We start from the raw sequence: 144179 nt of genomic DNA, 5'->3' as shown, positions 1-144179 counted from the left end.
AGCACGTACGTACACAAAAGATCCACCTGAGGATAGGCCTATCAAAAGAGATTTACACGTAGCTAACTCTACATCCAAAACGGTTAGCTAAGGCTCTATCCCTATCCCTATGTACATTCAAAAACCACCACTAGCCCAAAAGGTGCCTAGATATCATAGCTTAGTCGGTTGCCGGGGTCTGAGACCCAGGCGATGGGGTAGACTCCTCCCCAGCCTCGGCCCCAGCATACGAGGCCTCGTCACTAGACTCCTCGAGTCCGTCGTCGCATAGGTTAAGGATCGCCTCAGCACGACCCCTGACCTTACGAGCTCGCTTAGTCTCGCGCTCGCGTGCATCTCTCAACTGATCACATAGATCATCAACTCTTTCCTCGACCTCTTGCACGTCATATTCTAGCCCTTTAATACGCAAGGCTTGCTTCTCATTGGTCGCCTTAGCCTGAGTCACCTCAGCTTCCAACGCAGCAACCACAGCTTCAAGCTTAGTATTTTCCTTAGCAAACTCCTCGCGTTCCTTTGCCACCGACAAAACTAGTGTATTTGGGTAGGCAAAGTTGCTACGACACCCACACTGTCGAACGCGGCTGGCCGGGCTCCAACGGACCACGGCCCCCTTCTGCCTAAGTTGATACTTAATCGGCGGCAACGTGCTACGAGGACGATCTCCTGCCGGACGGTCACTCGGGTCACCACTGGCATCCATCCTATAGCAAAGGAATAAACAACATAAATAACCTTAAAAACCATAATCAATAAAACCTTCAAGTCGAGCACTTCTATTACACCCAGGCTAATTCAAACCTAGGCTCTGATACCACCTGTGACAGCCCCACCTTCCCCTAAGGCGAACCAAAGGGGTTAGCGGACTGCCTGCCCAGCTCTCGCCAGGACTAACGGTACGGTTTACGTCAATCTAAAACGTTCCGGAACATACCATTTCGCGCAAACAAGTCAAAACACAAAATAAAAAAAAACGAAAAGAAACGAAGCCAAAATTTATCTAAACCATAGCCAAGCATATATATACAATGGAAATCAACATTTACAACCATAATGGCATGCCAAAACTATTCATTAAGGAGTACACATTCGATTTGCCTATCAAAGGAAATGAACCCGTTATACATTAGGGTTTCACTTCAAGAGCTATACAAAAGACATTTACAAGCTCAGTATGGCAATTGACTATCCAGTCCATTTTCAAAAGCAATTATATCCCTGTAAGGAAAACAAATAACACGGAATGAGCCAAAACCCAGTGGTATACCACCCAATAAGCAATCAAAGTCATATAAGAATGAACCTTCATTTAAAGTGCACAAATAAGCAATGAAGCAAAACAGTAAAAGGATACGGTCGGCTCTCAAGAGCCCATTTCCACGCTTGCAATCTTGAACCAACCTCATTGACTCTCCGTCAATGTTAAAATACCAAACCGTAGACAACTCTTTACTTCCATTCCTTCCACCCAACATACCCCAACCGGGCCCGCACTCCATTCAGTAATATTTTGGTAATACTCGAGTTTACCGGAACCAAGGGTCTCATTACCACAAGGTTCCCCAGTACAGTCCCCGTGGCATGATAATTTTCACGACCAAGCCCTCGCCGGCTCGATCCAATTAACTACCATACGGGGTTGAGCTCATAAATGCAGTAAAGCCATTGGATACTCGTCCAACGACACCAAATCAGTTTCCATGAATGGAATGCAGTATTTCATATATCCAGTGCAGTATTTCAGTAAAACAATCAATAGCCACGAATAAAGTCATGAGGGGTGAGGGCGATCAAGTACACCCTCACCTCAATCATTTCCAATAACCAAATAAGCCTTCAAGGCATCAAATACACATAGCACAAAGCCACATTATAACAAGTAAGTGAGTAGTATACTCACCAAGTAAGAAAATGGTGTTTCATACACCGCGGTCACCAAGACGTCGTGAGCTACCGTCACGCCCTAGAATCACGCAACAAATGCAATGAGACTCGATAACGAGTCATATAGCAATGCTAAACACAACCCCAATAGGGTTTCATATGCATAAATGAGCATAATAGCAAACCAGAAATTAAAAAAATGGCCTTAGTCTTGGCCCCGAATAGAAAACTGTTTTACACTCATTATGCGGTAATGGTACAACTCTCACTACAAATATCGGTTGGGGGTGTAAGACCCACCGTTTCGAAGCTATGGAACAGGGCTACAACAATGTAGAAGGTCACTCAATCCAGTTCTTAACACAACTAGGTCAAATATGCCAAATACTAACCCAGAATTCCTAAAACAGGTTTGCAAAACACAGAAAACTGTAATCGGTACATCTCAGTCCATACAAGTCCAAATGCCGAAATTCCAAAGGCATATGTTAGCTAAGACACTCAGCTACATTTCATCAGAAGACACCAACTCCAAAATCCAAACCAATTCCAGTCAAAATGGACAATTACTATCGCAGTTTTCGCATTCTGCTCAAAGCAGAACAGCTACAGTAATTTCGTCATAACTCATTCTACATTAATCCAAATGACCTGAAATTTTACAGGCACATCAACCTCATCAATAGCTACAACTTTCATGTTTTGAGCAAAGTCAAATTCGGCCTCTAACACAGTGATCTAAAACCGGACAGAATTGGGGTTCAAGAACCCTAACTTTTCCAAATTTCACACCAAATCCAAAATTGATTGCATTTAACCACAATTCACACTCACTAGAGTCATTTCCAACCATTACAATTCATCATACAAGCCCCCAACATCAAGATCATATTAAACCAGAAAAAATCCCAATAAAATAAAAACTTCACCAAAACTCTTCAAATCAAGAAATAAATCACATTTTCACACACTCATGCCACTTCTAAGCATCATATAACTATCATTAAAGGTAGTAGGGTGTTTCAAGCTTCACTTACCAAGAAACAAGAGAGAGGAAGATGTGGAGCACCTTAGGCCTTCAAACAAATCTCACCAAACTACTTACTAACACTAGAAGGAAAGTTTTTATGGAGTGAAATCAACTCTAGGCTTTGGTTTGTGGTAGATTGGACCAAGTGGAAGCTTGCAAAATGGAGAAGTTCCCTTCCTTCTTGAGCTAAGGAGAGCCGGCCAACAAGAGAAGAAAAATGATGATTTTTGGTGAATTTTGAGATATTTACTTAGTTGGGTCAAAAGTCAAAAAAATGTCAAAAGGTGAATAGTGATTCATAAAAGGTATCCAATAAGAAAGTGACATGTGTCACCCTATTAAATGCAATCTTATCATTCTTTTCTCTCTCACATCAATCACTTCACACACACTACTTATCACTTAACACCCGATAAATTTTACACAGTATCCGAAACTTAACCTTATTGGCCGAATTTTTCCGAACTTATCGCACTAGTGGGTCCCACGTCCACTATTTACTCTTAATTTTCAAAAAATCTCTCCAATGCTAGAAAAATCCTCTTAAAACTATAACTGCTCATAAAATCCACTCAAAAATATTTCTAAGCCAGAAAATGCAAAATTATGCAATAAAAGGGGAAATAACCCTAGGAAAAATATTAGGGTTTTACGGGCTCTCACACACTGGGTGTTTTTCTCTGCATAATAAATGTAGATCTTGGTCTTAGCTTCAAAAGGGTATAAAGTGCATCCAAATCCGAGATCCGTAGCTCCAGTTATGACCAAAACAAGATCGGTTGTCAGAACTGCCATTGAAGTTAGACAGTTCTGACAGGAACTTTGGACCCGTTTTTCGCTATGCTCCGTACTGATTCAGCTTTTGGTCAAAACACAAAAGTTATAGCCTTATAAATGATCTTTTTAGTGCCTCTGGAATTTCTTGATTCTGATCTTTGAGTCGTGAGTTATGGTCTTTCAAACAGGGCCTGTTTGGTAACCCGAAATGAAATGGCTGGAACTGTTTTATGCATTTTTATCCTAGTTCCATTGAGATCTGGCTTGAGGTGTCTCATGAAATTTTTATTCCTTCTTCTTAGCTTCACAACGGTACCTCATGCACTTTGATCCGACACTCGCAGCCTGAAATTTGATCAAAACGGTTCTAGGTACCAAATCTGTCGTTTCCGTTTGCCGGCCGTTTCCGTTTTCATTTGCCGTTACCGCACTTGCATGTGCCAATTTTGCTGTTTTGCTTCATTTATGCATTCTAGTAGCCGTTTGTGGAATAATGTAGTACAATCTCTTATTTCAGACGGTGACGGGCTAGACGGTGCTAGTGGGGCCTACTAGTTGGGATACGTGACTTGATCTCCACATTTTTGCTATACTTGATCTTTGTGTAAGTATTCAGGCCGTTTGTTTGTATAAATTGCTTATGTGTTTTGATATGAATGTAAGGGTACTTAGGCGAGGGTGTACTTTATCGCATTCGATCTAAACCCTAATATGTGCATATAATTGTACATGATATATGTATATGACTTGCTTTGGGACTGAACCCCTTGAGCTTGTAGCTCGGGGTGACTTTTGTGAAATTTGTGAAATATGATGAAGTTGTGGGCCCGATCTCAAGACCTAGACAGACTATTCGAGCCGGCCGGGGTTTGGTCGAAACTAGTCCAACCTAGTCTTGAGGTCACCAAGTTTGTAGGTTCAAGTTGTGAACCAAGTTTGTGAACCGAACTTGCGAAGCAAGTTCAATTTCATTTCATTCACTCGAGCAAGTTTGTGAGGTGACTGGCCAGTGAGGGTGATAATGTGTTAGGTGGGAGTACAAGTGGAGTTCTACGGACCTTATTTGTGGTCGACGGAGTGTCGATAGGAGGTCACACATGGAACATGACGTGGCTTTGGAGCCAACCCGTATCCTTATTTGTGTTGTTATTTATATATTTTTTATTTGACATTTTTGTGACGTAATTGTTTATTTTAATGCGAAATTTACATTTTACCCCTGTTTACTTTCTAAGCATATAGGTTACCCATTTCCCTTCGTTTTCCTTAGCAGGGGCCGGCGCGGGGAACTCCTTGGAACATTCACTAGTATAGTTAGGTTTGCTTGTAATAGTTGGATAGTTAAGATGGTTATCCTTATTTTAGTGATCTGTGTAAGGACCCTTCTTCGGGTCTATTTTCTGATTTTGGTCATTATCATAAGGTGATGTAGTAGTTGGATAACTCCTTTTGAGGATGTATATAGTACTCTTTTGGTTTATCTAGCTTTTATTATTTTGCATTTTCGAGTCCTGGCGCGAGTTAGGCAGGCGTCCCGCCGATACCCTCGGGTTCGCCCTTGGGAGAAGTGGGGGCGTCACATCTCTTCTTTTCACCCATGTACTATTGAGCCAAAACCCAGACATACAATCACTAATCCCAGCACATCATTCAAACAACTATATGTTTTGACATCTTTAGAGTCAACCATGTAGGATGTGTTTCTAGTTGATGCTACCGTAACACAACAAAAGAAATTTTCAGGCATTCAGGACATGCGATCCATTGCTTCTACCATATAATGGAAAGGAAGCAACATTTCTTGGAGAAAATCAACATCTTCAAAAGTGGGCCTTCATCATGTTAATGCTATAGTATGTTACAAGATGAAAAAAGAGAACATGGATATTTCCTCTTTAGGGGTGGCATAATTAATAGTTCTATTCCAAAGAAATTGAAACATTCTAAATCATCAACACCTTCTCTATCAGATTCTATAGAGGTGCAGACTGCCTCGTAGTCCCGCCGAGAACCGTGAATTGCTTGAGTTGTAACTATCGGGGGTTAGATAACCCTCGAATAGTTCGGGAACTCTAAAACATCATCCAGAGAGAAAAAGTTTCAATTACTTTTTGGTAGAAACAAAGTGTTTGAATAAAGTTGTCAACAAGCGGAAAAATGGTAATGGGTGGTTTGGTTTAGGAGTAGACTCACAAGGAAACTCAAGTGGGTTAGCTCTTCTCTAGAGAAAGGATTTGGATGTTGAACTCATGCGATTCTCTGAAAGTTTTATTAATGTTAACGTGCATATGGCTAATTCTCCTTGGCATTTAACTGGCTTCTACGGCTATCTAGAGGTGTCTAAAAGAAAATATACTTGAGATATTTTGCACAAACTCAGTACATTATCATGTCTACAATGGGTTTCCATAGGTGACTTCAATGAGGTACTTACTCAACAGGAATTTCAGGGTGCTGCTTTCAGACCAAACTAGCAAATTATGAACTTTAGAAAGGCACCATCAGACCATAATTTGTTTGATTTAGGCCATGAAGGTCATCTTTTTTACTTGGTGTCAGAATTGCTGTGCTCCTAATGCGACTAGATCTCGTCTAGACCATGCATGTGTATCACATGATTTTCTTGATTTATTTCCTAGAGCCAGGATCTATCACTCACATGCTCTTTTTTTAGATCATATTCCTATTGTTTTAAGATTATCTTGTTCACATGGGTTATAAAAGTCTTGCAAAAAAGCCAGGTGAGACAAACGTTTTATATTTGAAGCAATGTGGATTAAATCAGAAGACAGTAAATGCATAATTCGAGAATCTTGGGATTACAGCTCAACAAACAATGCTTGTGAAAACTTGGTTATGAAAACAAATAGCTGTAAGTTGGGTCTTCTCCAATGGAGCAAACAGTCCTTTGGTAATCACACTAAGGCTGCAGAAGAACTTCGGCAAAGGATTTCTTGATTCCAACAAGGTATTTTGACAAACTCTATAAAGGCTGAGATTGGTTCCTTAACTACTTAGCTAGAGGACCTTCTTGACGAGCAAGACATCATGTGGAAACAAAGAAGTAAAGCATAGTGGTATAGAAAGGGTGATCGAAACACAACTTACTTTCATGCTCTAGCTTTAAAAAGATGGAAACATAATCAGATTGTTGGCTTTTTTGATAAAAATGGTTCTTGGTGCCAGTCAAAAGAGGAACTGGAAGCTATTATCATGGAATATTTTGGCACAATTTTTTCTACTTCAAAGCCTACTTCTGAGGCAATTGATGCAGTCATCTAGCGAGTACGGATATATGTTTCCAATGAAATGAATGATTATCTTCTGCGTAATTACAATTCCATTGAGGTAAACAAAAGCTTTAAATCAAATGTATCCATTTAAATCTCCTGGATCCGATGGCATGTCACCAATTTTCTATAAAAAAAATATTAGCATATTGTTGGTTCGGATGTCACTCGTTGTGTTCTTAATTTCCTGAACAAGGGTGCTTTACCTACAAGTCTCAATCATACTTATGTTGTTCTTATTCCTAAGTGTTAAAGTCCATCTAATATCACTCAGCTTCATCCCATTAGTCTTTGCAACATAGTTTATAAGTTAGCCTCTAAGGTCGTAGCTAATAGAATTAGGAGTTGTCATTCTAAAGTCATCTCACCATGCCAATCTATTTTCATCCCTAGGCATCTTATCACTGATAATATCTTAATTGCTTATGAAATTAACCATTCCCTTAAGTTGAAGTCTTCTGGGCAGGAGGGATCTATGTCCATTAAGTTGGACATTAGCAAAGCATTTGATAAGGTTGAGTGGATTTTTCTTAGACACATTATGTTAGCTTTAGGTTTTCATTCCAATATTGTGGATATTGTTTTACGCTGCATTTCTTCTGACGCCCTCACTTCTCCCAAGGGCGAACCCGAGGGTATCGGGCAGTCGCCTGCCTAGCTCGCGCCAGGACTCGATTCCAAAAAATGATAAAATAAATTTCACGTTAAAAGAAAGTTCTATATACACCATTACTTCTTCAAAAGCTAGATAAACTTTTACATCAAGCCATACGCACCACTAGTACTAGAAAGTAAACCCTAGGAAAGCTGATAACTACAACCACCACAACATACACATACATCATACTAGTCAACTTATAATAGGTACAAAATCAACTATTCTATAATCAAAAGTATATACACCTTCTCGAACGATCCCCGCGTCGGCCCCCTGCTAAGGAAAACGAATGGAATGGGGTAAGCTATATGATTAGTGAATAATATGGGGTGGGGTACAAATGTAAACTCATATCCAAATAGACAAGTAAATTAGGATATTTCACATCAATAACAGAAAGGTAACATCACAATGGTAGGATACAGGTGGCTCCAAAGCCAGTTCAATTCCCAGAGCTTGAACGCCTGTTGACACTCTGTCAACCAAAGTACCCATAGACCGTAGACTCCACTTAACTTTTCCCATTCACCTTATCAACCCCCACTGGCCAGTCAACAGCACACAGCAGCTCGAGCGAAACAAAATCACTTAGCTTTAACAAAGAACAAAATCCCAAGGTTAGCATGGAACTAATTTCGACCAAGCCCCGGCTGGCTCGAATAGTTCGTCTACCCTTGGAACTGGGTTGGAACCAAGCCCTGAGATATCCGATCTCTCAATAGATGATATCTCTCAACAAAGTAAACAACAAAGTACTTACCCCAAACAGCACACAGCAAAAGGGGTTCAATTCAAGTCATGTAATCACCCCCATCAGCACTCAGCAAAAGGGTGATACGCAACATAAGGCATGTATTCTCACATATGAAATCAAAACAAAGGATGGGCTTAGGTCGAGTGAGATAAAGTGCACCCTCACCTAAGTACCCATTTAACATATACAAAGTACTTTAACAATTTCATATCAATAAACAACCCAATTACTCATTTGATAAAGCTTGGCACGAAAAACGATACAATTCACTGAGCTTGGCCGTCACCGTCAAAAGTCTCACAGTCTGTATTGACAGATTATATGCACACATAAGTGAAATGGCTATACAATAGCAGTTTATAACTTAAGCGATCGAAAACGGTCAAAAATAATAAAAAATGGTCAAAAACAACATTAAGGCCAAAAGAATGTCGAAATCGGCTGAAACGGCTGGAATGGTAACAAAATAACAAAAATAGTCTTAAACGGTCCAAAATGGCAAAAACGGTTGAGAAATGCACGTGCGCGTGCGCGAAAATGAAAACGGTCGCGCATCCACATCCAAAGGCGCAAACGGACATGTCACAGTTTTGATTCCTTTTACGGTTTTAATTATAAAAGAAGTTGTGGTCATCGGTTTAAGGTGTACGAGATACCATTTCGAAACTAAGACAAAGAACTACAAGGTTTATGAAGACTGTTTAACCCAGATCAGAAGGTATCTGGGACAAATGCAAATTACAGTAGCAAATCAGTCATGGTCAGTTCCATGTCAGATCTGATTTTAAATAGCAATAACTAGAGCTATGGTTATCAAACCAAGATGCACAAGGTGGTGTTTTGAAGCCAAAACAAAACTCTACAACTTTTATGAAGACCATTGAACTCAGTTTACACTTAGGCTCGGTAAAAAATGCAAATGACAGTCTCAGAATTTGCCTTGTCAGAACTAGGGACAAAATGTCCGACAGTCTGACTTTCATGGCCATAACTCGGTGCACACGAATCCGTTTGGGGTGCTTTTTGCTGTTTTAGAAAGCTCTCACATAGGGCTATAACTTTCATGTTTTGACCCAAAATAGATTAGATACAATTCATATCAGAAAATGAAGCTAAAAGCAGGGCTTCATACTGCCCGGATTTTCTGGTTTGGCACCAAAATGCCCTAACCAAACTTAAGTCACATTTGTTACTTCAAACACATTTATAAACAATCAAAACACATGCAATACCATCAATGTAGCTATCATACACTCTAGGTTACATCAACCCACACTTAGGTTTTGTAACAAACCTACACATGCACCACAATTCCAACCACCATTGCACCATGATGCACCAACCAACCTAACTTAGCATAAACAACCTATGAAACCAAGAAGTTGTTGGGTTTTAGGGACACTACGCAGCAAAAAAATAAAAAAAATTTCCCTAAAACCATCCAGGAATCACCCTAGATTTTACGTATGATGTACTAGAAGTAGGGTTTTAGGATTACCTTAATCCAAGCGGTGTCTCCCTGCAGCGTTGTTTGAGGATGGTCAGCCCTTGAGCAGTCCAATCGTCCTGCCTCTACTGATATCCACGCTAGAGCAACCCCAGATCGTCTCACAAACTATGTATTGAAGAGAAAAAGGTGCTAGCCTTTTTCCTCTTTTCAAACGTATATTTTTCACTCTGTTTCGTGACAATCACAAAACCCTTTTTCTTTAGTATCTGTCTCTCAGTCCCCAAAAATCAATTGGAAAAAAAACCCGAGAGCTCTATGATGAGCGAGATGTATGATGATATAGAATGATAAGTCTTCTTGTCTGATTCAAAATCAAAACCATAAGACTTCTCATCACACAAGACTCTATCTATCATTATCTGATAGATAAGAGATAACCATTTACTCTTATCTGCTAAAAAAGGCCTGGGATTAATTTTCTTTTAAAATTAAACCCCGATAATTCACATAGTTTCAATCCAGGATTAAATCTCTATTGCGTGTGACCCAATAGGTCCCGAATGCATTGGTAATAATTATGGTTTAATAATTAGATAGAATAAACGACTTTATTTTATCATAACTTATAATAAATAATTAATCCATAATTATAAATCACGAGCGGTGTCTAGCAACACATCGTGATTGCCCAATTATTCGGAATTAGTCAAGGGAACTTGACCTAACCTTTCCGTGAAAAATTACCGTGTAATTATTATCCTTTTACCAAAGATATCCAATTAGTCAGGAATAAGGAATAAGTGCCAATTCCCTGATGACTAATTAAATTTTGTAGTTCCCGAAATTTACCCTTAATTAGGTTAAATTGAAGACATTCTTCAATTTACCTAACAGTCGACTTTAGGGTTAATTTCTCACTAGTGGCCATCCGGATATCAACTCCTTCTATCAGAGTGGTAAATCCTATCTTGATCACCCATTTTCTTTACGTGCTTCACACTACATCCAACTTCTACACTTTAAGCCACTCTCAAAGAGTAACAAGTAATTAGAGTCAAAATGTAGTGATTCCCACTCAAGATTCTATGGTGATCTCAAGTCGTAGGATCACTTACACAATTTTTCACTAGAGATACACCATTGGCACTAGATAGATATCTTAACGGGATCTCTAAACGGATCACTCCAATGCATTTGTACTTTTCAAATCATCTACACATTAGCCTAAGTATCTTCATACCATAGTTGATGAGAACAACCACTAATTACATTAATTAGAGGCTAACTGTGTACTAGTTTTACCGTACTAAAGATGTCCTATTTCATTAGTACAAAAACTAGGGAATTTTAATAATATTACTATAAATGCGATTGATATCTCATAGTCACCAACTCTTGTGACTATCATCACATTAGTAATATTATAAGGACTTATCGGTTGTATCTAATATTTAACAGATAAATAAGAAGTTATTAAAATACAAAACATATAATAAGGAATGTATAAAATAAAAACAAATACATTGTTTTAGGGCATACATTCCAACAGAAGTGTGGCTGGCCGGAACCACCATGCAACCTCCACAAGCTGTCCGCATCTTCACAACCAGAATTTATGCAAATTTGAGCCATGCAACCACATCAAATGAACCATACACCATCCCCTTAATCCATAACACATCATCAACACTAAGTTGCATTGGCCAAACCCTAGCTTTTCAACCCCTTTGCTGGCCGGTTTTCTACTCACCACAAACCAACAATTTTGAGCTGCAAATTTCACATTTTGAGCTCATTCCAACCAATATAAACACATACAATCCATCATAACAGAAATTTAAAGCATCAAAACTGGAAATTTGTATCACTTGCTGGAATTTTCTCAAACCACCATAGAAATCACCAAATCTTCCATACAAACCCACAAAAGTGATATATAAACCACAAAATCAACATTTCTACTCAATTGCTACAAGCTTTTACAAGAGTTCAAGGCTGCTTTACCTTCCAAAGGTTGGTTCACAAGTTTGCACTTCAAGAACCAAGTTCCTTAGCTTTCATTTGCTCTAACTCCCAAGCTTGTTGGATGGGTTGCACACAACCAGAAATTTTCTTGTTCTTCCTCTTAGTTTCTCTCGGTTTTTTCTTCCTTCTTTTCTCCCAAAAGCTGGCCGAAACTTTTCCTTGTTTGTTTTGGCTTTTGTCTTGCTAAATCAGATTAATACTAAGTCACTTGGTCAAAGTCCAACTACCTTTTTGATTAGCCAATCAAAATTGAACTTAGGAATCTCATAGAACCTTTAGGAAGTCTAACAACTTGTAATTAACCAAAAGTCACACTATGGCCCAATTAAATTCACAATCCTACCAATTTACTCCACAATTTACATACTTGATATATTCCAAAAACCTAATTACACCTCAATTACTCCACTAATCACCCAATCACTATAATGACCTATAAAAACATACTTCATCACACATGAACAAAATTACACAATAAACTTTGAAATACACACCCAATTAGGGTTTTTGGGTAAAGTTTAGGGTTTCTACTCTTTCTTGTTATTAAATCAAATCCAAAGAAATAACCTTAGTACCTTCTTTAAAACAAACCCCTAACATTCGGGGTATCACATTTTTACTATGTCTTAGACTTACTTACTGAATGGATCTCAAATTGGGAACCTACAACCCCATTGAGGTATCAGGCAGGGGGATCCAATATCACCCTACTTGTTCTTGCTTTGTGCCAAAGGCTTTTCTTGTTTATTAGAGGAAGCTGAACATTGTGGAAACATCTCAGGTTTTTGTATAGGTTCACATGGACCGAAACTATCTCACTTATTATTTGCAGATGACACTTTATTATTTGGAAAAGCATCACTTCAGGAGGTGCGGCACAAAAAGACAATCCTTGATCTTTATAAAGCGGCTTCAGATCAGGAGGTTAATTTTGATAAATCAGTAGTGGTCTTTAGTAAAAACACGGATTCCACAGTTCGCTGAAGCATCGCACAGCTCTTAGCATTAAGGAAGTTCCCGCTCACGACAGATATCTTGGCCTTCCTACCATTGTTGACCGCTCTAAGTCCGAAGCCTTTTGTCAGTAAAAGAGAGAATTTGGCAAAAGATACAAGGATGGAATGAACAACAACTCTCAAAGGTAGGTAAGCAAATCATGATCAAGGCTATTGTCTAGGCCATTCCAACATACTTAATGTCTTGTTTCAAGTATTCGGATTCCTTGCTTTCAGATATCCAATCTATAATGAGTAACTTTTGGTGGAGTGATGGTACAAAGCAGAAACCAATTCATTGGATAAGCTGGGGTAGAATGTGTTCATCCAAAAACAAAAGTGGCATGGGCTTCAGACAACTTAAGGTTTTTAATTTAGTTTTACTAGCTAAATAGGCGTGGTGCATTGCAACTCAACCATCTACACTTCTACATCAAGTTTTTAAAGCTAAATATTTTCCTAATTCAGACTTTTTTCATGTCGAGCCTACTTCTAGGCCTTCTTTTACTTGGAGGGGATTGTGCGAAGTTCGAAAATATCTAGTCTCTGGTAGCAGATAGCGAGTTGGAAATAGGAATCATATCAAAAATTGGAAAGATAGGTGGATTCCACATCCTTCTACTTTCAAAATTATATCTCATTTTGATGCTCTACCGAATAACTCCACTGTAGATTGTTTAATTTATGAAAATAGTAGGAAATTGAAATATGAGCTACTTCAAGAGCTTTTCTGGCAGGATGAGGTCGAGCTGATTATGAATATTCCTTTGGGTGACAGTCGAACTCAAGATAAGCTCATATGGCACTATTCAAAAATGGCTCCTTCATAGTCAAAAGTGCCTGCCATCTTATCAAAACATGTGAGAACTCGAGAAATTTATGTGTACACTTCGAATTTATTTCATTACATTTAATCTGTTATTAGAAATATTATATATAACAAATAATTGGTCAAATTAAATGTCTAAATTGAAATTTTATAAAATTGAGGATTTAGAAATATCCTAGAATGGTGAAAAAATTCTTATAGGAATATATAAATTGGAACAAATAAAGTTCGGAGTCCATGCATGAAATTATAAAATTTCAGCCCTTAGTGAGCAAATAAGCTAAAACTAAAAGACCAAACCAACCTTGAATTTCAGACTAACTACCATGCAGCCAAGGAACAAGCTATCAGAATTTCACAAAACAAGAACCAAGAAAGGGAAATACTTGGAGAGATTGGAACCGAATGGGAGCCAGACAACCATCTGCTAGTCTAAGCGGTGGAAGGCTAGAAATTGGCTGTTAGAGTGAGGCAGTGAATAACACCTATTAAGACAGCTGTCAGGGAGAAATTTAGTACCAACATTTGTTAAGAATATGTGACAGCCCCACCTCACCTTAGGGCGAACCAAAGGGTTCGGCGGACTGCCTGCCCAACTCTCGCCGGGACTCAGCCATACCTCCATCCAAACCAGAATAAAACTACAAGAATTAAGATGAAATGGAAGGGCCGCCGCCATGTAGGATCCAACCATGTACAAGTACACTTTGTTTGCCATGAAAGAATATACATTCCCGAATAGATATATCACATAAACATGAGGAAACATTTTAAATATACCTATTAGTAAGCTTACAAATCCAAAAGGAAACATTGTATTAAGATACCTTTAGGGTTTCTAATTTGTCGAGGAGCTATACCAAAAGTACAAAAGAATTTCTAACTAGCTCAACTCATTTCTCAAAACATTGTAGTTCCAAAAGATGGTTCCCTGTAAGGAAAACAAAAATAATGGAACGGGGTGAGCTGAAAGCTCAATGAGGTACCAACAGTATAAACAGTAGAATCAGTAGAGTTCATGAGAAAGCACTTTGGAGGCACATATTCACATCAAATACGAGAAATGAATGAACATCATAATGTAAAGGATACAGGTGGCTCTCAGGAGCCAAATTCTCGTTGCTATACTTGATCCAGCCTCGTCGACCCTCCGTCAACGTTCAAATAAAGAAACCAGTCCAGTAGAACACCACTTTAACGCCAAAACCCCGTTCACCAAACATACCCCTTACCAGGCCTGAATGCCAAACAGGAATAGGAATGGTAATACTCGAGTATACCGGAATCAAGAGTCTTAATACCCAAAGATTCCCCTTGCTGGCTCGATTTAATTAACTCCCCATGAGGTTGAGCTCAAGTTTAACGGGGATCAAGTTTAACAGGACGATCGTTGGACACACTTCCAGACGATCGCATAACAAGTACAAGTACATAACAAGTACAAGTAATAGATTCCAGTTTGTTCAGTACAGGCAAGAGAATGAGTGTGATAAAGTACACCCTCGTCTCATACAAGATAAACAGTCAGGAAAGATATTCAAATAGCAAGTTGCAAGTACAGAAAACCAGTTTAGCGATAACTCAGGGGAGTGGTGCACTCACCAGTTCAAATAAGGATAACTTCAAAAGTTTCCTTCCCAAGTGTGGCTTTAACCGTCGGCACCTTGTAACGACCCCACTTCCCCCTAAGGCGTACCAGAGGGTTCGGCGGGCCGCCTGCCCAGTTCTCGCCGGGACTCAGTCGTTCTTTAATCAAATCCAGAACAAATCACAAGAATAAATAGGGCAGCAATCCAAACTTAAAGTGGAACTTATATACATTGCTATCTCAAAAGGAAGTACAACCATCAAATGTACAAAGGTTCTCACTTCACCATACAACTAGCCCGTGCCAAGCACTAGGGCGAGAACCATTACAAAAGAAACAAAAGACCTAGACTAGGCTAATCTATGCTCTCATCCTGCTCGCCGTCCCCTGTTAAGGAAAACAAAACTAAAGGGGTGAGCTAAAAGCTCAGTGAGGTTCCAAACAGATAATCAAACAATCAAACAATCAATTCAATACATTAAACATGGAGTATCAATAATTCAAGAAACATTTACAATGGAAAGCAATAGTAACATTCATTAAAAGGATACGGCTCACAAGGAGCAATTCGTTCATTCGTTCATTCGTTCTCCTGACATTTCTCCTTATTCCTCCAATCATTTGAAAATGCATTTTTCGTTTATCAATAAACCCTCGTTCGTTCGTTCGTTCGTTCATTCATTCATTCACCCCCGTCCTGGCCGTTGGTCAGTCTCCACCAACCTACAGGATAATACTCGAGTATACCAAACGTTCACCCAAGTCCCTAATCGCCCGACCGAGTTCGCTTCTGGCTCGAGACGACCGGTAACAAGGGCAATGGCCAGTTCAGCCCAAAAGGCTTACATTCATGCGCAAGTAACATTTCAATCATTAAATGCTTGAAAATTGCACAGTTATTTAGGTCAAGTGCGATAAAGTACACACTCGCCTAGAAAGCTCATTTTGGAAATCATTAAAAGCAATTAACACATTAGCAAATGATAACAACAAGCCATAAAGTCAAATAAGGAACACTCACCTAGATATGCAAAATAACGTGCAAAATATCCTTCCGGATATTACCCTTAGTCACCAATGAAACCTAAGGTTGAACAAGAGAACATATTACAGTTTATTGAGCAAAACATTTAAGGGAAACAAAGAAACCCGACTAATTAGGAATAAAACGTGTAAAGATGACTTTCAAGTAAGAAGAGGGTTGTTTGAACCCCAGGATGAAAATTCATGTTTTAAAATGGAAAACCGGTCATGGTATTGGCCAAACAAAAGTATACAAGTTCAAATAGGAACCTAGCCCTCGAGCGAAAATTTGGGCAGCACGCCCTTTGTGTTTACCTAATTTTCCAGCCATTTTGGCTTCATTATTTTTCCTCAACCACAACCCAACATCACACATAAGCAATTCAAGTCAAGTGCCATTCCATAGGCTCACAATATCATAAGAATAAGAATTACAACAAACACAAGTGCAGAAATTCAACTTAGCACAAGACAGATTTGACGTACGAATGCGGAAATAACATATCCGAAGCTACGCTTATCGGATTGAGACGAAACCTATGCCGTTTCGAAGCTAAGACACATAGATACAACATTCATGAAGGTCACTTAGTCCAGTTCCTAATATAACTTAGTCAAATTCTCAAATTACTAAACCAGAAACCAATTCGTCAGCTGTTTAAATGTAGAACACTGTAATGGACATATCTCAGAGTACACAAGTCCGAATCAGGTGTTCTTAGAGGCATTTGAAAGCTAATTCAGAATACTACAACTTTCATGTTTTGGTAAAAAGCTAAATCAGAATGGATCCTAGTCGAAAAATGTGATAAACTGGACTTAACTGATCACACGGACTGCTTGGGAAATACTTAAAATAGTAAGGGTATTTTGGACTTTTCACATCCTACGTTGCTCCGATTGAGCTGACATTTTCTAAGCACCTATAAAATACCATTCTCTACAACTTTCCTTCTTTGACCTAAGTCTAATTCAGCCTCTAACATACAGCTACAAAACCGGACAGAAAGGAAGAACAATTTTCCAGAAATCTGGAATTTTCGGTTCCTAATGGAATTTTCTCAAATTTCTGGTTCTAATCACCACCAAACAACCTTATATAACCTTAATTGCAACATATATTAACCATACACCAAGTTGGGCAGCAATTCAGCAAACCCTAGTTCATAATACCACAAGGAAAACAACACCCAAGACATGCTAACAACCGTTATTCACCACAAATTTGAGTTGCTAAGCTAATTTGAACAAGATTAGGAGTAAAAATTGGGGAAATCATCATCCGTACCTTGCTTAGTGTCTTCCAAGAGCAACCCTAACTTTCCCCTTCAAAAATTCACCAACACTTCACTAAACCAACACTCAAAGGCAACTTTAATCGGTTTACTTTCGTTGTTTTCTCACTTTGTAGCTCAAAATCAAGAAGAAGGATGGTGTTTTTTTCTTGCTCTCTCTTTCCCTCTCTCTCAAGCTCGACCAGACCAGAAAGAAATGAAGGAAAGATAGCTGGAATGAAGGATAAAAAGGCAAGAAAAAAAAATTAATCAAGGAGCCATGAGGTGGTGACACTTGGCACCACCAAAGCCATGTAAATTTTTCTCTCTCTCCCTTGCATTTTTGGCCACAAATTTCGGTCAAAACTAGCTGGAAATAAGGAGATATTTTGCTCAAATACCAATGAGCTCATGTGGTAAGAAAGTGGTGGTCCAGTGGTGCGTTCAATCGGTAGTGCGCAGTACACATCGGTTCGCACCGTTTTTCCTTAAATCGCACGTACTAGGGTTTTTTTCTTCCCAATCACTAACTTTTTATCATTGCTCCTAATCACATATTATTTCTCACCTAAAAGTCACTTTTAATCACCAAATTTGATCCTTGCTCCGTACCGAAAAATCATCCGACGAAAATCGCGAAAACCCTAATTTTGCTCCAATCTTGAATCCAAAAAGTGAAACCCTATTTTCTAAGTTTATCTGCACTTATTGTGAAACGATTGGGTAGCAGAGCTTTAATAAATACTAATTTCCAAATAAGAGGCATTTTTGAGAAAAATATAAGAAATTTGCGAGTCCTTTCAAATGCCGTTCCCTTCTGCTTTTGTTTAGCCTCCAACGCTCCAGAAACTCTCTCTTGATGCCCCTAGCTCTCTCTCTCGTCGCCTCTCCTACTCTATCTCTCAGCCCGTAAACCCTCCTATCTGTTTTCTCTCTAGCTCTCCCCCTTTCTGATGCAGCCGCCCCTTCTCTCCTTTGCGGCGGTTTCTTCTTTTTTTTTTAACCCCAGCCTTCACTCTGTTTCCTCTTTTTCCTTCTCAAACCACCCCAGCCGTAAAACCTCACTCTCCTCAGCCGTTCCCCCCCTCTCAAGTCACGGACTTTGCTCAGATTTTCCTTTTCTTCGTTTGCGGCTGTCACCCCCTTCTATTTCCTCTTGCTCTCGGCTTTTCCTCGCCTCTCTTCCTTTCTTTTGCCTTTGCTGGTTTTTTTTTCCGTCACTCCCCCAGCTCCCTCTCTCTTTTTTTGCGGCTGTCCCTTCTTTTTCTTTTATAGGAGGTCAGCCAACCCTAAAGCCTTGAACATCTCTTCCATATTTGCAGCTAAGGGCTGCCCGAGGTCCTCCCTGCAAAGCTGCGAGAAACGCAGCACAATGCCGCGTATCCTTTTTTTTTTTTTAAATTAATTAAAACAAAATTGAAAATAATAAATATAAATAACAAAAACGATTTAATTAACATTTGAAGAAAAATAAATTAAACAACAAAGTGCAATTTCCATTTTTTCATTTTCATCATTTTTCTCTTTTTCTTCTTTTTTTTTTCCAAGAAATTCTATGCTAAAATCTTAAAATAAAACTAGAAACTAAAAACTAAAAACGAATAAAACTAACACTACAACTAAAAATAAATGAATTTATACCAAAAATTTGATGTCTACAGTTTGCCCCTCTTTGTCTGAGTTTAGAAAAAACTTGAGACAAAGAAGTAGACACCAAATACTTACCTGTGTTATTTGGCTGTGAAAACGTCTTGAACAATGGACGCTTTAAAAAATGGGGAGTGACCCCTTTTTCAAACTGTGAAATGGGATTGACCCAGACAAGAAATTTAAAATGCGGGACTGGCCCGAACAGCAATTTAAACGGGACTGACCCGAACAGAATTTAAACGGGACTGACCCGAACAGAATTTAAATGGGATAGATCCACGGGATAGACCCGGACAGAAATGTAAAATGGGATAGACCCACGGGAAAGTAAATGAAGTGCTCACTGGTGGGACTGACCCATGTTCAGTGGCAAAAATAAAAAGGAAAATGCTCACTAGTGGGACTAACCCACGGCTAGTGGCGATGAAAATGAAATGCTTACCGGCGGGACAAACCCAGCTCCAGTAGTAATGAAAATGCTTACTGGCGGGACAAACCCAGCTCCAGTAGTAATGAAAATGAAATGCTTACTGGCGGGACAAACCCACGCTCCAGTAGCGATGTAAATGAAATGTTGGTACGTTTGAAAAAGCTGTATAAAACTTGCTTGGAAAATTATCCAAAGATTTGCTCCAGTGTAATGAATTGGTCAGTGCGATAGAACCCAGTTCTGCCGAGGTTGGCGGGATAAAACCCAGTTCTAACGTGATAAGCGGTCAGCGGGATAGAACCTAGTTCTGCCGAGATTGGCGGGATAAAACCCAGTTCCAACGTGATATAAGCGGTCAGCTTACTGGCGGGACAAACCCACGCTCCAATAGCAAAGAAAATGAAAACTTGATTTGATTTTTGACTTTGATTTTTTGATTTTTTTGATTTTTCCTGACTGAGAGCGACTAGTCGAAATAATTTGCCTCAGTGTGATGAATTGGTCAGTGGGATTAAACCCAAGCCTACCCAATGGGAAGTTGGCGGCACGAAGTCCAGGCCCAACGGGATCTTGTGAAGTTGGCGGCATGAAATCCAGGCCCAACGGGATATTGTGAACAAGAAATTGAATTTGATTTGTCAAGAAACAAGCAATTAAATTTGATTTTTCAAGAAACAAGAATTTGAACTTGATTTTTGACTTTTGAATTTTTTTGAATTTTTCTGATTTTTCGAGAGAATCTTTTTCAAAATAATTTGCCCCAGGGTCGAGTCCATTTTTCCCTCCTTCTTCTTGCTTCTCTTTGCAGTATCGGCCTTCCGCCTCACTGGATGCTTTTCGTCATTTTGAATCATGAATACCTGTACAAGGGGTTCATCAAAGTATGACATGCACTTAAATTCCAGGAAAAGAGCAGCGGGATTGATCCGAAAAATGTTATTATTTGATTTTTGGACAAAAACCTCAAATGTATTACAAAAAAAATTTGCCCCAGTATGGACTTATTTCATGAAATCTTACAAATAAAATTTTGCCCCAGTGTGGGCTCCCTTGATTGCAAAAATTCGTTCAGATGATTTCCCATTTATTTGAACAAAGAAAAACCGCACTTTCTAAAATTTAGAAAAGAATGCACATATACAACAATGTGAAGAAACTTTAAACGTCAAGTTTAAACTCATGCAGAAATTTCATGATGAATTCCTCGAAGTAACACCAAATTCAAGAAGATTTCTTCCTCACTTTTAGCATTGGTGTTTAGGGTAACGGGTCACCACTTCTGGTTGGCTCATCTTTCAGGACCAATCAAGTGACTTTATTTTTGAAATGGCTAAGGAAATGGGAGGTCAGAATCTGTCTCATTTTTTTTTGTGCCCCAATTGTATGTAATCCATTCAATGTCACATCTTAGTGAAAGCAAAGAGTTTGTCACCCTTATTTCTTAAGAAAACGTAGTCCACATATTGAGCATTATAGGCTTGCAACAATATGGATAACGATAGCTAAACCTGTGAAAACTGGTTATACCCCCATGATCACAAATGATTGATGGATTTCTTACGAGCATAATCCTCACTTTGGATTGTCATGAAGGAATAAGTCAACGATGGACTTTGTTAGCTTGTAATGTAGCTTGAAAACGATAGTTAAAGAATAAAACTTTCAAGGACATTGCACCGAAGATCGCATTTTTCAAAATTGCCCCTATTTTGAACTCAAAGATCTCAGAATTTGTTTGTATTCTTTTCATCATTCATTAGGGACTTCAGCGTCGAATTTTTTCTGCATTTTCTTGCATTTACTTTTCTTGCTTTGCTTTTTGTCTCTTTTTCCTTTCCCTCAACTTGGTGGATTTTCACATGGTGAGTAGCGTCAACCCCATACCCAGGCAATTCAGAAATACAGCTAAAATTTTCCGGCATCAGAAATTTTTTTGACAAGGCCATTGCAAAGAACAGAAGTCAGGACTTTCGGCTTTTGTAATGGGGTCAGGTATGGTGTTTTAGAAAAGTTAAGGCTTGAAGGCAGATTTTAAAAATGGTTTGAAGAATCTGAGATCGTATTGTTGCGTCAACCCTATTTTAGGGCTAAATCAGAACTTTGCCCCAGTTTATGCTCAATTGAGGCCTTTTCTCTTTCATTTTCTTTCTTCTTTTGATTTTTCGGCTTTCTGCCATTTTTGAACTTTCACAAAATCTGCCCCAATTTATTTTTGAACCGAGGTTCTCTTTTCTCTTTTCCTTTTGATTTTGTTGCATTGTCACTTTTCACTTCTTGAAACTTTTTTCCTTTCCATTTCAAACTTGCCCCCAGTGTGGGGTTTGCGATTCTCAGGGGTTGCCAAACGAAATAATTTATTCTGATGGCTCAAAAGGGATAACTAGGGATAGAATGTTTGATTGGAAAAGAAGAGGGCCTGACTTTTGCTCCGTCCCATACAATAACTCTGAAAGGAAACTTTCGTTAATGGGAAATTTTTTTGCATGTATCTGAATTAACTGTCTGAGGAAGACCATTGTTCATCCATATTTGTGAAACATAGGCGGTCCGTGTGGACAAATCATCTTCCTTTTCTTTCTTTTCGAAAATTGAAACCCAAATGGAATCAAATTTCCCCAATTTTGTGGTTCCCTCCTTATTCTAGCATTTTTGCTTTTCCCCTTCTCTCTTTTTCTTTTTCAAAAATCCCCAATCTCCTTCCCCAATGTGGGGTGCGATCATATGTGCACTCGAAAAGAACCACCAATTTTTAGCTCAAATGAGGATGCAAGGGATGATCAGTGTTTAGGTCGTAGAAACGATGGCCAAAGTATCATTCTTACGCCTCATGACAACCAAGTAAACGAATTGCTCATTGAGAATCCATTCCCTTTTGAAAATCTTCCCAATGTAGGGTAGTGATCATTAAGGCTCTTATTTGAAACGAAATTATTCTTTCAAAGGCTCAAATGGGAGAGCAAATGATAAAATGTGTATAGGTAGAGAAAAGAATGCTCGAAGTATCATTCCAAATTTTCAAAACAAACAAGAGTAATGCACATTTTTGCTTTCACTTAGATGTGAACTGAATCGGTTAAACACAATGGACATTTGCAAGCAAAGATGGCCCCAATTTATCAATCAATGTGACTGATTTTATTTTGGGGTCAAATGAAGGAGAAAAGGAATCTCATAGGGCCTTTTGAGTGACATCTTTTCAATTTTTGAGCACTTTTATTGTATAACTCGGATCACCAATCTAGTGTAAAGATTTTAGGAAGCATACACTTGTGAATTTTCAGGCTGGAGGTTGAAAAAATCTCAATTTGGTTTTATTTCTCAAAATTCATCATGAAATCTCCAATGAGTAAGAATAAAGGATGAAATGTACACAAAGCAATAATTGTCCAAAAATTTTATTGCTGAAACAGTTTGAAACAAAATTCCTCATTCAATTATGATACAAATGAGAAAAGAGAAACTTGTAAAGGGCTCCTCACATACACTTTTCATCTCCTTTTCTTTTGGAACAAAATGTATTAACAAATCAAATAAACAGAATTTCCCTTTGGAAGACAATTACAACATCTCTCAGAGGCTTTAGCGTAGAGTTTCCAGATAAATCATTTATGTTTTCGTGGCAATGTCTGCCCAAGAATCAAGTAATACTTGTAATCTTCAAGCTTTATTGGATCAAAATTATCAGATATAGAAGAATATTTTCGCCTTATTGAAACATTTTTATGAATGCAAGGGAGGGGGGAAACAAAAGAAAAATACCCTGAGTTAGTAAGAAAGAATATAAAATCGGTATGCATGTCCTATGGGGGGACCCTTTTTGTGCCAAGGGTAGGCCTAACATGAAAATGCAATCCTCTAGGATAGGCACTATACCATACCTGATGGATCTGATCAACTCATTGAGTGAAAAATAATTCTTTGAAAAATTTGGTCAATTGGAGTGACGAGAGACATTTGTAAAAATGAGATCAACGTCCGAATGGATTGATCACTTTTGATCGATACAAGAATTTGCAAAAACGCACGGGTTTGACCTTGACAAACTTCCTATCGAAGAGATCGGAATTCGTTGACAAATTTTCTCAGTGAAGCACGGGTCAAAACCCCAATTGAATCAAATGGCTGGATGCGATGGATGTTTTTATCAAAATCGACTAGGTTTTCCAATTTGAAATTCGACATTGAAACTCTAATTGGTCAAACGGGTTGAATGAAATTTATTTAAAATCGACCGCATTACCCTAAAAAGGGAAACGGGTCAAATGAATTGAGTAAAATTTAAAAACTTACTCAAAATTGACCGAATCATCCCTAAAAAGGAACTTGATCGAATGAAATTGAAAATTTTATTCAAAAATGGATCGGATCATCCTAAAAAGGAACTTGATCAAATGAATTGAATGAAATCGAGAATTTATTCAAAATTGACCAGATCGCCCTAAAAGGGTAAATTGGTCAAATGAATGAAATTGAATTAGTGATTTGTTCAAAAATTGGCCGAATGACCCTAAAAAGGGTAAATTGGTCAAATGAATTGACGATTTATTCAAAATCGACCGGATGACCCTAAAAAGGGTAAATTGGTCAAATGACCCTAAAAATGGTAAATTGGTCAAATGAATTGACGATTTATTCAAAATCGACCGGATGATCCTAAAAAGGATAAATTGGTCAAATGACCCTAAAAATGGTAAATTGATCAAATAAATTGACGATTTATTCAAAATCGACCGGATGATCCTAAAAAGAATAAATTGGTCAAATGAATTGACGATTTATTCAAAATTGACCAGATGACCCTAAAAAGGGTAAATTGGTCAAATGACCCTAAAAATGGTAAATTGGTCAAATGAATTGACGATATTGGCGAAATGGATCGATTGAATTGTCCAGCCATTGTTTATTTCAAAATTATTGAGATACATTAGTCTATGACCTTCTAAAATCAAATTTTGGCCTCAATTCACTTATCGTCTCAATAGGAGGAATCATTTGTGAATTTCTTCAAATTAATGCCCTTTACGCAAGGGATTTTTACCAATTTTGATAAAATAGCCAAAAAGTGATTATTAGATGCTCATATTCCAAAGATCATTCCATGAAAATGATCGGATCCTACCTTACCTTGTGCACTACCCCTTTGGATGGTACAAAATGTAAACGTGCAAGTCTCGTTGGATTAAGTATCCGAGACACAAGGTGGTTTATCCCTAACACGGGATCCCCTAAATGGCATTCCCTTTCTAGGGTTTATGCATGATGCCAGTTTATTAAAGCAATGTAAATATGTGACAAATATGGCCTAAAGGGCATAAATAATGCATCTGGGGGGCAAAAGGTCTAAAATGAGATGTACTTATTGAAAATTAAGTGTAATAACTGAAATTTAAACATGTGAGTTATCTAGTGGGTAAGTCACTAAAAGAGTGCCGAAGAGGCCTCTTATTGCTAAGGCATATGAATGCAAGACAAGAAAACAATGAAATGGTTAGCACAATTGATAGTACACATAACACATTGGGAGCAAATAAGAAAGGAAATACAATAAAACAAGTAAAAGGGGTGGAACCCCTTCCCTCGTGCCTAATGTGCTTAAAAGAGGGTAAGGCTGACTCTAACCTAGGAAAATTCTAATATGGATGCATGAGGCTGGGGTTCACTAATGCAACTAGACTCGATAAGGCTTCGGCTCCCAAGCCTTCAGACCTAAACGCAAAGGGTCATCACTCCCAAGGCCTTCGATCGGTGGCTCGAGTGATCCCTTAGGTAGCGCTATGGGCGCAGTGCACACCATCCGCCTACCCAAGGCAATCAATCCTAATCCTACAAGGCGGTGTGGGATAGCGCCCACGAAAAATAAAATAAAATGGGATAACAATAAGTAAACGTGCACGTATGAAGTGTTCCCTATTTTGAGGGAAGGGGTTGAGAACCACGCGAGGCTCTAAAGGTGACACACCCCTCCCAAATGCAATGCAAGCGCGAGATAAACAAGTAAACATACATACAATCAACCAATCATACATTCGTGAGCGAGGGGGTAGTTTGAGACGTGAGTGAGGCAAAATCCTAAAAAGGAAAAAAAATGCAACCCTAAAACACCCAAATGTGATATAAGAAAAGGTTAAAAGAAGAAAAAGGTTGATTAAATCAATTTTGCTCGGACTCTCGAATGTCCCCAGTGGAGTCGCCAACTGTCGCGCCCCATTTTTTGATAAATAAATAAATGGTTTAAAAAATGTATTTTTTGTGATTGGAAAATGAATTGTGATTTAAAAGAAAAAATTGGTCTAAATGGGGGGTTGAGAATGCGACGATTTGACCCAAAATTATAGTTTAAAAAGGGTTTTTGAAATAAAAATTGGAGTCGCCACTTGGTAATGAGTTAAGGTGTACCAAATCACCTAAAAAAATGAATTTTTAAAGAAAAAAATAGGAAAAAAGTAGTAAGAAACCCCTTTTAAACGACTCCTAGTCCACGTAAACCAAAGAAAAAGGTTCGGGAGTCACATTTGACAAAAGGGAAGGCAAGGATAAAATCCAAGGCACCCCTTTGACCTAGCCAAGGCTAGTTGCATGATTTAATCAAAAATTTTCTTGTTTTAACCAAAGAATTTATTACATTTGGATGCACTACATGAATGCAAACCCTAGACCTAGGGGTATTGGGGGAAATTTCTCTTCAAAGGTTGAGTGGTGCCAATCACATTAATTGTGAAGCCCAATAACGATCCTTTGAAGAAGTCACGAATAATGCGAGTGGGATGCAAATGAATGGAATGCATGTATGCAATGTGAGGATATGAGTTTGAAAAAGTAATAAAAGACAATAAATATGTAAATGAAAATGTGCACGTGAGTGGGTAAGGTACGGTATGTGAAATGATAATATGAAGTGCATGTGTGCAAGTGATGATAAAAGTGTTCGTGTGCAAGTGAAGAAACATAAAGGTGCACGTGTGCAAAATGGGAGGAAAAATGAAAGTGTGATGAGGGTATAAAATGGTAGAGTGGATTTAAAAATGCATGAGCCTAGGGAATTCATGCATGTTGGGTACGGGGAGACCTAAATCGTGACTCAATTTGCCCTTTTATAGAGGGAATACAAGCGTGCTAGGGCTTAGAAAAAGCCACACTCGTCTATATCCCATATTTAAGGGGACTCTCAAGCAAATGAACCCTATAACTAGCATGAAATGCAAAAAATCCTAAAATGGAGGGAAAAGGGGTTCGAGGGGCATGCAAAATGATAAAACTAAAAAGAATGCATGACATGTAATGAATCATGCAAACATGTACTAACGAGGGGAAATCCCTAAGGGTCTAGCGTTGGACTAGCCCATTCTATGAATTCCGACTAGCGTTGGACTAGTGAAAACGTACATTCATCCATCACATTCATTCAGGCTATGGAAAGCGAGTAGACATGCCAAACACTTATAAACACATAGCACATAACATTTAGCATGCTCGACTAGATGCAAGGCCCTAACAAAACAAATTAACACGTAGTAACTAAGCGTGCAAGACACATAAGACAATTAAAGCCCTAACTATTACATTTGCTAGCTAGGCACATGACTTCGATAGGTCTTCATTGAATGCTCCTCCAAGCCCTATCTATTACATTAGGGAGACCCTACTACAATCTAAAAGGGGGAAAAGGAATAAAATAATTAAATCCCTAACTATTACAAGCCAAGAGGTGTACACATACCCCATAAAGAATAACTTAAATAAAAAGCAAAAGTAAATGACATAAATAAAAGAAATTAAAGAAAGGCTAGGAAAGCAAAGTAGACATGTATATTCACATAACACGTAGGAGCACGTAGGAAAAATAACTCAAGAATATAGAAGTTACCTCCCTTGCAATGGAAATCGAGTAAATGAGATATTAGCTTCAAAACAATAAAAAGGGTCAAGGCACCACTTTATTTAAGAAAAATTAAAAGAAATGTGCAAAAACAAAGCTCACTTGATCATAAAGTCCCTAAAGTCATGTTTTAAGCGCAATTGAAGCAAAGCATGGTAGTTAATTGAAGTAAACAAGCAATGAAGTTGCACAAATTAAAAGTACCAAGGACCAAATTGAGAAAATCATTCAATTGATTGGATCATAGTAGAACAAAGGGGAGACTTGGGGGGTCAAAGTGCTAAATCTGAAAGTTGTTTTTCATGCAATCCCATGCAACTACGAAGGAAAACCATTTTCTGCAACAATTCCTGTTAAGCCTTCAGCAACCGAAACCCAACTCAAGCTCACAGCTTATTTTCAATAAAAAACTGATTTCAAGTCCACATACACAACTTTAACTAAGCAGCATACTACATCATTACCATCATCCCAATAGGCAGAAAAAAACTTAATATACTTATGAAACAACCAAAGACTGCTGCAATAGCCATGAAACAAGTTTCTGCAGTTACTTCATATATTCTAACAACCGAAGGCTGCTGCACTTTCTCCTCAAACCCAGATTTCTCAAGCTCCGCTTTGATTAGAAATTTCCGAACCAACATCACAAATTCAGACCACGCAACAAAAATTAAGTCTTCTTCAAACACAAAAAGAAATTAAGCATGCGAGCAAAGGAGGATCTAAGATGATAAAACTGGGAAGTTCTGAATGCAATCGCAGGTCTTGTTGCTGCAATTCATATCTCTTCCCAACGCAAATATCTTACACAAACTTAAACCATGCCAAAAAATTTATTTACCCAGCCCATTAAAATTCAAATCACTTGATTAACACAACACTAGAAGCAGGAAAACAATCATTGAATATCAACGAACAACCAAATGGGCAGCTTACAACAAAAGAAAGAAAAACAGTTTTTTGCGGTGGTTCCTAGATGAAAGCCAACATCTTTCTGCCAACCCATGGAGCTATCAAGCATTCAAACTGGACAAAATCAAATCATCAAGACCCCTTTCTCTTTTATGTCCTTACGGGTTTGCAATCAAAGGGACAGCAGATCACTCTCATCAAAATAAATCACCGAAACATGTCTCAAATTATGCTTCAAAAATCACTGAGATGATTAACATATGATATGGCATTACTTCAAACAGATGATTCACAGTCTCTCGCAAGTTCATGTAACCCAGATTTCAAACGGAACGATCAACCAGACAACGAAGAAAGGAAAACAACCGTAACAACCCAGGTTATCCAACCTTGACAGCAACAAACAACTCGGTATTCATGGCTATGCATATGAAAACCAGCGCTGAAACAACAAAAGGAGGAATTGTGATTACCTTTGAAGAGTAAAATGAACGTGCAGCATCTCCCAAGAAACCGCGCTAATTCCAGAAATGAAAGTTGCGAACTTCGTCGCCAGCGCTCCAGGCTTCACTCTCCCAGCCGCCAAGCTTTTCCTCTTTCCTTTTAGCCGTATCCTTTGTTTCTCCCCTTTCCCTTTGCTGGTTTTTCCTTTTCCGTCACCTCTCTCGTATGCTCTTTTTTCTTTTGGTTCTTTTCAATTGCCGTTCCCTTCTGCTTTTGTTTAGCCTCCAACCCTCCAGAAACTCTCTCTTGATGCCCCTAGCTCTCTCTCTCGTCGCCTCTCCTACTCTATCTCTCAGCCCGTAAACCCTCCTATCTGTTTTCTCTCTAGCTCTCCCCCTTTCTGATGCAGCCGCCCCTTCTCTCCTTTGCGGCGGTTTCTTCTTTTTTTTTTCAACCCCAGCCTTCACTCTGTTTCCTCTTTTTCCTTCTCAAACCACCCCAGCCGTAAAACCTCACTCTCCTCAGCCGTTCCCCCCTCTCAAGTCACGGACTTTGCTCAGATTTTCCTTTTCTTCGTTTGCGGCTGTCACCCCCTTCTATTTCCTCTTGCTCTCGGCTTTTCCTCGCCTCTCTTCCTTTCTTTTGCCTTTGCTGGTTTTTTTTTCCGTCACTCCCCCAGCTCCCTCTCTCTTTTTTTGCGGCTGTCCCTTCTTTTTCTTTTATAGGAGGTCAGCCAACCCTAAAGCCTTGAACATCTCTTCCATATTTGCAGCTAAGGGCTGCCCGAGGTCCTCCCTGCAAAGCTGCGAGAAACGCAGCACAATGCCGCGTATCCTTTTTTTTTTAAAATTAATTAAAACAAAATTGAAAATAATAAATATAAATAACAAAAATGATTTAATGAACATTTGAAGAAAAATAAATTAAACAACAAAGTGCAATTTCCATTTTTTCATTTTCATCATTTTTCTCTTTTTCTTCTTTTTTTTTCCAAGATATTCTATGCTAAAATCTTAAAATAAAACTAGAAACTAAAAACTAAAAACGAATAAAACTAACACTACAACTAAAAATAAATGAATTTATACCAAAAATTTGGTGTCTACAACAACCTCAAAGCCCTACCTACAATGACTGACCAACTCCAAATTTGAAGTAGATAATGAGAGTAAGATCAATACTAGGAAAACATGATTTTCCAGTTTCGCGCAATCCTATATGAAAAATCATATCTCAAGTTTTGTAAATCCAAAATTAATAAAAGTTATATCGTTGGAAAATACATTCAAAGGGCTATAACTTTCCAGAAAACATCCTCATAAGATTCAGAACGCAAGTCAGTCAAATATAAGCTTCAAATTGCTGCTTTATCCAGTGAAAGACAGAACAGGTACAATATTTCAGTCAACTTTGAAAACTCACCATAAATGGTACGGACATAAACAGGGCCTGAAATTTACATGGTTTATAGTTCTATGAATCCATTTTAAAATGCAACAAACAGAACTCAATTCCGATATTTCTACATCAAGATATAGCAAATTTCCCGAGACTGTACAGAAGTTCCGCGAAAATTTTGACAGCATTTCCCTTGTCTTTCTTTACTTTACCAACCAAACCTCAACACCCAATCACAAACTATCAAACACCTTTAATTAGAGCCACAATACCCTTCAAAACAACCAAATGGTAGCTCAACAAAGAAACCCTAGAAAAGCCCAATTATAAACCCTAAAACCAAAAGACAGTTTTGATGCCATTTAGTGGAACGGACACAACTGGAGCTACACTTATCGGATTTGGGTGCAATTTACACCGTTTCGAAGCTACGACAGAGAGCTATAACTTTCATGAGACCACTCAGTCCAGTTATCACCCTAACTAGGTCAAATATACCAAAACAAATCCAGATTTTCCAATTCAAAGTTTACTGTGGCAGTCCTGATTCATTCAGTCATATCTCAACATATACAACTCCAATTCAAGTGATTCTAAAGCCATTAGAAAGCTAAGACACAAGGCTAGAATTCTTAAGAAGACATCAACAATCAAATCAGTAGTATTCCTGGTCAAAACAACCAATTACAGAAGCTGATTAGCATGTTTGGATAGAAACAGGGCAGCAGGGTATTTCGGTCTTTTTACAGGCTACGTTGCTCCGATTGAGCTGTAATTTTACAGGCTACTATAAAATATCATTCTCTACAACTTTCATGTGTTTGGACAAGAGCTGATTCGGCCTCTAACATGCTCAAATAAAACCGGACAGAACAGGGTCATTCAAAACCCTAACCTGGAATTCATGCATTCAAGTGCTAATCTTCCCCAAAACAACATCTAAAACAACTAAAAACCACTAATAAGCAATTAATTGAAGTAAAAAGGATGTTCTTGGCAAAATACCTTAAAACCCCAAGAAAGTTGGTAGCTTAGTGCTTCCCTTTCCAAAACAACTCCACCAATCCTTCTTAATCCTTTCTAGCAAGAAGTTTTATGGAGTAATTTGAAGATTAAACGGTTGAATTGAAAGATTGGGCAAGATTAGAGGTAAGAAAGTGGAGAGGTTTTTCTTCCTTTTTGCTTGAAGATGGCTGGCCAAGAAGATGAAGAAAATGAGAAATTTTTGGTCAATTTTTGTTTTAATTGGTAAAGTAATGAATAGTGGTCAAAAGGTAAGAATAACTCTCCAAGTGACACTTGTCACTTCATTTAATGCATGGCTATCCTTTTGTCCCTCTCATACCAACTCATTTAGTAACCTCTAATTATCTCTTAATACCTGCTAAAATAAACCCGGTATCCGAAACTTAACCTAACTGGCCGAATTTTTCCAAACTTACCGCACTAGTAGGTCCCATATCTGGTATATACTCTTAAAACCCCTTGAACCAACTTATATTGGAAAAATACTTTCAAAACCCTAATTACTCGTAAAAATTATTTAGAAAATTTTCCTACTAAAGAAAATGCTTGAAAGGCGTGCAAATAAATAAAATAAGGCCTAGAAAATAAGAAAATTCAAGGGTTCTCACAGAATACCTGGGCGGTGGCTAAGAGCAAAATGAAACTGCAGTAAGAAAGTGAGAGAGTGAGGAAGTGAGAGCAAGAGCATAGCTAGTTTTATCACCAAACAACCAAAGATAAGGAAGATACAGTAAGGAAGGCAGGAGAAGATGGAATCAGGACTGAGGAACCGAGACAGAGACTTAAGCAACCTGCACCAATGAACCTTAAGGGGAAAAAGGTAACACTTTCCATAACAACTCACTGTTTAGATAGAATAATTGGTTAAACATGAGATATAAGTTGAGTTTAGTTAGAAATTTAGCTTCTGGTTCAAGAAAGTGTTGTTCAGAAACTGTGAAATTGCAGAAACTGAGCTTAAACTGGAACTTGCAACCGTTCTTAATATTTCTACGATAATAATGCTAAGAACCTGCAATAATATCTTGCTTAAGTGGTCAATAGAATGAATATACAAGCTGTAAGTTGAGTTTTAGCAGAGAAAAGTGAGCTTCGACTGAGGAAATTCTGGTTTGAGAATCAACTGATTATTTAAATGAACCTGTTGGAACCGAGAGATAATTGATTGAGATTGCAGGCTGTTATCAATGGAAAGATGGAAGAGTAGAGTAGAAAATACATGAACTTGTTTGTTTCTGGTATAAGGCGAAATTTAGCTATAGGAACTTGTGAAAATTGGAACTTTGAGCATGAAGGAAATCTGATGCAGGCTGTTATGCATCAGGTTTTGCAGCCTTGCGTAGACCTGAGATTTCATCCAGTTTCCTTTTAAATTCCAGCCATAATCTGCCATGTTTTGCTTAGGATAATTTGTGGTGGAATCAATATACTCTGTACGTTTGATTAGAATATGAAACTGAGGAGGAATGAAAGGAGAAAAAATCGCTACAAACTCACTACCTGTTGAAACCTGTTGGCTTCGACTGAGCAGAACAGGTAGGAAGTTCTAGATATCCCCTGCAACCCTTAGCTCATAAACCTATGTACTAAGCTGTAACATATCATAAAGTCCATAAACTTCAACAAGAAAGATAGAAACAAGTAGAAACTAAACTGAACGTTAAAGGAGGAATGAGTGCAGGTGATTGCAGGTTGGTTGGTCGAGGGAATAAAGCAGGTTGTGCAATTGTTGTTGCTGATTCTAGAACTCTTATTAATGAATACATGGAAAATTTGTTAAACCTTTGACCGAACAGATAGGAGCCTTAGGAAGTCAGAAAAGCTCAGGAAGTCTAGCTAAACTTGGTAAAAGGGAGCTGATGCAACCTGCTGTGAGGTTGAGAGGGGGGAAATAAATTCTGGAACAACATTTCCTCCAATTTCTAACACCACAAACTTGCACAGATGATAGCTAAAACTGCTCGGTGATTAGCAAACGTGTTTAGCACCATAAGTTAGAGTTAAATCGAAGCAATTAGGGAGTAAAGGCTACAAATTTAAGCTGCTACATTGTTAGAAAACTAACAGCTAATGCAAGTAAGGATGACAGATTCTATGAACTTCCACGGGTGATAAATGAGGTTTCCCTGTGGTTTAGAAGCTATGTTTAGCATCATGAGTAAGGTTACACTAAAGCAAATGGAGAGGAAGCTGTGAATTCATATGCTGAAGCACATCATGACTGAGGGAGGTTCTGTAAAAAGCGACTTTGTAGCCTAATAAATGTAATTAACCTGTCTAATTGGGACATAAGATAGAAAGGAAAGATTTAAGGAAACACACTAAATATTGGACTGATATATTGCTAGAAAACTTAGTTAATTGTTGTGATAATAAATGACAGATTTTGTGTATAATGATGGTCGATCAATAGGCTGAAATTATGAGCTTTTCACATTGGATGGAATGTATACTAAGTAATTAAAGTTTAAGCAATTAAAAGGTGAAGGTTGTTAAAGATTTAGAAACATTTGAGCTGAAGTCCTGTCCTTGCTGACCGAATGAGGGAAGAAATAAAACTCTCATGAAATTTTGGAAATTTTAGGTTAATTGGTTGTGAAGTTTTGTGGTGTATCTTATAGCTACTTGGAACTATTTTTATGAGTATTTTAAGGAACTCAAAACTAGAAAACTAATAAATTTAATGAGATTTAAACTACAGGTAAACTAGCCTTTGATTTAACTTAAAAAGGAAGGAATGAAAAGTCTATTTGCCTTAATCTGAGAATATTGGATAGAAAATGGTTTAATCTTAGGCTAAACGTCTTATATGACTATAAACTTAGAATATGTATATTTCTTTGTTTAAAATGATAAAGTTGATAAGTTTCGAGATAAAATTTAAGAAAAGGTTGGATATATTATATCTTGTATTTTAAAGCCAAAACTTGACTTTAATAAGTTTAAATTATAAGGTAACAAATGACAAATGATTATCTACGAATTGTATCTACATTTTAGAGTTATAAATTTATCTCAGGGGGGTAGCTATGAGCCAGAAAGCAAACCCGAGGCTTGAGAGTAATTTGTTTGGAATTTGGTGAGTGTTTCCGAATTTGTGTGTTTAACTGTTTATGTTTACTTAAGTGAAATTATGTGATAAATGTGCTTATTATGGAATATTGCTAGTGATTCATTGTAAAGTGTATCTCAATTGTCCCTCGCCTTCTAAGTCAGAGGTATACTTTATCGCACCCGACTTAATTGAGTTTGAAGGTTGATAATTGACCAAATGCTACTGTAAGTATGTATGAATGTAAGCCGTATGTATACTTTACCGCATCGGCTGAACTGGGCCCCAAAACCCTCTGTTCAATGGACTATTCAAGCCAGCAAAGGGCTTGGTTGGATAGGACGGAAGCTTTGGGTAAATGTTTCGGTATACTCGAGTATTACCTTGAAATTGGGAGATTATTGAACTGATCATTGAATGTACGAGATTGTTTATTGTTTTGGAGGACATAAGGAGGTGAATTGGCAGAGTGTGCAATGATATTGAAATGAGTGTCTCATGACACTGAAATGAATGTACAATGACATTGAAATGAGTGTGCAATGATATTGAAATGACTCCCAGAAGGAAGTGGCTCTAATGCGAGCACCGTATCCTTTTCAAAATGATTGTTCAATGAAGTGTTCTCTAATTTATGCAGTGAAGTGTTCCTTAGTTGCTTAATTTTGTTATTGGCTTATCTGGCAAGTGTTTATTGATCGTTGGTTGCATGGAAACTTCACTGGGCGTAAGCTCATCTCCTCAACTTTGTTTTCCTTACAGGAGTTGGTGGTAGGGGAACGAACGAGAGATCTTAGGGAGTTAACGTGAAGACTTTTGTGATTGTAAATCCTTTAGTATCATATTATGGTTCAAGCTTTTGTATTGAACTTGGTATTGTAAAAGATTTGAGCATTTGGTTTTGGTTTATCAAAATGTTATCTCTGAAGTTAATGTGAAATTAATGAATCCTGGCGAGAGCCAAGCAGGCGATCCGCTAACTTCTAGGGTATGCCCTAGGAGGAGGTGGGGTCATCACAAAATAGACTCTAAAAATTGGCAAGATGTAGCTTCACGGAGTAATGGCTCTATGGAAGATATTTGGCCCCACTTGTGAAAACTCAAATACCAAATAAAGTTAAAATATTCTTGTGGCGAATTTGCAAAGGTATTCTACCTACAATTTCCAAGTTGAATAGTCATGGAGTCTATCTTGATGTTAATCATCTTTTCTTGTGCTGTCCAATAGCAATTCAAGCCTAGACCCTCAGCTTTCTTACACTAAAGATAGTGTTAGACTCTGCCGATCAAGTTTCATCTTGGTTGCCTGGCCTTCTTCATCTTTTGAAAAAACGGGACATGGAATTGGTAGCCATAATTCTTTGGAATCTATGGCTTAACCGAAATGGTGCCTTATTTGATGGTTCCTATCATGATCCTCTCAATTTGGTCTCTCTCTCTCTCTCTCTCTCTCTCTCTCTCTCTATTAATTTCTTACAAAAATATCATGAAGCAAACACATCTCCAAACATTCCACTATGCTCTTCCACTACTTAACTTCAATGCAAGTTTTCTAAAGGCCAACTTCGATGGTGCAATATTCTATGAAGACGGCTACTCTAGAGTTGGAGTTGTTGTGAGGGTTGAATGGGGCAATTTTGTTGCAGGAATTTCTCACAAAATCTTAGGTATCTTTTCACCTAAAGTAATTGAAGCCTATGTTGCAAAATCTGCAATTTCCTCGTTACTTTAGTTAAAGGTTCCTAAGATTATTTTCGAGGGTAACTCTTTGAAAATCATCAACATGCTTAAACATATGGAATCTGATAATTCAGCCTACAAAGTGCTGTTAGATGATATCTTTGTTAGTTTACAAAATTTTGTCACTTGGGTGGCTAATTGGGTTCCTAGGAATCTAAATGTGGCTGCTCATTTATTAGTTAGGAATGCTAGTTCTATTTCAGATATTTGTAGTTGGAGATTTTCTCCACCATCTTTCTTTCTTCTGCAATTACTGCGGATCTGTCTTCACCTTAATAAAATTTTCCAGTTTTTCTATAAAAAAAAAAGGTTAGCAGAAAGAGAGAAACCTAAAAGATTTGGAATTTATAAAATGATGTTTAGGTATTAAAATCTAAATTGGCAATATTATATGTATTAGTTCAACATTTATTATTTAACTCGGTTAGGTGTTATGTTAATGTGTAAAAAAGTAGTCATAGGTATATAAGCCCACAATTTTAAGTGCTTTAACTAAATAGATTGGTTTTTCACATTTAGGTCAATGCAATAAGTGATTTACCAAGTTACCTTTTAAATACGGAGCATGTGATAGATCTGTGGCTCATTTTGGCCATAATTGGTCTAAAAAGGTGCCAGAGGATTAAAAAAAGCACATTTTACATGTTGGGAATTAAAACTACTTGTTTTCATTTTGAGGGACTGAATTTTTACATTAGTGATATGTGAGAAACAATTGATACAATTTTTCCATATGAAAATTGATCTACATAAACCATAATTTTGACCATTTCTTCTCTTGAAATATTGTTGCTGTTTCTTAAAAAAAAAAAAAAAGCTTTCAATTTCACAGCTCACCAGGTTCAATGGATCCCCTACTTGAATACAATAAAAAAATTTTCAAAATGCATTGAATTGTATTATCTATTAGGCTTATTTGGATTATATTATCTTGGTTAATTTGTATTGTGTGTTGATCCATAAATGAGGGTAATAACTGAGCACAGTTCGTTTGACTTGGTAAAATTATACATTATAGATGCGCACAGTACAGTTTTCCTAATATTGGTTTTTTATTTGAAGGACCTAATATTGGTTAAAATGCACTGAACTGTCTCATCTGTTAGGCTTATTTGGACTATATGATCTTGGTTAATTTGTACTGTACGTTGATCCACAAATGAGGGTAATAACTTAGCTCAGTTCGTTTAACTTAGTAAAGTTATGCACCACGAACACGCACGGTAAAGTTTTCCTAATATTAATTGGTCTAAATGGACAATTCGAATTACTATGGGTTGGCATCTAACTGTGTCCTGGCCAATCAAAGTACCGTTGAAAGCAATTCCGTGTTAATTAAACTTAGGGTTAAATACCAAAAACCCCCCTGTTGTTTGACTAATGTTCACTTTACCTCCCTATGGTTTGGAAACCTGTAATTTAACTCCCTGTCATTTCAACTAAAGTGAAAGTCTAACAGAAAACATCTACAATAATGGTATTTCTTTCAGACTTTCACTTTAGGTGAAACGATAGGGAGTTAAATTGTAAATTTCCAAACCATAGGGAGGTAAAGTGTACATTTTCCAAACCACAGGGGGAGTTTTTGGTATTTTACCCATTCTCAAATGCACGAAACTTTTTCCAAGGGTTTGACTTATAGAGGGGTAATTTTGACATTTTCCTTTTAGACGTTAGTTTAGATGTTTTCCGTTAGACTTTTACTTTAGTTGAAACGACGGGGAGTCAAATTGTAGGTTTCCAAACCATAGGGACGTAAAGTGAACATTAGTCAAACCACAGGAGGGTTTTCTGGTATTTAACCCTTAAACTTAAGTGTACAAAAGTAATGAGATGTATTGAAAGTTTTGTATTTGTTAACAATAATCAACTGTTAATCCAAAAAAAGAGATATATATGTTATGTAAAATTCTAGTTTTGAGATGAGTTGTTATGTATCTATTTTCATAATATAATATTTTGGGATAATTTCACATACCTCTCCTGAGATTTTTAACAATTGCAGAAGATTCCCTTCAAGTTCTAAAAATTACACCTACATCCCCTATTTTCATTGTTTAAGTAACATTCTAGGCCCAAAAGACTAGACTTTTCTCAAAAATCCTATAATACCCTTGGGTTATAATTCACAATAAAATAAAAAAGGAAAAAATGGTTCACTGTCTTTATTTCATTCATCCGTATTTGTTATCACCATTGCCTAATCATCAACATCTAAATTACTACTAAGTAAATACTTACCTTTGTTCTAATGTCCCTTTTTGTCTAAAAATTTTTCGTGTAGATTATTATTATTTTTTGTTAAAATATTATTTTTATTGATTCCAAGGCAACGTGCGGCAGATACAATAGAAAATAAACTGACTGAGCCCTAACGCCGCATCAGATACTCAAAAGTTTACCTACAAGCTCATATTAATTTCAAATTTTGCTTAATACGAAGCAATATTTATCAATATCCCTAAATTTCAAACCATGGCTGCCACTTTTCAAATACAAAATAGTCTAATCCATGACTACTAATGTCCATATCCAATATACTTCATCCGCACAAAGTTCAAAACCAATCAAATTCTCTCTATAAGATTGACATCACTAATAATTGCAAATAAAAAATAGAAACAAAATGCAGTTATAAATATATTAGGAACACTTTTTTTTCATAACAACCACAACAGTATAATATTTATTTAGTCCCTATTTCACTTCCTATCCTTAATTTTTTAAATTTTTTATCATGACCATTGTCTTCATCTCTATCTGGTTTGATAATGAAATCGTTACTCGTCATTTAACAATTTCAATTTGCTAATGCCTATCAAAAATTGGAAACAATGTGGGCACAAAGAAACTATTTAATAATAATGAAAAAGAGAGAATTAGCACTACAACAAAAATGGTCTTTTCTGACATGTCTATAAGGATACTTGCTGGTTTGTATCATTATAGCACTTCTATCATGACACTTGTTATCAACTCAATAATATGTACTCTAATTTTTTTATTTTATCTGATATAAAAATAATAATGTACCTTTAGACTCCCTATCACGACACTTGAGAAAATGTGAGATACACAAAAAAAAAATTAAAACACAAAATGACGTCGTTTGATTTTGGCGGAAGATTCCTTTGCCAAAACACTTAGTGAAATCTCAAAACTTCATTTTGCCTGCCAGTGAAATTTTGTTTCTTCTTATCTCTCTCACAAACTCTCTCTCTCGGCAAACTATCTCTCAAAACTCTTGGCCAAAATTTTGCTTTCCCCTCAGAGTTTTTCTATTCAATCTCTCCGCAATCAAACAACCCTTGCTTTCCCATTGAAGGTATGTAATTGCATGATAATTTTTTGCTCTAAATTGATTTCTCTCGATTGTCTACTTGAATCTGGTATAATGTTTTTGGCTGAATCTGATATAATTTTTTTATAAGATCTACCAATTTTTGCCCTCCGCCTCTCTCGGCCACTGTCCTCTCCTATCCTCTCCTCTGCTCCCTACTTCCGCCATCCCGTCGCCCCTACTTCTTCCATCTCATAGGTTTAGGTTCGTCAAAACTAGAACAACATGACATCAAAGAGGACAAGTTCGGATTCTCCAGAAATTATTTCTTGGCAAAAGATTTAGCCAATTCCGGTAAGAAATCCAGCCACAACCTCGCAGATGTCCATGTCGTCGATGAACAGGTTATACTCTGCAATTTTGCTATTTGTAAATTTTTGGTTGGTGGTTTCCTGCAAAAAGAGTTACCTTTTTGGGCCTTTTCCTTACTAAATAATGCAGGAGCTAAGGGAAGCCCCGGCTAATATTGAGCAAAAACATGAGAAAGAAATTGATGAATTAAGCAAAAGTTACAAGAGCTTGTATTAAGAGTGGGTTTGTGAGTTAAGGTACGGAGGGATATAAATATATATGTAGTGTTTTTTAATTATTTTTGTGAATGTATTGATTTAGACTGTCATTGTAGAAATGTTGGGTACTAATTATAGATTATGCTGCATAATTAACAGGTGTAGATTTGGGCTTTTGATGTATGGGTTTGGGTTAAAAAGAACATTGGTTGAAGATTTTGCTTCGACTGCATTGGCTGAGTATTCTGTTGTTGTAATCAATGGTTATCTTTAGTCCATAAATCTCAGGCAGGTACATCAACTTCACCACCCTTATATGCTTTGTGATACCCCAACTTTTAGGATTATCTTTTGTTTAGTCTCAAAGAGGATATTACGATTTCTTTAGTTGATTTTTATTTTAAAACATTATTTTGTTTCAAAAGAAAATACTAAAGTTATTTCTTTGGGTTGGATTTAAAACCTTGTTTGTTTTAACAGACTAGAAACCCTAAAAGTCTAATAAAAACCCTAGTTTCACTTGTGACTGGCCGTTTCCTCAAATTTTTCATATTTCAAGTGAAACCCTAAATTCAATTTATGGAATTGTAAAACCTCTCATGTTTTTCTTAAAAATACCCTTGTATTTGGAAATTACTAATTTAAAATAGCCTTACTACTCAATCACCCCATGATAGGTGCAAATGAACCTAGGAGGTAGGGTTTCACTTTTCGTTTCCAAGTTAAGAGCAAATTAGGGTTTTCGCGTTTTTCCGTAGTATAATTATTCGATACGGAGTGAGAATCAAATTTGGTAGGAAAAAGTGACATTTGGATGAGGAAATATCATATGACTAGAAGTGATAATAATAAGTTAGTGATTATAAGCTAAAAACCCTAGTATACGCGATTTAAGAGAAAACGCGTCACACCGACGGGTATCGATCACTACTGATTGAACCCACCACTTGACCACCACTTTCTTACTACCACATATCCTTGATATTTTTGCAAAATATCCCCCCCTCATCCTCAGCCATGTGACTGAAATATGTGGCCCAAAATGCAAGGAAAAGAAAGAGAAATTTGGATGGCTTTGGTGGTGACAAGTGTCACTCACCTATGGTTTCTTGCCAAACCTTTTGTCTTGTCTTCTTATATTCCATTTCAGCTCATTTTCCTTCATTTCCTTTTGTTTGGTCGAGCTCAAGAGAGAGAGCAAGAGTTTCATCATTTCATCTTGATTTGCATCATCCAAGTGAGGAAACAAAAATTCTAAACCAATTAAGTTGTTATCTAACTCAAGTGCTACCTACCAGTGTAATTTTCTTGAGGAACAAAGACCTTGAACCCTTGTTTCTAGTTGCCTTGGAAAGGTATACATGCTAGAACCTTGATTCTCTGATTAAATTCATGATTTGTTGCTAAATATGTCACATATGGTTGAATTATTGATGTATGTGGTGAAATAGAGGCTTGGATCATGATTTTCCATTTTATTGGAATTTTTACAGCTTTCCTATGATTCTTCTAGTGCTTAAAATTTGGGGCTTTGATGTTTAAAGTTTAATATGGGAAGTTAAGATGGTGAAGCAAGCCAAAAATAAAGAAATTAGCATTTGATTTCAAGAATTTCCAGATTTCAGGAATTTGAAAATTCAGTTCTGCCCGGCCCCGTTACTCATAGTTAGAGGGTGAATTAGACTTAGGTTAAAACATGAAAATTGTATAGAATGGTGGTTTATAGGTTCCTACAAAATTTTAGCTAAATCGGAGTAACGTAGCCTGTGAAAGGACCAAAATACCCTCACTATTTTAGGATGTTTCCAGTGTTCCGTTTTAGTCAGTTCATCCAGTTTATCATGTTTATTCACAAGGATCCATACTGATTTAGCCATTTTCCAAAACATGAAAGTTTTCTTACTCTGTCTTAGCTTTTCAAATCATCCAAGAACGCCTTAAACGGACCTTGGGAGCCTGAGATATGACCATTCTAGTGCAGTGTGGATAATTAGCCGTATAGTTGGAAGTTGGCTCTGTAATTTGGGAATTTGACCAGGTTACACCGGAAATTTGACTAAGTAACCTTCATGAAAGTTGTAGGACTTTGTCTTAGCTTCGAAACGATATAATTTTTACACCAATCCGATAAGCTTAGTATCGGTTGTGTTATTTCCGCAAAAACCCGTCAAATCTGTCTTTTACTAAAGCTTATTTCCGCACTTGTTATTAACTTGAATTTTTGTCCTTGTATTGTCTTGAGCCTATGGAATGGCTATTGAAATGAATTTGTGTTGTGTGTAAACTTGGGTTTGATTGAGGGAAATAATGAAGCCATAAATGGCTGGAAAATAGGAAAAATACAAAGGGCATGCTGCCCAAATTTACGCTCGAGGACTAGAGGAATACACTTGCAACTTGAGTAAGGGTTAAGAATGAATATCACTTGAACCCTCTAGGACTTTTGTAACTTTGGTTATCGATGGTTATATGTTAGAATCTAGCCGAACTTGTACCCTTAGGAAAAGCGGTAATAACCACTATAAACCCATTTTCCTTGCACTTTCGACTCAAAAGTTATTTCCAAGTATACATGTTACAAAAATTTTCAGTTTGAAAAGCGAGCAACCATTTTGTGACTATTCTTCAAGTGAATTTCAATTTCTTGATTCTTATTGAATGAAACGTCTAAGTTTCGAATCTTAGTCATATTTCAAAATTCTCAAACTGAGTTTTATCGCAGATTTGGACTCTGAACCCGGAGTATAACCTGAAAGTGACCAGTAACGACACTATATCTTTTGGTGAGTGCTTTCAAATATCGAATTGCACTTAATACTTGTATTTGATACGTGACCAATGTGATTACATGTTATATACGTGAAATATTAGGGCAAGAGTGTACTTTATCGCACTTGCCCTAATCAAATTTGCTATTGTTCCATGATTTCACTTGAAATGCTATACTTGCATACAAATTTCATCTTGTCTGGAATTCCAGAAACCCGGTGGCTAGTTAATCGAGTCGAGCCGGCAAGGGCCTGGTCGATTAGATAACAAACCCTGGGTAACTAGTAATGTCGAGTGGAGTGTATCTCATCGGCAAAACGGTATACTCGAGTATTACCACTTTCATTCATGTTTGGCGTTCGGGCCCGGTAAGGGGGTTGATCGGTGAACGGAGATTGGCGTTAAGTGGTGCTCTACTAGATTGGTTACTTACTTGAAGGTTGACGGAGTGTCAACTATTACCTGATCAAGCCCTGATAATGCGATGGGAAATTGGCTCTTGAGAGCCATCCGTATCCTTATACTTTGGAGTGATTACTATTTATTGAATTATCGTTTCTTCTGAAAACTTTTGCACTCGCTCACTTTGAAATTTGCTACTTGAAGTATTATTGTTCACTCTTATGAACTTTTGATGCCATTAACTTGCTACGTTGATATTCGTACTTTTAAAATGGTTAATTTGTTATTTGGAACCTCACTGGGCTTTTAGCTCATTCCATGCCATTTGTTTTCCTTACAGGGGGTACGAGCGAGGCATGAGACATGTACAGACTAGCGTAGTCTAGTTGTTTTGAGTTTTGCTTTTGTACTCACGCTAATACCCGACTAAGGTTGATTGTACTCGTGTAGACACCAAATTTTTTTATTTTAAACTTTATGGGTTTAATTAATTTAATTTTAGCTTTATTTTTTTATTTTTATTTTATTATTTATTTTGTCATCGGGTCTCTTATTTTTGTTTGATTTAAGGTTAAAAGCATTTTTCTTTACATACTAAATTTCAGCAAAAAAAAAAAAGGAAAAAAAAAACAACAATCAAAATTAAATTTTTAGGGGCATTTCATTTGTTTGAATTTTTTATTTTTTGACTTTTACTGCTTTATTTGTTAGAGGAAAAAAAAAGAGAAAAATGAATGGTGGAAATGAAAAGGAAAAAAGGAAAAAAGATAGTTTCCACGGTTGCTTGCATTTTGTCTATTAAAAGCCATAATCAATGGCTAACAATAAGGGGAGGGCTGAGGTTTTTTTTAGAGTCATTGAGATGAGGTTTAAGGGGTTTGGATGGGATATAAAAGGAAAAGGCTAAGGGTTCAACGTAGAGGTTGGCGGCTGAGAGGAGAAATATAGTATGAGAAAGAGAGAGAACCGAGAGGAACCAAGCAAGGGGCAAAAGGATAACAGCGAAAGGGGAGAAGCAAGGTAATCTGGTGCCGGAGTGAAGAGTGAAAGGGAAGGAAAAAACTAGGAAGGCCGTGAGCTTGAGAGAGAAAAGGGAGGAAGCTAGGGCAAGGGGGGTCGGCTGTGAAAGCAGGAGGCGGCTAGGGTTTGGTTGGGCAGAAAGGTTTCGAGAGGAAAAAGGGTAACAACGGAGAGATTAGAGAGGCTTGGCGGTTGGAAAACTAAGGAAGAAACCCAGGAACCAGGGAGGAGTAGGAGTCTCGGCAGTGAGGGTTTCAGGAAGAACAGCGGATGAAGAGAAAGGAAAAATCAACAAAAGTCAAAGGGAAGAGAAAGGAAACGAGAGCAGGATCTGGGGTGAGTGAGGGAGAAAACAGCAAAGAAAACGAGAGAAGAAGGGAACAAACCAGAGGAGAGGAAGAGCTTTAGGTGAAGGAAACGAGAGAGGAATCTGATATCATCTGAGACTGTTGTAGCTTACCGGATTCAACCACTGTTGTTGCTGCCGAATCTTCACCAGAAATAGCACGGTAAGCTTCTCCTTTTACCTTTTACCTTTTTTCTTATAGATAGCTTCCAAATCATGGATTTTGTTCGGGTTTTGATGGCTGGTGTTGATGATTCTCTTATGAGTGTGGTTTTGTGTTGTATGCTAAGATCTTTGGGACTCAAAGTTTTGGCTGCAATCAGATTGAAACTTTCGGCCCGTTGCAATCTTTTGTAGTTTCTTTCCCTTCGGTTGCTGAGATAACATTTTGTATGATATTTGATTGAAAGGTTATAGTTTTCTCCAATTTGGTGAATGAAAGGCTATATCTTGGGTCTTTATTTGCATAACTTGAGCCTATTAAGATCCTTAGAGCCGTATTGAGGGGTTGTTGCAGCAGTGTGGAATTTCTTTTGGGTTGCTGGAGTTGAAGTGTTTTGACGTTCTTGCTTGTTGTTTGAATGTGATTTCATGAACATTTTTGCTATCAAAGCTGTTGTTTTCATGTAGGAAATTAAAAGGATGAATGGCTGTAATACAGTGAATCCATTGTAGAAATAGATTGTCTGCATTAAAAGGAAAAAACTTCAGTTGCCTTAAATGAAGTCTCGGCTGAGTTTATGTTCATGTCCAGATGATCAATTGCTGTCTTTTCTCTATTTTTGGGTCAGTTACTGCATCAATTAATGGATTAAGGTTTGATTTGCTTCATGGGAATACGTTTCAGCCGAGTAAAAGTGGCATGAACATATGTTGTGGTTGATTTTCCTTGCTGCATTTTGTTGTTCTCTGTTGGGATGGTTAGGGGATAGGCAGTCATGCTTAAGCTATGTTAAGATTTATGTTTGAAGATGTGTGTGCGTTTGAGTCATGAATGATGAATTTTGTGCGATGTTCTCGGCATTCCATCCATGCGAGTATCAAGCTGTAAAAAAAATTGCAGCAGGGCAAAGGTTGCCGCACCTACTTTGTAGTTTTCCTTGTCCGTAACCATGCACTAGGCTTTAGCCTCTTCTAATCTGTTAGTTAGTCTTGTGTAGAAAGGGGGGAGTGGAAGTATGGTGTTGTGTTTGCATGTTTGGATCTAAAAAAAAACACTTGAATCATGTTTGAATGCTAGCTGGAAAAATAGACAATCAGGTTACCGAACCATCTTTGCATGAATGTTTTTTCCAGAATTGTGCATGATATCTTTCTAAGTTTCTTGCTTGTTTGAATCATGGTGGTGGTATAGTTTGTGGCTTGGTCTAAAGTTGTGATGTTGGGTTGAAAAATATCGGATCAAAGCTGTGAATTTTGAATCAAAAATCTAAGTTTTGAAAACAAAGTGCAGCAGTTTTTCATTTTTGGTTGTTGAAGTTTAAAAATCAGTTGCATAAGCTTCTTGTCTTCGTTCATTGCATGAAACTTGCATGATAGTCTTCCAAGAGTCCCATTGTTTAATTGGAAATGGATTAAAGTCTTGTATGTATCTTGTTTGCCGAAGGTTTCATGGGATTGTAAAAGCTCTTGAATGAAAATTGCAGCAAGCTTGGAAGCAAAAGGCAGCAGGCTTCATTTTTAGTTGCAGAAATTTAAGCCTTTACGTAGTTGCATGGAACTTGCATGCAAATGGCTTTCAAAAATTGCACCTTGACCCCTAGTTTGCTAAGCAATGCTACAAAGGCCCAACTATGTTCTATTTTCTTGCGATTAGGTCCTAGAATAATTGTAATTTGAACCACTACGTGATTATTTCTTTGCTTATGGGCCTTTGAAGTTTTCCAAAATGTTTAAATTGGGTTTGAGTGATTGGTTAAGTATTTTGCAATTGGGTCCTTAGTAGAGTTTCTATTTTAGAAATTTGCTCAATAATTATTTTCTCGGAAATTATGCATTATTTGATTTCATTTAAGTTGCAATTGGGAGGGATTTGGTGAATTTGTTTATACTTTACTATTTAATTGGTGCCTTGACCCTTTTATTGTTTTGAAACTAATATTTCCTTCATTCCATTACCATTGCAAGGGAGGTAACCTCTATTTCCTTGGTTTATTTCTCCTACGTGCTCCTATGTGTTTTGTGTGAATATACATGCTTTAATTCGCTTTTCATTTTATGTTTAATTGCCTATCTCGCTTTCTTTTTATTTCGCCTTCTTTAATTGGCAATTCATTTGAGGGCATTTGAACCCCAATTTGTAATAGCTAGGGTTTTGGCACCTCTCTTGAAGACATGTCTTAGCTAGCCAATGTAATAGTTAGGATTTACTTCTCTAAGTCTTCCCCCTTAGATTGTAGTAGGCATCCCCTTATGTAATAGATAGGGCTTATGTGCTATGTGCTTGTGTGTGCCTATGTGTTTATCGCTTTCCTAGGCCTTTGCATCTAGATATGCATGCTTACGTGTTATGTGAATTACGTGCTTACATGCTTACTTGCTTTAACTGTGCCTACTTACTTGTATATATATGGTGAATGCAAATGCACGTTACCGTGACTAGTCCAATGCTAGTCATGGTTTTTGTGACAGCCCCACCTCTCCCTAGGGCAAACCCTAGGATATCAGCGGACTGCCTGCCCAACTCTCGCCAGGACTCAGCCGTTCAAAGTACTAATATCATCAATGAAACGAATGTAACATTTGACAATGCAGGGGATTGAAACACTAACTCAAACATAATCACTAATCCAACAATTCAGCTTAGTACATATATCATCACATGCCAACTTACCACGCTTCACTCAAAATTACATAATAGAAATCACCCTTAAGAATTTAAGCTTACAAGTTTGCTTAAACGAAAGTTACAACCTCAAAACGCAAGAACGGCAAAATAAAGCTAAGAAATCCCTCGATCAAATCCCTTCCTGATCTGTTAAGGAAAACAAAGGGAATGGGGTGAGCTAAAGCCCAGTGAGATTCCAGGTAAACAAGTAAACACATAGCCACATAAAATCACAAAATAGCCAACTAAACACCGTACAGTAAAATAACAGTTTAATCACAGTTCAATTCAAGGATACGGGTGGCTTTCAAAAGCTAAAGGTCCACTTGAGCTTGATCATAATTGCCTCCTGTTGACACTCCGTCAACACTTGTAACAGTATATAGGTCCGTAGAACACCACTTTCACCCGTCTCCGTCCACCAAACAACCCTCCCACCGGGCCCGCACTCCATAAACAATAGTTTGGTAATACTCGAGTATACCAGGAATCCGAGTTTCCAATGCTCAAGGATTCCAATGAAACAGTATCAAGCCGAGGATTTTATCACTGGTGGTGCTGGACAACACAACAAGCAAGCACAATGGCTATGCTTCACCAGGGACCTCCAAGCAAGATTCAATTTCCAGTGAACAGTAAACAGTCCTCAAGGTTTATCGGCCTTCTCGACCAAGCCCTTGCTGGCTCGATACAACCGACTCACCTATGAGGTTGGGTACCCAAACAGTAACAGTAGTTGGTGGAATGTCATCCACGCAACTTAAGCACAGTCATGTATAGCAATATCTCATTTCATGTTAATTCATTCAGTAAGTAGAGCCTCAGTGAAAAGAAAAAAAACAAGGAAGGTCGAGTGCGATAAAGTACACACTCGCCTCAATTTTAATTAAAATAGTGTTTGGCTCAACCAATAACAATTCAATACTTTCAAGTACACAAATATTTCACATAACAAGCAGCAGGTAGTGGAACACTCACCTGTCAAGCAAAAGTAATAATCGACGTCAAATGTCTCAGTTACGATCACCGTCGTTGCCCAAACCTAGGTCAACGAGTGCAAGCATTAATAATTGGATTCGTTCCCTACTAAAGTATAGGTTCATTAAAAGGCCAAGTGAGTAGCTTAAGCTACTTAATCCGGCATGCAAATAGGGTCTAAACCACGGTGAAAGTTCATGGAAAACAAATCTAGTATGTACATGAAAGTTTGGCAAAAGAAAAGTTTTACTAAAGCTCAAAGGCTTCATTACGGTTTAAACTGTCTCGCCCGGCCAGCCTCGGTAAAACAGTCATTGCTCATTGTGGGAAAGTCAGAATTAGGTTCCGTCAGTTGCATTGGAAACTAGGTTCATAAGGGTAAATTTTTTTAGAAGAAACCATTTCCAAAATCCCAACATAAGTGGCTCAAAATTAAGAAACCAAATGAACTTTCTGGACTGTCTCGGATGAACAGTACCGCCCGGACAGCCAACTTTCTAGACTCGCCACGGATCGCTCGGGATGAACCAGAAAATGAGCTTTGTACCGTTTTAAAGCTCTAAGAGTCTACATTCAATTACCACAAACAGCACTCAATTCCAAGCAGTGAGTAACACGTTATGACCTTAACAAGATTGCTGGACAGAACATTTCTGGACCTAGTCCAGCTTTCCTCCTTGTTTATAACTCAAACTTTATTCAACCAAATTGGCTAATTTTTTGTAGACAAACTCCACACACATAACCCAACATATAACACTCACTTTTGTAGCCAAAATGTGCATGAAAATATCAAGGAAAAACCAGGCAGCAAGCTTAAAAGGTTTCGGTCAGCACACTTTAAAAATTTCTAACTTCTACTCTTCTTGTTATTTTCATTCCTTGCACATAACAAGTATTAGATCCAACTAAATAGGGGTTTCAAACATATCAATACTTCATAAGCACACATGAATAAGGGTTAGACATTTCATCAAACACTTGGTATGCATATTAGTAAACCTAACCATTACTTGATTAACTCAAGAAACTAACCCCAAATTCAACCATAACAAGTTGTTTTTCACCATTTCAACCTCAAGTAGATGATATAACATCATAAACCCAAATTTTAAAGATTACATACCTTACTTACAAGTTGCTTTGGTCACCAAACAAACCACCACAATAGAAGCTTTAGGCTTGAAACAACCTCAAAGATTGAAGGAAATTTTCTCACAAACTCTAGATCTTTCTCTTTTGGTTTTTGTTCAAGATCAAACTAAGGTTGTCATAGCAAGAAGATGGAGTTTTCTTCCTTCCCTTGGAAGCCCTTAAGGTGGACGAAATTTTGGAGGAAAATGAAGCAAAGTTGGTTTAAAATTCCTCTAATCCTTTGGTCAAACAAGATACATGGCTAGGGTTTTGCCACATGGCTCCATTATTGTCCTAACCTTTCTTAATCTTTGACTAATGCCATTCTTACCTTTCCAAATGCACCAATAATTATTCAACACCTCAAATCTCTCACATAAAGTCTCTACCACTAATAAAAGAACACTTGGACAATTACAAGTGATGAATTATTTACAACCTAGCTCAAGGAAATATTTTACTTCAAGTAAAATGAATTGAAATGAAATGCATGGAAATTATTATAACACATAGAAAATAATTTGTAAGGGCATATATTAAATGGTCTAGATCTTATAATAAGGCATGTAAATAAGAAAATTTTGTTTTAAAGTGAGGGTCAATACAAGGGATTTGTTGTAACACATTGTGAAATATAATGCTAGGGCATATAAGAGATGGTTTAAATCTTGGTGCAAGGCATGTAGTTTGTGTGGCGACCCCACTTCCCCCTAAGGCGAACCAGAGGGTTGGCGGGCCGTCTGCCCAACTCTCGCCAGGACTCACGCAAGCAGCTAGCAAAAGTCCTTCCGAAGTATAACCTAATCTATTGCAACATCGTTTCCTTCCAAATAGGCCGGTCTCTAGAATCACATAAACTTCAGAGATAGCAGTGCCTTAAGATAGCTAATGCCGATTCTTAAAATACCTTCCCGATTACAACCCAAGAAACAAAACATATAATTCAAATACATCCTTATAAGCCAAGTAACAAATTTCATACAAGCCACATACAAATTCAAGGGTTACACTTTTCCAGCTTCAAGTGGCAACCCGAAACAAAAGCTACATTGTTTAATTCAAACTACATGCTTAAAGTACAAGTAGATCTCAAGTCTTCCTCAGTTGTCAGAACCTGTAAACGAAAACCACAACGTGGGATGAGCTACACAGCCCAGCGAGGTTCCAAGACGCTCTAACAGTTCAAATAGGTCAAGTAAGTTATGCATATCGTATGCATGATTCTAGATTACACAATGGCATGTTACCATGAGGTGATAATCATTACACGGGTAATTGCTACTTTGAAAACACATGTAGAACTAGTACTTTTGGAATGAATGGCCATATAAATATATTTTCATAAATTTTCAGTCAAACAGATAGTGGCTCGTCCGACTAGAAGAACATTACAAGGATTGCTTCATCTCAGAGGTTAATGCTCATGAGGAGTCTTACCCGAGAATGCCAACTAGGAGAGCAATAACATTATAATAGCAAAGCAAACACAAAAGGATACGGTGTTCCAGTGGAACTTTGTCGGTCATCTGCACCTTATAACTCCCGGATCTCCACGGTTGACTGGCCATCACCTTATCCCTCCAGTGGTAATACTCGAGTATACCGAAACGGTTGTCCAGGGTTCCAACCTACCCGACCGAACCCAGTCCTGGCTCGAGTAGGTCAGTAACCGAGGCGGGGCCCAAGTTCAGCTTATAGCTTACAACATGCACAGGTAACAAAGTAATTCGACAAAAGTAAAATTCATCATTTGAATAGGTCGAGGGAGGTAAAGTACACACTCGCCTAACAATGATGGACAACTTCATATGAGCATATAATTTATGATAATCAAGTAATCAGTAACCACATATATTAGAAAATGGTAAGTAAAACACGGTTAACGGTAAACGATAAACGGTAAACGGTAAACGGTGGTAATTACGGTTAATTGGTAGACATATGTCATTCTAATAGGCCGCCATTGGCCGTTTTGCACTTTTACCACGTAAGAGTCGAGGAGATTCACACCAACGACGTTACTACGTTTTGATTCACGAGAAAATGTTTTACGGTGATGATTCACGAGTCGAGGGATTCACCCAACGACGCAACCACATTTAGATTCACAGATTCATTAGTTATGGTAGTTGATTCACGAGTCGAGGGATTCTCCCAACGACGCAACCACATTTAGATTCACAGATTCATTAGAAAATATTTCACACACTTCACCACTCGAACGGCTAGTGTGATAAAGTACACACTGTGCACTTCGATGGATCGGAACTCATTTTCCAAATTGTCACATAACGAGTCACAAGAGCACTTTAACCAAATAAGCATAAAATAAGCAGGCTAAGCACATATTGAGTTTACAAGATTATTTGATAGGGTTAATCATTTAACCAATTCATGTCGATATGCAATGCATATATATATTTCTTAAATAGGCACGAGTATGGTAAATACTTAACGATCATGAAATGAGCATGTCCTAGACTTACTCAATTACGTATTCTTGTATGGAACACTCACCTAGTCAAACAAGGGCAATAGGTTCAATTTGAAGTTCAAGCGTCCTCTGTCGGATCCTCTTAAAGGTCCTCGTGTGCGCCTGAACGAATAGTAATAGTCTATCATTTACAATCCCTACTATTGTTGAAAATCGTGTCATAGTACAAACTTAGGAAAAATCTCGTGAACAAGTCTTAATTATCCTAAATCTAAATTCTCAAGCGGGGTTTCAAGGTACAAGAGAAATTAGGTCTACATCATGAAATTCAAGGATAAGACATTTGAATATTATCGAAGGAATAAGGAGTACTTGAAAAACTCCATTTCCTTGGAATACGGAAAATTTCAGTTTTGATGCAATACTTTGAAAAATCGTAACTCACCTTTTACATGTCCAAGATTAGAAAACTTGGTACCGTTGGAAACTTCCTTCAAAATGCTAAAAGTTCCTAGAATACACTTTTTCATGATTCTAAATGGAAGATAGTCAAAATGGGCTCAAAGTTACTGTTTTGGTTCATAAGGCAGATTTAAGTTAGTTTTTGGCCAACTTTGGAAATTCGGCAAAATTCACTTGTTTGGAAATAGCTTTTGAAATTTGCAACTCTATTAGTGTTGTAATTCAAGAGTATAACAAAACAAACGGAATGAGGAACGGAGTTTTGAACACCAAGATACGGTAGCTCAAAGTTACTAAAATTTTGTTGTTAAACAAGGGTTTTCCAATATCAAGTCTCGAACTTTGGTAATTTATTTGACCCATGAATCGGTCTCGGAATAACACCATAATTAGCAGTATAATACTACCATATAAGGGTTGTTCCTCTACCAAATTTCATGGAAAAATAACTTCGGAAAGGTGGTCAATCAAACACCTAAATTTTCGCAAATACTAAGACAAAACTGCCTTGAACCTTTTGTTTTTCCATTTCAGACATTTGGTCAAAGAAAATTCCTCCAAACCTGGTTCATTTGTTTAGGCAAAACTTAAAGAACGTTCATGGTACATTTGGTAAGTGTTTAGCATCAAAATATTCAGTTAGCAAGTCTTTGCCAAACCTTGCATCAAATCTGTCTAAAAATCAGGGTTTTCAAGGACAAAGCAGGTTTCACATTTTGATCACATATAACTCAAATTAACTCGGAATTTGGCATGGTTTAAGGCATTGGAAAACACATTCATAGACCTATAATTTCACAGAAGAAAGCATTTTGAAATTCTGTGAGAACCCGTAAAACCCTAATTATTTTCCTAGGGTTTATTTCCCCTTAATTGCATGTTTTCTGCATTTTCTGGCTTAGAAATATTTTCTTAGTGGATTTTATGAGCAATTATAGTTTTAAGATGATTTTTCTAACATTGGAGAAATTTTAGAAAATTAAGAGTAAATAGTGGACGTGGGACCCACTAGTGCGAAAAGTTCGGAAAAATTCAGCCAATTAGGTTAAATTCCGGATACTGTGTGAAATTTATCGGGTGTTAAGAGATAAGTAAAATGTGTGAAGTGATTGATGTGAGAGGGAAAAAGAAAGATAAGAATGCATTAATGAGTGTGACAAGTGTCACAATATGATTGGGTGGACTTTAAGAAATACTATTCACATTTTTGACTTTTTTGACCAAAGGATTAAATATAAAAAAAATGCCCAAAATTCACCATTTTTCTCTTCCTTGTGGCCGGCTCTCTCCTTGCAAAGAAGAAGGAAATTCCACCAACTTTCAAGCTTCCATAAGCTTCAATCTTCCATAAACAAAAGCTTAGACTAGATTTCACTCCATAAAATCCTATCTTCTAGTGCTAGTAAGGGTTGTAGTGAAGTTTGTTTGAAGAGCTAAGTGTCCAACACCTCTCTACATCTCTTGTTTCTTGGTAAGTTATGCTTGAACACCCTACTACACCTAATGATGGTATTATTATGCTTAGAAGTGGCTTGAGTGTTGGAATATGTGATTTATCTCTTGATTTGGCTTGTTTTGGTGAAGTTTTTATTTTATTGGGAATTTTTCTGGTTTAATATGAAATGAATGTTGTGGCCATCTTTGATGATTGGCAATGGACTGTAATGGCTCTAGTAGGTATGTTGGATAAGTATTTGCAATCAATTTTGGATTTGGATGGAAAAATGGAAAATTAGGGTTCATAAAACCCCAATTCTGTCCGGTTTTGGATCATAGGGTTAGAGGCCGAATTAGACTTTACTCAAAACATGAACGTTGTAGGTATTGATGTGTTTGAGGTGCCTGTAAAATTTTAGGTCATTTGGATTAGTGTAGAGTGAGATATGACGAAATTACTGTAGCTGTTCTGCTTTGATCAGAATGCGAAAACTGCGATAGTAATTGGCCATTATGACTGGAATTGGTTTGGATTTTGGAGTTGGGGTCTTCTGATGAAATGTATCTGGATGTCTTAGCTAACTTATGCCTTTGGAATTTCGGCTTTTGGACTTGTATGGACTGAGATATACCGATTACAGTTTTCTGTGTTTTGAAAACCTGTTTTGGTGATTCTGGTTTAGTGTTTGGCATTTTTGACCTAGTTGGGCTAGGAACTGGATTGAGTGACCTTCTACATTACTGTAGCCCTGTTCCATAGCTTCGAAACGGTCGGTCTTACACCCCCATCCGATAATTGTAGTGAGAGTTGTGCCATTACCGCATTATGACGTCAAAACCGGTTTTCTTATCAAGGCCTAAGTTAAAGCCCTTTTCTTAATTTCTGGTTTGCTATCATGCTTGTATATGTTTATAAAACCCTATTGGGGTTGTAATTGGCATGGCTATATGGCTCGGTATCGAGTCTCATTGAATGTGTTACATGTTTTAGGACGTGACGGTAGCTCACGACGTCTTGGTGATCACGGTGTATGAAACACCACTTTCTTGCTTGGTGAGTATACTACTCACTTACTTGTTATAATGTGGCTTTGCTATGTGTATTTGATGTCTTGAAGGCTTAATTGGTTATTGGAAGTGATTGAGGTGAGGGTGTACTTGACCGCCCTCACCCCTTGTAATTTCCTTCATGGCTATTTACCGTTTTACTGAAATACTGCATTTGTTATATGAGATACTGAATTCCATGCATGGAAACTGATTTGGTGTCGTTGGACGAGTATCCAACGGCTTTACTGCATTACTGAGCTCAACCCCGTATGGTAGTAAATTGGATCGAGCCGGCGAGGGCTTGGTCGTGAAAATCATCATGCCACGGGGACTGTACTGGGGAACCTTGTGGTAATGAGACCCTTGGTTCCGGTATACTCGAGTATTACCAAAACTACTGAAATGGAGTGCGGGCCCGGTTGGGGTATGTTGGGTGGAAGGATTGGAAGTAAAGTGTGTGAGAACCCAGAAAAAAAAAATTTATTTATTTATTATTTTATTCCTGTGCACCGTTTTCTTGTATTTTCTTTATTATATTACTTTTATCAACATTTTATCAGTAAATATAGTTTTTAAATCATTTTTCTAGTATAAGGTAGTTCGTGAGAAATTTGGAACGTATTTTGGACGTGGGACCCGCTAGTGCATTTAGTGAGAGAGATTCGGCCGATTCGGTTAAATTTTGCATAAAGGGATTTTATTACTAGGTGTTAGGAGATGATTAGAAGTTACCTAGATGGATTAGGCCATGAGGGGCAAGAGGATAACTATAAGCAAGACAAAGTGCCAAGTGTCCAATCTTGGTTGGACCAAGCTTGCCTAACTTTTGACTAAATGTTCCTTACTTTATTTAAAGTGTAATTTTGACCAACAAGTCTTCATTCTTCATCTCCTCATAGCCAAACCTCTCCAGCCAAGAAGGAAAAACATTCTTCAACCTTTCATCTCCAAATCCTTGCTCAATCTTGAAAATCAACGATTGTTTCTTGAATTAGTCCGTAGAATCATCTTGCTAGGAGGGTTTGAAGACCTTGGTGGTGTTGTTTTGGAAGAAAACTCTCTAAGCTTCAACCTTTCTTGAAGAACTAAGGTATATTGCTTGGAACTCATCTTTTGTTTCTAATTTTGGCCAAATGGTGCCTTATAGTAGCTATATACGTGATTGTACGGAAGATTTGGTGGATTGGAGTGAAGTTTCCTAATTTTCTGATTTTTCTTGGAATTTTTCTGGTTTCATATGATGGATATGATTGGGTTTGATTTGGTGGTTCCAAATGGTGTTTTATAGCTCACTTGTGCGTTAATTGTAGTTAATTGCGGAAAATTGCCGCTTGTGCGGAAAATTTCAGATTTAGGGTTTCAATTGGGGCTTTGCTATGGTTGATTGTTGAGCTTCTAATTGGCTAGTATTGAGGGGTATTGTGACCCTAATGAAGTATATTGAATGCCTTATGAATTGTTTGGGTGCTTGTGGTTGTGTTGGATGGTTTTTATTGGTGTCTTGTAGGTTGGAAAAGCTGAAATTTTAGGGGAAATGCTGTCCGAGTGTCTAGGGCATTGGATCCTTGTGAGTTGGGTTGAGATTGACTAGAAATGAATAATTTTAGGGTTGTTTCTACTTTTAACCCTAAATATTATGTATTTTTCATTTCCAAGCTATATTTGGGTTTTACCTTAATAGTTCCTATTAAAAGGTATTCGACTCGTGTTTGAGTCTTAATTGTACTTTCTTGATTATTATAGGGCGTGCCGGTGATCCGAGGCTCACGTCGGGCGAAAACTTGTGAAATTTCTTTGTTTGACTTGGTGAGTGTACTACTCACATATTTGTTATTCCGTGGCTTTCTTGTACTTGAATTCTGTGTTTTGGACTAGTTGTGATGATTGTTTGGACTAGGTGAGGCGAGGGTGTACTTTACCACTCTCGTACTCTCTGGCCTACTTGTTTGGTTATGATATAACTTGAATACTCTTGACTGTTTATTATATCACTTGAATACTCTTGAATGTACTTGATTTGGTGTCGATTGGATACCATTGCTTACTGTATCTCTGATCCTTTACTGTTCACTCTGAGCTCTACCTCATTGGAAGTCAATGGACTCGAGCCAGTAAGGACTTGGTCGGGGACATTTGACAAGCCATGGGGACTGTATTTTGGGAATCTTTGGGTATGAGTGTGAGGACTCACAAAATCCTTACATATTTCTCAAAAATTCCCTTTTATTTGAAAATTATTTGAAAATTATTATTTCATGTTATTCATGGTTCAATCACCCTAGAAAAGTGCCAATGACCATAGGAAATTAGGGTTTTCCTATTCGTTTTCAATTCAAGGTGAAATCGGATTTTTCGTGTAACCGTAGTATAATTATCCGGTACCGAGTAAGGATCAAATTTGGTGCTTAAGAGTGACTTTTAAGTGAGAAATAATATGTGATTAGGAGCAATGATATAAAGTTGGTGAATAGGAAGTAAAAATCCTAGTACGGGGGATTTAAGGAAAAACAGTGCGAACCGACGTGTACCGGGTACTACCGATTTAACCACCACTTGACCACCACTTTCTTACCATACAAGCTTATCACTAATTGAGCAAAATATCTTCCCTCTCATGATTACTTATTGACCAAAATATGTGGCCCAAAATGCAAGGAAAGAAAGAGAAAATTGTGTGGTTGAGGTTGAGCCAAGTGTTGGCCAAACTTGTGGTTAGAATTAAGTCTTATCTTTCTACCTTCTTATAAGACAAACTTAGCTTAATCTCCTTCATTTTATTCTTCATCTTGGCTGAGCAATAGAGGGAGAAAGGGAGAGCAAGAGAAAACAAATTCCTTCTTGATTTACACCAACCAAGTGCTAAAATCGAATTCTAAACCGATTGATTGTAAGTTTGGAAGCTTGGGAAGCTAAGGGAACCAAAAACTTCAAGAAATAGTGGAGGATCACTCTTGCAAGCCTTCTTTTTGAGGTATAAAATCTGATCTATGGCTTTGATCCTTTTATTCTTGCTTAAGATGTTAAATAGTCCATGTTTTGGGTTTGATTACAAGTGATGCAAGTTGTTGTGGTGATTTTTGGATGAAATATGTAAGTTAGAGTTTGATTAATTTCTGCCTAAACTTGTTATATGGTTAGTATATGTTGTATATAAGGTTATATAGGGGGTTTTGGTAGCAAGTGTATCAAGAAATTAAGAAAACTATCATTGAAACCAAAAGATTTCAGATTTCTGGAAATTTTCATCCTATTCTGTCCGAATTTGAATCCCTATGTTAGAAGCCGAATTGGCCTTTGGTCAAAGAAGGAAAGTTGTAGAGAATGGTATTTTATAGGTTCCTACAAAATTTCAGCTCAATCGGAGCAACGTAAGATGTGAAAAGTCCAAAATACCCTTACTGTTTTAAGTATTTCCCAAGCAGTCCGTGTGATCAGTTAAGTCCAGTTTATCACGTTTTTCGACTAGGATCCATTCTGATTTAGCTTTTTGCCAAAACATGAAAGTTGTAGTATTCTGAATTATCTTTCAAATGCCTCTAAGAACACCTGATTCAGACTTGTATACTCGGAGATATGTCAATTACAGTGTTCTGCGTTTAAACAACCGACGAATTGGTTTCTGGTTTAGTAATTTGAGAATTTGACTAAGTTACATTAGGAACTGGACTAAGTGACCTTCATGAATGTTGTAACTCTGTGTCTTAGCTTCGAAACGGCATAATGTTCATCCCAATCCGATAAGTGTAACTCCAGTTGTGACCATTATGCATGAACCCGTCAAAACTGTCTTTTGTCAAATTGCATTTCCGCACTTGTTATTACTTTGATTTTTGTTCTTATATTGTCTTGAGCCTATGAAATGGCTATTATGATGAGTTTGTGCTGTACATGACTTTGGGTTTGGCTGAGAAAAAAATCATGAAGCCAAAAATGGCTGGAAAATTAGGTAAACACAAAGGGCGTGCTGCCCAAATTTTCGCCCGAAAGCTAAGTTCTATTTGAACTTGTATAATACTATGACCGTTTTCCCATCTTAAAAACATGATCCTTCTTCAATTGGAAACTCCAAATGTTTACTTACTCTTACCAAATAAAGAGGAGTAGTTTAGGATTTTCTTGAGTATTTTGTCCTCTCTTTTTCATGAATTTCATTAAGACAATTAGTCTATAATATCTACTTGAATATAAGATAAGTTTCAACCACATAAACGATTCCGAAAATGGTATTTCCTAGTCTATCTAGTTGGATTTTGATTTGTCTTTAGTTCAAGTGTTTCCATTAGAAAATTTTATAACCCTTTTGAGTTGGTTTTATGTGTGGTCTATGAAACCCTAGTTATTTTTATCCACGAGTCCAAATGTCCACGTTCCACTTTAAAGTCTTTTTATACGTTCTACTCATCATGCGACGAGTCTCTTTGATTGCACCTAATTGGTTGTGACAAATGAGTGGTAATATTCTTTTCGTTTATTCTTAGGTTTTCTCGGTGATTAAAGATAATATCCGGAGAGATATTTTGCCATTGTTTTTCATACGTAGGTGAGTGTTCTATATACGTTTTGTTTCTATGACTATGTGGATTGTTGGGTCTATGTGATTATTTGTGACTATTTGATTAAATGTTACTTGTTTTCTATGATTTCTAAAATGAACTTTTTCTAGGTGAGTGTGTACTTTATCGCACTCGACCTAAATAAATATGAAATTTTCAATGATTTAATGATGGAAACATTAGTTGCGCATGATGTAAGCCTTTTGGCTGAATTGGGCCCTGCCCTTCGTTACCGATCGACTCGAGCCAGAAGCGGACTCGGTCGGGCGATATGGTGACCCTGGGTGAATTTGGTATACTCGAGTATTACCTTGTAGTCCGGCTACGTCCGGATGGGTGGAGTCCGGCCAATGTCCGGATGGGTGGAGTCCGGTCAACGTCCGGAAAAGGGGATGAACGAACAAAAGGATGAACGAGGGATTCTACTTACAAAAAATGTATTTTCAAACGATTGGAGGAATAAGGGGAAATGTTAGGGGAACGAACGAACAAACGAATAGCTCCTCGTGAGCCTGTATCCTTTTAATGAATGTATTATCATTACTTTATATTGAACATGTTTTCTGGATTAAATGTTATTACATGACTAATGTTCTTGTTTAATTACTTGTTTATATATATAGAACCTCACTGGGCTTTTTAGCTCATACCACGTCAATTGTTTTCCTTAGCAGGGGAAGGCGAGCAAGGACGAGCGTTCTGTATAGTCTAGTTGATCTAGTTCTTTGGCCTTGTAATGGTTCTCGCCCTAGTGCTTGGCACGGGCTGGTTGTATGAGGAATGAGAACCCTTGTATATTCGATGTTTGTACTTGAATGGTAAAAACTTTGAAGACTTCTGGTGTGTAGAAGTTTCTTATCTTTTACTTGAGCATCTATTGTCTATGGATGTATATACATGATTTGAGTTCCATAGTGAGTGAGTCCTGGCGAGAGCTGGGCAGGCGACCCGCTGAACCCTGGGGTACGCCCTAGGGGGAAGTGGGGCCGTCACAGGTGGTATCAGAGCTTAGGCTTCAGATTTCTGTAGTGTATCCTAGGCTTAAAGTTTGGGATGCCGGACTGTGGGATTTGATTTGATTTGAAAGGTAAGCAATTGAGGGATAAAACCTATAGCTGCTTCGCGTGGTCTTTGCGCGGAGTGAGCCTGGACTAAGTGGTGAATAAGTATGAAGGATTAAGTGTTCGTTCGAGCATAAGTTATGGATCATAAATGTTATCGGCCTTAAATCTTTCTCATGGTATCTGAGGACCATAGATAGGTACGTCAGGTAGGAATTTCGATTGTAGATAGTTTACTCTTGGGACTGCAGCTCGAGATGTGAATTATCTTATTTCGGATTCTCGTGCCCGAGTACTCCAGAGTTGAGGCGATGCTAGCTACTAGGTACTTGAGACTTGTATTTTGGAATATGAACAGGCTTTGTCCGACTAAAATGAATATAAGAAATCTACGGACATCGAGTGACTAGGAAGTGACGTGAGAGACCGGACGGGGTCATCTTAGCTGAGTCTGGAAAATAGTGTAACCCAAAAGATCCTTGTGGTGAGATTGCAATGATTCTTAGTACGTGATCAACTTTCGAGAACTATTTTTTGATCTGATTAGTGCGAGTTGGAATTTCGAGGTCGAAATTCTTTTAAGGGGGAGAGAGTGTGAGGACTCGCAAAATCCTTACATATTTCTCAAAAATTCCCTTTTATTTGAAAATTATTTGAAAATTATTATTTCATGTTATTCATGGTTCAATCACCCTAGAAAAGTGCCAATGACCATAGGAAATTAGGGTTTTCCTATTCGTTTTCAATTCAAGGTGAAATCGGATTTTTCGTGTAACCGTAGTATAATTATCCGGTACCGAGTAAGGATCAAATTTGGTGCTTAAGAGTGACTTTTAAGTGAGAAATAATATGTGATTAGGAGCAATGATATAAAGTTGGTGAATAGGAAGTAAAAATCCTAGTACGGGGGATTTAAGGAAAAACAGTGCGAACCGACGTGTACCGGGTACTACCGATTTAACCACCACTTGACCACCACTTTCTTACCATACAAGCTTATCACTAATTGAGCAAAATATCTTCCCTCTCATGATTACTTATTGACCAAAATATGTGGCCCAAAATGCAAGGAAAGAAAGAGAAAATTGTGTGGTTGAGGTTGAGCCAAGTGTTGGCCAAACTTGTGGTTAGAATTAAGTCTTATCTTTCTACCTTCTTATAAGACAAACTTAGCTTAATCTCCTTCATTTTATTCTTCATCTTGGCTGAGCAATAGAGGGAGAAAGGGAGAGCAAGAGAAAACAAATTCCTTCTTGATTTACACCAACCAAGTGCTAAAATCGAATTCTAAACCGATTGATTGTAAGTTTGGAAGCTTGGGAAGCTAAGGGAACCAAAAACTTCAAGAAATAGTGGAGGATCACTCTTGCAAGCCTTCTTTTTGAGGTATAAAATCTGATCTATGGCTTTGATCCTTTTATTCTTGTTTAAGATGTTAAATAGTCCATGTTTTGGGTTTGATTACAAGTGATGCAAGTTGTTGTGGTGATTTTTGGATGAAATATGTAAGTTAGAGTTTGATTAATTTCTGCCTAAACTTGTTATATGGTTAGTATATGTTGTATATAAGGTTATATAGGGGGTTTTGGTAGCAAGTGTATCAAGAAATTAAGAAAACTATCATTGAAACCAAAAGATTTCAGATTTCTGGAAATTTTCATCCTATTCTGTCCGAATTTGAATCCCTATGTTAGAAGCCGAATTGGCCTTTGGTCAAAGAAGGAAAGTTGTAGAGAATGGTATTTTATAGGTTCCTACAAAATTTCAGCTCAATCGGAGCAACGTAAGATGTGAAAAGTCCAAAATACCCTTACTGTTTTAAGTATTTCCCAAGCAGTCCGTGTGATCAGTTAAGTCCAGTTTATCACGTTTTTCGACTAGGATCCATTCTGATTTAGCTTTTTGCCAAAACATGAAAGTTGTAGTATTCTGAATTATCTTTCAAATGCCTCTAAGAACACCTGATTCAGACTTGTATACTCGGAGATATGTCAATTACAGTGTTCTGCATTTAAACAACCGACGAATTGGTTTCTGGTTTAGTAATTTGAGAATTTGACTAAGTTACATTAGGAACTGGACTAAGTGACCTTCATGAATGTTGTAACTCAGTGTCTTAGCTTCGAAACTGCATAATGTTCATCCCAATCCGATAAGTGTAACTCCAGTTGTGACCATTATGCATGAACCCGTCAAAACTGTCTTTTGTCAAATTGCATTTCCGCACTTGTTATTACTTTGATTTTTGTTCTTATATTGTCTTGAGCCTATGAAATGGCTATTATGATGAGTTTGTGCTGTACATGACTTTGGGTTTGGCTGAGAAAAAAATCATGAAGCCAAAAATGGCTGGAAAATTAGGTAAACACAAAGGGCGTGCTGCCCAAATTTTCGCCCGAAAGCTAAGTTCTATTTGAACTTGTATAATACTATGACCGTTTTCCCATCTTAAAAACATGATCCTTCTTCAATTGGAAACTCCAAATGTTTACTTACTCTTACCAAATAAAGAGGAGTAGTTTAGGATTTTCTTGAGTATTTTGTCCTCTCTTTTTCATGAATTTCATTAAGACAATTAGTCTATAATATCTACTTGAATATAAGATAAGTTTCAACCACATAAACGATTCCGAAAATGGTATTTCCTAGTCTATCTAGTTGGATTTTGATTTGTCTTTAGTTCAAGTGTTTCCATTAGAAAATTTTATAACCCTTTTGAGTTGGTTTTATGTGTGGTCTATGAAACCCTAGTTATTTTTATCCACGAGTCCAAATGTCCACGTTCCACTTTAAAGTCTTTTTATACGTTCTACTCATCATGCGACGAGTCTCTTTGATTGCACCTAATTGGTTGTGACAAATGAGTGGTAATATTCTTTTCGTTTAATCTTAGGTTTTCTCGGTGATTAAAGATAATATCCGGAGAGATATTTTGCCATTGTTTTTCATACGTAGGTGAGTGTTCTATATACGTTTTGTTTCTATGACTATGTAGATTGTTGGGTCTATGTGATTATTTGATGAGACCCTTGATTTCCGGTATACTCGAGTAATACCAATTCTGTACTGTGTGGTGTTCGGGCCTGGTAAGGGGAAAGTGAGGTGGACGGATAATTGGAGTAAAGAGGGGTCTACGGTCATGATTACCTGGTATACATTGACGGAGAGTCAATGAGATGAGATCAAGTATGGCAAAAGAGGAAAAGGGCTCTTGAGAGCCATCCGTATCCTTTTATTCCTTACATTTGGGTGTTATTGCTTTTACTTACTTGACGAACGTATTTGGACTGAATGCTCTTGAGTTTATGTGATCTGGGTATATGTACGTGACTGTACCTCATTGGGCGAAATCTCACTTCGTGAACTTTGTTTTCCTTACAGGGAATTATCTTTTGGACTTTTGACTGTGATGAGTAAGTTGAGTGGAGCTAGTCGAGAGATTTTGTATAGCTCCTCAATAGTTGGAACCTTTGTTGTACTTGGATTTAAATGCTTTCTTTTGGCTTGTAACCATACAAAAGTGGTTTGTAATAGGGTGTATTCCTATCCAATGGATTGTACTTGGCTTGTATATACTCTTTTCAGTGATTGTTGGAAATTTCTTGTAATCAATGGGATCTTGGCGGATTGTGACGTGGCAGCCACTATTCGCTTTACGTTTTGCCTTTTGTTTTCCCGTTTCTCATTTATTGGGTTGATTAAGCGCGCCAATATTTTCCCGAACGACTTGAGTTAGTGTTTGACCGTTTTAGTAGTCCTGGCGAGAGTTGGGCAGGCAGTCCGCTAACTTCTTTGGTACGCCTTAGGGGAAGGTGGGGCTGTCACAAGTGGTATCAGAGCCTAGGCTAGAAATAACCTGGGCGAACCAGAAACCTGTTTCTTAGAACTCTTGGGGTTTGTGTTTAGACACCATTAAGTGTGAAAATATTGTTTAAGCTATAAACCTTTGCTATCTTTGTAGGTTATGGCCGGTACCAGTGGTGCAGGCGGAGGCGAGCCACCTCAGAGGCGCCCCCGAGTCATCGATTATCAGGAGAGACCCGGAGGTCCGATCCGGCTGTGGTATACCGCTAGTCGGACCCGCCGCTGTAGGCGTTGCCAGTTTTACTCCTACGCGGACCACGTGGTTGAGGCGGTACTTGCCGAGCGGCGGAGGCTGAGATGTGACGACGCCAGGGAGCGCACTGAGACCCTTAGGCTTAGAGGCATCATGCGGATGCAGGCCGATAGGATTGGAGAGCTCCAGGGGGACGTGGCCATGGAGCAGGAGAGGACGGACGCTCTGCGAGAGCAGTTGCAGGTGGTTAACGACCGCCTTACTCGCGTAGTCCGGGAGGTGAGAGACCGATCCGGCGCGATTATCGATGAGTGTGGGGCGCTGATCCAGGAGGTGATTGGCGCCAATGCGCCAGGGGGAGCTCCAGGTGGCGGAGCTCCAGGTCAGGGAGGCGCCCCTAGCCCTAGCTCTAGCTCTGGGGGGGAGTCGGTTGGCTCCGTCGAGGACTAGATTAGGGTTTTGAGCCTTATTTTGATCCCGTGTGAGGGATACCTAGGAAAAGCTTTGGTTAGTTGTTCTGTACTTTTGAGACCTAGGTTGTATAGTGTATTTTGGCAGACCCTCTTTTGGCTTCACGGGAGTACTTTGTATATATTTGCTTGACTGCTTATGTATGACTGTTTGACACAGTTATGTGTTCCATGTATAAATGTGCTATGTGTATACGTGCCTTATGTGGTGTTTACTTTTAATTTTGTTCATGCTTATATGACTATATTGATATGCCTTTTGATATTAGTTTGTGCCTCGATTTTAGAGTGACCTAGAGAATGGAAGGCACTCGTAGTGGACGAGGTCGTGGCCGCGGGGTTAGGCAACCCACAACTGACGAGGGTATTAGGGATACCTCAACTGAACCAAACCCTGAACCTAGGGTTGACCCTAATGCCCAGATAGCCGCTGCTATGTAGTAAATGACTGACCTGTTAGCCCACGTAGTGCAACAGCAGGGCCAACCTCCTATCCAGCAACCTCGGAACCCTGGCCATGTAGTGGAAAGTGAAGATCGGGCCCTGGAGAGATTTCAGAAGTTCTCTCCGCCAAAGTTTCTAGGCGGGCCAGATCCGGACGTGGCCGAAAAGTGGTTAGAGAAAATGATAGATATTTTTGCCGCCCTACACTACTCAGAGGAGAGACAGGTTACTTTCGCTGTCTTTCAATTGGAAGGAGCCGCGCGTTCTTGGTGGAATGTGATACGCATGAAATGGGACCGGGAACAAACCCCAAGAACATGGGTAAATTTTGTGAGGGACTTCAACGCAAAATACTTTCCCCCTCTAGTCCAAGAAAAAAGGGAGGACGAGTTTATTAGGCTCCGCCAAGGGACTCAATCAGTGGCTGAGTACGAGAGCCAGTTTACTCGTTTATCCAAGTTTGCCCCTGAACTCATTCTGACGGAGCAAAGGAGAGTTCGGCGTTTTACTCAGGGGCTCAATGTGGAAATTCAAAAGGATCTGGCGGTAGCCCAGATCCACACTTTTAGTGACGCCGTGGAGAAAGCTTTGCGAGTTGAAAATGCAAGGCTTCAAGTAAGGAACTTTCAGGTGAAAAAACGGGGGTTCTCTGCGAGTAGCTCGACCCAAGGGGATAAAGGGACCCCTCCCAAGTTTGGAAGAGGAGCCGGTGGAGGAAGGCAACCGGGAATGACGCGAGGGACTCCGCCGAGGGGTGGTCACAATGGACGGGGCCCGCAGAAGAGCACCTCACAAGGAAGTTCGGCCTCAGTTGCACGTGGACCTTGTGGATTTTGTGGAAAACCAAACCACACTGAGGACAACTGTTGGAGGAAGGAGAGAAGATGCTTGCGCTGCGGGAGTGCAGAGCATCAAATAGCTAACTGCCCAGTGTTACCTCGGGAGACGAGAGCAACCACTCAGTCGTCGAAGGCCAACTCGGGACAGTCCAAGGTAGAAGGGACAAAGCCAAAGGTGCCAGCTCGGGTTTACTCCCTTGAGCAACAACAAGTCCCTGATTCCTCTGGGGTTGTAGAAGGTACGATCCCTATTTTCCATCGTCTAGCTAGGATTTTGATAGACCCTGGTGCTACCCATTCCTTTGTTAACCCCGATTTTATGTGCGGTATTGATATAAAACCCGTTAGCTTGCCTTATGACTTAGAGGTTAGTACTCCTACGGGGAACCAACATTTGATTACTGGTTTGATGTATGCGAATTGTGAAATATGGGTAGGAGAGAGAAAGCTTTTAGGGAATCTTATAAGTTTGGCCATTAAGGGGTACGACGTTATATTGGGTATGGACTGGCTAGCTAAGTACGATGCACAGCTCGATTGTAAGAGAAAAGTAGTGGAATTTCGTATACCGGGGGAGGCGACCTTAAGGCTAGATGTAAGAGGTAGTTTAGCCTCATCTGCATTGATTTCGGGTATTCGGGCTAGAAAATTTTTGTATAGAGGGGCCCAAGGGTTTCTAGCTTTTCTTATAAATACTCCCACTGATAAGCTGAGGGTTGAAGATGTGCCTATTGTAAGTGAATATCCGGATGTGTTTCCTGATGAATTAGTAACTTTACCTCCGGAGAGAGAGATAGAGTTTAAGATTGACCTATTGCCAGGAGCGTCACCTATCTCTAAGACCCCCTATCGAATGGCACCTGCTGAACTCAAGGAGCTGAAGTTGCAGTTGCAAGACCTGTTGGAGCGTGGGTTTATTCGTGAGAGTGGATCTCCTTGGGGGGCTCCGGTACTATTTGTTAAGAAGAAGGATGGAACGTTAAGACTGTGTATCGACTATCGGGGACTAAACAACATGACCATTAAGAACAAATACCCACTTCCCCACATCGATGAACTGTTCGACCAGCTACAAGGCGCAGTGGTCTTTTCAAAGTTAGATCTCCGACAGGGTTACTACCAGTTGCTAATTAAGCAAGAAGATGTACCCAAAACTGCTTTCAATTCTAGATATGGGCATTTTGAGTTTGCGGTCATGCCTTTCGGGTTGACCAATGCCCCTGCCGCCTTTATGGATTTGATGCATCGAGTTTTCAAACCCTACCTGGACCGATTCGTTGTCGTGTTCATTGACGACATTTTGGTCTATTCTAAAACCCGTGAGGAACATGAGCAACATTTGAAGTTAGTGTTACAAACCCTGAGAGATCATCAGCTATACGCCAAATTTAGTAAGTGTGAATTTTGGCTGGAGAAAATCTCTTTCTTAGGACATGTGATTTCAAAAGAAGGTATTACAGTAGACCCCGCGAAAGTAGAGGCGGTGGCTGAATGGAAGAGGCCAGAAAATCCCACTGAAATTCGCAGTTTCTTAGGGTTGGCTGGGTACTATAGACGCTTTATTAAAGACTTTTCTAAACTGGCCGGCCCTTTAACAGACCTGACGAAGAAAAACGGTCGTTTTGTGTGGGATACTAGGTGTGAAACCAGTTTTCAGGAGTTGAAGCGAAGGTTAACCAGAGCTCCTGTTTTGGCCTTGCCTAGTGGGAAGGACAGTTTCACTGTTTATACCGATGCTTCGAAGGAAGGTTTGGGGTGTGTGTTAATGCAAAATAAGAATGTGATTGCCTTTGCCTCTAGGAAACTAAAAACCCATGAACAAAACTACCCTACCCATGACTTGGAGTTAGCTGCTGTGGTCTTTGCTTTGAAAAAGTGGAGACACTATCTTTACGGGATTACCTTTGAGGTTTATTCAGACCATAAGAGTCTTAAGTACCTGTTCTCCCAAAAAGAGTTGAATATGCGGCAACGTCGGTGGATGGAACTCTTAGAGGATTATGACTGCACGATCAACTACCATCCTGGTAAGGCTAACGTAGTAGCGGACGCCCTAAGTCGGAAGGCTCAAGTAGCCGGGTTGATGGTCAAGGAGTGGGAGATGTTAGGAGCAGCTAGTGAGTGGAACCCTAGATTGGGATGTAAGAAAATAACTTTTGGGAATATTCGGGTAACCTCTACTATTCTTGATCGAATTAAAGAAGCCCAAGAGAAGGATCCGATGGTACAAAAGTGGAAGGAAAAAGTAGAAAAGGAAGCATTACCTGATTTCAATTTGGGTCCCGAAGGGATTTTAAGATATAGGAATCGAGTAGTGGTGGCCAATGATGAAAACCTGAAAAGAGAAATTTTGGAGGAAGCCCATCGATCAAAATACACGATCCATCCTGGTAGTAATAAGATGTACCAAGATTTGCGACGGTTGTACTGGTGGGATAAAATGAAGAGGGAGATTGCTCAATATATCCAAACCTGTCTGATTTGCCAGCAAGTTAAGGCTGAACACCAAAAACCCTCTGGACTGTTACAACCTCTTGAGATACCTGAATGGAAGTGGGAAAATATCACGATGGACTTTGTTTCTGGATTGCCAAGAACTCAAAAAGGACATGATGCCGTTTGGGTGATCGTTGATCGGTTGACCAAATCGGCCCATTTCTTACCTGTGAATGTGAAAGATTCCCTGGATAAACTGGCTCGGTTGTACCTGAATGAAATTGTGAGGTTACATGGGGTTCCAGTGAGTATAGTTTCAGACCGAGATCCTCGTTTTGTATCAAGGTTTTGGCAAAAATTTCAGGAGCACTTAGGGACCAAAATTAACCTTAGTACAACTTATCACCCCCAGACGGATGGACAGTCGGAGCGAACAATTCAAACCCTCGAGGATATGTTACGAACGTGTATTCTAGATTTTGGGGGTAATTGGGGCCAACATATGACTTTAGTAGAGTTTGCCTATAATAATAGTTTCCATTCGTCCATTCAAATGGCACCATACGAAGCTCTCTACGGACGAAGGTGTCGTTCGCCCATTTATTGGGATGAAGTGGGGGAAAAGAAAGTTCTAGATCCAACAACCATTCCTTGGATGGAGGATGCGCAAGAAAAGGTTAAATTGATCCGTCAAAGACTCCAAACAGCTCAAAGCCGACAAAAGAGCTACGCAGATAACCGAAGGAAAGATTTGGAGTTCGAAGTTGGAGACCGTGTCTTCCTTAAGATCACGCCACTACGAAGTGTCACTGCGGGTAGAGGAAAGAAACTTCAACCACGGTTCGTGGGGCCATACAAAATTCTCCAACGAATTGGGAAAGTAGCGTACCGACTCGAGTTGCCGCCAAGTTTATCTCGGATTCATGACGTTTTCCATGTTTCAATGCTGAAAAAGTACTATCCTGATCCAACCCACGTTGTGCGACCAGAAGAGATTGAGTTAGATGAGGCACTCACCTACGAAGAGAGACCTGTACAAGTACTCGATCGAAGGATTAAGGAACTGAGGAATAAGCAAATCCCATTAGCGAAGGTTATGTGGAGGAATCATGGTTTAGAGGAGGCAACTTGGGAATTGGAGGAAGAGATGCAAAAGAAATACCCTGAGCTGTTTAGTAACCCAGGTGAGCAATTTCGAGGGCGAAATTTTTTTTAGGGGGAGAGGATGTGAGAACCCAGAAAAAAAAAATTTTTATTTATTTATTATTTTATTCCTGTGCACCGTTTTCTTGTATTTTCTTTATTATATTACTTTTATCAACATTTTATCAGTAAATATAGTTTTTAAATCATTTTTCTAGTATAAGGTAGTTCGTGAGAAATTTGGAACGTATTTTGGACGTGGGACCCGCTAGTGCATTTAGTGAGAGAGATTCGGCCGATTCGGTTAAATTTTGCATAAAGGGATTTTATTACTAGGTGTTAGGAGATGATTAGAAGTTACCTAGATGGATTAGGCCATGAGGGACAAGAGGATAACTATAAGCAAGACAAAGTGCCAAGTGTCCAATCTTGGTTGGACCAAGCTTGCCTAACTTTTGACTAAATGTTCCTTACTTTATTTAAAGTGTAATTTTGACCAACAAGTCTTCATTCTTCATCTCCTCATAGCCGAACCTCTCCAGCCAAGAAGGAAAAACATTCTTCAACCTTTCATCTCCAAATCCTTGCTCAATCTTGAAAATCAACGATTGTTTCTTGAATTAGTCCGTAGAATCATCTTGCTAGGAGGGTTTGAAGACCTTGGTGGTGTTGTTTTGGAAGAAAACTCTCTAAGCTTCAACCTTTCTTGAAGAACTAAGGTATATTGCTTGGAACTCATCTTTTGTTTCTAATTTTGGCCAAATGGTGCCTTATAGTAGCTATATACGTGATTGTACGGAAGATTTGGTGGATTGGAGTGAAGTTTCCTAATTTTCTGATTTTTCTTGGAATTTTTCTGGTTTCATATGATGGATATGATTTTTGGTGGTTCCAAATGGTGTTTTATAGCTCACTTGTGCGTTAATTGTAGTTAATTGCGGAAAATTGCCGCTTGTGCGGAAAATTTCAGATTTAGGGTTTCAATTGGGGCTTTGCTATGGTTGATTGTTGAGCTTCTAATTGGCTAGTATTGAGGGGTATTGTGACCCTAATGAAGTATATTGAATGCCTTATGAATTGTTTGGGTGCTTGTGGTTGTGTTGGATGGTTTTTATTGGTGTCTTGTAGGTTGGAAAAGCTGAAATTTTAGGGGAAATGCTATCCGAGTGTCTAGGGCATTGGATCCTTGTGAGTTGGGTTGAGATTGACTAGAAATGAATAATTTTAGGGTTGTTTCTACTTTTAACCCTAAATATTATGTATTTTTCATTTCCAAGCTATATTTGGGTTTTACCTTAATAGTTCCTATTAAAAGGTATTCGACTCGTGTTTGAGTCTTAATTGTACTTTCTTGATTATTATAGGGCGTGCCGGTGATCCGAGGCTCACGTCGGGCGAAAACTTGTGAAATTTCTTTGTTTGACTTGGTGAGTGTACTACTCACATATTTGTTATTCCGTGGCTTTCTTGTACTTGAATTCTGTGTTTTGGACTAGTTGTGATGATTGTTTGGACTAGGTGAGGCGAGGGTGTACTTTACCACTCTCGTACTCTCTGGCCTACTTGTTTGGTTATGATATAACTTGAATACTCTTGACTGTTTATTATATCACTTAAATACTCTTGAATGTACTTGATTTGGTGTCGATTGGATACCATTGCTTACTGTATCTCTGATCTGAGCTCTACCTCATTGGAAGTCAATGGACTCGAGCCAGTAAGGACTTGGTCGGGGACATTTGACAAGCCTTGGGGACTGTATTTTGGGAATCTTTGGGTATGAGACCCTTGATTTCCGGTATACTCGAGTAATACCAATTCTGTACTGTGTGGTGTTCGGGCCCGGTAAGGGGAAAGTGAGGTGGACGGATAATTGGAGTAAAGAGGGGTCTACGGTCATGATTACCTGGTATACATTGACGGAGAGTCAATGAGATGAGATCAAGTATGGCAAAAGAGGAAAAGGGCCCTTGAGAGCCATCCGTATCCTTTTATTCCTTACATTTGGGTGTTATTGCTTTTACTTACTTGACGAACGTATTTGGACTGAATGCTCTTGAGTTTATGTGATCTGGGTATATGTACGTGACTGTACCTCATTGGGCGAAATCTCACTTCGTGAACTTTGTTTTCCTTACAGGGAATTATCTTTTGGACTTTTGACTGTGATGAGTAAGTTGAGTGGAGCTAGTCGAGAGATTTTGTATAGCTCCTCAATAGTTGGAACCTTTGTTGTACTTGGATTTAAATGCTTTCTTTTGGCTTGTAACCATACAAAAGTGGTTTGTAATAGGGTGTATTCCTATCCAATGGATTGTACTTGGCTTGTATATACTCTTTTCAGTGATTGTTGGAAATTTCTTGTAATCAATGGGATCTTGGCGGATTGTGACGTGGCAGCCACTATTCGCTTTACGTTTTGCCTTTTGTTTTCCCGTTTCTCATTTATTGGGTTGATTAAGCGCGCCAATATTTTCCCGAACGACTTGAGTTAGTGTTTGACCGTTTTAGTAGTCCTGGCGAGAGCTGGGCAGGCAGTCCGCTAACTCCTTTGGTACGCCTTAGGGGAAGGTGGGGCTGTCACAAAGTGAGGTCTACAGTTGTTTGGTACTTTTAACATTGACGGAGGGTCAATGAGGTTGGATCAAGATTGCAAGCGCGGAAATGGGCTCTTGAGAGCCGACCGTATCCTTTTACCGTTTGGCTTCATTGCTTATTTGTATACTTGAAGTGATTGGTTATGCTATATGCTATTGGTTGCTAATGTAGTAGTATACCACTGGGCTTTAGCTTATTCCGTGTTATTTGTTTTCCTTACAGGGATATAACTACTTTTGAGAATGGATTGGATAGTCAATTGCCAAGTTGAGCATGTAAATGTCTTTTGTGTAGCTCTTGAAATGAAACCCTAATGTGTAACGGGTTCATTTCCTTTTGATAGGCAAACCGAATTTGTACTACCTTATTGTATGGTTTTGGCTTGCCGTTTTGGCTTGTAAATGTTGAATTGATGTATATATATGCTTGGTTGATGTTTGGATGGATTTCGGATCAATGCGATTTTCAAACGGAAAAGAAAAAATTTTTGGCGAGGATGAACAGTGCCGAATCCGGCCAGGAATCCGGCCAGAAACTGGCCGGATTGAAGGCCGGATTGCCTGAGGGAAATTGGAAATCCGGCCAGTTGCATTCGGCCTGGAATCCGGCCAGACAATCCGGCCGGAATCTTGGCCGAATTGCCGGCCGGATTGCGAAGGGAAATTGAAAATTTTTGGATTGCTCTCGGCCTTGTATCCTGCCAGATTTCGGCCGAATTCTGACGTGTCTTCTACTGTTCATTTCGGCTTCGATTTTCATTTTTTTTTATTTTGAGATTTTGACTTGTTTGCGCGCAATGGGTTGTTCCGGAACGTAATATATATCGACGTAAACTGTGTGAGAACCCGTTTTCCCCTAATATTTTTCCTAGGGTTTATTTCCCCCTTAATTGCATGTTTTCTGCATTTTCGGGCCTAGGAATATTTTTCTGGTAGATTTTATGAGTAATTATAGTTTTTAAATGATTTTTCTAGTATTGGTGAGTTTTTAGAAAATTAAGAATATATTTTGGACGTGGGACCCACTAGTGCGAAAAGTACGGAAAAATTCGGCCAATAAGGTTAAGTTTCGGATACTGGTGGAAATTTATCGGGTGTTAAGAGATAAGTAGAGGGTGACATGGCATTGATGTGAGAGGAACCAAGTGATAGGAAGGCATTAAATGAAGTGCCAAGTGGCACTATGTGATTGGTCCACTTGTTGGACATTTTTGACTTTTCTTATCATGGATTAAATATCTCAAAAATTGACTAAAAATTCATTCTTTCTTACCTCTTGTTGGCCGATTCTCTCTCTTGGACAAGGAAGAAAAACTTCTTCAATTTACAAGCTTCAAACTATCTCAATCTTCCATTCCAACCAATTAAACTTAGATTTGCTCCATAAAATCACTCCATTAGGTGCTAGTAAGTGACTTGGTGAAGTTTTTGGAGAAGCTAAGGTGTTCCACCACTATCTCTCTCTTGTTTACTTGGTAAGTGGTATATGAACACCCTCCCATATCTAATGATGCTTATTTTATGCCTAATGGTGGCTATTGTGCTAGAAATTGTGGATTATTTCTTGGTTTGAAGTGATTTGGTTGAGTTTTTTATTTTTTGAGGAATTTTCTGGTTTCATATGATCTTGATGGTGTGGTTGTTTTTGATGGTTGGTAATAAGGGGCTTTGGCTCTAGTAGGTGCATATGATAGGATATTGCAATCAATTTTGAATTTGGAAGAATTTCTGGAAAATTAGGGTTCTTGGTTGAACATTCTGTCCGAAATTTTAGGTCATAGATAGAGGCCGAATTGGACTTTGCTCAAAACATGAAAGTTGTAGGTATTGATGTGTTTGAGGTTCCTGTAAAATTTCAGGTCATTTGGATGAGTGTAGAGTGAGTTATGCCGTTTTTACTGTAGCTGTTCTGCTTTGATCAGAATGCGAAAACTGCGATAGTAATTGGCCCTTTTGACTGGAATTGGTTTGGATTTTGAAGTTGGTGTCTTCTGATGAAATGTAGCTGAATGTCTTAGCTAACATATGCCTTTGTTTTCTGTGTTTTGCAAACCTGTTTCGGGAATTCTGGGTTAGTATTTGGCATATTTGACCTAGTTTTGTTAGGAACTGGATTGAGTGGCCTTCTACATTGTTGTAGCCCTGTTTCATAGCTTCGAAACGGTGGGTCTTACACCCCCATCCGATAACCGTAGAGAATTTTACACCATTACCGCATAATAAGGGCAAAACAGTTTTCTATTTGGGGCCAAGACTAAGGCCATTTTCTAATTTCTGGTTTGCTATTATACTCATTTATGCATATGAAACCCTTTTGGGGTTGTGTTTAGCATTGCTATATGACTCGTTACCGAGTCTCTTTTAGGGCTTGCTTTCATTTCGGTTGTTTCCTAGTTAACTTTTGTACTTGTACCACTTTGAGCCTAGTGAACGGCTTTTGGGAAATGAGATGAATTTTGTGTGAGATGTTGGGACTGATTTGAGGATAGAATGAAGCCTTAATGGCTGGAAAAAATAAGAAATTTAGGGGAAGTGCTGCCCGATTTTCTAGGCCGTTTGGTTCCTTTAAGTTGGGTTTACCTTTTGGTAGAATGAAAGGCTTTTGGGTTATTTGCGCCTAGGTCTTCATGCTACCTTTTCGTTTCCAAGAAAATCATGTTTTGCACCCTTGCATTAGTAATTATTTGGCAAGGCGTACGACGTGTAGTCGAGCCTCACATGTGCATTCTGTTTACTCGATTCTGGAAGTAAAACCTTCAATTGGTTTATTTTGATTATTTTAGGGTTTCTTGGCGGTTAAGGCCAATCTGAAGTGAAACTTTTTGAAGTTGAATCGGTGAGTGTACCACTCCCCTTCATTGTTGTTTAACTTGATTTTGCTCTGCAATCTGTTTATTTGTTCGAGACGAGGGTGTACTTTATCACACTCGTTCTCTAGTCTGATCATATGCCAATTTACTATGCAAAATTTGAATCTGTTATCTATGTCTGCATCTGTTCGGATTTCTATGACCTATGAGCTCAATCCTGTGGCTAAGTTATTCGAGTCGGGCCGGCAAGGGCCTGGACGATTAGATAACGAACCACGGTAGTCTGTTCGGGGATTTTGGGTATTGAGACCCTTGATTCCGGGTATACTCGAGTATTACCATTTCTGTTCGGTTACGGTGAGCGGGCCCGGTAAAGGGGTGTTTGGTGGACGGAATTCGGTGTAAAGAGGGGTCTACGGACGTTTGGTTCTATATACGTTGACGGAGAGTCAACCGGTTTGGATCAAGTACTGCGCTGGAAATTTGGCTCCTGAGAGCCACCCGTATCCTTCTGATTTGAATCATTGGTTCCTTTGCTTTACATCTGGCATGTGTATCTGATTTGTTAAATGTGAAATGCCATGATTTTTCTGCTATATGTTTGGTACCTCATTGAGCGCAAGCTCACCCCTTTCTGTTCCCTTTTGTTTTCCTTACAGGAAAATAAACACTTTTGGTCTGGACTTGACAAATGGCTGCCAAATTGAGCTAATTGAACATATCTTTTGTATAGCTCATGTATTAAAACCCTAAGTGTACTTTTGGGGCGTTTTCTCTTCTGATTTGGCAAACCGTGTATATGTATCAACTTTTGAAAACTTTTGTATGTCCTTTTGGATTGTAATCGCTAAAGTTCAGATGTGAATGTTTGCTTGCTCTTTCGGTTGCGTTCTGACGGGTCGGTTACTATTCATGGCCGACTCCGGATTTCATTTTTTTTGTTTTGGGTTATTTTACCATCTTGACTTGTTTACGCTCGTTTGTAAGTTCCGGATCGCTATTCATAGCTCTACTCTGATCCGTAGTCCTGGCGAGAGTTGGGCAGGCAGTCCGCTAACCCCTTTGGTTCGCCTTAGGGGAAAGTGGGGCTGTCACAGAATTAGACTTTGCTCAAAACATGAAAGTTGTAGGTATTGATGTGTTTGAGGTGACTGTAAAATTTCAGGTTATTTGGATTAGTGTAGAGTGAGATATGATGAAATTACTGTAGCTGTTCTGCTTTGATCAGAATGCGAAAACGGCGATAGTAATTGGCCATTTTGACTGGAATTGGTTTGGATTTTGGAGTTGGTGTCTTCTGATGAAATGTATCTGGATTTCTTAGCTAACTTATGCCTTTGGAATTTCGGCATTTGGACTTGTATGGACTGAGATATACCGATTACAGTTTTCTGTGTTTTGCAAACCTGTTTTGGTGATTCTGGTTTAGTGTTTGGCATTTTTGACCTAGTTGGGCTAGGAACTGGATTGAGTGACCTTCTACATTGCTGTAGCCCTATTCCATAGCTTCGAAACGGTGGGTCTTACACCCCCATCCGATAATTGTAGTGAGAGTTGTGCCATTACCGCATTATGACGTCAAAATCGGTTTTCTTATCAAGGCCTAAGTTAAAGCCCTTTTCTTAATTTCTGGTTTGCTATCATGCTTGTATATGTTTATAAAACCCTATTGGGGTTGTAATTGGCATGGCTATATGGCTCGGTATCGAGTCTCATTGAATGTGTTACATGTTTTAGGACGTGACGGTAGCTCACGACGTCTTGGTGATCACGGTGTATGAAACACCACTTTCTTGCTTGGTGAGTATACTACTCACTTACTTGTTATAATGTGGCTTTGCTATGTGTATTTGATGCCTTGAAGGCATAATTGGTTATTGGAATTGATTGAGGTGAGGGTGTACTTGACCACCCTCACCCCTTGTAATTTCCTTCATGGCTATTTACCGTTTTACTGAAATACTGCATTTGTTATATGAGATACTGAATTCCATGCATGGAAACTGATTTGGTGTCGTTGGACGAGTATCCAACGGCTTTACTGCATTACTGAACTCAACCCCGTATGGTAGTTAATTGGATCGAGCCGGCGAGGGCTTGGTCGTGAAAATCATCATGCCACGGGGACTGTACTGGGGAACCTTGTGGTAATGAGACCCTTGGTTCCGGTATACTCGAGTATTACCAAAACTACTGAAATGGAGTGCGGGCCCGGTTGGGGTATGTTGGGTGGAAGGATTGGAAGTAAATTGAGGTCTACGGTTGTTTGGTACTTTTAACATTGACGGAGGGTCAATGAGGTTGGATCAAGATTGCAAGCGTGGAAATGGGCTCTTGAGAGCCGACCGTATCCTTTTACCGTTTGGCTTCATTGCTTATTTGTATACTTGAAGTGATTGGTTATGCTATATGCTATTGGTTGCTAATGTAGTAGTATACCACTGGGCTTTAGCTTATTCCGTGTTATTTGTTTTCCTTACAGGGATATAACTACTTTTGAGAATGGATTGGATAGTCAATTGCCAAGTTGAGCATGTAAATGTCTTTTGTGTAGCTCTTGAAATGAAACCCTAATGTGTAACGGGTTCATTTCCTTTTGATAGGCAAACCGAATTTGTACTACCTTATTGTATGGTTTTGGCTTGCCGTTTTGGCTTGTAAATGTTGAATTGATGTATATATATGCTTGGTTGACGTTTGGATGGATTTCGGATCAATGCGATTTTCAAACGGAAAAGAAAAAATTTTTGGCGAGGATGAACAGTGCCGAATCCGGCCAGGAATCCGGCCAGAAACTGGCCGGATTGAAGGCCGGATTGCCTGAGGGAAATTGGAAATCCGGCCAGTTGCATTCGGCCTGGAATCCGGCCAGACAATCCGGTCGGAATCTTGGCCGGATTGCCGGCCGGATTGCGAAGGGAAATTGAAAATTTTTGGATTGCTCTCGGCCTTGTATCCGGCTGAGAATCCGGCCGGATTCTGACGTGTCTTCTACTGTTCATTTCAGCTTCGATTTTCGTTTTTTTTTATTTTGAGATTTTGACTTGTTTGCGCGCAATGGGTTGTTCCGGAACGTAATATATATCGACGTAAACTGAACCGTTAGTCCTGGCGAGAGTTGGGCAGGCAGTCCGCTAACCCCTTTGGTTCGCCTTAGGGGAAGGTGGGGCTGTCACAAATTCGGCACAAGACTAGCTCGAATTTGAGTCACAAGTTGCAGCCTCAGAATTTTGTTCTTGTAAAACAGAGAAACAGAACAGCCGACTTAAAATAGTTGGTTTGGCTCACATACATGGAACCAGAATGTACATTTTATATCGTCGGAAAGGTTGGAATGTCTAGTTTCAAATGCCACTGACGGCACTCGATTTCGACATCGGAGTTCAAAATTATGGTCGAAATACGAAAGCTGATCAGAGCATTTCGGAAATAGTTCCAGATTTACTAGCTTTGTTAAATCGATTTATTTAACCAACCTAACCTCAATATTTTTCAATGAAACTTTGAACACCATATATTCAACATATCAACATGATATACAAGTCATGAAACCCTCAAAATTTTGCAAAAAGGGGTGCGATTAAAACAGGGCAAATCTGAACATTTTTGAACTATGCATCTCTTGAAGTCGAGACTAGCTAGGTATCATTAATCTACCCATTTGAGCGCTAAACTAGCATTGAAACCATCATCAATCATTAATCCAAGGGTGGGAATTCATAGAGCCCACCATCAAAATTTTCCAACCATCATTTACCAAAGAAAAATTCCAGAACAATTGCAAAATTTCAGTTTCACTTCCTCGGCTTTCACAAAAATTTCCAGCAGCTAGTTGGTCATAAACCCAACTTTTTACTCGGCTAAAACATGATATTAAGTACTCAAAACTAACATGCATGACTAATTAATGGGATTACTATCAGTTCTAGTTTACATCAAATTCGAACAGCAACTTTTATCATCCACAATTCCAGAATTTTGTTCAACCATTCTCGGATGACATGCATGCGGCAGATTTTTGTTTCATTCAAATTTCTGGTTTACACACAGCCAATTAATCTCATGCAGGGCTTAATCATCCAGTATTTAGTTAGTTAAACACACAACCAAGTAAGAATCAAACACTTTCCAGCAAATTTCATACTAAAATACCCAAAACAACTCCATCGGCTAAGCTGGAAGATTGGTTTAACAATCCAGCAACATCCAATAAAATTTTCCATCCATACAACCGAATTCCTAGCCATAAAGATCACATGCAAGACCAAATAACAAACTATCTATCAGATTGGATCCAAAATCAAGTTCAAATGTCATCAAAAATCACCATTTAACCAGAAATTCATCCCAATTCTCTCGATTGACATGCATGCAACCGGATTTTTGGTATTCCTTCAATTTTCTTGCTTAATCCAAGTTAATTAGCTTCATGCAGAGCTAGATCATCCAGACTTTGGTTAGTTAAACATACATATAGCTCAGATCATCAAAACTTGGTCAACCGAAGCTGCAAATTTCCAGCTTAAACTCTCGGCAGCCATTTTCTTCTCAAACAGATTTTTCTATAACTTAAGTTATCATCTAGCCACACAATCTCACATACACGCTTATAGTCAGCTTCATCAACCCATAAACATATCCTCTAAGTTCAGAAATTACCTTAGCTTGAAGCCTAAAACACACGACTAGCTGCTGCAAACTCTTCCCTCTCGGTCAGCCCAGAAATGCAGCCCGTCACTCCTCCTCTCTCTTGTCCAAGCTTGCGACTGGGATGGTGAATGTTTAGCCCTCAGTCCTCTTCACTAACTCACGGTTGGAATGGATATAGAATAGCAGGTTTCACCTTTTTTTTTTCTCTCTAGCTCACGGACAGAAAAACAAAGCAAAGTGTTCGGCTCTCTCTCACTTTCACTCTTGGCTTGCAGAGTGCAGCTCTCTCTCTCTCTCTTGGTCGATGATACCAAGGCAGAAGGTGAAGTGAAATGGAATGGTGTTATGGAAATGTTGAGGTTGCTGAAATGGGAAGCTAAGTCACGGATGAGGGAAATGGGGTGTAAGTGGAGACTGAAATGCAATCCGACAGAAATGGAAATGTGGTTTGAGATGTGAAATAGAAAGAATGGTATACGGTGCCGCGGTTTGTAATATGAGATGATGAGGAAGTATTGTGGTGCCGTGGTTTTGGATGTGAAATGGGGTAATGGTATAAGGTGCCGCGGTTTTAGGAGTAGAGGTTTCGTGAATTAAAATCGGTTGCGTATAGAATTGGTGATAGTTGCGGTAATTGAACTTGCGGTCAGAGGTTTTGTTTGGTTTGCATGGAAAGGTAAGGGCATTTTAGTCTTTTCACTTTGCTCCCTAACCTCAACTTAATTTCCCAATTCCGACTTAATTCTAAAAATTATCCCCAAGCGTGATTTAAACGCCTAATTATACCCTAATACACCTAAACCATTTTATCGAATAATTATCGATTAAACTTGAATATTGAGATTCCTAGTAATTCTTATATTATTTAGCGATTAATTTAATTATTAGAATTTCCAATTATTATTTCTCAAAGAATAGAGTTAGTCTAACTCGAAATTTATCGATTTAGTAATATAAAGTCAAGTGAAATAATAATTAAATTCCAGGGTGTCAATTTGCACATAAAAATTATTTTTACGCACTTATTGTGAAAACAAAGAAAGATAAGAATATATTTATCGAATTTTCACGCCTTAAGTATGTTTAGTATATTAGAATCATATTTATCTAAAATTCATTGATTTTCATCTTAACGCGGAAATTCTTATTAACATTTAACGTTAGCAACTAATTGGAATTAATTATTGAAATTCAAGAAATTTTATATAATTAATCTACTCAGGTAGTATTAATTTTAACATAGAGAAGACTAAGTATTTTAGCATTTTATGTTAAGGCGATAAATTATTCTAACTCCAAAGATTTTAATTTAGTCTAACAAAACCAAGAAATTTCATAACTTAGGAAAATTATATTATTTCTCACATGAAAAGTGTTTTTACGAACTTATTTGGAAACAGGTGAAAGTAATGCTAGAAATTATTAAAGAATTAAAGAAAATGCAAATGAAATATGCACTGGCTTATATATATATTTTTCAGGGTTCTCACAGTTTGGGGAAATTGTATTTTAAAAATGAGGGTTCTCACAGTTTTCCCCTCGAGCCCTCACAAGTCCAATGCTTGTGAGAGAGCGTTAGATATGGGCTAGTCCAATGCTAGACCCTTAGAAATCCTCCGACACTAGATCATGTTTGTATGACTACATTACATTCTCATGCATATTTTTCACTTTTTAGGGTCTTTTATCATTTTGCATGACATCCCTCCTTATACATATATCCCTTCCCCCATATTTTCCCTTATATGTATATTACTTACCCCTTTGTATGAAACACGACATTAGACTTGCATTTCATCTAAGCATTAGACCTAGGTTAGTACATTTGCTTGATTAGACTAGGAAAAACCCCTCGGATATGGGATATGGACGAGTTTGGCTTCTCTAGCCTTAGCACGCTCGTATTCCCTCTATTTAAATGGAACATTGAAAGTCACAAGTATAAGTCCCCCGCACCCATTATGATGCATTCCTTTAGGTCATACACATTTGTATATTATTATTATTTTTCTTTACTTCTTCTTTCTTTTGAGTCTCATGACTTGCATTATTCGTGACTTCTTCGGAAAGTCTTTATTGGGCATCACAATTAATGTGATTGGTACCAAATAAGTTTTGAAGATACATTTCAACCCCTCGACACCCTCCTAGGTGTAGGGTATGCATTCATATAGTACATCCAAATGTGATAAATTCTTTGGTTAAAACAAGAAAATCTTTGACTAAATCACGCAACTAGCTTTGGCTAGGTCGAAGGGGTGCCTTGGATTTTTATCCTTGCCTTCCCCTTTGTCACACCCCGAATATTAGGAGGTTGTTTGTAAAGAAGATACTAAAGTGTATTTCTTTGGGTTTGATTAAAACCTTATTTTGTTTTAAAAGACTAGAAACCCTAATATTGTAGTCAAAAACCCTAGTTTACTTGTGACTGACCGGTTTTCTTAAATCTTTCGCATTTTAATTGAAACCCTAATTTTAATCATTGGAATTGTAAAATCCATCACGTTTTCTTAAAAATTTTCTTTTATTTAAAAATTATTATTTATTAAAGCCCTAATATCCAACTATTCCACAATAAGTGCAAATAGACCTAGAAAGTAGGGTTTCACTCTTCGTTTCCAAGATTGGGGCAAATTAGGGTTTTCGCGATTTTTCCGCCGGATGAATTTTCAGTATGGAGCAAGGATCAAATTTGGTGATTAAAAGTGACTTTTAAGTGAGAAATAATATGTGATTAGGAGCAATGAGATAAGGTTGGTGAATAGGAAGTAAAAACCCTAGTACGTGTGTTTTTAAGAAAAACGGCGCGAACCGGCGGGTCCCGCGCACTACCGGTTGAACGCACCACTTGACCACCACTTTCTTACCATACAAGCTTATTGATATTTGAGCAAAATATCTTCTCAATTTCCAGCTATCTTGACCGAAATTAGAGGCTAGAAATAGCAAGGAAAAAAAGAGAAAAAAATGAAAGGTGGTGGTGGCGACACCTAGAGTTTCTTGGCCAAGAAAGTTACCATCCTTCTTAACCCAATTTTTGCACCTTTCCTCTTCATTATTTCAGCTTCTTGGCTGACCAAAGAGAGAGAGAAAGTGAGAGCAAGAAAACAATTTCCTTCTTCTTGATCTTAGCTATCCAAGTGGGAAAATCAACTTCCAAACCGATTAAAGTACTAGTTGTGATCTTAAGAAGCTAGGGCAAACAAAAATTTCCAAAGGAGGTGGAGTATCACACTTCCAAGCTTTGTTTTGAGGTATAAAATCTGATCATGGTTGTTGTCCATTTAAATTTTGGTTTAAGATGATAGTTAGCTCCTGTTTTGGCTTGATTACAAGTTATGCAATTGTTGTGATGATTTTTGGATGATATATGCAAGTTAGGGTCTAATAAATTTCTGACTAAACTTGTTGTATAGCTAGTATATATTGTATATAAGGTTATATAAGGGGCTTTGGTAGTGTTGGAAGTAAGAAATCAGGGAAGGTTGGATTGAAAACTGAAAATTCCAGATTTCTGGAAAATTTTCCCCCTTTCTGTCCGGTTTTGTTGCCTCATGTTAGAGGCCGAATTCGCCTTAGGTCAAAACATGAAAGTTGTATAGAATGGTATTTTATAGTTTCCCATAAAATTTCAGCTCAATCGGAGCAACGTAGCTTGTGAAAAGATGAAAATACCCTCGCTGATCTAGGTCACTTACCAGAGTTCCGCGTGGACAGTTTAGTCTATTTGATTGCATTTATTCATTATAATCCGTTTGGATTTAGCCTTTCACCAAAACATGAAAGTTTCGGTTCCCTGTCTTAGCTTTTCAACGCCACCAAGAACGTCTTAAACGGACCTTGGTAGACTGAGATATGGCCATTTGAATGCAGTATGGTTGATTAGCCGAATAGTTGGAACCAGGTTATATGAATTGGGAATTTGATTAGGTTACACTGGAAATTGGACTATGTGCTCTTCATGGAAATTGTAGGGCTTCGTCTTAGCTTTGAATTGGTATAAGTTGTACCTCAATCTGATAAGCGTAGCCTCGGATGTGTCCATTCCGTAAAAACCCATCAAAACTGTCTTTTGTAAACGTCGTTTCCGCACTCGTTATTAGCTTGATTTCTTGTTGTTGTATTGTTTTGAGCCTATTGAATGGCTATTAAAATGAAATTGTGTTATGGGTAACCTTGGGTTTGGTTGAATAAAAGAATGAAGCCATAAATGGCTGCAAAATTAGGTAAACACAAAGGGCGTGCTGCCTAAATTTACGCTCGAGGACTATAGAAATACACTTGCGACTTGGGTAGAGTTGATATGAATATCACTTGAACCATCTAGGGTATTTGAGTCTTCTTGTTCCGAGGTATATAAGTAAGGACTTGGCCGAATTTGTACCCTTGAGAAATGAAATAATGATTGCTCGGAGTATGTTTTCCTTGTACTTTCGACTCGTATGGCATTTTCAAGTATAAATGTTACAAAGTTTTATCGTTTAAAAAACGAGCAAGTGTTTCACGAATGTCTCTCAAATGAATTTCAGTTATTTGATTCTCATTGAACGAAACGTTTAAGTTTCGAATCTTAGTCATGTTTCAAAGTTCTCAAATTAAATTTTTATCGCAGATCTGGACTCCAAACCTGGAGTATAACTGAACGTGAATACTAGAAGCACTATATCTTTTGGTGAGTGCTTTCAAATACCGAATTGCACTAGATACTTGAACTTGATACGTGACCAATATGATTACATGTTATATACGTGAATTGTTAGGGCAAGAGTGTACTTTATCGCACTTGCCCTTACATGATATACTTGTTTATTGTTGCAATTGACTTGATATACTTGTTTATGATGTGCGCACTTCCTGGAATTCCAGAAACCCTGTGGCGAGTTACTCTAGTCGAGCCGGCAAGGGTTTGGTCGATTGGGTAACGAACCCTGGGTCTCTTGTATTGTCGAGTGGAGTGATATCTCCTCGACTAATCGGTATTCTCGAGTATTACCACCCGTGTTTCTTGAGGATTTTGGGCCCAGCTGGGGGTTTGAACGGTGGACGGAGAGTCGTTAAGTGGTGTTCTACTGGATTGGTTACTTACTTAAAAGTTGACGGAGTGTCAACTGTTACTTGTTCAAACTCTGGAGATGCAATGGGAATTTGGCACCTGAGAGCCTTCCGTATCCTTCTACTTGAAAATGATTATTGCTTATCGGATTGTTGTTCCTTTTGAAAACCAAAAGCACTTTATACTTGCTCATTTGGAAATTTGCTACTTGAAGTGTTAGTGTTCATCTTCATGAACTTGTTAAGCTCGCTCACTTTGAAATTGGGACTTGAAATATTATTGTCCACTCTTATGAATTTTGATGCCATTAACTTGCTACGTTGATATTCGTACTTTTAAAATGGTCAATTTGTTGTTTGGAACCTCACTGGGCTATTAGCTCATTCCACGCTATTTGTTTTCCTTACAGGGGGTACGAGCGAGGCGTGAGATGTGTAAAGACTTGCGTAGTCTAGTTGTTTAACTTTTGACTTTTGTCTTGTACTCGCGCTATTCCTCGAATAGAATGTTTTGTATTTGGATTGTATCCGCTTTGAACCAGTTTGGGTATATTGAGGCTTTGTACCTTGATTTTCATCAATGTAAATTCTAAACTTGAATTGCGATGTTATTTATGGTCCATGAATGAATGCACGTGATACGAGTGAGTGAGTCCTGGCGAGAGTTGGGCAGGCGGTCCGCCAAACCCTTTGGTACGCCTTAGGGAGAGGTAGGGTCGTCACACCCTTCGTCAAATGTGACTCCTGAACCTTTCCTTTGATTTTCGTAGACTAGGAGTCGTTTAAAAGGGGTTTTTTCTATTTTTTTCCTTTGAAAATTCATTTTTTGGTGACTTGGTACACCTTAATTCTATACCAAGTGGCGACTCCGATTTTTTATTCGAAAACCCTTTTTAAACTATCATTTTGGGTCAAATTGTCGCATTTTCAAGTCCCATCTAGACCCACATATTTTTCTTCATTTTTCCTTGTAAATAAAAAATTCATTTTTCAAACAAAAATTCACCTTTTAAAACCATTTATTTATTTCTTAAAAAATGGGGCGCGACAACTCGAACTGTAAAAACTTTGAAGTTTTTTTTGGTATGTAGAAACTTTGTATCTGGATTTGAGCATCAATGTATATATTAAGTTGAAGTGGATATGTTATTTATTTTCTATGGATGCACGTTATTTTACTTGAGCTATGAGTGAGTGCGTGAGCGAGTCCTGGCGAGAGCTGGACAGGCGGTCCGCCGAACCCTTTGGTTCGCCTTAGGGGAAGGTGGGGCCGTCACATGCTTTGTATTCTATTTTAGTGCAGGATTTTTGTTGAAGTTTCAACTAATTTTCAGAGTTTTAAGTTCATCATTGCTGATAAAGCCGTAGAATGATTAGGCTTTATAAGTCATAGCTTGATTTATTCGCTACCCGAATGTAGACTTGTATAATTTCCTTTAGTGCTTGGTAATCATTGGGAACTAATTCAGTTTGTTGAGTGTTATAAGAAGTACTGGTAGGCTTTGGCAGCGTAGGGGTGTATTAATAATGAGTCTTGCATGGATATTTGAGAGGCTTGAGTCATGGTGATTATAGCTTCTGATGCATCTGTGATGTTGAATTGGTGATACAATCAGCACTAGTTTATCATGCTGTTTGGATAGCAGTTAAAAGTTATCTTTTCATGTGATAGAGTATATAGATGAAATGCCGAAACTTTAATTTGTCTCCTTGTCAAGGTTGCCTTTGGTGAGGTTGTGACTAGATTTTGCATATCCCTTAATCCTGATTTCGAAAAAGTGCTTTGATCTGATGTATGAGTTTATAACTTTGAACTTGGACAACTTCTATGGTTATGTTTGTGTGAAATAAGATTAAATTTTGCTAGCATATGATTCTTTAGCTTAAGGGATGCTTGGTATCGAACACTGCTCAGGCTGATCATGCTGGTGCTTCTACCATTATTTTCATGCTGATGCTTTTTATGTTGGTTTTCACCCATAAAAGGTAGGATCCAATTCTTCTCTTTTACTATAATATGTCTTCTCTGTAGATAGAAGTAGAATGGTCTTTGTTTGTGATACAAGCATTGTTATTCCACATGGTAGGTTGTTATAACCTTAGCTGAGCTTCTATGCGATCAATTGAAAGCCCAACAGAAGTTTACATCCAGGAGTTTGCATAAGCACCAACAACCATTTATACTCGATCAATGGATGATTTAATAGCATTTTTGGATCAACATCACCTAGAGAATAGTGATTCTTTTATCTGTGTTCTTGTCCACAATATTGATGGGCTTGGGTTGCATGATCATGACACATAGCAATATATGTAAGAATTGCTGCTTGTTCCAATATCCGTGTGGTCGCTTCCATCAACCATGTAAATGCACTTCTTTGTAAGTATTTTATCTGATTTTGCTAATTTAAGTTAGCAGTAGGTTAAGCTAGCTGCAAAAGGACCTTACATTTGTTGACCATTTTATCAGTACGTGCTAGTCAGCCTATGTCATCAATGATTCGCATGTTTCTATGTTATATTTGCTATTGAAAATGCTAAGAGTACTAATTTTGTTCTGCTAGTGTGGGATAAGAAGATGGTTCACACGCAGTTCAACCGATATTGGCATCATGTTCCTACCTTTGCTCCATATAAGGTCGAAGGAATATTTTTGCCTCTCATTCTTGCTCAGGGTGGGAGTTCCCAGAATGTCAAGATGGCTTCAATTGTCTTGCCGAGTTTGACGCCCAATGCTCAAAGTGTTTTTACAGTGCTAGCAGAACATCAGCTGGCCAATCCAGATGAAGAAGGCAAGTGACTGGCTTACTTGTTTTTCTTTTCAACAACATTTTGCAACAAAAATCAAAGTTGTTTATCCTGAATATTTTCTCCAGGGATGCCAGTCAATAACCTGTATGCAACTTGCCGAGAGCGCTTCTGGTCAGTAGCCAGATTACTTTGAATTCTCATTTGACAGAATTTAAGGATCATGATTTGCTCAAGACCAGAAGGGATACAGAAGGCCAGGATTGCTTGTACATTCCTATCCCAAATGAAGTACTTGAAAATATCATAAAAGATACAAGTCAATAGAGAGGAGTTCCTTGTCAGCTGGATGTTGCAGTTTGTGCGGTAAACAAAAGATGCATGTTCATCATTTCAGGGACCTCCAGTATTTTACTAGTACCTCATAGATCAGTTTATCGAGCCTCGGACAAGTAACAAGAAATAATTGGAAGATTCTTTGTGGCAACAGCATGACTTGTCACTAAACTGTGGTGCAATCTTTTAGTACTTGTTTGGGATTTTAGTACTTGTTACCCACTTTCAGTTTAACAAATTATATTTGAGCATTGACTTTTACTTTTAAATTACTATATGCATTCTGCTCTTTGGGATAATTTTAGAAGTCCTTTGGGTTTCTGATTGACGGAATGTACAGCAGGGAGCACTACCTGCAGGTTGCTTCTATATATAAAAAAAAACTTCTGGCAATTAAAAGTGCCAGCATAGCTCAGCTTCTAAAACAATATCCTAATGTGGTACTACAGCTATCTTGACACTTTCGATTATAAAAAAAAAAGGATTTTGGCTGGCAGATGGGATGCTATAACAGCATAATATTCCTGACACATTTGAATGCTACGGACCTATCCCCACATTGGAAGGGACGATACTCGTCCGAGGTGTGAAGAAAGGTAAAGTGTCAGTTTAGATTATCTATACTAACACCTTTAAATGTCGTTAAAGGTCATTTTTGTTGTAGTGTAGGAATAGACACCAAGATAAGTAAGCACTAGTGGTTAGTGTGTATGGCGGTTTTGTTAGTGGGGGCAGTACACATTTGATTGATAAGAATAAATAAATACATTTGGAAGGCAAAAAAAATGTAGAAGGAAGAGGTTAAAGAGTTAAATGGAAAAATTTGTAATTTGAGTTATTGGTTGACAAGAGATGAGAGAGTTTTAATTTTTCATAGAGCTTTTTAATGAGTTGACAATTAATGAAGGGCATTGTTATCTTTTTATCACACCAAGGAAAGTCCTTGTTATTATGTAAACCTTAGGGGAGCCGAATGAAATTGTCCAAAACCTTAGGGGAGGTTTCTCAAATTATCCCTAATATTTTTTAATTCCATATAATTAAATACATTTTATAGGATCTAATCTTTTCAAGTTTGGACTAATTCAAATTTGGACTAAAGCCCATTAGAATTGATGAGCTATAGGGCAATTAAAAAGAAACTGAAGTGTATAATACACTTATCCTAATAAGCGATAACAGCAAAGAACTGTAAATCATCGTCTTTCATAAGAGGGAGAGCTTGCCCTTGGTGGTAGAACTGACATAATCTCTTCCACACTTGCCTTCCTTTTGAGTGGGTAATTAAGCAATTGAAGTTGAGACCTAGTATTTTTATAATTGAGAAAAATGCAGTTTTGGTATCCAAATTTTGACTCATGAGTAGTTTTAGTCCCCAAACTTTGGATAAAAGCAAATATGATGCCCAATTTTTCAACTTTTAGCACATTTAGTATCCTTGATGATTTTTTTTTCTAAATTGCTACCGGAAAGAGTCACATGATAGTTACATATCTGGCAACTATTGTATAAAAAAAGTAAAATATCCTTCTAACACTAAGTAATAAGTTTAAGGACTAAATTTTACGTTTTTTGACATTTTTTTATACAATTGCTGCCAGACATGTGACTGTTATGTGACTTTTTTTTATAGCAATTTGAGCAGTATCCATCAAGGGCGCTAAATCTGCTCAAGAGTTGAAAGATTGGGTACCAAATTTGCTCTTGTCCAAAGTTTGGGAACTAAAATTCCTTATATGTCAAATTTTGGGTACCAAAACTGCATTTTTCTCTTTATTATTTAATGAACAATGCCTAATACTAATACCCTTCTTATGAATTCCTCAAAAGTTAGACCTCACTTTTGAATATTAACTTTTCTGATTTCCTCATGCCAAATTTTTCCAATTATGAATGAAATTATGAGGATGAAATGTATTTAGTTGAAACATTAGGGACCAAATAAGCCCACAGCCCCAAACATTGAGAATGAAAATGTATTTTTCCTTCTCAAATGTTTCATCCCGTTGAAACATCAAGTATAGTAAATTTCTATAAATTAGTACTCGATAAATTAATAATCTCTATTAAATAATAAAATTTTCAATCTCAATTTGGGCTATCAAGCCAAATTAACAATTTTAATAAAATAAGAAGATAATAAATTTTTTTGAAGATCTTACATAATCTTTTGGTCCCATGCATACCGTAAATTATTTACTAAAATTATACATCATATTTTCCTAAAATACTATTATAGATTTATGGAAATCTTTTAGATAGGAAGCCAAAGTTTAATAATGAGGTATGCCAGAAAATTTTATGTTTGTTTACTATAAGAAAACTTCCTTATCATTTGTATAAATAATATTGTTAATCTAATTCATTCTATCTATTTAATAAAATAGAAGTGAACATCTATCACTTAGTATTCCTAAGTCTTTTTGATCTCTTGATAATATTTAGAGAAATGATGTCAGTTGCGTGTGTACATTGAAGACATTAATAGAAATCAAATCGTACTTGCAAAATAAGTAGATATGAATTGATTCATATTTATTAGATTTTTAGCCTCATTTATTAATAGAATATCTCATATTTTTACTAAAATAAGATAAAACTTTAGTTGATTAAATGAGTGCCTTCTTTGAATTTTAAGTAAATTTGTTAAATTAATTAATTATTAATTTATTAATTAATATGTCTTTAAATTAATGGAAGTTGTATGGTCCCAAAATTATTAATTTATAAAAGTTTTACTTTACTTGAAGAGTCAATAGTTAGATTAGTAATCTAGGGGTAAACCTATTGAACCGTTCGTTTGGCCCGAATTGAATAACTATTAGACATACATTTATTACCTCATTATAGTAATTCAATAAGTTGGGATTAAAAAAATAGGTTAATATGGAAACAAATAGATGTGTTTACGGCAAAATTAGAGATTATTAAACTTCAAAAACAAAAACATTTTCTATTCTATATATTTGAAAAGATTTTTTTGGCCTAATTTTCCTCTTGAACCTCCAACTCCTTGCATTTCGCTTTTGTAGATTTTTTGAATTACGTTAATTCCTTAGAATTTTTCTTTCCTTTTGTTTGTTTTGTACTAATACACATTTATTAAATCTCATTATTTTTCAAAAATAATGCACGGGGGGAGGGTTGGGTTGGGTGGTATGAGGGGAAGGAGTGTAAGCAAGCGGTTTCGGATTCGAGTCCTCCCGCTTATACTAAAAAAAAAGAAGAAAAAAAACCTCACATAAGAAATATATTAGGCAACCATCAAGTGATCTTCATATCCGTATCAAGGACGGAAGCCCTATTAGCGACTTTTTCAGGAAATGTTCTACACCAAGTAAACCCTAGCCATCGGTACGCCCAGGCTGTCTCCGGCAAGCCCGCCGATGGCAGCAGTGGCTGCCCAACCTTCTGGTGAAGGTGGGCAACCATCCGTATCTCCCACCTTTCAGGCTAAGTCCTTCACTATGTTGTTTTTGTCTTAGCAACGCATTCCTGTGGCAGCGGCGGTGTCAACCCATAAAGGTGAGCCAGCCGTTTCCTTTGCAGGCGATGTCATTGAGACAGTTGCGCAGCCTTTCTGCTTTACTCTGGTCGGTAAGTTCGCTCGCAACAGACCTCGCATAGAGGACATCAGGAAGTTCTTCCTTTCTTTTGATTTGAATGGTTCCTTTTCCATTGGGTTGCTGGACAGTAGACATGTGTTGATCAGGCTCCACATTGAGGAGGATTTCCTGCGGGTTTGGACTAGAGCTGTATGGTATGTAGTCGGCAGTGCCATGCGAGTGTTCAAGTGGACGCCTGCCTTTCATGTCGACAAGGAGTTTTTGTTAGCTCCTGTGTGGTTTAGCCTCCCTAAGTTGCCTGTGCATCTGTTTGACAAGCAGTGCTTGTTCTAGATTGTGTCCTGTGTGGGAAGACCTCTGTTCATTGATGCCACGCTGGGTGGCTCGAGTTTGCGTGGAGGTTGACCTCCTGAAGAAACTTCTCCCTCGTCTGTGGCTTTTGATAGGGGAAGACCACGATTTTTGGCAGCTGCTCTAACCGGAGTCGATGCCAAAATATTGCGCCCACTGTTATCGCCAGGGGCATACTTAATCGGAATGTCGTGTTAAACATCCTGAGTTACATCCGAATGTGGTGCATGTGGAGAAAAAGATACTTGCTGGGGACAATAACAGTCGCCCAAGGGACGGCAACATGGTGGAGCTTGACGATATTGCAGCTGGCCAGGTCTCTTGCAGTAATGAATTGCGGGAGACAGGTGTGTAACAGCCCCACTTTCCCCTAAGGCGAACCAAAGGGGTTAGCGGACTGCCTGCCCAGCTCTCGCCAAGACTAACGGTTCAGATTAGCGCGATCTAATACTTTTCGGGTCATACAACCACGTGTAAACAAGTCGAACCCACAAAATAAAAAAAAAACAAAGTCGGAGTCGGCCATGAAGAGGAACCGACACGTCAAGCAAATATTTACATCTCACAAGTTAGCATATACAATCCAAAAGGGGCATACCAAAGTGATTCAAAAGTGGATACATGTACGGTTTGCCAAATCCAAAAGAGAAACGGACCCAAAACTATATTTAGGGTTTAAATCAATGAGCTATACAAAAGATATGTCCAACTAGCTCAAGTCGGCAACCGATTATCAAATCCAGTCCAAAAGTATTTATTTTTCCTGTAAGGAAAACAAAAGGAACAGAACGGGGTGAGCTTGCGCTCAATGAGGTACCAAACAGATAACATTAAAATCATGGCATTTCACATTTAACAAATCAGATACACATGCCAGATGTAAAGCAAAGGAACCAATGATTCAAATCAGAAGGATACGGGTGGCTCTTAGGAGCCAAATTTCCAGCGCAGTACTTGATCCAAACCGGTTGACTCTCCGTCAACGTATATAGAACCAACGCGTCCGTAGACCCCTCTTATCACCGAATTCCGTCCACCAAACACCCCTTTACCGGGCCCGCTCACCGTAACCGAACAGAAATGGTAATACTCGAGTATACCGGAATCAAGGGTCTCAATACCCAAAAATCCCCGAACAGACTACCGTGGTTCGTTATCTAATCGTCCAGGCCCTTGCCGGCCCGACTCGAATAACTTAGCCACAGGATTGAGCTCATAGGTCATAGAAATCCGAACAGATGCAGACACAGATAACAGATTCAGATACAGATACAAAATAGCAGATTCAGATAGCAGATTCAGACGGCAGATTCAGATAGGCACTCAAAATTGGCATATGGACAGACAAGAGAACGAGTGTGATAAAGTACACCCTCGTCTCAAACAAATTAAACAGATTACAGAGCAGAAATCAAGTTAAACAGCAATGGAGGGGAGTGGTACACTCACCGGCTCAACTTCAAAAGTTTTCACTTCAAATTGGCCTTAATCGCCAAGAAACCCTAAAATAACCAAAATAAACCAATTGAAGGTTTCACATCCATAATCGAGTAAACACAATGCACATGAGGCTCGACTACTAGTCGTATGCCTCGCCAAATAATTACTAATGCAAAGGTGGAAAACATGATTTTCTTGGAAACGAAAAGGTAACATGAAGACTTAGGCGCAAACAACCCAAAAGCCTTTCATTTCCACCAAAAGGCAAATCCAACTTAAAGGAACCAAACGGCCTAGAAAATCGGGCAGCACCTCCCCTAAAATTCTTACTTTTCCAGCCATTAAGGCTTCATTATTTCCTCAAATCAGTCCCAACATTTCACACCAAAGGTCATCTCATTTCCCAAAAGCCGTTCAGTAGGCCCAAAGTAGTACAAGTACAAAAGTTAGCTAGGAAATGACCGAAATGAGAGCGAGCCCTAAAACATGCAAACAAGTACATGGAGACTCGATAACGAGTCATAAAGCCATGCCAACCACAACCCCAATAAGGTTTCATATGCATATATAAGCATTAAAGCAAACCAGAAAATCAGGAAATGTAACTCATTTGTTCCAACAATAAAAACAGTTTTGACCTCCTAATGCGGTAATGGCACAAATTGCACTACGCTTATCGGATGAGGGTGTAAGACCCACCATCTCGAAGCTAAAAGACAGGGCTACAACAATGTAGAAGGCCACTCAGTCCAAATCCTAGCACAACTAGGTCAAAAATGCAGATTACCAAACCAGAACCGTAATTGCAGGTTCCCAAATCGCACAATGCTGTAATTGGTCTAATTCGGTCTATACAGGTCCAAATGCATTGATTCCAAGGGCATATGGTAGCTAAGACATCCAGCTACATTTCATCAGAAGACACCAACAACAAAATCCAAACCAATTCCAGTCAAAATGGCCAATTACTAGTGCCGTTTTCGCATTCTGATCAACCCAGAACAGCAACAGTAAAAACGCCATATCTCACTCTACACTAATCCAAATGACCTGAAATTTTGCAGGCACCTCAAAAACATCAATACCTACAACTTTCATGTTTTGAGTAAAGTCCAATTCGGCCTCTAACCCTATTATCCAAAACCGGACAGAATTAGGGGTTATCAAACCCTAACTTTTCACAATTCACTCCAAACCCAAAATTAGTTGCTATTATCACCAATTCACACCCACATGAGTCATTACCCCTCATTATCAACCATCATAGATGACCACAACATCACATTCATATTAAACCAGAAAATTCCTCAAAAAAATAAAACTTCACCAAATCACATCAAATCAAGAAATAAATTACATAATCCATCACTTTAGCTCACATTAGGCACAAATTAACCATCATTAAGTATAGGAGGGAGTTCATATACCACTTACCAAGTAAACAAGAGAGAGGGAGTTGTAGGACACCTTAGCTCTCCAAGAAAACTTCACTAATCAACTTACTAACACCTAATGGAAGGATAATATGGAGTAGAAACTAATTTAGGTAAGTGGTTTAGATGATTTGAGCTAGTTGGAAGCTTGAAATATTGGAGAGTTTTCTTCCTTTCTTGAGCTAAGAGGGCCGGCCACCAAGGAGAAAGAAAATGGTGATTTTTGAGCAATTTTAAGATATTTAACCTCTTGGTCAAAAAGTCAAAAAAATGGAATAGTAAATCTTAAATCAAAACCAATGAAATGGTGACGCTTGGCACTACCATTAATGCATTCCTATCCCTTCTTTTTCCTCTCACATCAATCATTTCACATACTCTACTTATCTCTTAACACCCGATAAATTTCCCACAGTATCCGGAATTTAACCTAATTGGCCGAATTTTTCCGAATTTTTCGCACTAGTGGGTCCCACGTCCATTATATACTCTTAATTTTTCAAAAACTCTCCAATACGAGAAAAATCATCTAAAGACTATAATTACTCATAAAATCCACCAAAAAAATATTCCTAAGCCAGAAAATGCAGAAAACATGCAATTAAGGGGAAATAAACCCTAGGAAAAATATTAGGGAAATACGGGTTCTCACACTCTCTCCCCCTTAAAAGAATTTCGCCCTCGAAATTTTCTTATCAACGGAATCTATCAAATCTAAAGTACCCAACGGACCATACCTTCTCCATCCTCAGACGAGTCAGGGACCTGATGCTGCTCTAGAGAATATACTCGAGCTGGTGCTTTCGATCCCGTCCCTTCTCCTTTCGTCTGTCCAGCGTTGCTCTTGGCGGGTTGCTGAGAATTGGGCTTGGTCGGTGGCAGAGTCCCTCTCCGCTCGCGCAGGCGAGCTGGACAGTTAGCAATCCGATGTTCAGCGCTTCCACAGCGCAAGCATTTTCCTTCTTTCTTCTAGCAATTTGTTTCCGTATGACTTGGCCCTCCGCAATATCCACAGGGACCACGAGTAGCAGAGACCAGTCCTCCCTGAGGGACATCATGCGACACCCCTGGTTGCCGTACTTCCCCGTTTCCCTTGCGAACTTTAGAGATTGTACTATTATCCGCTTGTTCTGAGCTGCTCCCCGGAAAACCCCTTTTTCTTGCTTGGAAGTTTCTAACTTGTAACCCTGCAGTTTCAACGCGCTGGGCTTTTTCCACCGCATCACTAAAGGCATTAAGTTGGGCTACTGCCAGATCTTTTTGAATTTCTACGTTCAAGCCCTAGATAAAACGCCTTATTCGCCGCTGCTCGGTCATGATGAGTTCGGGCGCAAATTTGGATAGGCGGGTGAATTGGCTCTCATATTCCGCCACAGTTTGAGCTCCTTGGCGGAGTCGAATGAACTCGTCTTCCTTCCTCTCCTGAACTAGAGGGGGGAAAAACTTCGCATTGAACTCTCTGATGAAGTTCACCCAAGTCCTAGGTGTCTGTTCTCGTTCCCACTTCTGCCGAATTACGTTCCACCAGGAACGGGCTGCCCCCTCAAGCTGGAACACGGCAAAGGTCACCTGCCGTTCGTCAGGGTAGTGTAGGGCTGCAAAGATGTCAACCATCTTTTCAAGCCACCTCTCGGCAACGTCCGGGTCGGGTCCCCCAACAAACTTTGGCGGAGCGAACTTTTGAAAACGTTCGAGAGCTCTATCTTCGCTCTCGATATGATGGCCAGGGTTTCTGGGGTTTCCAGGGTTAATGTTTGGGTTTTGGGCTTGTTGCTGCACTACTTGTGCTAGCAGGTCTGTCATTTGCTGCATAGCAGCAGCTATTTACACATTAGGGTTTACTTGCGGTTCCAGATTGGGTCCAGTAGAGGTTTCCCCCGTACCCCTAACTGGTGTGGGTTGTCTAGTTCCGTGCCCACGTCCCCGACCACTCCGTGTACCTTCCATGAGTTTTACTTGGTCTAGGCAATAATACTAAACCAAAATAAGCACGATGCATGTAAATAACTGGTGTGGGTTGTCTAGTTCCGTGCCCACGTCCCCGACCACTCCGTGTACCTTCCATGAGTTTTACTTGGTCTAGGCAATAATACTAAACCAAAATAAGCACGATGCATGTAAGTAACACTCAAAACTTTTATGATAACACACATTTATACATTCCAAACAAGATCAAAACATATATATTGTAACATCCCGAATATTAGGAGGTTGTTTGTGAAGAAAATATTAAAGTGTATTTCTTTGGGTTTGATTTAAAACCTAATTTTGTTTTAAAAAAAGACTAGAAACCCTAATATGGTAGCCAAAAACCCTAGTTTACTTGTGACTAACCGGTTTTCCTAAATCTCTCATATTTTAATTGAAACCCTAATTTTAATTACTGGAATTGGAAAATTCCTCACGTTTTCTTAAAAATTTCCTTTTATTTGAAAATTATTATTTATTAAAGCTCTACTATCCAATTGTTCAACTATAAGAGTAAATAAACCTAGAAAATAAGGTTTTACACTTCGGTTTCAAGATTTGAGCAAAATTAGGGTTTTGTGATTTTTCCGCCGGATGAATTTTCGGTACTGGTCAAGGATCAATTTGATGATTAAAAGTGACTTTTAAGTGAGAAATAATATGTGAGTAGTAGCAATGAGGTAAGGTTAGTGAATGGAAAGTAAAAAATCTAGTACGGGTGTTTTTAAGAAAAACGGCGCGAACCGGCGGGTCCCGCGCATTACCGATTGAACGCACCGCTTGACCACCATTTTTGCTTACCAAACAAATTTATTGAACTTGAACAAAATATCTTCCCCCTCATGATTATAGCTTGACCGAAATTGTGGCTCAAATACAAGGAAAGAAAGAGAAAAATTTTGTGGACAAGAATAGGCCAAGTGTTGGCCAAAAATTGTGGACACAATTACCCTTAACCTCTTACTTCCATATAAGACAAACCAAGCCTCATCTTCCTCCATATTTCTGCATAAGAACCGAGAGAGAGAGAGGGGAGGAACAACAAGAAGAAAAAAAAACTCCTTCATTTCATCTTCAATCCAACAACTTAGGGAGAAATCAAACAAAATAAACCGATTAAACTTGTTCTTGAGTGACTAGCTAGTGAGTTGTGGTGTGATTCTTGAAGGGGAGAGCTTGTGCTACTCTTGGTGACTTTTATTCAAGGTAAGAGAGTTTATCTCTCCAAGTTTTACTTCTAATCTTGTTATATTAAGCCTAGTAACTTGATTTTATGGTGAGATTATGGATGATGAGCATGTTTTAGTAGTTTTCCCCAATTTATTTGATGAACTAGGGTTCCTGATTTTCTGCTCAAGTTGATGTATGATGCATGAATGTTGCAATTAAAGTTATATATGGTTGTTTAGTGGTGATTGGAACCAGAAATTTGAGGAAACTACACTTAGAGCTAAAAATTCCAGATTTCTGGAAAATTTCCCAAGCATTCTGTCCGAAATTGTATCTGTATGTTAGAGGCCGAATTGGCCTTTGGTCAAAGAAGGAAAGTTGTAGATAATGGTATTTTATAGGTTCCTACAAAATTTCAGCTCAATCGGAGCAACGCAGAACGTGAAAAGTCCAAAATACCCCTACTGCTTTAAGAATTTCCCAGTAGTCCGTTTCTTCAGTTCAGTCCCGTTTATCACGATTTTTGACCAGGATACATTCTGATTTAGCTCTGGACCAAAACATGAAAGTTGTAGTGCTCTGAAGTAGCTTTAAAATGCCTCTAAGAACACCTGATTCGGACTTGTGTACACTGAGATATGTCCATTACAGTGTTCTGCATTTAAACAGCCGGTGAATTGATTTCTGGTTTGGTAATTGGAGAATTTGACCAATTTACATTATAAACTGGACTAGGTGACCTTCATGAACATTGTATCTCTGTGTCTTAGCTTCGAAACGGCATAGGTTACGCCTCAATCTGATAAGCGTAGCCTCGGATATGTTATTTCCGCATTTGTACGTCAAATCTGTTTTGTGCCACATTGAACTTCTGTACTTGCTACTGTTGTGAATCTTATTATTATGATATTGTGAGCCTATGGAACGGCTCTTGACATGAATGGCTGAGATGTATAATGTTGGGTTGTGTTTGAGAAAAACAATGAAGCCTAAAAGGCTGGAAAATTAGGTAAACACAAAGGGCATGCTGCCCAAATTTACGCTCGAAAACTAGAGAACTACTTGCAACTTGAGTAAGGGTTAAGAGTGATTACTGCTTGAACCATCTAGGGTACTTGAGTATTCTTGTTCCGAGGTATATAAGGAAGGACTTGGCCGAGCTTGTACCCTTGAGAAATGAAATAATGACTATTTGGAATATGTTTCTCTTGTACTTTCGACTCGCGTGGCATTTTCAAGTATAAATGTTACAAAGTTTTACCGTTTAAAAAAAGTGAGTAAGTGTTTCACGACTACTATCCGAGTGAATTTCAAATTCTTGATTTTATTGAACGAAACGTCTAAGTTTCGAACTCTAGTCATGTTTCAAAGTTCTCAAACTGAGTTTTATCGCAGATTTGGACTCCGAACTCGGAATATAACCTGAAAGTGACCAGTAAAGGCACTATATCTTTTGGTGAGTGCTTTCAAATACTGAATTGAACTTGATACTTGTACTTGATACGTGCCAATATGATTACATGCCACATGCGTGAATTGTTAGGGCAAGAGTGTACTTTATCGCACTTGCCCTTACGTGATATACTTGTTTATTGTTACAATTGACTTGATATACTTGTTTATGATGCGCGCACTTCCTGGAATTCCAGAAACCCTGTGGCGAGTTACTCTAGTCGAGCCGGCAAGGGCTTGGTCGATTGGGTAACGAACCCTGGGTCTCTTGTATTGTCGAGTGGAGTGATATCTCCTCGACTAATCGGTATACTCGAGTATTACCACCCGTGTTCTTGAGGATTTTGGGCCCAGCTGGGGGTTGAACGGTGGACGGAGAGTCGTTTAAGTGGTGTTCTACTGGATCGGTTTCTTTACTTGAAAGTTGACGGAGTGTCAACTACTACGTGATCAAGCTCCTGATGATGAATGGAAGTTGGCTCCTGAGAGCTATCCGTATCCTTATGCTTGAAATGATTATTGTTTATTGGATGATTGTTTCTTATGAAAATTTTTATACTCGCTCATTTTGAGATTGCTACTTGAAGTGTTATTGCTCACTTTTATGAACTCTTCATGCTCGTTACCTTGCTAAATCGAAAACTTGTATTTATAAATAATGGTCAATTTGCTATTTGGAACCTCACTGGGCTTTTAGCTCATACCACGTTATTTGTTCTCCTTACAGGGGGTACGAGCGAGGCATAAGAGATGTAAAGGCTAGCGTAGTCTAGTTACTTTAGACTGTGTTTTGAATTTTGGTTTTGTACTCGCGCTATTCCTCGAATGGAACATTTGTACTTGGATTGTATATATTTTGAACTAGTTTAAGTATATCAAGACTTTGTACTTTGGTTTCTATCAATGTAAATTATAAGCTGGGATTGCGGATATTATTAATGGTGCTTGGGGTGTGTGCACATGATTTTAGTGAGTGAGTCCTGGCGAGAGCTGGGCAGGCGGTCCGCCAAACCCTCTGGTACGCCTTAGGGGGAGGTGGGGTCGTCACATATATACAAGCCGGTCAAGATTAAGCCACACACATACATACAGCCAGTTAAGTCAAGCACAAACATAGACGATCCACCGAGGAATGGCCTTTCTAGTTCATCAAATCCTTTCTAACCTAGGCCCTCATATCTTTCGTATCCGGGCGCAAGAATCCCATCTAAGATAATTCACAACTCGAGCCGGCCGGTCCCAAGAGTAAACCATCTTTATTAAGGATTCCTACCCGACATACATACCTAACTTCCTCGAGTCCCATGATAATGATTCGTACACTTATCACATTCCCGGTTCATAACTTATGCTCAAACGAGCACTTAGACATATTCATGAAATTAGGACCACAACACCACTTGGCCCAGTCTCACTCCGCGCAGAGACCACGCGAAGTGGCTCTGATACCACTTGTAACAGCCCCACTTTCCCCTAAGGCGAACCAAAGGGGTTAGCGGATTGCCTGCCCAGCTCTCGCCAGGACTAACGGTTCAGATTAGCGCGATCTAATACTTTTCGGGTCATACAACCGCGTGTAAATAAGTCGAACCCACAAAATAAAAAAAAAACAAAGTCGGAGTCGGCCATGAAGAGGAACCGACACGTCAAAACCCAACCAAACGTCAAGCAAATATTTACATCTCACAAGTTAGCATATACAATCCAAAAGGGGCATACCAAAGTGATTCAAAAGTGGATACATGTACGGTTTGCCAAATCCAAAAGAGAAACGGACCCAAAACTATATTTAGGGTTCAAATCAATGAGCTATACAAAAGATATGTCGAACTAGCTCAAGTCGGCAACCGATTATCAAATCCAGTCCAAAAGTATTTATTTTTCCTGTAAGGAAAACAAAAGGAACAGAACGGGGTAAGCTTGCGCTCAATGAGGTACCAAACAGATAGCATTAAAATCATGGCATTTCACATTTAACAAATCAGATACACATGCCAGATGTAAAGCAAAGGAACCAATGATTCAAATCAGAAGGATACGGGTGGCTCTCAGGAGCCAAATTTCCAGCGCAGTACTTGATCCAAACCGGTTGACTCTCCGTCAACGTATATAGAACCAACGCGTCCGTAGACCCCTCTTATCACCGAATTCCGTCCACCAAACACCCCTTTACCGGGCCCGCTCACCGTAACCGAACAGAAATGGTAATACTCGAGTATACCGGAATCAAGGGTCTCAATACCCAAAAATCCCCGAACAGACTACCGTGGTTCGTTATCTAATCGTCCAGGCCCTTGCCGGCCCGACTCGAATAACTTAGCCACAGGATTGAGCTCATAGGTCATAGAAATCCGAACAGATGCAGACACAGATAACAGATTCAGATACAGATACAGAATAGCAAATTCAGATAGCAGATTCAGACGGCAGATTCAGATAGGCACTCAAAATTGGCATATGGACAGACAAGAGAACGAGTGTGATAAAGTACACCCTCGTCTCAAACAAATTAAACAGATTACAGAGCAGAAATCAAGTTAAACAGCAATGGAGGGGAGTGGTACACTCACCGGCTCAACTTCAAAAGTTTTCACTTCAGATTGGCCTTAATCGCCAAGAAACCCTAAAATAACCAAAATAAACCAATTGAAGGTTTCACATCCATAATCGAGTAAACACAATGCACATGAGGCTCGACTACTAGTCGTATGCCTCGCCAAATAATTACTAATGCAAATGTGGAAAACATGATTTTCTTGGAAACGAAAAGGTAACATGAAGACTTAGGCGCAAACAACCCAAAAGCCTTTCATTTCCACCAAAAGGCAAATCCAACTTAAAGGAACCAAACGGCCTAGAAAATCGGGCAGCACCTCCCCTAAAATTCTTACTTTTCCAGCCATTAAGGCTTCATTATTTCCTCAAATCAGTCCCAATATTTCACACCAAAGGTCATCTCATTTCCCAAAAGCCGTTCAGTAGGCTCAAAGTAGTACAAGTACAAAAGTTAGCTAGGAAATGACCGAAATGAGAGCGAGCCCTAAAACATGCAAACAAGTACATGGAGACTCGATAACGAGTCATAAAGCCATGCCAACCACAACCCCAATAAGGTTTCATATGCATATATAAGCATTAAAGCAAACCAGAAAATCAGGAAATGTAACTCATTTGTTCCAACAATAAAAACAGTTTTGACCTCCTAATGCGGTAATGGCACAAATTGCACTACGCTTATCGGATGAGGGTGTAAGACCCACCATATCGAAGCTAAAAGACAGGGCTACAACAATGTAGAAGGCCACTCAGTCCAAATCCTAGCACAACTAGGTCAAAAATGCAGATTACCAAACCAGAACCGTAATTGCAGGTTCCCAAATCGCACAATGCTGTAATTGGTCTAATTCGGTCTATACAGGTCCAAATGCATTGATTCCAAGGGCATATGGTAGCTAAGACATCCAGCTACATTTCATCAGAAGACACCAACAACAAAATCCAAACCAATTCCAGTCAAAATGGCCAATTACTAGTGCAGTTTTCGCATTCTGATCAACCCAGAACAGCAACAGTAAAAACGCCATATCTCACTCTACACTAATCCAAATGACCTGAAATTTTGCAGGCACCTCAAAAACATCAATACCTACAACTTTCATGTTTTGAGCAAAGTCCAATTCGGCCTCTAACCCTATTATCCAAAACCGGACAGAATTAGGGGTTATCAAACCCTAACTTTTCACAATTCACTCCAAACCCAAAATTAGTTGCTATTATCACCAATTCACACCCACATGAGTCATTACCCCTCATTATCAACCATCATAGATGACCACAACATCACATTCATATTAAACCAGAAAATTCCTCAAAAAAATAAAAACTTCACCAAATCACATCAAATCAAGAAATAAATCACATAATCCATCACTTTAGCTCACATTAGGCACAAATTAACCATCATTAAGTATAGGAGGGAGTTCATATACCACTTACCAAGTAAACAAGAGAGAGGGAGTTGTAGGACACCTTAGCTCTCCAAGAAAACTTCACTAATCAACTTACTAACACCTAATGGAAGGATAATATGGAGTAGAAACTAATTTAGGTAAGTGGTTTAGATGATTTGAGCTAGTTGGAAGCTTGAAATATTGAAGAGTTTTCTTCCTTTCTTGAGCTAAGAGGGCCGGCCACCAAGGAGAAAGAAAATGGTGATTTTTGAGCAATTTTAAGATATTTAACCTCTTGGTCAAAAAGTCAAAAAAATGGAATAGTAAATCTTAAATCAAAACCAATGAAATGGTGACGCTTGGCACTACCATTAATGCATTCCTATCCCTTCTTTTTCCTCTCACATCAATCATTTCACATACTCTACTTATCTCTTAACACCCGATAAATTTCCCACAGTATCCGGAATTTAACCTAATTGGCCGAATTTTTCCGAACTTTTCGCACTAGTGGGTCCCACGTCCATTATATACTCTTAATTTTTCAAAAACTCTCCAATACGAGAAAATTCATCTAAAGACTATAATTACTCATAAAATCCACCAAAAAAATATTCCTAAGCCAGAAAATGCAGAAAACATGCAATTAAGGGGAAATAAACCCTAGGAAAAATATTAGGGAAATACGGGTTCTCACAAGGTGGGCATCATGTGGAGGAGAAGCTGGATGTGGGCATGCAAGATGAGGGTGCTGGGGAAGCTGGGCAGGTTCTGGAGGTAGGGGAGGAGGCCGAACATGGGCGGGATGTCATGGAGGCAGCGGTCGAGTTGGTGGAGCTCACGGTTGTTGAAGCTGCGGACAGGATTATTGTGGATCTTGCGGAGCGAGTGGCGAGCGAAGCAACGGCCGTGGATAGGGAAGGGAAGGACGTGCCATCAGGGGTTGGCGATCACGTTGTTCTGGATGAAGTGGAGGCTACTGCGGTGTTGGTGAGAGCCTCTTCAAAGACCATCGTGTATGCCGGCGGCTTGTCGCCGCGAGGTGCCAAAGAACAACATGGTGAGGGGAAGGAATCGCGTAGTGTGACTATAACATTGAACCTAGACCAGGTTGCCGTCCTTGACCAAGATGTGAGAAAGATGAAAGGGAGGGGAATACGGGCCACGGTCCCGTCGGGACAGAGAGCTAAGGTCGGTCTCCAAGAAATCTCAAAATTCTTTCCATATTTTATCCCATGATTAATGCATGTTTCTAGAATATTCGGGGGATTTCAAAGCCCCCAAACCTTAGAAGACTTAAGACTCTTGTTTGTATGCATAGGCTAGCAGTTGTGGGAATTTGTAAGCCCAAATTATCTAGGCATGATGCTGATTCAATTCGCATTCGGTTGAACTTTGATTACGTATTCTGTAATTCGTCTGGGGAATTGTGGGTGTTTTTCAATTCTCCGTTTGTTGGTCAGGTAGTTGGGGATACGGATCAGCATTTCTCTATTCGTTGGGGGCATCCCCAGTTTGTTGCCCCTATACTAGTTTCTTTTGCTCATGCCAAGTGTCAGATGGTTGAGCGACAGCGACTCTGAGAGGGTTTGTTACAGGATAAGCCCAGCCAGGGTCCATGGTATGTTGTGGGGAATTTTAACCTCGTTCTCTAGAGTAGTGAAAAGAAAGGTGGGGAGGCAGTTTCGGCCAGCGGAGGGTCTTGAACTTTCCCGTTTTATGAGTCATAGGGGGTGTTCGATGCAGGTTTCTCTGGTAGCAGTTTCACTTGGTGTAATAATAGATTAGAATGAGTGTGCACCTGGAAATGGTTGGATAGAGTATTGCTTAATATGGAGTGCTTGAGAAATGTCTCCCGGGCTCTTCACCTTTGGAACAAACAGGTATTTGGGAATCTGTTTGAGAATGTTAAGAAGGGAGAAGCGATGGTAGCGGCGGCTGAGTTGCGTGCACAGAGTGATCTATCTGATGAGGCCCACTTAGAGCTCCAACGTGCTCAGGCTAACTTGAAGAGGCTGTTAGCAGTTGAGGAGCAGTTTTGGAGTCAAAAGGCTAGGGTCAAGTGTGTGACGACTTGCAAATTTTTTTTATTTTAACTTCCTATTACGAGCTCATTTAAATATTTATTTGGCTGTTTACTTCGAATATTTTATTCCAATATTTTAGACCCAATTACATGGAACCATGGTTTACATGTATTTTTAAAATAACTTGTTACCCAATTTAATTTATAAAAGCTCGTTTAGTGAGAATAGTGAATGCGCGTTTGGAGATAATAATTGATTCAAGGGTACAACGAGCTTGGAAATTGAAGACTTATACATTAGTCTTAAAATAGTTATTTTTATGTTGAAGTCCTCAAGTATTAGTTAGTGATACCATTGTTATAAGAGTTCCTTAGAAATTTTGCCGTACCGCGCGCGAATCGAAAGTTCACGTATATCGAGATGGAGCGGTTAATTGGAGATTTAAGAAATGTATTCTAGACTATTAAGAGTGAATAATAATAGTATGAATGGAAGTGCATTAGAGGTTTAGTGCACTAATGAAACAAACTCGAGAGGAATCGAGCACAAAATGCGCGCGAGCGCGCGAAGGGAGAGTTGACTTTTGAGGCAATTTAAACCACACATTTAAGCTTCCCAAGGAAGCTTCATTTTCAGCAAGCACACCCTCTCTCTTCACTCATAGCAGCCGGCCACAAGGAGGAAGAAAGAACCAACATTTCTTCTTCATTTCACCACTCAAATCTCACCTAAATCACTTCAAAATTTACACACACTTTGCAAACCACTTGGAGATCAACCTAAGCTAGAAAAGGGCTTGCTTCTCACGGTTTTCTTTAGCTTCCAAGGACCAAAATTTTCTGCCTTAGTCATCCACAAAGGTAAACAATGATCAACCTCTTAAAACTTGGTTTATGGAAGTTATCTTGCACTTGTAAGCTCATAAATTCATGTGGGTAGCTTTATATTGTTGAAAATCTTGTGAGTGGGCTCTATGAAATCCCATAAGGGCTTGATGAACTGATTTGATGAGGTTTGATGTTATTTATGTTGGATTAGTGCTTAATCTAGTGAAAATATGTTGTATTGTGGAAGAAAGCTCAAAGGAAGTGAAAAGGGAATTTTACCGTTTCTGCCCCTGCTATTGCCGTGCACTTTGGTGCACTTTTTTGTGGTCCAATTGACTTGTTTTTGATGTAGATATGTTTTATAGGTTGTGTGGAAAGTTTTCACAAAAAATTACGTGATTTGGATGGGTAAATGTTAAGATTTCAAAAATTTACCAAAGCTAGAAACGGGTGTCCAGAGTGCTCTGGTAGTGATTTCTTTTTCGGCCATAACTCTTTGCTCCAAAGTCAAAATCAAGTGCCATTTGTGGAATTAAAAACTAGACACTTCCAGTTTTCCAATGGTATAAAATACATGCTCTGATTCCACCTGAGTGAGCCGTACTAACCTTGTAAAGTTTCATGTTCTGTTTCTCATCTGTACTGGAAGCCCTGTTTTGAGCTGCGACTTGATGCTCAAATATGAGCTAGTTGTGGACAGAATTTTAAAATGATTTCTTCTAAGAAATTGTATCCTTATGAATGTAGTTTTCAACACCACTGACCACACTCAATTCCGAGTTGAATTGAGTGAGTTGTGGCTGGATTTCAAAGCTGTCTTCGTGAAAGAAAACCCTAATTCTGGACTGATTTATAACTAATCTTGATTTGGGACTTGTTATTCGAAATCCTTGGTGTTAATCACCTACCAAATGTATTTTGGATGTTTCCTAGACTTTGTCTTCATAAATAAATCATGTTCGAGGAATTTTCATTGGCCAAATGTTTGAGAAAAGGAAAACGCAAGTGCAAGGCAGATTTGCCTTAGCAAATTGTGGAACTTTAATGGTTTTGTTAACCAACTTCCCGAACGAATTTTTGTATAAAATTTGACAGAGGAATAACCCTTATATGGTAGTGTAATCATACCAAATTTGGTGCCATTCTGAGTCTATTTCGATGCTCAACCAAAGATTCAAAGTCTATGTTTTAAACCTGGAAAATGGTCTAACAGTCCCAACTTTTGGGTAACTTTGAGCCGCCATATCTTAGTCTCAAAACCCCGATTCTTGTTCCACTTGTTTTTTTTTAAACTTTGATTGTAACTCTAATTGGGTTCCACATTTCAAAGTCTACTTCGTATTGTGTGAATTTTGCTGAATTTCCAATTTTGGCCAAAAACCAACCCCAAAAACTGCCTTAGTATTCAAAACAGCATTTTGAACCCAAAATTTGAATGTCTTCCATTTGGAATCATAGTAAAGTGTCTTCTAAAAACTTTTGTACTTTGGAAGTAGTTTCCAACAGTACCAAGTTTTCCAATTTTGGACTTACAGAGAGTGAGATACGATTTTTCAAGGATCGCTCAACAAATCTGAAATTTTCGAACTTAAAGAAAATTGAGGGTTTCGAACTATCCATTTTTCTTCGATATTGATAGACCGTTTTACACTTGATTTCAAAGATGAAAATCAAATTTCTCTTGTGTTTTAAAACCCCACTTTTGAGCCTTTAATTGCGAGTAATTAAGGCTCATTTTCATGAGATTTTCTTAGATTGTACTCTAGTGCAATCCTCCTCGATAATTAGGGGTTTTAAGTGATAGTGTGTAATAGTTCATTATTAATTGCTCAGGCACTCAAGAGCACCTGCAAGAGGATCTCACGAAAGACGCCTAAACAATCACTTGTCTTTGCTTCTTGAATTACTTGGTGAGTGTCAAGTGTATGTAAACTTGATATGTGCTTAGTTGTTATTAGTGATTGGAGATTTCGAAAATACTGAGTCGAGTGTGTATCTTACCACACTCGGTCTCATTTGAATGAATTGTGACACCCCGAATATTAGGAGGTTGTTTGTAAAGAAGATACTAAAGTGTATTTCTTTGAGTTTGATTTAAAACCTTATTTTGTTTTAAAAGATTAGAAACCCTAAAATTTTTAATCAAAAACTCTAGTTTACTTGTGACTAACCGGTTTTCTTAAATCTCTCATATTTTAATTGAAACCCTAATTTTAATTACTGGAATTGTAAAATCTCTCACGTTTTTCTTAAAAATTTTCTTTTATTTGGAAATTATTCATTTATTAAAGCCCTACCACCCAGTCATTTCACAATAAGTGCAAATAAACCTAGAAAGTAGGGTTTCACTCTTCGTTTCCAAGATTGGAGCAAATTAGGGTTTTTGCGATTTTTCACCGGATGATTTTTTGGTACGGAGCAAGGATCAAATTTGGTGATTAAAAGTGACTTTTAAGTGAGAAATAATATGTGATTAGAAGCAATGAATAAAAGTTAGTGAAAAGAAATTAAAAACCCTAGTACGGGTAATTTAAGGAAAAATGGCGCGAACCGGTGCGTACCGTGTACTACCGATTTAACCACCACCTGATCACCACTTTCTTACCCTACAAGCTCATTACTAATTGAGCAAAATATCCCCCCCCCCTCATGGTCATCTCTTGGCCGAAAATTGGGACAAAAAAATGCAAGGAAAGAAAAGAAAATTTTGTGGTGAAAGTTGAGCCAAGTGTTGGCCCAACTTGTGGTTACAATTAGTCCTAATCCTCTTACCTTCTTATAAGACAAACTAAGCTCTTTCTCCCTCATTTTTTCTTGCTTAGGGCCGAGACAAGAGAGAGAGAAAAGAAGAGCAAGAGAAACAAATTTCCTTCTTGATTTGCTTCAACCAAGTGAGAAAATCCAATTCTAAACCGATTAAAGTGTGGGTTGTGAGTTGGGAAGCTTGAGGAACTAAGAAATTTCAAAGGGGGTGAAGTATCACTCTTCCAAGCCTTGTCTTTGAGGTATAAAAATCTGATCATGATCCTTGTTCCTTTAAATTTTGGTTTAAGATGTTATTTAGATCATGTTTTAGCTTGATTACAAGATAAGCAAGTTGTTGTGATGATTCTTGGATGATATATGCAAGCTAGGGTTTGATTAATTTCTGCCTAACCTTGTTTTATATTTAGTATATGTTGTATATAAGAGTAGATAAGGGGCTTTGGTAGAATTGGAAGCAAGAAAATGGAAGGATTGACTTGAGATTTCAAAAATTCCAGATTTCTGGAATTTCAGGATTACATTCTGCCCGGTTTTAGTGCTCATAGTTAGAGGCTGAATTAGGCTTGGCCTAAAACATTAAAGTTTTATAGAATGGTATTTTATAGGTGCCTACAAAATTTCAGCTCAATCAGAGTAATGTAGCTTGTGAAAAGATGAAAATACCCTCGCTGATCTGGGTTATATTCCAGAGTTCCGCATGGACAGTTTAGTCTATTTGATTGTGTTTATTCACTATAATCCGTTTGGATTTAGCCATTTTCCAAAACATGAAAGTTTTAGTACCCTGTCTTAGCTTTGTAACGCCACCAAGAACGCCTTACACGGACCTTGGTAGACTGAGAATAGGCCATTTGAATTCAGTACGGTTGATTAGCCGAATAGTTGAAACCAGATTATATGAATTGGGAATTTGATTAGGTTACACTAAAAATTAGACTAAGTGCTCTTCATGAAAATTGTAGGCCTTCATCTTAGATTTGAATTGGTATAAGTTTCACCTCAATCCAAAAAGCGTAGCCTTCGATGTGCCCATTCCGCAAAAACCCGTCAAAACTGTCTTTTGTAAACGTCGTTTCTGCACTCGTTATTAGCTTGATTTCTTGTTCTTGTATTGTTTTGAGCCTATTGAATGGCTATTGAAAGGAAATTGTGTTATGGGTAACCTTGGGTTTGGTTGAGAAAAAGAATGAAGCCATAAATGGCTGGAAAATTAGGTAAACACAAAGGGCGTGCTGCCTAAATTTACGCTCGAGAACTATAGAAATACACTTACAATTTGGGTAGAATTGAGATGAATATCACTTGAACCATCTAGGGTACTTGAGTCTTCTTGTTCCGAGGTATATAAGTAAGGACTTAGCCGAACTTGTACCCTTGAGGAATGAAATAATGATTGCTCGGAGTATGTTTTCCTTGTACTTTCGACTCGCATGGCATTTTCAAGTATAAATGTTACAAAGTTTTATCGTTTAAAAAGCGAGCAAGTGTTTCACGACTACTCTCCAAGTGAATTCCAATTTCTTGATTTTTATTGAACGAAACGTCTAAGTTTCGAATCTTAGTCATGTTTCAAAGTTCTCAAACTGAGTTTTATCGCAGGTTTGGACTCCGAACCCGGAGTATAACCTGAAAGTGACCAGTAAAGGCACTATATCTTTTGGTGAGTGCTTTCAAATACCGAATTAAACTTGATACTTGAACTTGATACGTGACCAATATGATTACATGTTATATACGTGAATTGTTAGGGCAAGAGTGTACTTTATCGCACTTGCCCTTATGTAATATATACTCGTTTATTGTTGCAATTGACTTGATATACTTGTTTATGATGCGCGCACTTCCTGGAATTCCAGAAACCCGGTGGCAAGTTACTTAAGTCGAGCCGGCAAGGGTTTGGTCGATTGGGTAACGAACCCTGGGTCTCTTGTTTTGTCGAGTGGAGTGATATCTCCTCGGCTAACCGATATACTCGAGTATTACCACCCGTGTTTCTTGAGGATTTTGGGCCCAGCTAGGGGTTTGAACGGTAGATGGAGAGTCGTTTAAGTGGTGTTCTACTGGATTGGTTACTTACTTGAAAGTTGACGGAGTGTCAACTGTTACTTGATCAAGCTCTGGAGATGCCATGGGAATTTGGCTCCTGAGAGCCTTTTGTATCCTTATACTTGACAATGATTATTGCTTATCGGATTCTTGTTCCTTTTGAAAACCAAAAGCACTTTATACTTGATCATTTGGAAATTTGCTACTTGAAATATTATTGTCCACTCTTATGAATTTTGATGCCATTAACTTGCTATGTTGATACTCGTACTTTTAAAATGGTCAATTTGTTATTTGGAATCTCACTGGGCTTTTAACTCATTCCACGCTATTTGTTTTCCTTACAGGGGGTACGAGCGAGGCGTGAGATGTGTAAAGACTAGCGTAGTCTAGTTGTTTGACTTTTGCCTTTTGTCTTGTACTCGCGCTATTCCTCGAATAGAATGTTTTGTATTTGGATTGTATCCGCTTTGAACCAGTTTGGATATATTGAGGTTTTGTACCTTGATTTTCATCAATGTAAATTCTAAGCTTGAATTGCGATGTTAATTACGGTCCATGGATGTATGCACGTGATTCGAGTGAGTGAGTCCTGGCGAGAGCTGGGCAGGTGGTCCGCCGAACCTTGGGGTAAGCCCTAGAGGGAGGTAGGGCCGTTACATGAATCATAAATGACTTGATTGAATTGAAATGAATGAATCGTGAATGACTTGATTGAAATGAAATGAATGATTGAATAAAATGATTAATTATGCTATGGCTGCATAAGTCGATTGGAGCGATGCCTCATCGACCACTAAACGATTGTAAGTACCACACCGATTTGGTGGGAGGTACCTCTCGAGTCATCTTAGTACCCTAAACCGTGCTAAGTCGATTGGAACGATGCCTCATCGACCACTGAATGATTGTAAGTACCACACCGATTTGGTGGGAGGTACCTCTCGAGTCGTCTCAGTACCCTAAACCTCTGAACGATAGCAAGTACCACACCAATTCGGGTGAGAGATACCTCTCGAATCGTCTCAGAACCAGTAAGCATTCTAAGTCGATTGGAGCGGTGTCTCATCGACCTTTGAACGATAGCAAGTACCACACTGATTTGGTGGGAGGTACCTCTCGAATTGTCTCAGACCTATAAACTGAGCGATAGTAAGTACCACACCGATTTGGGTGGGAGGTGCCTCTCAAGTCGTCTCAGAATCATAAATGGAATATTTAAAGTGCTATGAATTTAATTATCTACCCGGGTGATGGGGTGTTGTCACGAGAAGGTATTGGATTGAACTTGGGTAAAGTAAACAAAGATTTAACTCCTGAGAGCTCCTACATCCTACTCAAGGGGGTTTATTTTAAATTGTGAATTTCTTGAATGTTATAGTTTTCACTATTGTGTAAGTGCTATTGCTATTGAATTACTTGCCTTGCATGTTTTCTTGGCCTCACGAGCATCCGCTCACAACGTTAGATTTGTTTTCCTTAACAGGAGCTGAAATGGGAGGAATTCTGGAAAAGCTTACTTGATGCTTCATTTGATTAGAATTGTGAATGTATTTGTTTAGAATTTGATTTTGGAAGCTGTATCTTTTGGGATTTTGATGTAAGACTTGGATATTCAACTGTGGAAACGACTTTTCTTTAGTAGGCTTGTATTAATTGTTATATACTGATAAGCTTGAAGGTTTCCGCACTATCTTACTTTATTTTGTCGTGAATGACTAGTATTGTATTAAACTTGAACGGGATTTGTACCGAGTCCCGGCGAGAGGTAGGCAGGCGTCCCGCGGATACCCTTTTGTTCACCTTGGGGAGAAGTGGGGGCGTTACAAAGTGGCTCTAACACGGTGATTGTAATTCAAGCTCTTTTCATTCGGTGGTAAAGCAACACCGGTTTCAATCCAGAATTCACAAGATTCATGATTCTGTGGGAGATTGGGTGATGGACGATGAAGGGATCGGAAGGGAGGCGGTCCGGTATTTTAGTAACTTATTCTCGACTGACTCTGTGTCCGAGTTTCAGCTTCTGCATGTTATCCCTAACCTCGGGGATGATATCGAGAACATGAGATTGGAGGAAGTCCCCTCTTTGGTGGAGGTAAAGGCGGTGATATTTGATATGGATGGGGATAGTATAGCTAGGCTAGACGGGTTTATAGGAAAATTCTTTACGATGGCATGGGAGGTGGTGGCTCACGATGTTTACATGGCGATTGTGAGTTTCTTATGTGGTGTTGAGCTACCACGGTTCATTACGGTTACATCTATTGTTCTCCTACCCAAGGTCATGAATCCTCAGGATTTTACGCAATTTCGACCTATTAGTGCGAGTAATTTTTTGAATAAAGTCATTTCTTGAATCTTGGTAGGGAGGTTGTCTGGTGTGTTGCCTCGAATCATTTCTCCTCAGCAGAGTGGCTTTGTTAAAGGGCGGTCAACTACAGATAATTATTTGCTAGCTCAGGAGCTAATGTCGAAGATGGGAAGGAAGTGTAAAGGGGGGAATCTGGCCCTGAAGTTAGACATGGCTAAGGCATATGATAGGGTTTCCTGGCCATTCCTTATTGCAGTTATGCGACGGTTTGGCTTTGATGAAAGGTTTATTGACATGGTCTGGAGGTTGATCTCTAATGTTTGGTTCTCGGTACTTGTGAATGGGGTGCCATATGGATTTTTCATATCGTCTTGAGGGTTGCGCCAAAGGGATCCGTTATCGCCTGCACTTTTTATCCTTAGCTCAGAGGTGTTTTCTTGGGCCTTAAATGCTCTTGTTGCCCAGACATGTGTCGTGGGATATAAGGTACTGCGGCACTGCCCTTCTGTGTCTTATTTGGGCTTTGCTGACGACATTATTATCTTTGCCAATAGCGGTGTGGATTCGTTAAGAAGGGTTATATGGACTTTGGACTGGTATCAGAGTGACTCTGTGTGAGAACTTGTAATTTTCTTAATTGCTAGGTTTTATTTTCTTTTAATTGCACGTTTTTCCATATTTTCTTATTTGGAAAATCTTAAAAAAATAATTTTTATGAGTAAATATGGTTTTTAAATCATTTTTCTAGTATCGCGTAGTTTTTGAAAAATTAAGAGTATATATCGGACGTGGGACCCACTAGTGCGAAAAGTTCGGAAAAATTTGGCCAATTAGGTTAAGTTTGGGATACTGGGATTTAATTACTAGGTGTTAGGATATAATTAGAAGTTACCAATATGGATTAGTATTGGAGAGACAAAAGGATAAGTGTTAGACTTAAAAGGTGCCACGTGTCGATTTTTCATTCGAGCTTGGACTTTGACCATTATTTCTTACCTTTACTAATACTCAATTTTGACCCAAAAAGCACTCAAATTTCTGCAAGCTTGGCTGACCCTCCCTCAAGAAAGAAAGAAAGAAAACTCTCCAAGATTCTTGCTTCCATCTTGCTCAAGTTCAACAATCCAACCATTTAACCTTGCAATTACTCCATAAAACCCCTCCATTTAGTGATTGTGAGGTGATTGGTGAAGTTGTTTGGAAGCTTAAGGTGCCAAGTGGTCTCTTTTCTTGGGTTACTAAGGTGAGTAGTGAAGGAACCCCTCTCCTCCACCTAATGAAGTTAAATTTGTGATTTGTGGTAGTTGAAGTGATGATTTTTGGTGTTATTTCTTGATTTTTGGTTGAATTGGTGAAGTTTTATAATTATTACTATGTGGCCATGTATGATGATTGGAAATGATATGGAAGGGAGCTAGAAGGTGTAATGGGTGGTTAATTGCAGAAAACTTCTGTTTTGAAAGGAAAATTGGAAAGTTAGGGTTTCATTACCCTTCATTCTGCCCGGCATTATTCATCATGGTTAGAGGCCGAATTTGTGAGGACTCGCAAAATTTACTTATTTAATCTCCTATTTCTAGCTTATTTAATTATTTATTTGGTCTTTTACTCCGAATATTATTTTCTAAGCTCTTGAGACCTAATTACATGGAAATATAGTTTCATTATATTTTTAAAATGACTTGTTTCAAAAATTAATTTTCGGAAGCTCGTTTTGTAAAAATAGTGAACACGTCTTTGGAAATCTTGATCGATTGAGAGTACAATAGGTTTGAAATATTGGAGACATGTACAATGGACCTAAATTAGGCATTTTAATGTTTAAATACTCAAGTGACAGTTATTAGTACTATCGTTATAAGAATTTCTCGGAAGTTTCGCGTTATTGCGCTTAAATTGGAGATACGCGTTTTCACACGCGCAATTTAAATTGAGGAACTTTAGACCCTTATTTTGGGACAATTAAGAGTGAATAATATTTATATGAATATAAATGCATTAGAAGTTTAGTACACTAGTGAAACAAACGCGAGAGGAATCGAGCACAAAACGCGCGCGTGCGCGCACTTTTTGCGGTTGACTTTTGTGCACCCAATCCTTAGTCATTAAGCTTCCTTTGGAAGCCTCATTTCAGACCACAATTTCTCTCTCTTGCTCCCTCATCTGGCCGAACAACAAAGCAAGAAAAACAGCTCAAGAGTTCTTCCAATTCCTCCATCAAATCTTCACCAAACCTCTTCCAATTCACTCCAAATTCGAACTACACTTAGCTTAACACTTGAGGAGTATTTTGAGCTGCAAAAGGGAGCTGAAAAGCCACGGTTTTCTGGAGCAAAGAGTGACCAAAATTTCTGATCTAATCATCCAAGAAGGTAGCAAATCATCCAACCCATAGATCTTAGTTTTTGTAAGATTTATTGCACATATAAGGTTATATAATCATGTGGGTAGTCTTGTTTATGGTATAAAATGCGAAAGTGGGCTCTATGAACACCCACTCTTGGGTTGTTGCTGATTTGATGTTGGATGATGAAATTAATGGTGGTTTAGTGCTTATATTAGTAGATTAATGTTGTATTGTTGGTAGAAAATCAAAGGAGGTGCTTGGAGCAAAAGTGACCGTTTTACCCCTGCCTTGTCCGACTGTTTTCGTGCCAGATTTTGAGATTCTAATGAATTGATTATGTTGTTTATCTATTATTGTAAGTGTGTACAAAAGTTCATTGAAAAATAACATGATTTGGTTGGTCAAATGAGTTGATTTCCAAAGTTAGCAAAACTGGAAAATGAATCCCGTATTGCCCAGGCAGTCATTTTGTAACGGCCATAACTCTTTGTTCCGATGTCGAAATCAAGTGCCGTTTGCGGCATTGGAAACTAGACATTCCTAGCTTTCCATCGGTACCAATTTCACATTCTGGTTCCACTTGAGTGAGCCACACCATTCGATTGAATATCACTGTCCTGTTTCGTTGCTCTCCAGGAGACAGGACAGAAATTGCTTCTTGATGCTCAAAAACGAGCTATTTGTGAATGGAATTTGAAAATGGTTTCTTCTGAGAAAATTCAGCTTTAGAAGAGAGCTTTCCAACGCCATCAACCACGCCCAATTCCAAGTTGAATGGAGTGATTTGTGGCCAAAGTTTGAAACTGCTACAGTGATAGAATTTTCCACTTGGACAGATTTGTAACTAACAATGATTTGGGACTTGTTGTTTTGGAAACTTTGATGTCCGACATCTACCAAACTTTAGATTAGATGTTCCTTGGACTTTGTTTCACAAATAAACCAGATTTGGGTTGGTTGCTTTGGACAAAATGTTTAAAAAGGAAAGAAGAGCTAGAAGACAGTTTTACCTTGGGAAATTTCCTGAACTTTGATGGTTTAGTTAACTACCTTCCCGTGTGAATTTTCAAATGAAATTTGATAGAAGAGTAATCCTCATATGGAGGTTTTATTGTACAAAATTTGGTAATATTCTAAGACCATTTTGATATGCAAATGATGTCACAAAATTCGCTCATCGAATCTGGAAAACTTTTCGTTTTCTCTTAGCCAAATGGTCAAATCTGATTTGGAGAGTTTTATTTCTAGAATTTGGATGTCAATGGTCTTTAAATTGCTCAGTGGATGTTTATGAACTCTTGGTTTCAATAATGGAGAGATTTGGAACTGATTTCATGGTACAAAAAGTTTGTAAACGAAAGAAAAGTGAGAAGGTAGTTTAGCCTTGAAACTCTTCATAAACTTTGGTTGTTTTAATGACTACCTTACCGTGAGAGTTTTTGTACGAAACTTAGTAGAAATGTTGTTCACACATGGAAGATTTAGTGTACCAAGTTTGATGTATTTCTAATGCCAACTTGATGACCAAATGATATTTCAAATCTAGTTTTAAACCTGGAAAATAGCCCAACAGTCTTAACTTTTTCAGCAACTTGGAGGTACTATATCTTGGTGCTCGAAACTCCGTTTCTCGTTCCGCTTGTTTTGTTATACTCTTGGATTGAAACACTAATTGATTTCCAAATTTCAAAGGTTAGTTCAAAACAAGTGAATTTTTCCGAATTTCTAAAGTTGGCCAAAAACCAACTTAAATCTGTCTTGGTAATTCAAGTTACCAACTTTGAGCCAAAATTTGAGTGCCTTTCACTTACATTCGTGGAAAAGTATCTTCTAAGAACTTTTAGTACTTTGAAAGAGGATTCCAACAGTACCAAGTTTTCCAATTTTGGACTTGTGGAGAGTGAAATATGATTTTTCAAATATTGCTTGTTAAATCTGGAATTTTCTAACTTAAAGGAAACTAAGGGTTTCAAACCCTCCATTTTCCTTCAATATCATTTGATCGTTTTACATTTGATTTCAAAGATGGAAATCAGATTTGTCTTGTATTTTAAAACCCACTTTTGAACCTCGAGTTACACGAACTCTTAGACTCGTCTCTGCGTTAATTTCTTAGATTGTACTAGTGTACAATTTTCCTCGATAATTAGAATGATTTTGAGTGGTAGTTGATTATTGTTTGCTCAGGCACTCGAGGGAATCTCCCAGAGGAACTCGGAGCGGACACCTAAGACGCTTGTTTAAGAACTACTCGCTTGTTTTGACTAGGTGAGTGTTCCATATAGGAATACGTAATTGGAATAAGTCTATGACATGCTTAACCCATGGTCATTAAGTATTTACCACACTCATGCACATTTGAATAATGTATACTTGAATTACTCGACATGAAACACCTGAAGTAGGTATATTTGAACTATTCGATATGAAATGCTTAAAGAGCATACTTATGTGATTACTTGAAATACTAGATATGAAATGTTTGGAGAGCATATTTACATGATGTGTTTAAATGATTAATTATGCTATGGAAGCATAAGTCGGTTGGAGTAAATCTCCTCGACTCTTACGTGGTGAAAGTGAAAAACGGCCAATGGCGGCCTATTGAAATGACATATGTCTACCAATTAACCGTAATTACTACCGTTAACCGTTTACCGTTTACCGTTAACCGTGTTTACTTACCGTTTTCTAATCTATTTGGTTACTTGCTTACTTGGTTATCTGCTTACGTGATCACCAACTTACTTGGTTACTTGACCACCTGATTACTTGATTATCATGAATCACATGTTATATGAAGCTGTCCATCATTATTAGGCGAGTGTGTACTTTACCTCACTCGACCTACTCAAATGATGAATTTTACCTTTTGTCGAATTACTTGGTTACCTGTGCATGTTGTAAGCTCTAAGCTGAACTTGGGCCCTGCCCTTGGTTACTGACCTACTCGAGCCAGGACTGGGCTCGGTCGGATAGGTTGGAACCCTGGGCCACCGTTTCGGTATACTCGAGTATTACCACTGGAGGGATAAGGCGATGGCCAGACCGTACCGTGGGGATCAGAAGTCATAAGGTGCAGATGACCGACAGAGTTCCACTGGAACACCGTATCCTACCGTATATGTTACCTTGTATCATGATAATTGTTTCATGCTAAAATGCCAACATGAAATCCTGAACTATGCCTGTGATATGCTCCATACCTGTTACCTGACCAATGTACTTATATCATGATACCTGTTTCATGATAAATGTCTCAAATTACTCGTACAATGATTATCACCTCATGATAACATGCCATTGTGCAACCTTGAACCATGCATATGATATACCCAACTTACTTGATTTATTTGAACTGTTAGAGTGTCTTGGAACCTCACTGGGCTATGTAGCTCATCCCACGTTGTGGTTTTCTTTTACAGGGTTCGAGACCAAGGGTGCTCGTGAGTAGTACTAGATTGTTTTCTTTTGAAAACTTTAAGTTATATTATAATGGTTGGCTATTGTACCCCTTTTCCGTTGGGTTGTATTTAAGCGTGAAAGCTGCATAAATGTAAGTGTGAGATATTTGAAGTACTTTAATTATGTATTGAGGTTACTTAAAGTATTTCAAACTTTTGAATGATGGATTGTAGTGAGTCCTGGCGAGAGCTGGGCAGGCGTCCCGCGGATACCCTTTGGTTCGCCTTAGGGAGAAGTGGGGGCATTACAGAATTAGCCTTGGGTCAAAACATCAAAGTTGTAGGGAATGACATTTTAGAGATTCCTACAAAATTTCAAGCCAATCGGAGTAGTGTAACTTATGAAACGACCGAAATACCCTTGCTGCCCTGTTTCTACCCGAACTTGAGAATTGCTTCTGTAATTGGCTAATTTGATTGGGAATAAGACTGATTTGGTTGTTGAGGTCTTCTAATGAAATGTAACCTTGTATCTTAGCTTTCGGATGGCTTTGGAATCACCTGATTTGGACTTAGGTATCCTGACTTATGATGTTTGAACCAGAATGCGGTTTGTGAACCTGTTTTTACGGTTCTGGTATAGTATATTGAATTTTTGACCTGTTTACACTAGAAACTGGACTGAGTGGCCTTCTGTGACATTGTAGCCCTATCTCTTAGCTTCGAAACGGTGGGTCTTGTACCTCCATCCGATAATCGTAGTGCCAACGGTACCAAAGCCGCAAAATGACGTCAAAAACTGTTTTTATGGTTTAGAGCTTAAGTCCATTTCCGGAAATGTTTCTAGCTTGATTTTAGTACTCATATGACTTTAAGCCTAGTGAATGGCTTTTGGAAATGAGATTATTCTGTATGAGATGTTGGGACTGATTTGAGGAAAATAATGAAGCCATTAGTGGCTGGGAAAATAGGTAAACACAACGGGCATGCTGCCCAAAATTTTAGGGCTATGTGATTTCCTTCAATTGAGTTGATCTTAGTACAAATGAAGGGTTTTAGGGGTTGTTTATAACCCTAGGACCAACTGTTATCTTTTTGCTCTGTATTAGTACTTAATCTGGGAAAGCTTACGACATCTAGTCGAGCCTTACTTATGCATTCCGTTTACTCGATTTTGGATGTGAAACCTTCAATTGGTTACTTTGATAATTTTAGGGTTTCTTGGCGATTAAAGCCAATCCGAAGTGAAAACTTTTGAGGTGTCTGTATTTGAATCGGTGAGTGTACCACTCCCCTCCATTGCTGTTTAATTTGATTTCTACCCTGCAATCTATGATTTAAATGACTGCACTATCTGTTTAATTTGTTTGAGACGAGGGTGTACTTTATCACACTCGTTCTCTTGTCTGTTCATATGCCAATTTTGGTGCGAATCTGAATCTGTATCTGTATCTGTATTTGTATCTGTATCTGTATCTGTTCGGACGTCGTTTGGAAACTCGTATCCAACGACCTTTCTGTGACCTCTGAGTTCAACCCCTGTGGCAAGTTACTCGAGTCGGGCCGGCAAGGGACTGGTCGATTAGATAACGAACCACAGTAGTCTGTTTTGGGATTTTTGGGTATTGAGACCCTTGATTCCGGGTATACTCGAGTATTACCGCTTCTGTTCTGTTTGATGTTCGGGCCCGGTAGGGGTATGTGAGGTGGAAGGAGTCGGAGAAAGTGGAGTCTACGGTATTGGTTACTTCTTTAACGTTGACGGAGTGTCAACTATTATTTCGATCAAGTTTCGGTGAAGCAAATGGGAATTTGGCTCCTGAGAGCCACTCGTATCCTTTCTGTCTATGGTGTTTGTTCTGTTTGTTCACTTCTTTATTTGATTCGCATATGTGATTAATTGACTGTGAAGTTCCATGTTTCTTACTTGCTTTTGGTACCTCATTGAGCGTAAGCTCACCCCCTTCCTGTTATCTTTGTTTTCCTTACAGGGAACCACTTTTGGGGCTAAGATGTTTTGAAGCACGAGTCGAGCTAGTTTTAATATCTTTTGTAAAGCTTCTCGATAGTTGGAAAACCCTAAATGTATTTTAATCCAATGTTTTCTTTTGGTTGGTAAACTTATTAATATGTACATATTAAAGTGTTTCCTCATGTTTATGTGAAATTTGTATTTCGGAATGTACATTCTCTCATGTCATAATGGGTGCTTGTACCTGGTTGGATGATGACGTGGCAGCGGCCCATCCAATTCGATTTGATTCTTGTAGTTTTATTCCGATTTTGTTTGAGTGAACGACTGAGTCCCGGTGAGAGTTGGGCAGGCAGTCCGCTAAGCTCTTTGGTTCGCCTTAGGGGAAAGTGGGGCTGTCACACTCTGACCAGTTGGTAAATGTGCTAAAGAGTGGACATTTAGTACACTCTCGGATCAGGGTAGCCCGTAAATGGGTAATTGAGTGGGTTACTCAGTTTCAAAAGAGAGAGTTCCCGGTTCGGTATTTGGGTGCTCTGTTGTTTATTGGCAAAGCCAAGAGGCGTATTACTCGGAGTTGTGCTAGAAGGTTCTTGATAAGGTCCTCTCTTCGAAATCTTGTCTATTATCCTCTGGGGGAAGCTTGTTTTGATTAGGCATGTGCTATCCAGCATCCCGATCCATCTATTGGCAGTGGGGGTCATTCCAAAAGGCATTTTCCGATTGATTGAAAAGGTGTGTGCTGATTTTCTCTGGGGAGAGGGAGACGACAAGAAGAAATTCCATTGGATCCGTTCGCGGGGCTTGTGTTATCCCACGGATGAAGGAGGGGCTGGGTTTCGATCACTCACTGACATGTATAAGGCCTTTTCGTGTAAGTTATGATGGAATTTCCGGTGTGGGCACTCCTTGTGGGCGAGATTCCTGAGTGCTAAGTATTGCAAGGGTCTTCACCCATGCCAAATTTCCATGCCTACTTTAGGTTCGGCAACCTGGAAGAGAATGTTAGATGTACGGGGATTAACAGAGTTGTTTATTGGGTGGAGCCTGCATGAGGGCTGATGTAGCTTTTGGTATGATAATTGGACTGGCCACGGGGTTTTCTATCTGAGGATGGGGGTACGAGAGGACGTCTCATTTCTAACCTTTATGGAGGATAGGGAATGGGTCGCATGGAAGCTAGCGGAAGTCTTACCTTGCGACATGGTGCAGTAGGTATTGGCGATGGTTGGGCCAGATGGGACCTCCCCTGATAAAATGATATGGTTAGCATCAAGCTCGGGTCAATTTTCGTTATCATCTGCATATAGAGAGGTTCGTGAGATGAGGCCTTCGGCTTTCCTCTTTCGTCAGATATGGCATGTGAGTGTCCCCTTGAAGGTGTCCTTCTTTATGCTTCGGTTACTGTCTAATCGCCTTCCGTGGATGACGTGTTGGCAACACGCGGGTTTTGTGAGGACTCGCAAAAACTATTATTTTTATGCCTAATTTATGGCTTAATAAATTATTTAATTGGATTTTTATCCCAAGGAATATTTTCTAGTCTTATTAGACCTAAATACATGGTAATATAACTTCGTTATATTTTTAAAGAGACTCGTTTCAAAAATTAATTTCCTGGAGTGCGTTTAGTAAAAATAGTGAATAGTGCTTGGAGATTTTATCCGCGTAGTAGCACAATAAGCTTGGAATATTGGAGACTTGTACTATGGTCCTAAAATAGGTAATCTTATGAATAAATACTCAAGTGATAGTTAATAGTGCAATCGTTATAAGAATTTCTCGGAAGTTTCGCGTTATAACGTTAAATTTGACGGTACGCGTTTTCACACGCGCGACTTTATTTGAGGGACTTTAGACCCTTATTTCGGGACAATTAAAAGTGAATAATACTTACATGAATATAAATGCATTGGAGGTTCAGTGCACTAGTGAACCAAACGCGCGAGAAAATCGAGCCTAAAACGTGCCAAACGAGCCCTAATAAGGGTTGACTTTGGAGTGAATGTGCACCACTCATTTAATCTTCTCTTGGAAGCTAAAAGAAATCTGATCACTCTCCATCTTCTCTCACCTAGCAGCCGACCAACACCCCTCTCTCTCTCACTCTCTTGCTTCACAAATTCCTTCATCAAATCAACCCAAAACTTCAACCAATCTTCACCAAACTTGAAGATCATCTAGCAAACTACTTGGAGGTTGGATTTAGCTAACTAAAGGGCTGCATTTTCACGGTTTCTTGGAGCTCTTGAGGGCCGAAAATTTCTGGGTTAAGGCACTAAGGAGGTATAACTTCATCCTACACCTTAAACTTGGATTATGATGGTAGAAATGCATCTTTAAGCTATTGCATGTGTATGGATGGCTTGATATGGTTGTAAAATGTGAAAGTGGGCTCTTTGTATTCCCACACTTGGGTTGTTGTTGCTGATTAGAGGATTAATGTTGGATTTAATGGTAGTTTAGTGGTTATAATGATGGATTTATGGAGTATTATTGTTGGAAACTCAAAGTTGAGGTCATGACAACTGCCCCTGTTTTGTTCGGCCATGATAAGGCCAATTTTTGGTGATTTATTGGCGTAAACCTGATGTTTATATGTTATATTATATGTGTAAAAATTTTTGTTGGAAAACATTAACGTTTGGATGGGCAAATGAATTTATTCGTGAACTAGGCAAGCTGGAAAATTATTTTCGGGTAACCCTGTCCAGCGGTAGCATTTTGGCCATAACTCTGTCCTCGGGTGTCGAAATCAAGTGCCGTTGGTGGCGTTAGAAACTAGACATTCCTGGATTTAATTTGAGATAAAATTCACATTCTGATTCTTTGTGAGTGAGCCGAACCAAACATTTTAAGATAGCTGTCCTGTCTCTCGGATTTGCTGGAATGGTTTGTAGAGGCAGCAACTTGAGGCTCAATTTCGAGCTGGTTCCTTGCCAAATTTCAGAACATTTTCTTCTGTGAACTTTTAGTCCTATGAATTTATTTTCTAACGCCATAAACCATGCCTCATTCCGAGTTAAATTGATTGAGTTGTGACTAAAACAAGAGGACTGCCCTGTTTTGGAAAAACGTAGTATTTGGACTGATTTGGGGCAAAACTTGGGAATGATTTTATTAATTGAAGTTCTTGATGCTCATCACTTACCAAAGGTATCATGAATGTATCATAGACCTTTACTTCACCAATGAACCATGGTTGGATAGCTTTCTTGGTTAAACGATTTGAAATTTGGAAATGAAAGTCAAAAGGCAGATTGCCTTAGAATTTTTCCTGAACTTTGGTTGACTAATTAACTATCTTTCCGAGGGTATTTTTCCCCGAAATTTGATAGAGCAGTACCTTTCATATAGGAGTAAAGTACTGCCAATTTTGGTACCAATCCAAATTCGTTTCGATACCTAATTAAATTTCTAGTGTTGGAGGTTCAAATCTGGAAATTCTTCTCCAGTCTTGAATTTTCCCAACTTCGAGCTACCGTATCTCGGTACTCGAAACTCCGATTCTTGATCCGCTTGTTTTGTTATAAACGTCACTTGCAACTCTACTTGAGTGACAAATTTTAGAGGTTGGTTTGCAACGTGTGAATCGTGCCGAAATTTCAAAGTTGGCCGAAATCCAACTTAATTCTGCCTTGTACGCCGAACCTGTACCTTCAAGCTCATTTTTGAGTACTTTACCCTTAGATTCGTGGAAAGGTGTCTTCTAAGAAATTTTAACACTTTCCAAAAGGTTTCCAACGGTATAAAGTTTTCCAGTTTTGGGCTTATATCGAGAGAGATACAAATTTTCAAAGATTTAGGATAAAACTGAAATTTCTCAAATTTCAAGGCAAAGGAGTTTTTCCAAAACTCTTAATTCTCCTAGTATTATTCAAACGTTTTGCCCTCGATTTTCATGACAAAAACTCAAATAATATTGTACATAATAAAAGGCAAGTTGAACCTCGATTTACGAGTAATTGAGGTTCCTTTTGTGAAATAATCTTTAGATTGTACTAGTGTACAATCTTTCTTGATAAGTGGGTTATTGAGTGATTATCTGCTATTAATTGCCAGGCGCACAAGGAGACCTTCAAGAGGATCTCACTGTGGACACTTGAACTCTCAGAAAACAATTCTTATTGAATTGCTCGGTGAGTGTCAAGTGTGTGAATCTTTGATACTTGCTTATTTGTGGTAATTGTTGGAAGTTTTAAAAATAAGGGCGGGTGCGTACTTTATCGCACTCGTTCTAATTTCAAATGAATGATTGAAATGTATTGAATGAATGAAATGTATTGAATGAATGAATGAAATGCAATGTTATGTTATGATTACATATGTCGTTGAAGTGAACCTCCTCGACTTTCAAATGAATGGGGGATGCCCAAACTCATAGGCCGACCTTGGACTCGAGCCGGCAATGGGCTTGGTCGTGGACTTGGGCGAGCCATGAGATATATATAAGCTCGACCTAATGAGAGGTTTTGCTTGGCATACTCGTAGAGTATCGCCTTATAAAAGACTTGTGGGCCCTTGGGGTGTACGGTGGACGGAGGGAAGTAAGTGGTGATCTACGGAAATGGAAATACCGACCCGGTTGACAGGAGGGTCAATGCGGGAAGGTATACGAATGACATCGGCAGAGCGAGTGGAACTTAGCTCCTGAGAGCTACTATATTCTTGAATTGTTTCTGATTACTTTTCCTGTTCGAATGATTGATTATTGAAAGGACATCGTTTTATTTATTGAATTGAGAGTGCTATTTGAACAAAGTGCTTGCATGTGTGTTCTTGGCCTCACGAGCGTTTAGCTCACCCTATAGTTTTGTTTTCCTTAATAGGACCGAATCTTGGAGAAGTATGGAGAAACCCTTCGTTGTACTTTTGTTAAGACTCCTGCTATATTTTGACTAGGCCCTGGTTTGAGTTGTACTTTTGGAATTGAAATGTAAAAGTTTGGGCCTGACGTGTATTTTGAATTTAAGTCGCATTATGATTACCGATTTAATGGTTACATGTTAAGTGACTTGTTAAGTTTGAACGCTTCCGCACTATTTGTATTCATGTTGCTCTCTTCGAAATGTTTAGTTCGGATTTAAATTGAATGGAATTGCTTGAGTCCTGGCTGGAGCTGGGCAGGCGTCCGCGGATACCCTTTGGTTCGCCTTGGGGAGATGTGGGGCGTCACAGTTGGTATCAGAGTGCTAGGTTAGAAGTCTATATGGGAGACATATTAGATACTCTATCTTTAAGACTCGATATGGGATGACTTAATCCTACCCTAAGTGATACTTGAGGCGAGCTAGCAACTAAGTTAGTCCTATCTCAAGTGACGATTGGGATGAAACAACGATTAAGTTAGACATGCATTGCGGGATATTGGAACTAGGTAGTGATTTAACTTTCTAACCTGAAAAGTTTTATTATTTTGCAGGGATGGATGATGGAAATGGAGCCCCGACAGCTAACGGGAATGGCCATGTGAATGGTCATTATGAGCCTTTTAGGACTTTCTTCTACCGAGCTCTAGCGGGAGGAGCTCGAGTATGCTACTCACCGTATGATAGATACCCTCGATGTTCGTGTAGGTTGACTTTCGCCTATCCGAACCATATAGTGCTTGCTCTGGACGACGAGCGTCGTCAGTTGGTGGATGCCAACCGCGATCTATAGACTGAGGTAGATGAGCTTAGGCAGGTGGTTAGCGCTCAGGGTGAGCGGATTGCCGAGCTCGAGGAGGTGATTGAGGGTGAGGTAGCCACATCTGCAGTGGTTAATGAGGAGCTTCGGGATACTAGGGCTCGACTCACTAGGCTAGGACGGGATGTCCGTAACCGGGCTTTCGAGATCCTGGCTGATGCTACTAGATTGGTTGAGGACGCTACTAAGGTGATTCCGGATGCTGAGGAGGATGATCCCGAGGAGGAGGTTCCTCCTGATAGCCCCGCTGTGGACTAGGATCTTAATCGTTGACCCCTTTTGACTTTTGACCGGTACAGTTAGAACTAATTAGGATGACGCGAGTGCTGAGACCATTGTATTTTGCATACTTGTGTGGCCTACTTTTGGGCACTTGTTCTTACTTTAGTCTTCTGTGACTAAAAGTGTACTTTTGAGCACCTGTGTGCTATATTTTGTGAATTGTCCCTAACTTGCTAATTGTACGAACTTGACATGCTTATGAATGTAAATTATTGTTAATTTCAATGCTTTCTTGGTTGGTTCTAATTTTGATATATTTCTTCTTTTCTGCTTAAGTTAATCTATTTCTTGCACTAGGCACATTTAGGCTAATGGAAGGACTAAGGAGTGGTCGAGGCCGTGGGCGAGCGTCTAGACAGGCCCAACCTCAGGGGGATGACCAGGGATCGGCAACGGGACCGACCCAGGAAAACATTGAGAGTAACCAAGTGGCTACTGCCATCAATAGGATGGCTGATATCCTAGAACGTCTAGCGGAGAGACAGGGTCCTGGACCATTTAACCAACTTGGGGCCCAGGATAGGGGAGAGGATAGAGCCCTGGAAAGATTCTTAAAGTTTAACCCGCCTAAGTTTATGGGTGAACCTGACCCCGAAATAGCAGAGAATTGGTTAGAAAGGATGACCAATATATTCGCCGCTCTAGATTACACTGAGAATAGGCGAGTGAACTTTTCTGCTTTCCAATCTTTCACCGCCTAGCTGGGGTTTTAATTAATCCGGGTGCAACACACTCTTTTGTAAACCCTGATTTCATGAGTGGAATAGACTTGAAACCAATTAAGTTACCGTATGACTTGGAGGTTAAAACACCCACTGGGGGCAAAAGTTTAATTGTTAATTTGGTGTATAAGAATAGTGAAATCTGCGTGAAGGAAACAAAATTGCTGGCCGATTTGATAGGCCTAACGATTAAAGGATATGATGTGATCCTAGGGATGGATTGGTTAGCCCGTTATAATGCCCAACTGAATTGTAGGACGAAAATTGTAGAGTTGCATATTCCAGGTGAAGCAACCCTGAAATTGGATGTGAGGGGCAAGTTAGCCTCGTCTGCACTTATTTCGGGAATTTGGGTTAGAAAATTGTTAAATAAGGGAGCTCAAGGATATTTGGCTTTTCTTATTAATATCTCTAGCGATAAGGTGAATCTGGAGGACACACCGGTAGTGAAAGAATTTTTCGATGTTTTTCCTGAAGAATTGGAGTCTCTACCCCGGAACGGGAAATAGCTTTTAAAATTGATGTAACTCCGGGAACAGCACCTATATCAAGGACACCATATAGAATGGCTCCAGCTGAATTAAAGGAGTTAAAGTTACAATTACAGGATTTGTTGGAACGGGGTTTTATACGAGAGAGTGATTCCCCGTGGGGAGCCCCAGTTTTGTTTGTAAAGAAGAAAGATGGGAGTTTGAGGTTATGTATAGATTATGGAGGCTTAAATGATGTTACGATTAAGAATAAATACCCACTACCCCACATTGATGAACTGTTTGACCAACTGCAAGGGGCGGTTGTGTTTTCAAAGTTGGATCTAAGGCAAGGTTACTATCAATTGAGGATTTTGGAGAATGACATACCTAAAACTGCTTTTAACTCGAGGTATGGACACTTCTAGTTTGCGGTGATGCCTTTTGGGTTAACCAATGCACCTGCTGCTTTCATGGATTTAATGCATAGGATTTTTAAACCTTACTTGGATCAATTTGTGGTGATCTTCATTGATGATATTTTGGTGTATTCTAAGAATATGAAGGATCATGAGAAACATTTGAGAATTGTTTTACAAATCTTGAGGGAACATCAGTTATATGCTAAGTTTAGCAAGTGTGAATTCTGGCTAAAAGAAGTGACTTTCTTAGGGCATATAATTTTTGAGAATGGGATTAAAGTGGATCCAGCCAAAGTTGAAGCTGTTTCGAAATGGAAACGACCGAAAAACCCAACGGAAGTTCGGAGTTTTATAGGATTGGCAGGGTATTACTGGAGATTCATCCAGGATTTTTCGAAAATTGCTGGGCCTATGACTGAGTTGACCAAGAAAAATGGAAAATTTATTTGGAGTCCTAAGTGTGAAGGAAGTTTTTAGGAGTTGAAAAGACGATTGACTAGAGCGCCTGTTCTAGCTCTACCTAATGGATGGGATAGTTTTGTGGTTTACACCGATGCTTCTAAGGAAGGTTTGGGATGTGTTCTGATGCAAAATGATAAAGTGATAGCGTATGCCTCAAGGAAATTGAAACCGCATGAAGGAAATTATCCGACCCATGATTTGGAGTTAGCGGCTGTGGTCTTTGCTTTGAAAAAATGGAGACACTATTTGTACGGAGTAACATTTGAGGTTTTTACAGATCACAAAAGCCTTAAGTACTTATTTTCTCAGAAGGAGCTGAATTTGAGGCAACGTAGATGGATGGAATTTCTGGAAGATTATGATTGTACGATTAAGTACCACCCTGGGAAGGCCAATGTAGTGGCCGATGCTTTGAGCTGTCAGGTACAAATGGCTGGATTGATGGTTAAGGAATTTCAGTTGTTAGAGGAAGTTAGCTACTGGAATCCTCGATTAGAACCAAGGAAAGTAATTTTGGGGAATATTGTAATAACCTCCACTTTATTGGAACGCATTAAGGAATCTCAGGAAAAGGACCCTGAAGTGCAAAAGTTGGTGGAGAAAGTTAAGATGGGAGACCAGACGGATTTCAAATTGGGATCAGATGGAATATTGAGATTTCGAAATCGGGTGGTTATGCCAAAGGATGAAGGGCTTAGAAAAGAAATTTTAGAAGAGGCACACCGATCAAAGTTTACAGTACATCCAGGAGGGAATAAAATGTACCAAGACTTGAAAAATCTATATTGGTGGGAAAATATGAAGAAGGAAATTGCCCAATTTGTTCAGACATGCTTGGTTTGTCAACAGGTTAAAGCCGAACATCAGAAACCATCAGGGCTTTTGCAACCTCTAGAAATACCTGAGTGGAAATGGGAGAATATCACCATGGATTTTGTATCAGACTTACCAAGGACACAGAGAGGCCATGATGCCATTTGGGTGATAGTGGATAGATTGACTAAATCGGCTCATTTTCTACCGATTAACATGAAATACCCGTTAGAAAAGCTGGCCAGGTTGTACTTGGATGAGATCATTAGACTACATGGTATACCTGTGAGTATTGTGTCTGATAGGGATCCAAGATTTGTTTCGAGGTTTTGGCAAAAGATGCAAGAAGTGTTGGGGACTAAGTTAAACTTTAGTACCACCTATCATCCTCAGACTGATGGACAATCTGAAAGAACAATTCAGACCCTTGAGGACATGTTGAGGACTTGTGTAATGGATTTTGGCGAGAATTGGAGTAAGTTTTTGACTTTAGTGGAATTTGCCTATAACAATAGTTTCCACACTTCTATTCAAATGGCTCCATACGAAGCACTTTATGGTCGGAAGTGTAGATCCCCAATTTGTTGGGATGAAGTAGGTGAACGGAAAATTTTAGACCTGACTACCGTATCTTGGATTGAGGAGGCGAATGAAAAGGTAAAATTGGTACGGCAAAGGATTCAAACCGCTCAGAGTAGACAAAAAAGTTATGCCGACAATCGGAGAAAGGATTTGGAGTTCACTGTTGGAGATATGGTATTTCTCAAGATTACGCCTTTAAAAGCAAGCTTGATGTCCGGAAAAGGGAAGAAACTACAACCAAGGTTTGTAGGGCCATATAAGATTATTCAACGAGTTGGGAATGTAGCCTATAAGCTGGAATTACCACCGAGTTTGTCTCGAATTCATAACGTGTTTCATGTGTCCATGCTTAAGAAATATCATCCAGACCCCTCTCATGTTTTACAACCGGAGAATATTGAGATCGATGAAACCCTGACCTATGAAGAGAGACCGGTGAAACTTCTGGATCGAAAGGTGAAGGAATTGAGGAACAAGCAGATACCACTAGTGAAAGTTCTATGGAAGAACCATGGAGTAGAGGAAGCAACGTGGGAAGTCGAAGAGGCAATCAGAGAGAAGTATCCAGACTTGTTCGTCAACCAAGGTAAATTTCGAGGACGAAATTTTCTTAAGGGGGAGAGGATGTGAGGACTCGCAAAAACTATTATTTTTATGCCTAATTTATGGTTTAATAAATAATTTAATTGGATTTTTATCCCAAGGAATATTTTCTAGTCTTATTAGACCTAAATACATGGTAATATAACTTCGTTATATTTTTAAAGAGACTCGTTTCAAAAATTAATTTCCTGGAGTGCGTTTAGTAAAAATAGTGAATAGTGCTTGGAGATTTTATCCGCGTAGTAGCACAATAAGCTTGGAATATTGGAGACTTGTACTATGGTCCTAAAATAGGTAATCTTATGAATAAATACTCAAGTGATAGTTAATAGTGCAATCGTTATAAGAATTTCTCGGAAGTTTCGCGTTATAACGTTAAATTTGACGGTACGCGTTTTCACACGCGCGACTTTAGACCCTTATTTCGGGACAATTAAAAGTGAATAATACTTACATGAATATAAATGCATTGGAGGTTCAGTGCACTAGTGAACCAAACGCGCGAGAAAATCGAGCCTAAAACGTGCCAAACGAGCCCTAATAAGGGTTGACTTTGGAGTGAATGTGCACCACTCATTTAATCTTCTCTTGGAAGCTAAAAGAAATCTGATCACTCTCCATCTTCTCTCACCTAGCAGCCGGCCAACACCCCTCTCTCTCTCACTCTCTTGCTTCACAAATTCGTTCATCAAATCAACCCAAAACTTCAACCAATCTTCACCAAACTTGAAGATCATCTAGCAAACTACTTGGAGGTTGGATTTAGCTAACTAAAGGGCTGCATTTTCACGGTTTCTTGGAGCTCTTGAGGGCCGAAAATTTCTGGGTTAAGGCACTAAGGAGGTATAACTTCATCCTACACCTTAAACTTGGATTATGATGGTAGAAATGCATCTTTAAGCTATTGCATGTGTATGGATGGCTTGATATGGTTGTAAAATGTGAAAGTGGGCTCTTTGTATTCCCACACTTGGGTTGTTGTTGCTGATTAGAGGATTAATGTTGGATTTAATGGTAGTTTAGTGGTTATAATGATGGATTTATGGAGTATTATTGTTGGAAACTCAAAGTTGAGGTCATGACAAGAAATTTCCGAAACTGCCCCTGTTTTGTTCGGCCATGATAAGGCCAATTTTTGGTGATTTATTGGCGTAAACCTGATGTTTATATGTTATATTATATGTGTAAAAATTTTCGTTGGAAAACATTAACGTTTGGATGGGCAAATGAATTTATTCGTGAACTAGGCAAGTTGGAAAATTATTTTCGGGTAACCCTGTCCAGCGGTAGCATTTTGGCCATAACTCTGTCCTCGGGTGTCGAAATCAAGTGCCGTTGGTGGCGTTAGAAACTAGACATTCCTGGATTTAATTTGAGATAAAATTCACATTCTGATTCTTTGTGAGTGAGCCGAACCAAACATTTTAAGATAGCTGTCCTGTCTCTCGGATTTGCTGGAATGGTTTGTAGAGGCAGCAACTTGAGGCTCAATTTCGAGCTGGTTCCTTGCCAAATTTCAGAACATTTTCTTCTGTGAACTTTTAGTCCTATGAATTTATTTTCTAACGCCATAAACCATGCCTCATTCCGAGTTAAATTGATTGAGTTGTGACTAAAACAAGAGGACTGCCCTGTTTTGGAAAAACGTAGTATTTGGACTGATTTGGGGCAAAACTTGGGAATGATTTTATTAATTGAAGTTCTTGATGCTCATCACTTACCAAAGGTATCATGAATGTATCATAGACCTTTACTTCACCAATGAACCATGGTTGGATAGCTTTCTTGGTTAAACGATTTGAAATTTGGAAATGAAAGTCAAAAGGCAGATTGCCTTAGAATTTTTCCTGAACTTTGGTTGACTAATTAACTATCTTTCCGAGGGTATTTTTCCCCGAAATTTGATAGAGCAGTACATTTCATATAGGAGTAAAGTACTGCCAATTTTGTTACCAATCCAAATTCGTTTCGATACCTAATTAAATTTCTAGTGTTGGAGGTTCAAATCTGGAAATTCTTCTCCTGTCTTGAATTTTCCCAACTTCGAGCTACCGTATCTCGGTACTCGAAACTCCGATTCTTGATCCGCTTGTTTTGTTATAAACGTCACTTGCAACTCTACTTGAGTGACAAATTTTAGAGGCTGGTTTGCAACGTGTGAATCGTGCCGAAATTTCAAAGTTGGCCGAAATCCAACTTAATTCTGCCTTGTACGCCGAACCTGTACCTTCAAGCTCATTTTTGAGTACTTTACCCTTAGATTCGTGGAAAGGTGTCTTCTAAGAACTTTTAACACTTTCCAAAAGGTTTCCAACGGTATAAAGTTTTCCAGTTTTGGGCTTATATCGAGAGAGATACAAATTTTCAAAGATTTAGGATAAAACTGAAATTTCTCAAATTTCAAGGCAAAGGAGTTTTTCCAAAACTCTTAATTCTCCTAGTATTATTCAAACGTTTTGCCCTCGATTTTCATGACAAAAACTCAAATAATATTGTACATAATAAAAGGCAAGTTGAACCTCGATTTACGAGTAATTGAGGTTCCTTTTGTGAAATAATCTTTAGATTGTACTAGTGTACAATCTTTCTTGATAAGTGGGTTATTGAGTGATTATCTGCTATTAATTGCCAGGCGCACAAGGAGACCTTCAAGAGGATCTCACTGTGGACACTTGAACTCCCAGAAAACAATTCTTATTGAATTGCTCGGTGAGTGTCAAGTGTGTGAATCTTTGATACTTGCTTATTTGTGGTAATTGTTGGAAGTTTTAAAAATAAGGGCGGGTGCGTACTTTATCGCACTCGTTCTAATTTCAAATGAATGATTGAAATGTATTGAATGAATGAAATGTATTGAATGAATGAATGAAATGCAATGTTATGTTATGATTACATATGTCGTTGAAGTGAACCTCCTCGACTTTCAAATGAATGGGGGATGCCCAAACTCATAGGCCGACCTTGGACTCGAGCCGGCAATGGGCTTGGTCGGGGACTTGGGCGAGCCATGAGATATATATAAGCTCGACCTAATGAGAGGTTTTGCTTGGCATACTCGTAGAGTATCGCCTTATAAAAGACTTGTGGGCCCTTGGGGTGTACGGTGGACGGAGGGAAGTAAGTGGTGATCTACGGAAATGGAAATACCGACCCGGTTGACAGGAGGGTCAATGCGGGAAGGTATACAAATGACATCGGCAGAGCGAGTGGAACTTAGCTCCTGAGAGCTACTATATCCTTGAATTGTTTCTGATTAGTTTTCCTGTTCGAATGATTGATTATTGAAAGGACATGGTTTTATTTATTGAATTGAGAGTGCTATTTGAACAAAGTGCTTGCATGTGTGTTCTTGGCCTCACGAGCGTTTAGCTCACCCTATAGTTTTGTTTTCCTTAATAGGACCGAATCTTGGAGAAGTATGGAGAAACCCTTCGTTGTACTTTTGTTAAGACTCCTGCTATATTTTGACTAGGCCCTGGTTTGAGTTGTACTTTTGGAATTGAAATGTAAAAGTTTGGGCCTGACGTGTATTTTGAATTTAAGTCGCATTATGATTACCGATTTAATGGTTACATGTTAAGTGACTTGTTAAGTTTGAACGCTTCCGCACTATTTGTATTCATGTTGCTCTCTTCGAAATGTTTAGTTCGGATTTAAATTGAATGGAATTGCTTGAGTCCTGGCTGGAGCTGGGCAGGCGTCCGCGGATACCCTTTGGTTCGCCTTGGGGAGATGTGGGGCGTCACAGTTGGTATTAGAGTGCTAGGTTAGAGGTCTATATGGGAGACATATTAGATACTCTATCTTTAAGACTCGATATGGGATGACTTAATCCTACCCTAAGTGATACTTGAGGCGAGCTAGCAACTAAGTTAGTCCTACCTCAAGTGACGATTGGGATGAACCAACGATTAAGTTAGACATGCATTGCGGGATATTGGAACTAGGTAGTGATTTAACTTTCTAACCTGAAAAGTTTTATTATTTTGCAGGGATGGATGATGGAAATGGAGCCCCGACAGCTAACGGGAATGGCCATGTGAATGGTCATTATGAGCCTTTTAGGACTTTCTTTTACCGAGCTCTAGCGGGAGGAGCTCGAGTATGCTACTCACCGTATGATAGATACCCTCAATGTTCGTGTAGGTTGACTTTCGCCTATCCGAACCATATAGTGCTTGCTCTGGACGACGAGCGTCGTCAGTTGGTGGATGCCAACCGCGATCTATAGACTGAGGTAGATGAGCTTAGGCAGGTGGTTAGCGCTCAGGGTGAGCGGATTGCCGAGCTCGAGGAGGTGATTGAGGGTGAGGTAGCCACATCTGCAGTGGTTAATGAGGAGCTTCGGGATACTAGGGCTCGACTCACTAGGCTAGGACGGGATGTCCGTAACCGGGCTTTCGAGATCCTGGCTGATGCTACTAGATTGGTTGAGGACGCTACTGAGGTGATTCCGGATGCTGAGGAGGATGATCCCGAGGAGGAGGTTCCTCCTGATAGCCCCGCTGTGGACTAGGATCTTAATCGTTGACCCCTTTTGACTTTTGACCGGTACAGTTAGAACTAATTAGGATGACGCGAGTGCTGAGGCCATTGTATTTTGCATGCTTGTGTGGCCTACTTTTGGGCACTTGTTCTTACTTTAGTCTTCTGTGACTAAAAGTGTACTTTTGAGCACCTGTGTGCTATATTTTGTGAATTGTCCCTAACTTGCTAATTGTACGAACTTGACATGCTTATGAATGTGAATTATTGTTAATTTCAATGCTTTCTTGGTTGGTTCTAATTTTGATATATTTCTTCTTTTCTGCTTAAGTTAATCTATTTCTTGCACTAGGCACATTTAGGCTAATGGAAGGACTAAGGAGTGGTCGAGGCCGTGGGCGAGCGTCTAGACAGGCCCAACCTCAGGGGGATGACCAGGGATCGGCAACGGGACCGAACCAGGGGCAGGAAAACATTGAGGGTAACCAAGTGGCTACTGCCATCAATAGGATGGCTGATATCCTAGAACGTCTAGCGGAGAGACAGGGTCCTGGACCATTTAACCAACTTGGGGCCCAGGATAGGGGAGAGGATAGAGCCCTGGAAAGATTCTTAAAGTTTAACCCGCCTAAGTTTATGGGTGAACCTGACCCCGAAATAGCAGAGAATTGGTTAGAAAGGATGACCAATATATTCGCCGCTCTAGATTACACTGAGAATAGGCGAGTGAACTTTTCTGCTTTCCAATCTTTCACCGCCTAGCTGGGGTTTTAATTAATCCGGGTGCAACACACTCTTTTGTAAACCCTGATTTCATGAGTGGAATAAACTTGAAACCAATTAAGTTACCGTATGACTTGGAGGTTAAAACACCCACTGGGGGCAAAAGTTTAATTGTTAATTTGGTGTATAAGAATAGTGAAATCTGCGTGAAGGAAACAAAATTGCTGGCCGATTTGATAGGCCTAACGATTAAAGGATATGATGTGATCCTAGGGATGGATTGGTTAGCCCGTTATAATGCCCAACTGAATTGTAGGACGAAAATTGTAGAGTTGCATATTCCAGGTGAAGCAACCCTGAAATTGGATGTGAGGGGCAAGTTAGCCTCGTCTGCACTTATTTCGGGAATTTGGGTTAGAAAATTGTTAAATAAGGGAGCTCAAGGATATTTGGCTTTTCTTATTAATATCCCTAGCGATAAGGTGAATCTGGAGGACACACCGGTAGTGAAAGAATTTTTCGATGTTTTTCCTGAAGAATTGGAGTCTCTACCCCCGGAACGGGAAATAGCTTTTAAAATTGATGTAACTCCGGGAACAGTACCTATATCAAGGACACCATATAGAATGGCTCCAGCTGAATTAAAGGAGTTAAAGTTACAATTACAGGATTTGTTGGAACGGGATTTTATACGAGAGAGTGATTCCCCGTGGGGAGCCCCAGTTTTGTTTGTAAAGAAAAAAGATGGGAGTTTGAGGTTATGTATAGATTATGGAGGCTTAAATGATGTTACGATTAAGAATAAATACCCACTACCCCACATTGATGAACTGTTTGACCAACTGCAAGGGGCGGTTGTGTTTTCAAAGTTGGATCTAAGGCAAGGTTACTATCAATTGAGGATTTTGGAGAATGACATACCTAAAACTGCTTTTAACTCGAGGTATGGACACTTCTAGTTTGCGGTGATGCCTTTTGGGTTAACCAATGCACCTGCTGCTTTCATGGATTTAATGCATAGGATTTTTAAACCTTACTTGGATCAATTTGTGGTGATCTTCATTGATGATATTTTGGTGTATTCTAAGAATATGAAGGATCATGAGAAACATTTGAGAATTGTTTTACAAATCTTGAGGGAACATCAGTTATATGCTAAGTTTAGCAAGTGTGAATTCTGGCTAAAAGAAGTGACTTTCTTAGGGCATATAATTTTTGAGAATGGGATTAAAGTGGATCCAGCCAAAGTTGAAGCTGTTTCGAAATGGAAACGACCGAAAAACCCAACGGAAGTTCGGAGTTTTATAGGATTGGCAGGGTATTACTGGAGATTCATCCAGGATTTTTCGAAAATTGCTGGGCCTATGACTGAGTTGACCAAGAAAAATGGAAAATTTATTTGGAGTCCTAAGTGTGAAGGAAGTTTTTAGGAGTTGAAAAGACGATTGACTAGAGCGCCTGTTCTAGCTCTACCTAATGGATGGGATAGTTTTGTGGTTTACACCGATGCTTCTAAGGAAGGTTTGGGATGTGTTCTGATGCAAAATGATAAAGTGATAGCGTATGCCTCAAGGAAATTGAAACCGCATGAAGGAAATTATCCGACCCATGATTTGGAGTTAGCGGCTGTGGTCTTTGCTTTGAAAAAATGGAGACACTATTTGTACGGAGTAACATTTGAGGTTTTTACAGATCACAAAAGCCTTAAGTACTTATTTTCTCAGAAGGAGCTGAATTTGAGGCAACGTAGATGGATGGAATTTCTGGAAGATTATGATTGTACGATTAAGTACCACCCTGGGAAGGCCAATGTAGTGGCCGATGCTTTGAGCTGTCAGGTACAAATGGCTGGATTGATGGTTAAGGAATTTCAGTTGTTAGAGGAAGTTAGCTACTGGAATCCTCGATTAGAACCAAGGAAAGTAATTTTGGGGAATATTGTAATAACCTCCACTTTATTGGAACGCATTAAGGAATCTCAGGAAAAGGACCCTGAAGTGCAAAAGTTGGTGGAGAAAGTTAAGATGGGAGACCAGACGGATTTCAAATTGGGATCAGATGGAATATTGAGATTTCGAAATCGGGTGGTTATGCCAAAGGATGAAGGGCTTAGAAAAGAAATTTTAGAAGAGGCACACCGATCAAAGTTTACAGTACATCCAGGAGGGAATAAAATGTACCAAGACTTGAAAAATCTATATTGGTGGGAAAATATGAAGAAGGAAATTGCCCAATTTGTTCAGACATGCTTGGTTTGTCAACAGGTTAAAGCCGAACATCAGAAACCATCAGGGCTTTTGCAACCTCTAGAAATACCTGAGTGGAAATGGGAGAATATCACCATGGATTTTGTATCAGACTTACCAAGGACACAGAGAGGCCATGATGCCATTTGGGTGATAGTGGATAGATTGAATAAATCGGCTCATTTTCTACCGATTAACATGAAATACCCGTTAGAAAAGCTGGCCAGGTTGTACTTGGATGAGATCATTAGACTACATGGTATACCTGTGAGTATTGTGTCTGATAGGGATCCAAGATTTGTTTCGAAGTTTTGGCAAAAGATGCAAGAAGTGTTGGGGACTAAGTTAAACTTTAGTACCACCTATCATCCTCAGACTGATGGACAATCTGAAAGAACAATTCAGACCCTTGAGGACATGTTGAGGACTTGTGTAATGGATTTTGGCGAGAATTGGAGTAAGTTTTTGACTTTAGTGGAATTTGCCTATAACAATAGTTTCCACACTTCTATTCAAATGGCTCCATACGAAGCACTTTATGGTCGGAAGTGTAGATCCCCAATTTGTTGGGATGAAGTAGGTGAACGGAAAATTTTAGACCTGACTACCGTATCTTGGATTGAGGAGGCGAATGAAAAGGTAAAATTGGTACGGCAAAGGATTCAAACCGCTCAGAGTAGACAAAAAAGTTATGCCGACAATCGGAGAAAGGATTTGGAGTTCACTGTTGGAGATATGGTATTTCTCAAGATTACGCCTTTAAAAGCAAGCTTGATGTCCGGAAAAGGGAAGAAACTACAACCAAGGTTTGTAGGGCCATATAAGATTATTCAACGAGTTGGGAATGTAGCCTATAAGCTGGAATTACCACCGAGTTTGTCTCGAATTCATAACGTGTTTCATGTGTCCATACTTAAGAAATATCATCCAGACCCCTCTCATGTTTTACAACCGGAGAATATTGAGATTGATGAAACCCTGACCTATGAAGAGAGACCGGTGAAACTTCTGGATCGAAAGGTGAAGGAATTGAGGAACAAGCAGATACCACTAGTGAAAGTTCTATGGAAGAACCATGGAGTAGAGGAAGCAACGTGGGAAGTCGAAGAGGCAATCAGAGAGAAGTATCCAGACTTGTTCGTCAACCAAGGTAAATTTCGAGGACGAAATTTTCTTAAGGGGGAGAGGATGTGAGGACTCGCAAAAACTATTATTTTTATGCCTAATTTATGGCTTAATAAATAATTTAATTGGATTTTTATCCCAAGGAATATTTTCTAGTCTTATTAGACCTAAATACATGGTAATATAACTTCGTTATATTTTTAAAGAGACTCGTTTCAAAAATTAATTTCCTGGAGTGCGTTTAGTAAAAATAGTGAATAGTGCTTGGAGATTTTATCCGCATAGTAGCACAATAAGTTTGGAATATTGGAGACTTGTACTATGGTCCTAAAATAGGTAATCTTATGAATAAATACTCAAGTGATAGTTAATAGTGCAATCGTTATAAGAATTTCTCGGAAGTTTCGCGTTATAACGTTAAATTTGAAGGTACGCGTTTTCACACGCGCGACTTTATTTGAGGGACTTTAGACCCTTATTTCGGGACAATTAAAAGTGAATAATACTTACATGAATATAAATGCATTGGAGGTTCAGTGCACTAGTGAACCAAACGCGCGAGAAAATCGAGCCTAAAACGTGCCAAACGAGCCCTAATAAGGGTTGACTTTGGAGTGAATGTGCACCACTCATTTAATCTTCTCTTGGAAGCTAAAAGAAATCTGATCACTCTCCATCTTCTCTCACCTAGCAGCCGGCCAACACCCCTCTCTCTCTCACTCTCTTGCTTCACAAATTCCTTCATCAAATCAACCCAAAACTTCAACCAATCTTCACCAAACTTGAAGATCATCTAGCAAACTACTTGGAGGTTGGATTTAGCTAACTAAAGGGCTGCATTTTCACGGTTTCTTGGAGCTCTTGAGGGCCGAAAATTTCTGGGTTAAGGCACTAAGGAGGTATAACTTCATCCTACACCTTAAACTTGGATTATGATGGTAGAAATGCATCTTTAAGCTATTGCATGTGTATGGATGGCTTGATATGGTTGTAAAATGTGAAAGTGGGCTCTTTGTATTCCCACACTTGGGTTGTTGTTGCTGATTAGAGGATTAATGTTGGATTTAATGGTAGTTTAGTGGTTATAATGATGGATTTATGGAGTATTATTGTTGGAAACTCAAAGTTCCGAAACTGCCCCTGTTTTGTTCGGCCATGATAAGGCCAGTTTTTGGTGATTTATTGGCATAAACCTGATGTTTATATGTTATATTATATGTGTAAAAATTTTCGTTGGAAAACATTAACGTTTGGATGGGCAAATGAATTTATTCGTGAACTAGGCAAGCTGGAAAATTATTTTCGGGTAACCCTGTCCAGCGGTAGCATTTTGGCCATAACTCTGTCCTCGGGTGTCGAAATCAAGTGCCGTTGGTGGCGTTAGAAACTAGACATTCCTGGATTTAATTTGAGATAAAATTCACATTCTGATTCTTTGTGAGTGAGCCGAACCAAACATTTTAAGATAGCTGTCCTGTCTCTCGGTTTGCTGGAATGGTTTGTAGAGGCAGCAACTTGAGGCTCAATTTCGAGCTGGTTGCTTGACAAATTTCAGAACATTTTATTCTGTGAACTTTTAGTCCTATGAATTTATTTTCTAACGCCATAAACCATGCCTCATTCCGAGTTAAATTGATTGAGTTGTGACTAAAATAAGAGGACTGCCCTGTTTGGAAAAACGTAGTATTTGGACTGATTTGGGGCAAAACTTGGGAATGATTTTATTAATTGAAGTTCTTGATGCTCATCACTTACCAAAGGTATCATGAATGTATCATAGACCTTTACTTCGCCAATGAACCATGGTTGGATAGTTTTCTTGGTTAAACGATTTGAAATTTGGAAATGAAAGTCAAAAGGCAGATTGCCTTAGAATTTTTCCTGAACTTTGGTTGACTAATTAACTATCTTTCCGAGGGTATTTTTCCCCGAAATTTGATAGAGCAGTACCTTTCATATAGGAGTAAAGTACTGCCAATTTTGGTACCAATCCAAATTCGTTTCGATACCTAATTAAATTTCTAGTGTTGGAGGTTCAAATCTGGAAATTCTTCTCCAGTCTTGAATTTTCCCAACTTCGAGCTACCGTATCTCGGTACTCGAAACTCCGATTCTTGATCCGCTTGTTTTGTTATAAACGTCACTTGCAACTCTACTTGAGTGACAAATTTTAGAGGCTGGTTTGCAACGTGTGAATCGTGCCGAAATTTCAAAGTTGGCCGAAATCCAACTTAATTCTGCCTTGTACGCCGAACCTGTACCTTCAAGCTCATTTTTGAGTACTTTACCCTTAGATTCGTGGAAAGGTGTCTTCTAAGAACTTTTAACACTTTCCAAAAGGTTTCCAACGGTATAAAGTTTTCCAGTTTTGGGCTTATATCGAGAGAGATACGAATTTTCAAAGATTTAGGATAAAACTGAAATTTCTCAAATTTCAAGGCAAAGGAGTTTTTCCAAAACTCTTAATTCTCCTAGTATTATTCAAACGTTTTGCCCTCGATTTTCATGATAAAAACTCAAATAATATTGTACATAATAAAAGGCAAGTTGAACCTCGATTTACGAGTAATTGAGGTTCCTTTTGTGAAATAATCTTTAGATTGTACTAGTGTACAATCTTTCTTGATAAGTGGGTTATTGAGTGATTATCCGCTATTAATTGCCAGGCGCACAAGGAGACCTTCAAGAGGATCTCACTGTGGACACTTGAACTCCCAGAAAACAATTCTTATTGAATTGCTCGGTGAGTGTCAAGTGTGTGAATCTTTGATACTTGCTTATTTGTGGTAATTGTTGAAAGTTTTAAAAATAGGGGCGGGTGCGTACTTTATTGCACTCGTTCTAATTTCAAATGAATGATTGAAATGTATTGAATGAATGAAATGTATTGAATGAATGAATGAAATGCAATGTTATGTTATGATTACATATGTCGTTGAAGTGAACCTCCTCGACTTTCAAATGAATGGGGGACGCCCAAACTCATAGGCCGACCTTGGACTCGAGCCGGCAATGGGCTTGGTCGGGGACTTGGGCGAGCCATGAGATATATATAAGCTCGACCTAATGAGAGGTTTTGCTTGGCATACTCGTAGAGTATCGCCTTATAAAAGACTTGTGGGCCCTTGGGGTGTACGGTGGACGGAGGGAAGTAAGTGGTGATCTACGGAAATGGAAATACCGACCCGGTTGACAGGAGGGTCAATGCGGGAAGGTATACGAATGACATCGGCAGAGCGAGTGGAACTTAGCTCCTGAGAGCTACTATATCCTTGAATTGTTTCTGATTACTTTTCCTGTTCGAATGATTGATTATTGAAAGGACATGGTTTTATTTATTGAATTGAGAGTGCTATTTGAACAAAGTGCTTGCATGTGTGTTCTTGGTCTCACGAGCGTTTAGCTCACCCTATAGTTTTGTTTTCCTTAATAGGACCGAATCTTGGAGAAGTATGGAGAAACCCTTCGTTGTACTTTTGTTAAGACTCCTGCTATATTTTGACTAGGCCCTGGTTTGAGTTGTACTTTTGGAATTGAAATGTAAAAGTTTGGGCCTGACGTGTATTTTAAATTTAAGTCGCATTATGATTACCGATGTAATGGTTACATGTTAAGTGACTTGTTAAGTTTGAACGCTTCCGCACTATTTGTATTCATGTTGCTCTCTTCGAAATGTTTAGTTCGGATTTAAATTGAATGGAATTGCTTGAGTCCTGGCGAGAGCTGGGCAGGCGTCCGCGGATACCCTTTGGTTCGCCTTGGGGAGATGTGGGGCATCACAGGTTTCACCTTCCATCTAAGTGTTCATGTTGTCTAGTATCGAATATTGAATCCCTTCGTCACTTGTTTTTGGAGGGGGAACTGGCAACAGCTGTGTGGCAGTTTTTGGGTCGGTAGCTGGGTTGGATTTGAATGTCAGTCATGTCCGGGTGTGGTTGATGGGTTGGTGGCTCAAACCAGTGAACTCAGAGAAACTTCAATTTGTCTTCCGAATCTTACCTAATCTCATCTGTTGGCATATTTGGAAGGTTAGGAACACAGCGGTGTTCCAGGGGTCCGTGCGGCGTCCTTTTGAGGTATGTCAAGCAGTCTTTTGGGAGTTAAAGGATGCTTTTTGGCTCAAATTCGGGGAGATACATAGGGTGGTAGATTGGCCTATGTTCTTGGAGTCGGTGGAGAGCAGACCAAATACGGTTCTCGTGCATAAGATTCGGTGGTTCACTCCAGGGCCTGGCGGGGTCAAGCTCAATATTGATGGGTGCTCAAAAGGTAACTCAGGGGTGAGTGGAGGTGGGGAAATCCTTCAAAACTCTGCGGGCTGTATGGTATTTGCATTTTTCGGGTATTTTGAGAGCTTTACCAGTTTACAAGTAGAGGCCAAAGCATTATTACTCGGGCTGCAGCTATGTGCGCAACGGGGCATCGGTGGTAATTTGGTGGTAGAGACAGATTCGTTGATGTTGCAATGCATTCTTCTGAAGCGTTATCAGTGTCCATGGCCCATCAGTGCAGAG

General features: G+C 38.9%; 3 long non-coding RNA genes and 1 pseudogene across 3 annotated transcripts; 3 read left to right on the top strand and 1 right to left on the bottom strand.

Annotated features, from left to right (window-relative positions):
- Positions 1 to 39004: 39004 nt before the first annotated feature.
- LOC113735794 (origin of replication complex subunit 2-like) lies at positions 39005 to 88003 on the top strand (annotated as a pseudogene).
- LOC113736093 (uncharacterized) lies at positions 50362 to 52170 on the bottom strand. The gene is made up of 2 exons (XR_003459593.2): positions 51951 to 52170; positions 50362 to 50547 (listed from the first exon to the last, which is right to left on the bottom strand). It is a non-coding gene; the product is annotated as an uncharacterized lncRNA (long non-coding RNA).
- A 9808-nt stretch (positions 88004 to 97811) lies between the features above and the next one.
- LOC140013868 (uncharacterized) lies at positions 97812 to 100327 on the top strand. Its single transcript, XR_011820704.1, has 3 exons — positions 97812 to 97976; positions 99336 to 99396; positions 100120 to 100327. It is a non-coding gene; the product is annotated as an uncharacterized lncRNA (long non-coding RNA).
- A 14924-nt stretch (positions 100328 to 115251) lies between these two features.
- Positions 115252 to 119276, top strand: LOC140013916 (uncharacterized). The gene is made up of 3 exons (XR_011820767.1): positions 115252 to 115691; positions 117854 to 117934; positions 119092 to 119276. It is a non-coding gene; the product is annotated as an uncharacterized lncRNA (long non-coding RNA).
- Positions 119277 to 144179: the final 24903 nt, after the last annotated feature.

The sequence above is a fragment of the Coffea arabica genome, chromosome 8c (genome assembly GCF_036785885.1).
Source record: "Coffea arabica cultivar ET-39 chromosome 8c, Coffea Arabica ET-39 HiFi, whole genome shotgun sequence".
Taxonomy (NCBI): Eukaryota; Viridiplantae; Streptophyta; class Magnoliopsida; order Gentianales; family Rubiaceae; genus Coffea; species Coffea arabica.
Note: the sequence above shows the minus strand (reverse complement) of the source record. Positions and strands in the feature narration are given on the sequence as shown.